The 144,179-nt window shown below is 43.0% G+C and overlaps 1 protein-coding gene across 13 annotated transcripts; it reads left to right on the top strand.

The window, feature by feature from the left end:
- The first annotated feature begins 40,356 nt into the window (after positions 1–40,356).
- adgrl2a (adhesion G protein-coupled receptor L2a) lies at positions 40,357–133,638 on the top strand. Of its 13 annotated transcripts, none has more exons than XM_069679774.1 (25): positions 40,357–40,971; positions 61,536–61,721; positions 81,765–81,978; positions 92,016–92,125; positions 98,423–99,223; positions 109,418–109,714; positions 110,413–110,516; positions 111,120–111,305; positions 111,868–111,906; positions 113,790–113,973; positions 114,700–114,822; positions 115,131–115,336; positions 115,991–116,164; positions 117,596–117,805; positions 118,531–118,751; positions 119,361–119,427; positions 123,247–123,338; positions 124,974–125,000; positions 125,619–125,787; positions 125,982–126,110; positions 126,752–126,848; positions 128,492–128,620; positions 129,293–129,310; positions 130,432–130,470; positions 131,088–131,176. In XM_069679774.1, exons 2-24 carry the CDS (start codon positions 61,646–61,648, stop codon positions 130,467–130,469), a joined length of 3,711 nt encoding a protein of 1,236 aa, XP_069535875.1. In that variant the 5' UTR covers positions 40,357–40,971; positions 61,536–61,645; the 3' UTR covers position 130,470; positions 131,088–131,176. The 13 variants fall into 13 exon arrangements, with proteins under 13 accessions (XP_069535875.1, XP_069535876.1, XP_069535869.1 ...); XM_069679775.1 differs by having other exon boundaries at positions 130,432–130,484; XM_069679768.1 differs by lacking the exon at positions 130,432–130,470 and having other exon boundaries at positions 131,088–133,638.
- Positions 133,639–144,179: the final 10,541 nt, after the last annotated feature.

Below are 144,179 nucleotides of genomic sequence, written 5' to 3'. Positions count from 1 at the left end.
GGTTAAAGCAGGGCAGGCGGATTGGTGAATACTATGTGAGGTAATACGTCTCTGACCTGTTTAATTATGAAGAGAGGAAGTCGTGTAATTCAGTTGCATAGATACAAACTTTTCTCTCTTGGCTTGAACAGATTCGTACACCTGCAGTTCAAAAACTTCCACAGAAGAAAAGGAGTCGTACTTTGTACTCCCACACACGAGAACCACACTGACTTCTCTCCACTTCCTCTTTGTGTCACCTCCTCTGCTCCAGCAGCCGTCAACCTCTCGCATTGTCATTCATGTTACCCCGACTCTTGGGGCTCTAAAACACGTCTGCTTTTATCTCATACGCGTCGGTCATTTCCTTGAACACAGTAAAGACCTGCGGTGCCAAGAAAATCGCTTATGACTTCTTATGTCCTTTTCAGTCCTCCAGGGGTCCTGCAGTGTCGGGGGAATGTAGATGAGACCACCTCAGACTGGTTTGTCCTGCTTCCTGACAGTCCTGCAGATGGTTGCATGCACACAGAAGACCGGACAGGACCTCCTATCCTTCTGAAAATGACCATCTGAGCCAGGAGCACCTGCTTCATGAGAGGGTGAGGCCTAACTTCATCCCGTCTTTTTTCTGTAATTCCAGTTTCCTATAAGCTTCATTTTACATTTAGATATATTAGAGTAAATTGAAATACATTAGTCACCACGTTTTTAATCCTTTAACGTCACTGAATCTGTAGTTAGTTGAAAGTTTGTGCAAGAATTCACAAACACCAAAGATTTATGCTGTAATTACTTGAGCATAATTACGGGGGAAACAGTAAATCAAAATAACTTGAGGGATAAATATACAATCAGTTATATTGAAAAATAAGAATTCAGGGTGCTCAAAAATTGCTAAAAGAATCTTAACTCCACATTTTTCTTGAGAGGAAAATTTAAAAACGATCAGTAAGTTTTTTTTGGTATTACTTAAATGCCTTCTTGGATTGCTGTTTTACACACACAAGCACAGTTTAGCATTCACAGCTACATGGAGCTCCTACATCTGATAATGAGTGGTATTTTTAATGTAGATGTTTTTTTGACTGTGATGAAGTAGAAAATTTGCTGACACTTAATGCACAAAAAATACTCTTTATTTAACTGTTAATCACTAATAACTGTGGAATGAATTGGATCTATACTGTATATGCTTTTGGTCAAACAAGGTAAATACTCTCATGTGACATGAACACAGTTTTTGTTCTGTTTAATGGGGCCGTATCTTTGAATGGACATTCTCATATTGTACATGTGTTTTACATGTTTGGGTGTTTATTGTTTTAACTGTGAAAAAGTGAAAACTGCATAATTCCGTGTTTTTCCAGAATGACATGTTTAAAAAGGTCGTCTCAGAAATGGGCCGTTCAGAACAGCTGCAGGTTTCTACGTAGAACCTTCCTTTCGCAGAAATCGTTCGTCATTTACCGTCATTCACCTCAGGCTGCCTTCTTGCGATAGCTTGTAGTCGTCGTCAAGATTTCATCTTACCATTCCGATACCTCCTGGAGATTCTGACTCGTACATATAAGGCTGAATAACCGATCCTAGAGCAGCCATGTTTTCTACAACTTTGGAGTGACAGTGCAGTGCGCGTCGGGTTAAGCGGGTCGCACACGTGGGGGAGGGGCTACGCGGTCACTCCAAATACTGTCAGCAAATCGTGGCTAAGGTCTAACCTTTGAATGGCAGAACGACTTGTTCATTTCAGGAGGAAGGAGAGGCTCCCAAAAATAATTAAATTAAAATATATATACAATTTTTAAAACAAAACAAACTTAACCAACGTGACTCATAAACACATTAAATTAATAGAAAATGTATTGCACAACTAAAATATGTCCCCTTTAATTCTTTAAATTTGAGGACTCCATATTTTGACCCAACTATTTCAACCCTACAAGGATTCCAGCATTTTAAAAGTGGAGGTACCGACCTGCCAGTCTGTCACAGAGCAGCCTTTCAGATTCACATTCACACCTACAGGCGATCCTTCAGTCACCCTGAGCTGCATGTCTCTGGACTCTGGGAGGAAACTGGGGCACCCGGAGAAAATACACAAAAACACAGGGACAAACACGCAAACCCTTTTTGCTACAGAGTGACAGTGTCATCGAGCCACCGTGCCTCCCCCCACTGAAACCCAGAATAAAGCTAGTCTTTTACAGCAGCAGCAACTCCATAAGGCAAAGTGACACTCCATGCCTGTTCAGTGGAAATGCAAATCATGGGACACAATAATTTTCTCCTGAGAAAAAGCTGTAACTCAACCACTGCTGAACAATCAGTCTTCTCTGTTAGGTTGAGACGAGACATAAAACGTCTGCTGTGATGAAATGATCTCAAAAGTCCCGTTCGAAGTTGATTTTGAAACTTTAAGAAGTTTTCATTAGCATTGTAAAAAATCTCTCAAGGAAGCCTTAAATGTAAAAAGGAGTGAATTTGACCTTTATTGAGCCTAACTTGTATTGTTGGCATTGTAAAATAACCCTTAATTAAGTCTTGGTTGTTTAAGGCTTGGGTTGTTTTGTCTAAATTCAACAAACATGCTGCTTTTATTTTGATAGGGTGTATCCATGTGAGTCATACGAAAGAAATACCTACATTATCTTCACCTAGAAAGAAATATATCCAGTGTTTTCAAAGGCCTGATGCTATAATCCAATACATCACAATATGGAAGGATTACCACTTCATATATCTTTAAAGCAGGTCTTTTTATCCCTCCTTTGCCGATTACAGAACGATCTTGTGAAGGGGATTATGGATAATATTTGTAGATTACACTTAAATCCTGAGGTGTAAATACACAGAAGATGCACTAAAAATGCTGGTGTTTGTAGTGAGTACTAACTTTAGTGTTTTGTATTGAGAGCTTAGGTGTTAAATCCAACCATGAAACATGTTTCAAATATCATGAGTTGTTTTTTTGTTGACTCTTGGAGATGGTATAAAAGTCATGAATCCTCCAAAACTCGCTATCAAAACCAGTTGATTGAAACTAAAATCGAGCTAAAAGGGTTTAAAATTAGTTCAAGCTGATCAAACATGACAACCAAGCACAGAATATCAATACTAATCTCTGTACATACTCAGTAATACTCCACTTTAGAATATTAAAGGTGCAGAAGCGTTTACTTTCCAAACGACAAAATCGTGGCTGAGCATGAGATTGGATTTCATTCGGCATAGATTTCCTCTCTGAGTCAGGTACTGCAGCCCGGATCAGCCCTCCTTAAGAGTACAGTTAACAAACTTTGCGTGTGGCAGGGTGTGAGTGCTTATGCGCTCAGACAAGGTGCTGTGTGGCGGGCCTCCTTAAGGGAGGCTGAGCGCTGTGGATTACAACCGAGGCTAACGTTTAGCCCCCACCCCAGACGACATGACTCATAAGCCCTAAAGAGCTGCTGCATATGTCTGACTCGTAAGTCCATTTGTGATATGACAACATGACCTTTGGATTCAGAGCCATCTGTTCGGCTCTGAATGTTTACATGACAGCAGAGAAGTGCTTTGTATTTGCACGGAGAGGAGTTTTACAAAATATGCTGCACACACAAACAATTTTTAATAACTCTTGTCTTCAGTGTTCCTTCAAGAAGACGATCATCATGGTGACAGAATCCTTTTATACTTTTTGTGTTCGTTTCAAAGGAACGGAATTCTTAACATTTTACTTTTGTGGCCTCTGTTAAACACAACCCTGACTTGTCATTATTTTTCAAAGTTAAAATTGCAAAAATGTTGGAATTATTTTTTTTTAGCATCCAGCATGAGCACACACAAAATGTGTAATTCCATCATTTACATTTGAATGGCAATCTTAGGGCACTACTCCGTCTCTTTTACCTCTGTTTTGGTGTCCTCCTACTCTTTAAGGGGAACATCTAACTCTTAGTGTCCACTAACAGCGTGTTTTTGCACTGGCAGCGCCTATTTTCTTTACAAAACCAATGCGGTTCAGCATTTTCAGCGCTTGCGTCCTACCATAAAATTTGATGTATAAGACACACTTTTAATACTTTTTTTTCCCATCTAAAAAAGCGGGCTGCGTCCCATATACCTTTGCGACCAATATACCAGGATAAAATGCAGAGAGAGGTATGCTGTTCTGTTAAGGTATTTTACCCAGATGATGGCACTATCTGGTTTTTAAGTGGTGACTTCACATCTCCGCATTAAACTGTGGTCTAAGCCGCTACAACGTCTCCTATTTACAATATGCCGCAGTGCTGTTTTCCTCACTGTTTTAAGCGAGGAAAACTAACTTGATTGTAGCTAACGCTTCGTCATGATCGCCTTTGCAGCCGCCATCCTCACTACGATAAACGTTAGATTGACTGCCAGCTACCGATAGCAGGATTGCAAACTTGACATGGTGAAAACAGATGGTAGGCAGTAATTTGTGTCTTTTGAATGTGTTTTAAATGAAAATAAATTGAAATAGTGTTGAGTTGTGTTGTAAGTGGTAAAATGCTCATTTGAAAATAGTTCAAATAAGCTCATCCTTTCATTTTTTTCGAGTGTACAATTTTCAGGTGCAGAGCTGCTGCTAATTCATTCCCATTGTTTTTGTTTTCTTTGTAAAGTTTCCTTAAGTAAAAGCAAATAATAAGCATACAGAGCGATTTAAAACAGACTTAACGGTCACTACCAATGGAAGCGGAACTGCTGCCAGAAAACTTTGGTAACCTAGCAACAGTAAGCGCCTGTGAGAAGCGCTCTGAAAATTGAGGTTGTGGGTGCAGAATACAGCGTTAGTGGGCACAGGCCCCAAAGCTGCTCAGTAGTACACAGAGTTATCCAGCTAGTTGCTGGTTGTAGTTTGTTTGCCAACTTTGCCAGGTGTATTTTTCTCTCACAAATCGAACCAAATTCATGAGAACATTCAGTCTGTAAAAAAATGAACTTAAAGCCCTGTACTGCTGCATAGAAAGCAGAGAGGACGAGTTGTTGTTGTTGAAAATACTGACTAATGCTGCTTTAATGCGTCTAGTTCATATCATACTGTACATTCTGTACCATACCACACCATATTACATACGATATGCTGTTTTTGCTACTTGAAATATACACGGTTACGTTACGTTATTATACATATATTGTTATTATTATTGATACCACATACTGTTATATTATATTATATTATACTATAAGATTATACTATATAATTGCACTTTTTCCTCTATATTACATTTTTACTATTGACTTAATATTCCATATCATAATACAGTATATTCTATACTGTAACTACTATTTCATACTTTATACTGTACTATGTCATACTGCTAAATGTGGCTGATATTACATAACTGTCACTTTAGATTGTCACTTTGTATACCAATTGTGTATACCTCTTATTTTATTTAATCTAGTCTTATTTCTATTTGTATTTGCCTTCTTGCTACCTGTCTTTGTGCTGTTGCAACAACCAAATTTCCCCTCTGGGGATTAATAAAGAATTATCTGACCTTATCTTAAGGGGAGCTAGACAGTGTGTAGTATTTAAGTTATTTAGGAGAGAGTTCACTTATCATATAAACGCTTCAATAAAAGGCGAGATGTTCACACAAATGTATCTGTAGGTATCCAATCAAGTTTGATTAAGGGCAGCTACCTTAAATACCCACTCAAATGAAGCCTCACTTGTCTGCCAGCTCGTGGCTTTTAGTAGTTAGCTGTGCAGTATCACAGGTCTATTTTTGGATGCAAAAGTTTGGTCTCCAAAAGTGAGTGATTGTTCTCGAACTTATTCTTTCTCTGTCGTCTTTCTCTTGATTCAGCAACGTGGGTGAGGGATAAAAGTCGTCTGCAGCTCTGTAGAGCTCCGTGTTTGCTAAGTCACCTATTTTTGAGCGTTTCAGTCAAATCTATTTAAATGGTTTTGTAACTAGACATTACTGAAGTTAAAGACCCTCAAACTGAACCTGTTTTGGCACCATTATGCCGGCCTGCCAATGAAAGAACACTTATAACATCAGTAATCTGCTTTCTCCACTCATCACATGACCCTCAATTTATGAATAAAGAACAATATATTAGTAAGTTACACTCTTCTCGTCCACTTGCAGCCCAGACAATAAAAACAGGAGACATACGACGACTCACATTACAACTGTGACTCCTGTGGGCAGAGTGTTAAATTGCTTTCACCTCCTTTATGTTGACCTGCAGGCCCGGTCATTACTGTAATTCCACTGTGAAAGTATTATTACTGCAAATCCATTTATTAACAAATAAGTGTAGGATGGCTGAATTAGCTTGAAACGCACAAAGACTTAAAGGGAAGCCGAAATATACATCAATCTTACTGCTTATTTCTGTCTTCACCGTTTGCTGATATTTACCTACAACATGCGGATCACATATCACACAGAACAGTAAATACATGGCCTGTATATCTTCCGTGTTTTGACATTTGACGTAAAGACTACACAAATTAAAGCCTAGTATATCACTCATTAGCACCATCAATCAAACATGTAAAAAAAAATGTCTTTAAATATACAACGGCGCTGACATGTGGAACTAGCTGTTGACACAGCTCAGATACGTTAGGCCCCTAAACAAACCATTCCTGGGGAAATCATCTGTTAACGTCATGCTTGTGGCAAGAATGTGTTTGCATTTTTTAGTGTCGGAGGGAGCTCTGCTGTTAAAACAATCGCCGGCCGTCATTACTCTTAACTGCGCTAAAAGGGAAAGCTATTTGTTCTTGCCACGTATGTATATATCGCTCATAAACCACAACACATTCTTTAAAATCTAATGTTTCAAAGTGAGCGCACTTTTGTAATAAACGATCTCACATTCGCCCGCTCGTTTTCTGATTTGTTAGGATCCATTTGAGCATAAAACCCATAAAAGAGTAGTTAACTTTCTCCGAGTTATTTTAGTGTCTGCTCTGATATTCACACAAAACGGAGACAATAACAGTTAATCAGGCTCTGACAAACATCTCAACAGCAGGAAGACAAGCAAACAAATCTGCACGAGGCCCGTCCTGCTGCATCACCGGCTTGTCAGTCGGAGCCATCACAGTTTATGTGTAACGTTTATCTTAGTGAGGAAACTGATAAGGAAATAAGTCTCAGGGGGGAACGAGTCCACTGATAATGTAAAGGAGTCCTTAATGGTTTTGCTTCCTCATTGGGTAGTTTGTTTGTGGACAGGAAGTGGCCCCCGTCCTGGAGAAATTTGACCTGAGCACGGGGGTCAGCAGCTTGTCACAATTATTCTCCAGGTCCTTTTACTTCCACGTTGGAGAAAAAAAAAATACCCTGACTCTGCCTCCGGCCAATCACGAGTGTCACAGGAAGGGAAGAATCCAGTTGGCAAATCCTTTATCAGGCCATCAGCATCACTGCATGACATGGGAAGACAGCCAGACATTCTTCTCACAGGAGATCGGCCTCTTGGCTCGGCCTGTGTTTAAGTGGGTCCTCTGCCACTTCACTGCTGCTGATAGTAACCCATTTGGCAGACAGACATGACTCTGCTGCCTGCAGGAGCGCTGAGGTGGAGGAAATAAGCAAATCCAGGCACTGGGAACTTCTCCCCAGTCATTCTAGGAATGTTTTAGAAGAGCTTCATTCACCGCATTTCCTCTCTTGACTTCTCTCTGAGATAACTTCTATCTGTCTGACCTGGAGCTATGCATGTCAGAGGGATCAGAAAGAACGGTCAGTCAGAGGCCTGCACACCTGAAGTATGAAGGGCTTCAGCGTGTTGGCTGAAGGACAGTGTGACAGGGATATTTTGCTTCTGCAGGGAGCTGTCACTGCCAAGTCAGAAAGTGTTTTAAAGTCACAATGGAGCCTGTTTTTGCCTTCTGTATTTTCAGCATGGTCACCTGAAATTTAGGAGCCAAATTTCTACAAATTAAAATAAGCTTCTAATATCGCGTGTGTGTAAAAAGCAGAAAAGTGGGTTTGTTTTGTCATAAAATAACCATTTATTTTGCAGGTTATTGAGGATTTTTGTTGTATATATTTTTGTAGATACATACTGAACTTGTAATATACACCTCTGGAAAGAGACCACTCCAAATGTTCCTTAAATCAGCGTCTCTCTCTTCATGTCATGGCCAGCCCAATCCAGATCTGACCCCCACTGAAAACCTCCTGAATGTGATCAAGACGACGATGGATGGTCACAAGCCATCGTACAAAGCTGAGCTGCTTGAATTTATGGCATAACATCACCCAAGAGCAATGTGAAAAACTTTGCGTCTTTTTGTTATCTTAATCAGTTGTCCGTCCATCCATCCTTTATTAGTGTCCATATCCATTAGTTCAGGGTCGTGTGGGTGGCTGGAGCCAATCCCAGCTGTCATTGGGCGAGAGGCAGGGTAAACCCTGGACTGATCACCTGTCAATCCCAAGCCTGACACAGAGAGAGACAGCGAGATAGGCAACCTTTCACACTCACAATCAAACCTACGGGCAATTTAGAGTCACCAGTGAGGCTAACGAGCATGTCTTTGGACTGTGGGAGGAAGCCGATGAGCCTGAGGGAACCCACACATGCAAACTCCTCACAGAAAGGCACACTTTGTTCAAACCAGGACTCGAACTATAGGAACGTTCTAGCTGTGAGGCAACAGCGCTAACCACTGCACCACCGCGCAGCCACTGACCAGTTGTCATTTTCTGCACATAAAAGACCTAAATGAGATTTCATATGTTATTTGGAAGTAGAGAGAAATGTTTCATACAATAAAACAAAAGTTAATTTTATTCAAACACTGCATTTGATACTTCTTATAAAATATAGATTTAAGTATGTTCTTATCTGTTTCTTGCATATTTAGTATGCGGTAATATTTAAAGTATATAACTGTAACAATCTTAATTAATCTACTGATTTGTTTTTACAGTTATCAAATAATCATTTGGAATGTAAAATATCAGATTTACAGCTTCACAGTTACGTGAAACCCCTAGTTTAAAAGCCCTTGTCTAATTTACTATAATACAAGTCAATGAAATACAGCGCACAGCACATCTTCAGATAAGCTAATCCTTTCGTTTTTTCGAGTGCACAATTTCCAGGTGCAGAGCTGCAGCTAATTCATTTCCATTGTTTTTTTTTCTTTATAAAGTTTCCTTGAATAAAAGCAAATAATAAGCATACTGAGCGATTTAAAACAGACTTAACGGTCACTACAGTTTGTTGAAAAAATGGAAACCGAGAACTCTGAGAAGTAATTTGACTTGAAGATATTTGAAATTTTGTTCTGTGTGGAGTTTGCATGTTCTCCCCATGTGTGCGTGGTTTCCCTCCAGGTACTCCGGCTTCCTCCCAGAGTCCAAAGACATGCTGTTACATTATTTGGTGACTCTAAATTGCCCATAGGTGAGAGTGTGAAAGGTTGTCTTTCTCTCTGCTTTCCCACTGGTCAAAAAACCCAACACCCGCTAACACACAGCTTTTTTGCTTAATGGGAAAAGCTACAAGCGGTATTCAGACCTGAGTCAAATGACTCTGCGGTAGACCCGGGTAATTATCGCCTCGGCTCCGATCTGCATTGATGGGAACACAAAACCCGTGTCGACACGATAATCTCCGCCCCCTTTCCGGTGCCATGCTATGCTCCGTCTGTAACTTCTGCGACTCCTTGTCATCTCAGCTACAAATTCCACCCGTCTCCGTTCGAGCAGCGTTCCAACATCCTTCCAAATTTGTCGGCACCGAGTTTGATACACAGACTGAATGAGTAATAGATACAACAATGACCTAACCACTGTAACATCTTCACTGTTTACTAACACTGTTTCGGGCGCGTTTGTGACGCAGCAGAAAAGAGACCGAAAGCAGGATACTCCACTGGCAATGGGAAAAGAAACGATCTGCATCTGTATGCGGGTCTTCCCAGGTCGGAAAAACCTGCGTCAACGCACTTTCTTCAGTGGGAAAAGGGTATATGTGTCAGACCTGTGATTGACTGTGATTGACCCTGCCTCTCGCCCAATGACAGCTGGGATAGGCTCCAGCCTCACGGCGACCCTAAACAGGATAAGCGGGATAGATAAGGGATGGATGGATGTTTGAAATGCCCATCCAACAGATCCGAAAATATTAATTTTATCAATTAACTAATCAGATAAGTGATTTATTGTTTTAGCCCCATAATTGTTGTTTGTAACAAAGTGAACAAAGTTTGTAAAAAGATCTAATGTTCAGGAGACGTTTCAATGTTTAGGAGATGTTTCAAACCCACACAGTTTTGAGAAATAAGAGTGTGTGTTAGATCAGCTGTGCCAACATACTGACACAATCCACACAAGATATCTGCTGATTCATAGCTAATAAGCCAACGGGATCAATAGTCATTCACTAAGAGTTCGAGGATTTCTGCAGCTTTCTGACGGATAAAGTGGCTCACATATAAAGCAAATCATTGCCACTCTGACGAGGCCATGAGTATGCATCGCACAGCACTCGCTCTCTGTTAATCAATTTAAATGTCTCAGCTATCCACGTCGCAAATATGAAAGCAACTTTGATGGTGTCATCATGGATGATATGTAACCTCTATGATTTCTTTGACACAGGCCATGCCGGTTTGTATCACCGACCATGTGCGCAGTGCATGCTGGGAGACGTTCACACCAGATCCAGTCGGGTAAAGCTATATTAAAATCTGTGTCCACGTGTTTTGGATTCGTGTAAACTCTTACTAATGCAGGATGTGTTGTTTCCAGAACCTGTTTGCTGTTTGCTCAAAGCCTCATCCAGCACGGTCCATCTCATTTTAATTTCCTCTTAATTTAAACCATGGACCACTAATCAATAGAGTTTTGCTGTTTTCATGGGAGAGGCAGCAGTTTCCTTTGAGGCATTCAGAAAATCAGCACTCTGTTTGTTTTACAATTTGCGGCCAGCCTCTGTTTATATGCATTTCTGTGAGTAAGGCAGCTGTTTGGTCTGGATCAGTTTAGACTGAGGTTTGGGAGAATTACTGGTGCAGGCAACAATGAAGTTTAGAAAGCTGTCATAAAGACAAATACACCCGTCCACTGAATCACAGTGTACAAATGGCTGAAAATGAGTGAATAACAATAACTTAGGAGGGGAAAAGAAAGGAGATTCAGGCTGCCACCTCCTCCCCCAGCATCTCTCCTGGCTCCACTTATCCTCCGTCCTGTTGTTCCTCTGCCACTCTGCCGCAGCTCCAGTGCCACCCTGCACCCCGTGCTTCCACTTCTCTGTCTGTGAGGTAATTATAACCCGAGCGGTGGGACAGAGTCAGTGCTGGAGGGTTCGCCTTGGACCTGCCCTCTGAATGCTGAGCCACGCCACCTTCTCCGCGGCCTTCTTCTGCTTTGGCGAGCAGAGATTTATAAATGACCCTGTCACTGCTCTTTAGGAAACAATGGAAGCAGCCAAACGTGAGCCCGAGTGCCACTTTATGAGCTGACATTTGCCAGCAGCAGTACAATGAATATTTCTCTAAACCTAAATGTTGTAATTGTCTCGAGTAGTAACCAATTTGTGAGATTAATTACAGCAATTGTAAAGCTCTTATTTCTGAGGTGCTTTTTGATTTGACAGTCATTGAATTTAAGAGTGAGTCTATTACAGATATATTCCTCTGAGAAATCCTTTGTATTGTTGGTGAAAGAAACACTTTGAATGCATTTTTGTGTTCTTGAGTTTAAAACAGCAAGTGAAAGTGAATGAAGGCTCTTACTATCAGGATGTATGTAGGTGGAATTGATAATAAGTTTTGCCATTTCCTCATGGACTGAAGCAAAACTCATTGATATGAGGATGTTGCAAATTAGGACTGTTGTTTGCCTTAACACTCAGGTGGTTGTGGGTGTTGATAATTTGGCAGAAAGGGTTTAGTGCTATGAATAATGCTAATCATTCAACAATGGCTGATTTTTCTCTTTTGTGAAAAATATGTTTTTGGTGGTCGTGCAGATACTTAAAAGTTCCACAAAATCAATCCTACCACTATTTGCCATCATTGGTTGCATTTTAATTTAGTTTATTTATTCATTTAGTTTAAAGACTCCCTCCAGTGAAAATGTGTACATCATTATGTGCAACCTATGGCAACCACTTTGGCGATACAAGTAACCGTCATCGTCATTTTTGCAAACTCACTGACTACTAACGGTGACGTTACTACTACTAGTTACTACAATTCAAGTTTCAACAAGTTGCCACTAAACGATGGCAGAGACGTGTTTTGTTTTCATGACAGAGGGGAGCGGTTGGAAATGTGCAAAGTGGGCGGGGACTATGCTGATAGGGGAATTTTTAATGAGGGAGAACGAGGAGATTCCTTGGGAGGATTTTTACAAGGTAATTCAACACAATAAATTATTATTTTTTGCCTTTTATGCCTTTTTTTGAGAGAGAGCACCGTGGATAGTGTCAGAGCGTGGGAAAGAGAGTGGGGGAAGGCATGCGGCAAAGGGTCAAGGGTGTCAAACCTGGGGCCGCCGCATCGAAGGCTGTGGCCTCTGCACATAGTACGCTGATTTAACCGCTCAGCTAAACCGGCACCTGTTATTGTTTTTTTAAATAAGGTAAATTCTCAAATAATAGCCGGTAGTCACATAAAAGCCAGCTCTCTGTAAATAACCAGGGGCTTGGTCGGCACGAGCAAATAAGTAAAGGCCGGCCCCAAACACAATCAAATCAAATCATTTATACATTTATTTTAAAATTATTTATGAGTGATGAATTCTTTTTATTTAAAAAATATGAGCCAATAATCATACAAACATGTTACTTACTAACTTATCAACACTTTGTTGTTTTGGAGTACTCATGTAAATGTTAGTGTACTGTTTTAGTGCAATCTAACCGGAGCGGCACTGAACGACATCAAGACTTTCTGTTCTGCGTGCTGCATTGTTAACAGAAAAATAAACTGTTTTTCTTGTGATTTACTTTAATTAACGTGACTTACCTTTGCCAGAATTTCAACATCATGATGCGTATTAATAAAAAGTAAAAATGAATGTCAGGTCCGTCCTTTAAGAGGAGAAGAAAACAACCTTTAAAATACTTGTTTGATGAGGTCGGATCGATCTGATGCATTCAAAAAAGTCGGGAAATCTGTAGGCGTCAGGGAATTTATCTCCAGTTGAATTTTAGATCTAGCTTCGAGCTTTAACATGGATCCAAAAAGAATCAGGTACTAGAAAAACAGCGGGTCATAGAAAAATGAGGCTTCATACTAAAATATGACCACATGTACAGAGGGAATTAGAAAGAACGGCCTGTCTCCAACATATGCTACCCTCTGCAGCTGAGGTAAATAAAGGCCCCGCCCACTATTTGAGAATTAACGGTAAATCATATTTTCTGAACGTAAACTACAAAAGTAATATAAAAAGAATAATAAGAATGAACCATAACAGCAGGTAAATTATCGCCGCAACCGGCTGTTAAGTGGCAGATATATTCAATATTGTGTGAAAATTATGCTTTGTTATGGTCGAGCAGCCTCAGGATTTAGTTACATAGCGAACTGGACCAACCCAAGCTAATCAATTTCAGGGAAGAAATTATATTAAAGTATTTTGTCATACTTTTAATATATTTGCATGGTAAAATGAAACAGTAAGGAGGCGAATGTTTACCCATTTCAACTTTAATTGAGGACAAAATCCATTAATTCTCGTCCCCACAGAACCAAGGTGCTATAATGTTCCCCTACTCTCATGACAAGTTTAGATCCGGGGCCTCTAGATCTTAAACCAATATATAGCTTATTAATAGAATTTATGTGCCATATAGCGTCTTCTCGGGGACGGGCTGCCTAATTATCCCACAAGCTGAATGATATTGGTGTGCTTTATTAATGTTCCAGCGTATTGCCAGGGACAACCAATAAATACGGCACAGGGGATTCCACCGAATGAAATGGGAATATTCCCGTCTTTTAATGAAGCACTGTCAATCCGCGCCACATATACCCTTATTTAAATATGCACATGATCCTTCAAAGACATATTATACAAAGGATGGGTAAGTGATGGTGGCTGACTTGCCTTTTACAGCCGGAGAGCTGCTTGGAGCCGCCCAGGGTCCTTCCTCATAAGAAAAACAACAGCATTGCATACAGATAAGATTCACCGCATCCTTTTTATTATGATGATATTGTTCGCTAGGTGGACTTAATGAGCACCTCGGGGCCCTGGCGTGACTCAACCATCTTTTTCAGGGTGTCTAATCTTGTTGGAATTAATGGGAAAAGTTTACATCACAGACACGGGCATTTACAACAATGGGTCAGTGCATCAAAGCAGCAGCCTGCTTTCTCTCACCTTTCATTGGAACATAATGGAAAATCAAACATCATTATCAGTACATCGAGCCATAAAAGACAAATGTGTGTGTTACTGCTCACACTCTGTTTTCCTCAGTGTTTTATGTGCTCCCTCAGGAGATGTTAAGGCCTGTTGCAGATCAACCATAAATCCCAAACTTAGTCTCTCTTTTTTTTTTATCACACAGGGAGGCTGCTGTCTGGCTGAAGATTGACCACGGCTCAGGGCTGGACAGAGACCTATCTGACAGGCCCCACTGAGGACTGAATGGACAGCGAGGGCTGATGGATGGCTTTCCTCCTTCTTCATCACAAAGCACTCACACCAAGTGAGACACCAACAAAGGCGAGTGTTGTAAGAGCTACGCAAGGTCCAAGGTTCCCAACATAGCTTTGGTGACACACTCTGACTTCCTGTGGTATATCTACACAGAGCTTGTTTCACAGTGTCCTTCGCAGTCAGCTCAAATACTAGCAAAGTTTTTAATTCATTCTTACGGTCATTGCCTTATGCAGTGCATGCATAGAGCAACTTAATTAACTGGATACATCTGGTAATACATTTATACTGTTATTAAATCCCATGTGAAACCAAAGCCAGAACTACATTGATTTTACCTCTACTAACAAGTATTGTCTGTCTAGCCAAAGTCTGACATTGCTTAGTCCTTCATGCAAGAAGCCTCTATTGTTGTCTGAAACTTCCAAACTGAAAAAGAAGAAAAAGAGACAAACTAATGAGAGACACTGCAGCATTGTTTTCTTGTATTAATCCACACCTGAAAATAGCCCCAAACTGTAGGTCACAGTGACTAGCTGTTTTGGGAAATTACTCTTTTTATTTTAAATGTTTTGTTAAGCAGTGTTGTGTAATGTTACTTTTAACAAGAATAGGGCAAAACCTAGTATGTGGCTGACCGCATCAGGTCAACGTGCCCTTTTGTGGGCAATGTGTTACAAGGACTGTCCTTATGAGGCCGATGACAACGTGTTTGAAAGCAGGTGCACGCTGAGGACGTAGGTGAGGACAGCAGACGAGCAGTGGAGGTGCAGGCCCGCGTACTCCCCGAACAAAGTATCCAGAGCCATATAGACAGAGAGTCGCGTCAGTGGAGGTCCAATATGCTCCTTGATCTGTGATTGCGATATCTGTCAGTCACATACAAACATACAGACTGTGTGTAGGGCTGACCCCGGCGGTCAGCCAAAAATAACTCTATAAGTTACTGCGTTATACACATAGAAAAGTATTTTTGCATCACCAAAAATGTACCCCCCTTTTGCGACTCATTACACATGTTCAGGACAGCGTGTAGCCTACTGTATGTCTACCTTTGACTGTATTGAATCTACCTTCATTGTATAGCCATGTTTATGGCCCATAATCTGTAACTCTGTAACACAGCCTAATAACAGGATTGACAGACGCAATATAACCTTTTCAGCTCTTTATTATGCTAACAATGTGACAGGGAACTGGGCAGAGGCATACTGTATTAGGCATAGCTGTTTCAAAGACAACCATACAACACAGGCTCTTAGTCCCGCCAGTGTTGTGGAGCTGTGTTTAGCTGCAGATGCTTCTTCAGATTCAAAGTAGAGCTCTTCACAGCTGACAAGAACTTATCCTACAGGCACAACTTACATTTCACTGTGATGTTGTTCTTGTCCCTTTCACCCAAAAATTCATTATAATGGGAATGAATTGAAACAGACTGAAATTAATTGTGATTACTCTTTATGACCTACAAAAGCAAACCAGACCATCAGCGACAAGAGCATTAAGCATGTACAGGACAAAATCAGCAAAGAGATAAGAGGTACGGCTTTGTCCACAGGGGGCGCCAAAATCGACACAGGCAGAAAGTTCCTCACAGCAGCTTTAAGTAAAGCTGCAGTTGTTGTCTTCAGTAGAAAGGGGTTGAATCACAGATCAGTGTCGAAAATATGTGCCGACGCATTGCTGGTTTTGGGTCTTTTCTCAAGATTTGTTGACATAAAGAAAAACATAGACTACAACAGCCTTACCCTTGAAAACACAACAGTTATGCTTTATCTATAAATGTAAAAAGTACATTTAAATCAAATGTACCTAAAGCTATGTGTAAAATGTTTATTTCCTCCCTAACCAAAAGCTTTTCTGTAATGGTGAAAAAATCATGTTATTCTGAGTGCCATTTAACATAGAATTGCTAAATGTAAATCCTAATAGTCAGAAAAAAGCTTGTGTCAGTGGAAAAAGGTGACCCTAAATACATCCTTCGCTGTCTGCACATTGATGAGTGGAGGAAAGCAAAATTGTCCTTCAGAGCCCGTTATTATTTGAGCAAGCTATTGCGATGCACGGTGCACAGTGAGCCCGGAGCAGGGGTTGCATTTGCTGTACACTCCACTGCAAAATGAGACTAGTCAAGCCCTAATGTAACCAGCAAAAGCTGGATAAAAATCTATACAAACTTAATTATGAATCAATTTGAGTTTGTGTCAGACAGTCTGGTGCCAACAGAGTGGATTTTTTATTAACTTATGGTCTGGGAAGAATGAAACACTTTTCATTTGTGTACTTCAGTATGTTGCTTCATGATTCAGAGGAAGGGTGTTCACACTTTGTCTTGGAGGGACTTATCTCTCGAGGCGGACGAGGTTCTGTGTCTGAATTGTGAACTTATTTTTCAGTTTCTTACTTCCCTGCTCGAGATCTTCAGATGATAAAGATGTGATAGAGATAGAGAGCTCCGTTTGCTAAACAGAAGGTTGATTGAGTCATTAAAATGAAATCCCTCCTACATTGATTCACACGCCGTCGTACATTTGACTTCGGATGGATTTTTTTTACCCTGCACCCCACTGTCCTGCTCCTGCGTATCAAACTAGGTCGCATGCTTGAATATTCATGATCCTCTATGACAACTTCCCGCTATTCCATGTCAAGACCTATGTTAATTCTCAGATTTGCACATTTGAGCCTACTTGAAACTCTTTAACCGCACTACCTCAGATTTTGAGCACCCTGTGAGCTGGTTTGACAACTGTAGCTCTGCTGAAAGGAAAATATTGTGAATATTACGAGACTCTTAATACACCACAGTTTGGCAACTTTGCTTTACGGGGCATATGGCTGCCATTTTTTGAGGGTCACTCAGGCTACAGCTGTGATAGCTTTGAGATGTTATTGATTCGAACAAGAGCCAGGTGGCCAATGGGATTTCCAGATAATGCCGTTGTTTTGCACGTAGATGGATCGTGCTCCAATTATCATGTGTCAGTGCAGAAATGACAGTTGAGACTTCTGAGATGTTATGGTCAGCGAGACCTCATCAACATGACAATCCATCTGCCAATCATTGTCCAGCCAGTCTTCAGCATCGGCCAGTTGCTGCTCTTGTATTGTAGAGTAAGTGTGTGTGTGCGGGGGCAGAGCATTGCTACACGCACACACACGAACTAGTCCCATTGGTTCCATTAAAAGTTGCCCTACAGTAGTTTGTCCTTTTTGGTCCCTAACTCATACACCTGCCACTTGCCAAGAGTACCTGCTTTTTCCCTTAAGGTCAATAAAGCGCTAAAGAAATGACAGCATTCCCCCCCTGACATTTGCACCCAGTGTGTGATGACCTCTCATTAGTACGAAAGTGGGTCGTATAGGATCTTGTAGCGCTTGAGTGAGAAACGGAAGCTGGGTCTACTTCATCTTGGGAAATAAAACAACCCTCTTGGTAGTCATTTACTACTTTGCTGCCAACAGCGGCATCATTAATTGGAAATGGTGTGGAATGCTTGGCATGGTCCTTTCCTAACAAGTTGACTGAGAGACGAGGCTTTCGCAGCCAAACTGTGGGTGCGCTCAGCACGCAAACAGTAGGGAGGAAAGCAAATGTGATGGGTACGTGCAATCTTAGATGTTAAAATGAGACTTCTTAAGAGGAAAGGTAGTTAGACGACTATCATTCCACATTCTCGCTCGGAATACGGTGTCCTTTCAGTTTTTATCCTCGTGTTTTTCCTCCATCTTTGCTGTTTTTTCACGCCTCTCCTTTTTTCTCTCCAGTCGTTCAAAATTACAACCGCCCTGTTGATGTATCTTGAAGATGATTATCCACTGAGATTGGGCTTCTGTAGCTGAACATGCCCAGGGGAGCCTCATCACCCCCGCTGTAATAGACAAGAACAAAAGGAGTGGAGAGGGAAGGAGAGGAAGGAGAGAGGCAAGAATTCCACCGAGCTACAACAAAGAACACAGTCAAATCTTCGACACCCCCCACCACCACCGCCACCACCCCCTCCTTACTCGGCTGTACGGCTGCCGTTCAACCTGAAGATAGCTCGATCCTCATCTCACCCTGAGAGAGATACACTGAGGCATATTGATCATAGTCTGCTTACAGCTGTCATTAATTCAGACAAGTCAGAGCTTAATGAGAAGTTTTATTTCTGCCTCTCAGTTCTTTTGTTACTCGCTTGCATTAGATGTCCCCCCTGCCCCCCTCTTCCTACTTACTGTGACATAGATGCTGCCCCCTCTCCAACCCCCCCCCCTTCTCCCAAATCCAACATTTAAAGATTTATCTCTTAAATGAGTACCTGTGGTAAACAGGCTAATCTGTTTGGCAGCACTCACGGTCATGGCTGAATAAAACATTTGACAACGCTAAGCTCCTGAATCTTCCTATCTCTCGCTGGCAAAAGGCCTCTCTCTGCCTCCCTCCAGGGCTCCTTCATTGTTAATCCCACCGATCGCATTCTTCTAGCTTCTTCGCCGTGCTGCAGGGGTGTGGCCGGACTTTTGTCTCGTCTGACAGAGAGTTCATTATGTGATTGGCGAGGAGCTAATGCAATAACGCTCGCGATCACGTGCCGCTATACCGGGGCCAAGTCCAAGCAGCACTCTTGCGCTCCACTTCTCTCTCTCCTCTCTCTCTTTCGCCCTGTCTGATGGAGGAAGTCTGCCACCTCTCCCGTGGTGACAGGTTCCCTCTGAGGTATTTAACCACTTGTCTTGCAAAACTCCTTTTAATTGAAATTACCCATTGGCTGATAAGCTTCTGTAGCCTTATCAGGAAAGGAGATATAGTGGTTAGGGTCTTTTATGCTGGAAGGTTTTGCTGTGGCTTGCTCTTGTTGCTCTCTTTCTAATTGTCTTTGTCTGTCTCTTTTCTTTACAAATATTAGATCTTTCATTCCTGTTTAATACACCCTGCTGTGCTGAATGCTCGACTCTGATTGGTCAATTAAGGCACTCTTAGATCTGCTATTTCCCTATAGCAGATCGCTGCTAGGGATACAGATCTAACACAGACTCTGGAGGACTAACTCTTATCATATCAATCTGCAGAAAGAAGTCTGGTAAGTCTGTTTAAAAGGAGACAAATACAGCTGAGAAAAAGCAATACAGACTATAAGACACAAAAAGCTGTAGACTACAACAGAGACATTTACAAAACTGAAGATGGTACTTAAAGTAAAACACTAAACGGAAAACCATGTGGGATATTAAAATGTTTAAAGACGTCAACAGAGTTCGACAGTGACGAAGCACAAAATCTCAATCAGGTGCCAGCTCCCATTTACCTTGCCTCACTTCATCATAAATAGAAATGTTCAGTTTAAAGTGATTTTAACTGCTAACTAGTGTTAGGCCCCGTGTCCACACAGCACCTTTTTCTGGCAGAAAAACGCTGGCAGAGAGCTGGGATGAAGCGCTTGTGTGGTGAGAGAAAAAACGCTGCATGCAGGTTTTGTTCCTATGACAACAATAACAATTACTACACAGCTAACAACAAGCTTACAACGCGTAGGGCAATAAAAGCAACAGTGCGTACCAGCAACATTCACCGTCCGGCTCATCTGCTCTCCAAAATGGGCTTTTCAGTCGCTATTGTGATGCTGTTTGTTTGTCATATGGACAGCTCCAGGTGGACAGAAACGGCCAGAACAAGTTGATCCTCTATGTTTGGTGGTAACCTGGGTGATGAGTGGCGCCCAATCTGATTGGTCGCCTGAAAAGCTCAGAGAAGTTCAGAGATTTTCAACTCGAAGCGCTCAGAGCGCTCTCTAGGATGCATGCGGCCTAGAGATGCATGCGCTCAGTAAATGTAAGCGTTATGTGGACACGGGGCCTGTTAAAACTGTAGAATCTGAGGGACTATTTTTTCTAGCAGAAGAAATAAAACTCTTTTAAAATAAAAAAACTCAAAATTTTGCAGCAAAATATTGATTTCTTTACTAAGTATTCCTGTAATAAGCGGGATAATGTACAGTGAGCGGGTTGTTATTAAGGAATTACGTGGAATGTACAATATCCCTTATTTATTTCTATCTGTTGCTTCTCCTCCACTTTTTACAGGCTTGAAAGTTTCCCACTCAGGCATCCCTTAGTGTCTCTTTGTCGATGGTGAAGCCTCCTCTTAGAGCAGCAATATAAACTACATGAATCCAGTAAGCACTTTCACTTTTATCTGACACACACAGACCCGTGAAGCACTCTGACACGCCTCCCCTGTTGTGAGCTGTCAGGATCCACTGGTTAACAAAGCTAACGCTACTGCTCCAGCTAGTGTCACTTTAGCCTCGTCTGTGTTACATAGTTTATTAGACTTCTCATCAGCTGGTTCAGGCATGCTAACGCAGAAGTACCATAATTAGGTCAGAAAGTATCTGTTATTCAAATTCTGTCACAGTCATAACCTGACATCCTCCCTCCCTCCCCTACACACGCACACACACACACACACACACACACACACATACACACACTCTTAGTGACGTCAGCAGAAGAAGTTGTCTTGATTTAAAGTGACACTGGAAACTCACTGATGACATCATTCTCTATTAAACAACTCATGCTGTTTTTGAAAGCGTCTCTATAAAATAATCTTGGGTTGTGTATCCTGGAGCACGCAGACTTCTTTTGTACAACACTGAAAAAAAGAATGATATTATCAATTCAAAGACTTCTGCCGTGCATCGGTTTGCCCATAGAAATAGCTTGCTACAGGATCCCCTCTTCCTACTTGCAGCACAGCACAGTGCGCTTCTGAATGGGCTCCAGCTCAGCAGGCTAAATTCAATATGAAAATGCAATCAGCATAAAGCAAGGTAAACAACCTCGGCCGTATCCTTACTTTTCCAAAGACGCATGAGTACACACCGCTCACAGGGCTGCTTGTATGTTTAACAAAACACATCACAGCTACCTGGAAAGATGGAGTCAGGGATTTTTTTTGTGTTTGATATTCAAATTCTTCTTCTCTCGTGAGTCTGTAAATAAACTTCAGCCTCTGCCCTGTTGAATATAATTCGAAGGCTATGCCCCGCCGAATACAATTTGATGAGTACTTACTATGCTGAAACCCACATCACTCTTCAGGCATGACACAAATGAGCAATTCAGTGGTCATTTATAATGAAGAGGCTGTTTTTATCACAACTCTTGGTATGAACAAATCAATGTGACACCAGTGTTACATCTGAATAATTCATCAGCCGTTATTAGGCCCCTTTCATTTACATGTACTAATTGGAACGACTGCAGCACACGCGCCTGTATAATAATCGTTATGCTTAAGCTGTCAAGTGCGTACAATGGCCAATAGATCTCTCGTGCTCTGTGCTTTACATTATATGCATGTACTTATCTGTTTGATTGCTGGAATGATGTGTTAAAGTAGGGTATGTTTGATTAACAAGCAGCGCATGGCGGATATTAGTTATAAATGAGGGTTTGTTTCTTTCAGAACACTAAAAACAGACTTGATTCAGCTCTGGGTGAGTCAACAGTACTACTAATGCACTGAATTAGTACGTATTCAAACTAAAGGTTTGAAATGTAGCTGGCTAAGCCAACCAAAGGCAAGGATTGCACAATGTAGATGTGAAGATGTTTTAACAGCTTCTAGTTTTTCATTTGCTTTGACAAAAACAAAATGCTGCCCGGATGACATCGGCTTAATTTACCAAGTAGCAAACTGTCAAAACTCAATATATCATCAAAATCTTCCATTGAACATATTTCAGTTTTCTTCCCAGCAGTATCGGTTCTTATCAGCTAAAGCATGAGTAAATGTTTATTGATCGCAAACATAATCCAGGCAGCATTTTCAACATTATTTCTAAGATACATTAGGCACAAAAATAGAAGACTGAACATTGGTGGACAATAACTAAGTGGATTTACTCAAGTTCTGTTAAGGTACTAGATAATGGCTATCACGATTAGTTCAAAATTCCATCCATCCATGTATCCATCCGTTATCTATACAGCTCATCCTGTTGAGTGTCACGGGGGGGGTCTGGAGGTGCGTTAACACCCTGGACTGGTCACCAGTCAATCACAGGGCTGACACACGGAGACAGACAATCATTCACACTCGCATTCACACCTACGGGCAATTTTAGAGTGAACCCAACAATCATGTCTTTGGACTGTGGGAGGAAGCTGGAGTACCTGAAGGAAACCCACGCATGAACAGGGTGAACAAGCAAACTCCACACAGAAAGGAACTTGCTCACCACTGCACCACAATGCAGCCCTAGTCCAAAAGTTTACATCTAATGAGCTTATGATATAAAATGCAGTTACAGACAAAACCTGTGGTTCCCAACCTTTTTTGGCCTTTGGGGATCCTGTTTCAGATGTAGAAGATGTTAGAAGTTTCAGGATAGAAGACTGAAACTTGTGACAAAGTGGCCATTTTAGCCTGTATATTAACATCTTAATTTATTCAAAACTTTTACTTAAACTGTTGGAGGCAACTTTGAAGAAAACAGCAAGGGAAAGCTAGAATTGGAAAGTATCCAACCTGAGAAATGTTGAAGTCACCCCCTCCTAAGACATTTACCCAGCAGGACGACTCCATGTGAGAGTGTTGGGCAAAGAAACCCAGAGCATGCTTATTATTGCTAACCGTATCTAACTTCCTTCCTCTGTCATTAGTTTGCTACTAGCTTGTTAGCTTTAGCTTGCGGAGGACTCCAAGATATGACAGCAGGGGCAAAGTGCTTGCGACGGCCTCAGTCATGATTGCGGTCGGTATTTGAAAGAATTTTAATCGAGAAGTAAACAGCAATAAAAAGTGCATCCAAAATAAACTGCCTACCCTACCTTTAAATACGATTTTGAATGCAAGTGTTTCAGTTGTAATCGAGCACTCATTCCTTTGTTGTATTCCTTCTTTTACCTAAGAAAATAATCTGCATACTTCCTGTAGCACTGAACATACCACAGTACATATAAAAGTGTTTCAGTGTTTTGTATCTGTGTGCATTCCCACAGACTAGCAGGCAGCAGAGTTGAAAATGTAGTGATGTAGTGGAAGTTATTTTTGAGTGTGACCAACAAGCTAAATGAAAGCCTCGGGCGTTCATATTTGAGATTTATGCAAGCACGTTGCGGGGAAACGAACACAACTCAGGAGTTTAGGTGGTAAATTGAGCAGATTAAAAAGGCTAAAGCAAAGACAGAGGAGGAGGAGGAGGAGGAGGAGGAGAGCGTGGAAAAGTGCCAGAGCTCCGGATGGGTGTGACCTGAGAAACACCATGTGGAGGTAGAAGTTCCTGCTGGAGCCACCTGAGCCTTGAGTCTGTCTGAAACAGGAGTGCCTCGTTGACAAGCCATCACTCACAGACTCCGACAGGGCTTTCAGCAGACCCTCCCCCTGCCCTTCTCCCCCCTCCCCTACCGTGACACACACCCTCAAACCCAACACCACAATGTATGTCAGCACTGTCATTAGCGTAATTGCTGATTACATACACAGTTGTCTCACTCAGGCCTGCCAGACGTGCATCAATCCTCGAGGAGGTTTTCTTACATTCGATGGTTCAGGATGTTGACTTCTCATTTCTGGAACAAATTCTGCCCTTTTTCTTTTTTTCATACACAGAATTTGTTTTTCTTTGACCACTTTTAGTGTAATATTTACACCTGCCTGTCTCCTGCAGACTGAGGAGTCGTTTCAGAGACATGACTGGCCAGACGTCACAGGCACAAGATGAAAACTCACAGCAAATGCTTTCGTTTTGAGGCCCGCTGATGGATAAGTGGACAATGTGTCACAGACAGGTAGCTGTGAAAAATTGCCCTTGTTATGCCTGCAGACAGTCGAGGTATCTGTGGAATTCAAAGCGCTGAAAGTCCTTGCAGGCTTTTTTTGACAGTCTGTCTTCCTTAGTGGAGGTAACAATAGTATAGATTAAGTTTGTTGTTTCTCGTACATCGTCAGTCATATCAAGTCGCTGCGTTTGAACCGTCCGAGATTAGTCAACTGTGTTTTACTTTACGTTTCTAATGTGCAACAATAGAACTTATTCAGCCAATAAAATACTCAAGTTTCTTTATCATAACAAAGTTTTCACTGAGACAGCTCAACCATTATACCTGGACATTAGTATTGTCCTATTCTGGAGCTAGTTTAAAGCAATCAATATGGTTTTTACACCCGTAATATGTAGTCAAATAATATTATGATTTTAAATCTACCTGAATCTATCTTAAAAATTTTAAGGGGGGGGTATAATGCTAATTTGAAGCTTCATATATTTTACTCTGTAGTACCTGTGGAGTAGCTTAACATAAGTTACAGTTAAAAACTTTTTTCTCACACTGGTGCTCTGTGCAGGCCCTCGTATAGCCTCTGCCTGAAAAGACTCAGTCAGCTCCGTCCCTTTAAGAAACCCCGCCCCTACAAGCCCGCTTTCTTCTGATTGGCTCTCCGAAGCCTCAGCGTGTGTCAAAAAAAAACGGTGTGAAACCTGGCGTTCACAGCAGCCTGCAGACTGAGCTGAGAAAGCCTGGGGATTACTCCTACATACTTTTACCTACAAATTTGAAACTTCACCCACGTTTAGTCCGGACATCCAACATTGTAACATTATATATATGTCTTAAAATGTGAAACAGCATAACACCCCCTCTTTAAACTTGAGCTGTAGTGAGTCTAAACGCTGAATAATTGGGATTAAAAGCATAAACAGTCAAATTCAGTTTGTTCCGTCAAATGAAATGCATATTTTAGGCTGAAACTACCGAGTGACTCATCGTGAAGAAGCAGGAAGATTTCCATGTCATGCTGAGGAAAATTTGAAATAACAAGGCTTTGTTTTCAGGAATGCACATGTGAATTTCCTATTACAAGACAGCCTCTCTTGATGGAAATCAGGTTAACCTGTGGAATTAAAGTGATGGCCCCTTTCTCTCTTCGTCCTAAACATGGGTTTGATCAGCTATTTTTAAATCTGCCGCAGTCACGCCGATGAATATTTCAATTTGTATGTGGGGACTAAAATCCGCTCCTTGTTAAAAATGCATGATTTCATAACAGCTCTGTGAGAACAATATTAACCCATTCAAACAAAGGCTCATCTTTGCAATTACACCAATCAGGAGCGATATCAAAGGGAGGGCACGCTTATCGGGCCTTCAGTATTCAGGAAGCGTCTCTTATTGCCTTATCATGTTGATTTGACTGAATTGCCTTCAAATGTGTTCTTTAGGTCTGTTTGTGGACATCACTTGAGTAGAAAATTGCTCCTGCCTTGTACCTTTTGTGCTCCGTCTGCGCGGTGAGGGCAAAAACTGTTGGGGGAGGTGAGGGCGGAGAGACAGACATGGCGGCCGAGGTGAGCTCCTCCATCAGAACCAGGTGATGAGTTTATGCGTCGTCACTCCCCTGAGGCCCCGAGGCCATGACCTCCCATCCATCCCCGTGCGCTCTCATTCATTTCACTTTCATAAGCACCAGTAACGACTTCCCTCCAATGAAAGGGAGCGAGAGCAGGATGAGACACTTGTTGGGGAGAAGTGGAATCTGCTTCCTGCAAAGGCAATCGCTCGTGCTCCTAGAAACTGCTGCGAGGGGGATATATAGCTATTACTGAGGTCACAACAATCATTTTCACCTTCTCAAGTAAACCTACTGCTTTATGCAGCTGGCACTCAAACAGATTGACACATGCCTAAACATACACATAGGCCTGATAGCACACACGCGCACGCGCTCACACTCTCGCACAGTGGCTGATGGACCGATGGCTCTGTGCATTGTAATATGCTTGGGAGCCTGTACACGGATTAGCAGCTCATTTCAGTGGCTGCACAGTTGGCCTTCACAGTCTCCCAGAGGAGGGAGACAGCTGTGTGGGGGTGCTGTTTAGAGAGCGTGTGTGTGTGTGTGTGTGTGTGGAGAGGGAGGGCACACACGCCGTATGCTTATCTGACACCAAGGGGGCAAATTTGAGATGGTCCAATACCAGCTTAACCAATACACACCACTGCACTTAACCGAAACGGGAGCGAGCAGCTGACTCCCGCCTCTCAGGAGAAGTCTTATCATATTGCTCCTCACTTTAAACAAACTACAAGTTAGCGAGGATTTAGGCAGGCTTCATGCGACCGAGCATGAGCGCATACGTTGGAGAGGATTTGCGATGATTAAAAAAACGACCCTCAGAGATCCGACTTAATTTTAAAAGTAGGTTCTGGCTAATTCGAAAAGATAAACACAAACATTGGTTTCTTTTTTCAACAAAGTACTCGGGGAGCACGAGGGCCGGACTTTGTTGTGATAATTACTTGTGAAACCACTAACTTTAATTACATTTCGCCCCGGACAAGCCAGTCGGCTGACTTCTGGTGATGGGATCCAGGTGGACCTTATTATGAAAATGCGAGAGGGGTCTTGAGTGACGAGGGGTCATGTGAAGATGTTACCCGTGATCTCACACGGGAAGTATCTGCAGACACCTCAACGCAAATAAATATTTAAGTGGAAGTTAGATACTCTGTCAGCTGGAGACCAGGGTACTTGACTTATGGCTTCTGAAGTGACGAGGTGTGAAGTCTCGGGTATGATGACCTGCACTTGAGCCTCTTTAACTCTCTCTGCACCAAACCTCCCTGTTTATTTTGCCTTATTTTTTTGCAACACTTTCATTCCACTTCGCCGTTTAAAAGCCATGCATTTTAGAAATACGGCTCAGGACATTTTCCTGATGAGGATTAAAGACTTTACACTTTCCGTTAACTTTTTAGCACTTGTGGGCGAGGCTGTCATTGTTTCCAGCAGAATAAATCTTGGATCATAGCTGAACTTTGTTGTTACAGGTTAAGATTTCATGCCTGCTGGTGGGCCGGCTTCCGGAGTCCCGAAACGTCAACTGTCAGCTCCAAAGCAAACACCGCCGAGTCCAGGACGGAGAGGAAACAGAGAACAAATCCAGAGTTCAGCGCTCCAGGAAAACTTCTCACGGAGTAATACTCTCTGACATGAGACAGGGACTAACTCCTCATGATATTTCCCAGAGTGTTACCGGAGTGAACAAAAAAGCTCCTCACCGGCTGATGTCACCGTTTGTAATTAAGCAGACAAAAGAAACCTTTCACTGTTTTGTATCCATCTATTATGTTGGACACCGTGACCTGTTGTGGCATTAACATGAGAAATGGGACTGGTGGTGAGCCTGGGCTCCATCTCACAGTTAGTTGTCTCTCTAATCCAATCTGGTGCAATGGGGTTGGCATTGCAGTACCCTGGCTGTAGCAGCAGGGGACTTCTTTGTGAGCAGAGGAAGGGGGTTAGAATTCTGAGACCCCAAAACCAAAGAGAGGTCAGTGGCTTTGCTTCATGGCTTCCTCTTACTGTGTCCGGCAAGGTTACCTTTGAATTGAAACGATTATTTTTGATACCCATTAATCTGTGGATTTCCTCTTTCTGTTCTGAAATATGCTCAATAAAAAAGTGATGCATCTGAATTGCTTCTCATGTCAACAGTTCAAAACTCAAGACTTAAAGGGCCAGCTCTGTAATTTTCCACCTCAGACTCATCTCACACTCATTATGCCAGCTAATGAGCTAATGCCATTATGGTAGGAAAAAATTTATTTGGCTCTGTGCCTTTGGAGGACGCTATCTCCAATGGGCCCTGGTAAACCTCCGCTAGACTACATAAAACGCGTCATCTGGCGGAGGCCAGGGAGCTTGCTAAACTACACTTCCTTAATCTAGGACGCCCGCCTCCGATGTCATGTCTCGTTCAAAATCGTCAGGTTTGAAATGTAGACTGCAGACCCGAAGATTTTTTAGACGATCAACCGGTATATTCTCATCGTATTTCAGATCCTGTACCGCTCTGAGACATTGCCTGCAGCGAAAACGGTAGTATTTCACTCCATCGTCTCTCAGTGGGCCGTTCCTTTCAGAGGGAGGGGCGCAATGCATGCTGGGTGTTGTAGGAATGTAGAATGGACGAAACCACGAACTTTCTCCACAGCTATGGCGGCAATTTAAAATATTCTTCTATCGATTACAGAGAAAACTAGCTCTGACTGACAGTGGCTTTTTCCAGGGGCGAGTTGCTCCTTTAAGATATCATAATAGGAAAAAAGATTTGTTAATTGTTCATGCAGCAACAAATAACAGTTTCATCTATGGAACAAAAGGAAGGATACACACATAAGACCTTCCTGTCTCTAACGTCTCTCAAATTTGCACACAAAAACCTCTAAATATTTACCAAGTCCTCCGAGACAGACTTAAGATACAATTACTCGCCACCAGACCTCCGCCCCCCTCCTTCTACTCTACATCTCCTGCTCAGGTTATAATGTCGGGATGCTGCAGGAGTTGCAGAAGAGCCTCGCCTCATTGTTCCAAACACAACAGCTGTGACTTAATGAGTCCGTTCCAAAGTGCTCACCCTTTGCCCGGAGTCTGAGCCGCTTCCACCGCTGCCTCCTCATTGACCACATGACCATTGTCACCCACTTATTCACTGGGTCTTAATGGTAAGACACACAAGAATGCAGCAGCGGCTGAGCCTTTGCCACCTCGGAGCGATGGTGGGAAAGCTCCTGAACTCAATTCCAGCAGCTTATGTTTACCATGACAAACCAGTGACCTACGGGTTCACTCTTGTAATTTGGGGAGAACCACCCACACACACACACTCACACTCGCCCATCTTTTTCTCTCTACAGCTCCATTTAATCTTCCTCGCTGTGCCTCTGTTTCATAAAAAAATACGACATGAAACTTGTTTAAAGAGTTTGTTATCTTATTTTGAAAAGCATCAGTGTCTGAAATGGAAATTTCAACATTCTCCTTGAACATGGACAAAATAACAAGAATGAAATTGTCTGTTTTTGCCGTCAACAACATAATATCATTACCCGAAAAGTGCACTAGTTTCTAACTCAAACTTGAGTCGCCTGTGATCTGTGCGGCTGCAGTTTTTCTGCAAAGCTGAAAGCAGCGAGACATGTGATGTAGCACAAACCTGCAGCCTGGCAAGGGGAAGTTAGGATGTTGCCATAGCAATCGAGATGAAATGCACAAGTAGTGTTTTAATTAAATCCAGCCTCTTTTGTAGATTTGACAGTGAGTAGGGTGGTGACAATAGGCAGCCATAATATTAAAAGTCCATCATTAGACGGTTCTTGTGGAAGAAAGAAAATCCATTTTGCTTCCACACTGAGGCGATTTGACTGGGACTGCTGGAAACAAGCTCTTTTTTTTTTCTATACGAATAAATTATTCACACAGATGTGGTGATCTGAGCTCATAACAGAGTTGCAGAACAAAGCCGTACAACCATAAACCCGCCTTTCTTCTTTCACTTCAGCTGCACCTCTGTTGCGGCTAATCGCGCCGAGTGTTTGCATCGCGTTTATCCTTGAGGAGGGAGGGAAAAAAAGAAGCTCCTGTCAGTCCTCCGCGTATGCATACAAAGTGGTGTGCTTCTTTATTAAGGACTATACAAACAAGGCTGTATTAAGAGCGTCGGAGCGATGATGATGCTGAAGAGGCAGGAGTTACACACCCTTAACCCCAGGTATAACACAGCATGGAGCTGTCATTTGAGTCAGGTGTCATTATCGCGGCGGGTCTGCACTCTTAGTGAAGGCTGACAGCTTTATGATTTGATTCACTTGCGCTGCGAAGCAATTAAAAACCAGGGTAGAAACTCTTGAATATGAAAGGCGACAACTGAAATAGAATTCTATAGCAGGTGTTACTGTGTTTGAGCGTTTCAAAATGCTGCATGTAAATCCACAAAACCTGTTAATCCATGTGAAAAGATGCGTATATGTGGATAAATGGAAATCAATTATCCCTGAATCTATTCTGTTACCTCACATCATGCTTAAACGCCTCATAATTACCCCCTTCAAGATATTTTAATTAACCTAACCGCTTTTCCATCACGCCGCCATCATTGGAGATCATATTGTCAATTGAATTCCAGTCATGTGTCCTCCATACATCCTCTGAATTAGCGGGGGCATAAGTCAGTGTGTTTGACCCTGGACATGAACCTCAGGGACAAGAAGCTTGTTGAAACCTGCTGTCTGGCCTCCTTCCTAATAACCTCCCCCCCCCCCCCTCCCCATCCTGAGGGTGTACTGGAGTGGTGGTACTTCGCCCCCCCCCCACCCCCTGCTCCGTCTCTTCTCCTGGACCTGCCATGCAAAGTGAATGACATGATATTAAAGCACTTCCTCATCAAGATTGAAAGGCGTACATTCTTTTTTTGCCTTCAAGCAGTCAATTATTTGACAAGTACACATAATGAACAATGCAAGACTAGTCTGAATTTAATCAAAAGGCAGAGACAGCGGCCTGGTGCAGATGGGAAATGATTAACACAGTTAATCAAACATCCCAGCGTTAGGTTAAACATGTGCAAGCCTATCCCATCATCTGAAAAAAGGATGGGATCCACCGCACATTTCCATTTCTCCATTTCCTCTTGCCTGTGGAACATTTATTGCATTTATTATGTTGACCTCTATTTACTCTGCTTCTCTCATGAAGGTATTTACGTTCGCTCTGACATCTCCGACTAATATTTCTCCCTGTGGTGAACCCTAATGCAGACAAATTTCATGTTGCTAACTTTGAGAAATAGTCAAATGCAGCCTAATCCATGTGGTATTTATGTAAAGGGTTTTGCTATTGAGAAGATATGAGGAAAAAAAAACCCAACAACACCCACACAGTTTATAACACCGGCTCTCCAGAGAAGCTCCGATGCATCAGGCAGGTCAAAGCGTAATGGGTGAGAAAATGTGCAGACAGTGAGATGTTTATCTTAGATGCATTATAGCTTTTCTTTGCATTAGATTGACAGGAACTCAGAAAAAAGGGTCAAGTGTTTACATCTGATTCTACTGGATACTTCTACCCCACCATTAGCTGCAGGGAAACACTGAACTTTATACGCCACGACATTGTAGAGCTTCTGGTTAGGCTGCTTTTCAGATTCGACACACTCTTAAAATATATGACACACTCTTAAATAGCTAAAAGTACTTTTTTATATGACAAAATATGAAATGAGCCTTGTGGATAACGCCCAATCTCTGAACCATCTGGCGATGATATAGTCTCTAGGAGTGACAGCCAACTTTTCAAGGCGTTAGGTGTAGCTAGCGATTAGCACTAAAGCCGTGGTTCTCAACATGGAGCGCTGTTTTCAGCGGCAGATGTGTGCTTGAAAAAGACAAACAAACAGTTGTGGCAAAAAGTCAATGCTGTGCTTTTATTTTGAAGGAAAAAGGTTTCCTTTAACGTGCGTGTAGTAGTAGTGTAGTTTAGTTACACTCCACACTGATTGGGTAATCCCAGCTACAGTTACTTTCTTGGAACGTGATGAGCCATGCAGTAGTTGCATTTATGTTGAATAATTTCCCTTATGCACTACCACCATTTTGTTTTACTTTTATACTGTTGAAGTTTGTGATGCTGACATACTGTAATGTGTCATTCTGTCTCAGGTCCAAACTGCACCATTTTTCATGAAATAAATTTGAGTGGTTGAAAAAAATCTGAAATTTGGGTCGCGATATGTCATTAAGGAGGTGGTGGTGGGTCCTGAGCATAGACTGTATGAAAAGATGGACGACATGGCAGCTCCCCAAAAGTGAAGCCAAAACATCTCTATCGCCCCCTGCTGACTGGCTGCAGTATTGGTCATAAAGCCCGCCTACTCCATGTTAACAGATGGGATATTTGTCAAACTATAAAATCAAAATACACGCCAAATACATTTTTCTCAAACATGGTTTCTGTCATTATAGTTAGTTCTTAACATGCTGATTTACGTCCAAGTGTTCATTTTTCTGACAATTTTAGTTTTAGTTAGTTATTTGATGCTGTAAAAAGGATGATTGACAGCTCTGTTGACAAATACGGCTCCTGCAGCCGATCTGTTCCGGATTAGCAGAGTAGAGGAAACGTAACAAAAACAATCACTACATTCACTGAAGTTTACATATCTGTGAACGTCTGCTTCAGACCAACACAAAGAAGCGGTTCTGCTGTTAAACATGCCAGCGTGCGGGATCCTTGCTGTTTTTTCTGTAAGTTAAGTGTGTGTTTTGGTTAGCGGAAGTGGCTACATCCGCTACACCTGCCAATCTCTACTGCACAGTCTCTGGCTCCAAATGACGTCACCGTTGCAAGATGGCAGCGCCTGTCACAGGGGCTATTTTGGCTTCACTTTCGTACAATGAGAGCAGATAGAGACGTGTCATCCACCTATATATACAGTCATTGGTCCTGAGGCGAGACCATTTAAGAACCACTGTACTAAAAGACTTCCTGCTCCGTGCGCTGAATGATTTATAGTCAGACTAGCAAGTTGAGAAGCGAGAACGGAGTTGTAGTTGACATACTAAGTCTTAGAACATATTGTTAGCTGAACCTGCACTGAGACATGTTTATAGAGATTAATAAGCTAAATCATGGGGTGCCGGATTAGCACAGCGGCTAAATTGCGCATCCCACATACAGAAGCTGACAGTCCTCCATGCGGCGGCCCAGGCTCGACACCCACACTCGACCCTTTGCTGCATGTCATCCCCGCTCCCTCTTCCACTGCCCCCTCTCTAAATAAAGGCACAAAAGGACAAAAAGCTAATATAAAACAAAAAGCTAAATCATGGTCAGATGACCGCAGATGGGATAGCATTCTCTATTTCCGGCATACAACCAAAGCCTGCTGATATATGTGATCGGTTGATACTACTTGGACTACAAGCGCACTACCATTGGAATCCTGTACCAAACTCTGGTCCCGTGCCTACAGATTCTTCATTGTTTATGCAGAATCTGTATAGAGATTAGGTAACACCCAACACCTTTGACGCACATCAATGACATCAGCTTCATAGCTGCTATTTTATTCAGTGCACATACAAGGGACTGTAGACTGCAGATAGACTTAGCTTTAAGTTAACTCTGGTACAACACATCAAATGGTAACAATTACATTCGCATGACTCCTTTTACAAATATATAGGTCTATAGATGCATAGAAATAATAATCAAAGGTTATGACATGAAACATGATTCATCTGAGCTCTGATATTGAGTGTATTTTACTCCTTATATTAGCTGTCTTTCACCCAGAGATGTTTTCATAGCAGGGCTTTTGTGTATGCTTTCATATAAGTGAAGAATATTAATACTTCCTCCTCGTCTCCTGCAGTGTTGAACTCCTCGACGGCCTCAGGTGTTATAAAGTTACGGAACTTTACTGAATCTTCAGAATATCTCTTTATTTCACAGACTTGTGGAAAGTCTGAAACGACGACTAATGTTCCCTCCCCACTTTAACACGCAACAATAATTAGCCGTGATTACAAAGTATCTCTTGAGAAATTGGGACAGAACAATTTAGTTCATTGTCCTCAGAAATTGGAGTTGCCCTTCCTTTTTCTCCTCCCCCTCCCCCTCCTCTATTGGATTCATGTGTTCGTCAGCGTGCCAGGGAGAACACACCACTCATCAAGCAAACTATTTGATTGGCTTGGAAAGATTTCATTCGGACTAATTTGGCTTAATAAACAGTTGTGTCAAATGATTTGGATGAGTGCAATTGCGGACCTATTAACGGATGAGTATTAAAGAATGTGCTTTCACTGTTGGACGTATTTACATATGACCTTGCACATTTGCAAAAAGCCTGTGCTTCCTGAGGCGTGTGGCTGCAAACACACCTCTTAAAAAGTAATCAGCCCTCAAGAACAAGTTGTTTATGTGGAAGTTTTGACAAATTGAAAAACCTTCAAAGATTGTTGTTGACTTGCTAATAAGTTTTAAGCATCTACAGCCACAGCCGGCATAATTTGGGCCGTTTTAATGCCTTGGTGAGCAGCGTCTGTATTTAAAACAGTAATGTTTTATGGAAATAAGCTATATGTATTTAAAACTTATAATTGTGTTCCTTTATACTGGCACAAAGCAGCTACTTTTAAATTAGGAGAATTAATCGGAATGCAAAATTGAAGAGAGGAATGTCCGTCCACAATGATGAATGCTTAAGTAAGATTTTGCTTCAATTAAAAATTCAGGCAATTATTCTGAAAGATTATTGACCTCTAAAGGGACTGCCGAGGTCACGTACTTCCTCTGTCTTTGCAGTATAGTATTCATCTTCATTAGAGGGAACAATTGAAGGCGTTTTCCTCTCATGCTGGAGGGTATTAACGCAGACAGATTATCCCCTGCACACTTCACTAATAAAGTTGATTTCTATTATTGTCGAGCCAGGTGAAGACAGATTCTCAAGCATTGTCTTCTTCACACTGACCTCCTCCTCCTCCTCTTCATCCGTGCTTTTTAGACTTTCTTGACCTTTCAGGAAACATAGGAAGGTCATTTTTTATAGTGTCAAAATGAAGAACTGTGTTTAGTTGTTGTTTAAGTCTGTCAGAAAGTTATATGTCGGTTTTGGACTGGGTACTTTGTTTGTCAAAGTGCGTTGATTTGGAAAAACATACCAAACGCTAAAGGAAGGTTGGGAGGCGTTTCATATATCAGTAAGACCAAGGACTGGGTTGACATGCATTTGTTTTTCCAAATGTCTGCATTATGTGATTTCTTTATCATGACGTGTATTTTCAGCTCTGGTTTAATTATTTTATTATATTAACTGGCAGTGTTGGGCAACGTTACATGTAAAAGTAATTTGTAGGGCGCTGGTTTAGATCAGTTAGTAGAGCAGGCGCCCCATGTACAGAGGCCACAGCCCTCGACGTACTGATCGCAGGTTCGACTCCTGGTCTGTGACCATTTGGTGCGTGTCATCCCCCGCTCTCTACTCCCCACATTTCCTGCTTCTCTTCAGCTGTCCTATCGAACACAAGCCAAAAAGTAATCTGCGTTACCTACTGAGAAAAGTAACGCGTTAAAGTATTTTTGTGTTACCAAAAACTGAAACCCTTTGGTTGTGTTGTTAGGATGGCATGTAGCCGACTGTACATCTACCTTATTTCCAGAAGTAAATGCTGTCCTCTCTGCCATCTCTGCTAGCTGAGTTAGCTTGCTACACTTGAGCATTGACACAACTGTGTTTATCTTTCGTTGCTACATGCTTAGAAGTAGAAACAGAAACTTTCTTTTTTTGTGGCAACAAAACGATACGTTTTTTTTTATTTTTACCAAGTAATAAACAAGGGATGTAGTAACTTTTGATAAAAAAAGTAACTACATAACAGATTACTGGAATTGCAGAACTAATCCGAGTACTCTAATGGATTACTTTGTAACACCTCCACCACTGTTTACGTGCATATTCATTAGAGGGAATACAGTATTGACAGCCAGACTGACCATTTTAGAAACATGGTAGTGTTTGCTTTAATAGAAAAACTCCCAATAAAAAAGTATTGTTAAGAAAAGATATGTTCAAATACTGTCTAGGTTCAAAGGCAGTTCATGCCGAGCTGTGACGATGATATGGAGAAGCTAATCATGCTATAAGCCTTCTGTAAGAAGCAGAGTACAACATATTGATACATTATTACAACCTGCATAAGACATTTTGATTCCTACACTTAAAGGCTTTTGTTTCAGTTTCTTGAAAATCTTTAGGTGAAAAAAACCCCAGATGTTCTCTGTTTTCCAATTATAATACATCAACTTGATGAATTATAATCGCGATCAAACCTGGGGTTTTAAAAAGTGTTGCAATCACATATAAATGGATCTTTCTTTCAACCCAGTCATTTCTGAAGCGCGCTGAGCGTCCGCTGGGTTTACAGTGAGAACGCCACATCTTTTGTTTGAAAAATATGTCCACATTTACACAACGCAGAGCTCGGCATGGCAAAGTGAAGCAAATTGGAACGGTTGGCCTCTGCTGAACCATATTACTGGTGACCATATATCATTTTTTTATAGGTCACGAGTGAGGCACATCTGTTTCCACTCGGCTAAGTTTCCATACAAAACATTTGAATAGAGATTCTTCACCTATATCTGATGCTGCTCTCTGCTTGTGTAAACCGATGTGTGTCTCATACATCAAACCTGGGAGAGTGAGAGACTGCTTTGCTGCAGAAAGAAGAAGTTTGATTGTAGTTTAAAGGGGGCAAAGATGTTCTTGTGTTTACTCCATGACTCAGTTTGGTTTAAATGATTTGTTTATGTAGCGCGGTCTTTTAACACTCAACTTATTTGACAGTTGTGCAAACCAGAGCCCAACATGCCCACACTGGACCTTTGCTTTTTTTCTAATTTGATCTCAAAGCCCCTCATGTGTTTGACTTCTTTTTAATTGCTTCCTGTCTGCTAGGTCAATTATAAGTCCTGGGCCCTTTAAGGGAGGGGGGTTTGAGGGGAGCGGGGGCGGCTGGTGTAGACTATAGCAGCATTTTTGAACAGACAGAGTGATTAAATAAGTGAAATCTGAGCAGAATGATGAGATCACTCATTGGGACGTGATTTGATAATATTTTACTTGGTGTGCCCGCTCGCTGAATACGCATGTTGGTTCACGTTTAGATGGACGGTGATTGCCTGGGCCGCCTTTCTTGGGTCTGTTTAATGAAAAAAAGGAGAGAGACAAACACGCTTACTCTTTTATCCAGTATTGATTTTTGGGTCAGGTGCGTAACAGTGTAAATACTCCTGGGGCTTTGTATTTAACACAAAGTATGAGCGGCCGAAAGATTAACCAGCAGAAAGCGAGATAATTGGAAACACGTAAAAACAGGTTTTTATTAACATATGGTCATTAATTCACTTTAAATTAACCGTAACAACAAATTAAAAGCATAAAATGTCTGTTCAACCTGAATACTGTCGAGTAGAGGAAAATGCATTGTTTCAAACTGTCTGGAGCAGTTAAAAAACATCTGTAATACAACTTCTAACTCGTTAAATTCAAAATAAAAGTCTCCACAAATGAAGCCTAAATCCAGCAAACAATGCCAAGAATCAAATGTCACTGGAAAAGTAGACAAATTCAACATGCTCACATACATTTTAAGGAAGTACGCACACATACACACATTATTTGCAATGAACCCTGGGTATTAACATAAGCCCACACAAGAGCTGTCGCTTCCCTAAATAGCCCTGCCTCGTTTACCCAGTGCAGAAACAGGGCCGCTCCTCGAGGTGCTGCACAAGTGAGGTCAAACCTCCACGCTGCATGGTCGCCCATGGCTACATAAATATTAACCGAGTCTCCGCTGTGTAGAGAGGCCTTCTTTGATTATGAGTCCACTCCCAGAGTTTGATATCCAAGGAGACCACTAAAGCGAGCTTGACAAAATTGATGCGAGAAATACGGAGAGAGTCGTTGTGATGTGGAGGAGTTTCACTCGGTTTGGGAACAGATCAGGCTGCTGGATTTCATGCAGACGAAGCGGGGACATCCCCCGGTTTTTCGCAAGTCACATACTTGAAGTGTCACTTTGAACTTTTGCTGTAGTGGTCGGGAGAGATATGAGGAGAAGAAGATACCAAAATAAACCCCTTTTATCCGCAGTTAAAACAAGCAATTAAGACAATTTGATTTCTTTCAGTCACGTCAGTAACACCAGTATTTGACACAAGTAAAGTCTGTTGATGTATGTCCATGTCAAGTGTCTCCTTTAATAAAAGGAGAAAACAAAGAAGGTCAAAAACACTTCATGAACAAATGATTGAGTGATCGAGTTTGGACGTGGCTTTGTTAATTGTGCTCTGAAGCATATAACCTGCCCAAATCTTTGTCCATCGCCACCGAAAGCTCCCTGATTTGTCGGGGTCGGCAGCAGCGGTCCTGTGACTGGTCATGTGTGCCTGAAATGTCAATCATGTGCAAATATTTTGGGAAGGAACCAATAAGCATTGTTGGGCTAACAATTGAAGGTTAAGAGGCAGGCTGGGAGCCACATGGGAAATAGGGGAGACATGTTTGCTCTCACCATGGATGACTGAGGTCTGTCCAAAGCATCTGCCATCGTTTTCAACTGAAATGAAAACAGGGAAACACTGCAGCTACAGCTTTACCGGGCGGGAAACACACTGAGCTTTCAGTTGTGTTGGAGTGTAAATATGTTTTTTTAAGAGGTTTATTTTGCTCTTTATTTTGCATTTATTCAGCAGCATTTAATGAGTGATTTCGTGCTTTATTGTGCATTTTCAACATGATTATATCACAGTTTATCATAAACACATGCATATTAACAGTTTATGTGCAACTGCTGCGACTTGTCTCACACACACACACACACACACACACACATGAAAGGTGGTCTATAATTAGCTAAATAAAATTAATTACAGCATGATTCAAACTGATATCTCTGCCGCTTGGTTGTGAATTTTTACAGTCCAATAAATTATGTTCATTCACAAGTGTTGCAATACAAGTCTAATGCCCTCTGTTGACAATCCGAGGAAGCAGATTCAACTGAATTCATGCAAAATGGCAGTTGAGGCTGCTACACACTGCAGCCATAGAGACACCACACGTGTTCTTAGTCTCGCCTTATAAATAAACATTCTCCAGATATGGACGCCTGCCACTGGGTGACCTTTTATTACATCTGTTTTCTCTTCTTTGTCCCTCGCAGAAAAAAAAAAAAAGAAAGGGCTGTATTATTATGTAAAATTATGCTTATGAAAACATAAGTCTGCCCCTCTGCTGCGTTCACCTTCACCTGGCAAGCATGACTCAACTTCACATTTCCCCTCAGTGGGTGAAAGACAGTTTTTATTGAAGCCAGGTGTGTACCCACGTCCTGCCTGATAATGTTTCTGGACAGAATTCCTCGACCGGATCATAACATGCTCCGAGTCTTCATCGAAAGCAGGAATAAACACGAAACAGTTGTGACTGACCGGCATGTCTTGTTTATCATCAGATCTTCTGATTTTAAAGATAATGAAGATATGAGAAACAGCAGCTGCACGGAAAATTAGATTTTGAAATTCAAAGACATACTTCACTTTTCTTTGTATGAGGTCTTAATAATAAAAGCTTGAATAAAGTCCTACAATCCAGCCTCTTTTCAACAGGAACACCCCTTAGAAATGTTGCACTGAACTACCCTTAATCACTTGTTTAATACAGTGAATACAAACAATGGATCACCAACATAACATGCAGCTCTCGTTAGGAGGGCAGAGGTCAAAGTCATGGCAGCCTGACCAAATCCCTCAACTGCCGAATGGTGTCATGAATCATGTAAAAGAAAAGGGCAAGAGGAAAGAAAGAAAAAAAAAAACACAATTGAGGAAAAAATATCTTTTTTTTTGGCTTCACACACACACTTTTGGCTCAGCTGCAGCAGCTTGACCACTGCTGCCTGGGCCACTGTGTTATCCTTTGAGGCCGGTTGGACTGAAAGAAGGGGCAGAAAAAGTGTCTGTGCTTCCATGTTCCTTTTGATGCTTGCTAGTATTACAGTAGAATAAGTCTTCTTTCATTGGTTGAATAGGCTGGACTGCCTACTGTGACAGAGCATGGGCCTCTCATTGCCCAAAAGGAAGACAGTGTGAGCTGAAAAAGAGGCAAAAAATGAGGAGGGTTGTGTTGATAACCTCCTTCTTTTCTGTATGACGTAGATGATTTTTTTTTTCCAAGAGTAAAAAAAACGAGCTGTTACTTCCGGGAATGATAATAAGTTTGATTAGTCTCTCAACTCCGAGTCAGCGCAGATCCGGAATCCATGCCGGGTTTTACCGGAGCCCCCCCTCTCTTCGCTCAGACAGCTCGTGCAGACGGCAGCCTGCTCTCCTCTCCTCTGCACTGGCGCTGTTTACTGGAAGCCCCGCTCGCGCCGCTTCCTCCAACTGTCTCAACAACACTGTGAGCGGGATCTTTTCCACGCGCGAGCCGCTGAAACTTACCCCTCCTAAAGTCTTCACTGTCTCATTCACAGGAGCCACGAGAGAAGTCGTCAGCGGAGAGAGCTTTGAATTCTCCCACACTTTTTAGCAGACATTGAAAGCCCCCCACTCTCTTTCTGTGTGTCCCTCTCTGTGTGTCACTCAGCGGTTTCTGGGTCCCCGAGCTCCGCTTCTCTCCTCCTCTGCTTTTTTTCGTGTGTTTTGTTGCCGCCGCCGCTGCTGCTGCTTCTTCGGGAGTGTGAAGCCGAGAACAGATGAGTCGGGACTGAGCATAGCAACACCTTGCCGGCCATGGAAGTGTGTGGTGTCCGGTGCAGGAGCGGGATGTACGGGCTGAGAGGGGGACCTGCCGCCTGGTAGCCAGCCTCAGTCAGTCTGTCCCAGAGAAGGGGAGCATGCCTCAAACCTGCAGACTCTTCGCTGCAGAGGACTGTCTTTCCACAATCTGACATTTATTTTTTAAATTTTCTTTAACACTTCACATCCCTATTGACTTCACTTGAGCCTGTTTGGCTTCTCTGCTTTGAGGTAAGAGTATTTCTTTTATTTTGCAGCGTGGTCTCACTCAATAAACCTGAGCTTTAGCAGGATTTTGACAAGTTAAAGAGGCGTGAAGTAACTTTTCTGTCTTTGCTATCTTACGTTAACAAAAATATATTTAGTAACGAGGTTCTTTTAAATAACACCAAAACATGACTGAAGTCTTGCAATATACTTTTAAAGTAAAAAGGGTCCAAATTTAGTTGGATAAACAACCATAATGCGTCTTTAAATCAAGACCAGTCATATTGTTTTGTGGTGAATTGTCCGAGCGGGTCCCGTTGCTAATTGAAAAATGGTCAATCAAAACATAACCAGGTGTGATTGATTTGTTCGGCTGCAGTTTGGCTGAATGGAAACTATTAAAAAGTGGGGGTGAGGCGGTGTATTTACGTGAACCAGAACATGTAAAGCACCATTTAATTGGAATGTATGCCCTCACAGTTGTAGTTAAGTTGGTGGTGCTGGTCACCAGGGTTTTTTTTTGTTTAAATCCACTGACGGTCTTGTTGAATAGGGATTTATGCTGGGAGCTGTGACCTGAGAAGCGATGTCGGTGTGATTCTTGAGAGCATTCACAGGCTAATCCATTATAATTGGGGGCTAGACTATTTCTCCAAAGAAAGAAAAGAAAGGACGAAAACTAGTCCAGGCTCGCCTACCAATGTAATAATTACTTTTGGTCAAAGAGAGAGGGAGTTTATGATGATGCAATGTGCTACAAACGCAGGGAAAGTCGCGGAAATCAATCAAAGCGAGGAATAAATATAAAAACACATATAAAAGAGGACGGATTTGGCTGCTTAGACTTAACCCAAAGCCAGTCGGCGTAGAGTGGCTGTAAAATTAGATCCTCTTACTGCACATTTATTATTTAGGCCTACCGATTCAAAAAGCGTCTTGTCAACCATGTGTTAAAGTAGGCAGCAGAGGCACACACGCGGTGCGGTGTGTGCTTATCTCCCGGCCCGAGAAACACACACAGCGGCCAGCCAGCCGGTGATGCACGGCAGCCTGGAGCACAGCAGTAATCTTTCTCACTGATCGATCAGTGGATTGGGATAAATTTAGCTCCAGCCTCTACATGCCCTTAGCTTTTTTTGTGTGTGTGTTTTTTGCTAGTGCGTCTGATTTTTTTTTTTTTAAGAGAGGGAGCTACAAATTCCTGCCTGGATTAGACTCCATGAATGTGTCTCATTTCTGTGTTTGGTCTTGAACACATTCATCATAGCTGGCTGTTAGAGAAATACACACTTCAATGTCACATGTGTTGTGTTTTTCAAATCCAATATGAACCCAGTGATCTTACACTGCAGTACTGATTGAATAGGCACAGTCGTCTCTCTCCAAGGCTACATATTCAAGATATGACTGAAAACAAAAGAATAAACCCAGTGTTTGCAGGATGAAGTGGCTTTATCTTGCCTCCCGTACCATAACAAAGTGACATTCAGTTAAATACAAAGGCTGTCTATTTGTGAACAAGTGTGGAGTTTTAAGGAATGTGTAAGAAATAAGCTCACTGCATGCTTTATCTCGCTCCAGGAGCTGTACACGTCTCAATCCAGCTCTTTCTATTGGTGTACTCCGTTTCTTCACGTGTTTGTGCATAAAAAAAATGTTTGAATTAATGCAAGTGCAAATTCCAGCTGTTTGGGAGGAACATATTAGCATATCAAAGTGTCCAGAGCCCTTCCACAATGGAAGGAGTCGTATTTTCTGCCACTGGGTTTGGCTGAGCCTTAAAAGCTCGAGAGTGAGAGTGTGTGAGCTGGTAAAAACAGAGACTTGTGTATCTCCGCTCTTTCTTGTAAGTAGGTCCGTCTGACATCTTGTGTATAGCATAATCGCAGTTGTATTTGTTTGTGCGCTTGGGCGAGAGATTATGTCAAAGCTTTCGCACAATACAGTAATTACACAGGGACTCTCAAAGAAGTGTAGTGTTGGAAAAAACATTCGGATGTTCGCAGCAAAATAAGATGCAATGAAAAATCTTCAACATTGCAAAGCGCTACTTTTTTGAATTTTTAATAAATACTTGACAACATTTTCACAATTTTTATTCCTTGATTAGTTCCTTGTGTGTCTACGCTCACTGAATATAATAAAAACTACTTGTAAAAGCGGGTAAAACATTGAAACTCAATGCTAATCGCTCCAGCTTTAGCATGCCCTTATGAGCATTTTGCTATTGAATCCAACACTCCAGAGTACATATTTCAGTCTATATTCATATTTCAGTGGAAGTGCGTCCGTTTCCAAAGAACTGCAGCTGCTCTTGATTTGCCAGAGCACCAGATTGCCCCCCTTTGCTCGTTCGTTCAGATCAATACAGCCCAGCACACTTGTGTATGGGTTTGGGGGCAGACAGCGTGCTACATATCACTCTATTCTCAACTCTTTCATATCGCACTCTTCACGCACACGATACTCTTACGTCTCAGTGAGTGTGATCGCCGTGAGTGGGTGTGAACGCATCAAATTTTGTGACATTACGGACTGTTGCTTCATTTTCTGCTGGAGTGTATTCCCCCCCCCCCCCCCCCTACAGCAGCTGAGGTTTTTGTCTGACTGGTGCATTAAACAGATCATAACGCAGCTTTCATAGGCTCTCCACATTTTTAAATCGCACCAACAACCCAGGCACTTCCACTCCGGCTTTATTAAGGTAATTTGTTATTGATTCAATTCGATGCAGGCGCTTGCACACTGACCAGTGGCAACATTTTCCTCACTTTGTTTCCGTGTCGCACTCGTGGAGATCAGCCTGTTGTCTTTGTCTGAGCAGCGATTGGCGAGTCCATATGATTGATTTAAAGGTTGCATTGTGGCTGAATGGATTGTGTTTGCTGGCGTCACAATACGGGGATGTAGTGCTTTTATTCTGGGTGAACATTTAAGCTCATCTTTTTCTTTTTTTCCTGTCCTGAGCATCACAGTCTTTGTTGCTAAACAGCGTGTTAGGAACAAGCACCCATTTCAAGTTGCACTTCATACAAAGGATGTGTTAGCCATGCCATAGCAGAATCGAGCAAATGATGGAGGCTGTGAGCGCGTCAGAGGAGAGTTAAAGCGGTGAGATTTACATGCAGTTGGTTATTTGGCGTGTAAATTGTGGGGTTGTGTTTTCAGATGCAATCTCTTCTGTTGCTAAACCACCTACATGGAGCCATACTGTGCGGATAACTGCTGCCCATTAAAGGGAAGAAACAAGGCTGTAAAAGAAAGCTATGGCAAATTTGATGTAACGTGCAGGCCTTTGGAGGGCCAAAAAACCTCCCCTTTCATGACTGATTTTATTTTACGATTGGCAATCAGTAAAATGCTTTGCGCCAGCGTGCTCCCCTCCCTGCCATTTTGTGAAACATTTGTTTCCACTTGCCAAAGGCCTCTGGTGCAGCGGGGGATTCGGTGCCCCTGAAAATGGCAGGTGAAACTTTCTGCTTGCCTAAATAATTTCCTAGCAGAGCATTACGCAGCAAGGACACAAGCGGAGGAACGTGAGGGTCAATTGAAACTCTGGTGACAAGAAACAACACGGATATTAGCCGGTGGCTCCTCCACAAGCTCAAGTGGCAGCCTCCCTGAGCTTATCTGGCATCTCTTTGTCGTTGCCCCACTCGGTTTGCGTTTCTTTGGAAGGTGTTTAGGAGAATAAGGAAGTACAAAGTGCAAAAGTGGGTCATAAACACCGTCCTCTGGTCATAAAACGATCGCTTGTTGCATATTGGCCTGGTTTCTATTGTACATGATGGTGCTACGTGTGCTTCAGATAAGATGTGCAGTGTGCTATTAGCGGTGTGTGTTCAGGGCACTCCCAAAGCAAATATAAAACGTCTGTCAATAAAGCGTTGTGTTAAAAAAAAGAAAAAACTTTTTTAAAGGCAGATTAAAATTGGAGCCATCCCATCGGTTATAATTAGTTTTCAACACTTGGATAATTTTAAAGATAACATGAAAATAACAGACGAATGTGTAATTATTAGAAGATGTTATAATTATTTTTGATAATTACATTTTATACATGACAGTTATTTATCTCGCTCTCACTAAATATTTTACATTTATTCAATTTATAATTTAAAGAAGACTAACGATATGGAAAACACACACACACACACACACACACACACACACACACTCTCTCTCTCGTTCTTCTCTCTCTCCCTCACACACACACACACACACACACTCCGACCCCGTCCCATTCTTCGTGCTCTAGTCTGCGAACAGGACCCCGTCCTTATCTGTGCACAGCTGCAACACTATTTGGGAAAATATTCAATTTGTGTGTGACAGAGGAGAACCTGGGAGGCGAGGCTCTGAGCAAACAGCAGTTATTGCGGCTCTGCCATAGCAGCCGAGAGCAGGGCCTGGCTGGGAGAGAAGGGGGGATCTGCGGACGTCTGCCAGGGGAAGGAGTAATGTCTCGGCTGGATTATAGGAGAGCGGAGCACATCCACACTTAAAAGCCCCTTTTCCAACAAGACAGGGCTGTTATTTAGGGATGGTGAGGGTAAACACAGCAGAGCAATATATTGCCTCCATACAGCGACTGCTGTCCTTGACTATTCTGACTCACTGCAAGTGTAAGTTTTACTCCATGTGCGTTTTTCTTGGCAAGAATAAATTCATGTTGGGTTGTGGCATTCTTCAGTGTGATTGCAACACTGCTTAAGAAGTGAAGATGATTTTACTTTTGTGTAAATGGCTGTTTTATCTATGTTTTTATTCATCGTTGTACTTCCGATGTAGCTGTGTCTCATGATCTATACCTGCTTTGATGATAAGATTTAGCATTTAAGCATCATACTCCGCCTGAATACTGAATGCAACAACTACCAATGGACGCTATAAACAGAAAACACCAATAGTTTGTCTTTAAATGGGTTAAAATGAAACTAAAAGTGACTTATTACCCAGTAAAACAACAAGTCTTTAAGTGTATGTGCATACGATATACTGAGAGCGCTTTCATTCGAATACTACCGTAGAGGCGGACCTACATCGAAGTCTGCTTGTTTGGATGCAGTTTTCAAAGCAACGTTGATTTTCAAATGATCAAATACACCAAACAGTAAAGTCAGACTGTGAAAAATATACGAGCCATGCAAGTTAATGCACTCCAAAACAGCTGAAAGCCTGCCAGAAACGTATCCATCGGATGTTTCTGCTCATTTCTTTAAGTGTATGCGTCGCCTGCATATTTCACTCTGCATCCCGTCGGTTTGCAGAGTCTGAGGCGCCGATAAAAGACATTTTATTTTACAGTATTTAGTTGTGGAAGTGTGAAGCTTTGTTCTTGCAAATACAGTTGCCAAGTCAGATGGAGTTGAGCGTCTGGTCTGGGAGTTTCAGAGGAATATCACAGGCATGGGAAGTTGCTAAAAACTAAGCTAATCAAGAAAATAATTGTCTGCTCAATTGCTACCATGCCAGAGACATCAAACACGGGCGAGGTTGAAAAAACAATCAAATTATCTCTTAATGATTGCTCACGCTGACAGATGAGCGCCTGCGACTTGCTTTTGTTTGGCGGAGACGTATGTGCGAGGGAGAATGGAGTTTGTGGTGGCGCGCGCTCATGAATTTACTACATTTTCATAATCTGCATAGATCTCCATCATCACCTGTAATGAAAACAGTTTTATCTTATTGTGTGGTTTTTGGCGTCGAGACTGAGAGAACTGTATTAGTCTATTAATTTCCTGCAGTGAATCATGGATCCTGCTGCTTTTATCCTCGCACTACCCTCCATGTGTGGTCTACAAAAAATGTTTCTGTTTCCTCTACAGACTGAAGTTTGGCCCCTATGTCTGCTCACCCCCCCCTCCCTCCCTCCATCCCTCCCTCCCTCCCCTCTCTCTTTCTCTGTCTTTCTCTCTCCGCGTAGATAATGTCTCTGCAAATGATTTAACCGCCCTCGTTGAGGCTCCTTCCAGTAATTGAACAAGCAGAGACTGGGTGCTTTACAGGAAAACAATAGTCATATTATCTCAGATCTCCACTACTCTGAGATTCAACAAAACACTACCTGGGATTGGACTTTGCCGACTACTTCGAGGGTCTGAATTGAAGAAAGGAACCAGGTTTGCTTTCTTCTTCTAAAAGTCACGGCAAAATGGACGCCATTCGTTTACTGTAGGCGCGATGTATCGAGAGTGTTGCACGATTGGAATGCATGTCTTGCAAGGTGCACCTGTGGGTGAAGTGCAGCCTTGGGTGGTACTTGAGAAGCATGCGCATGACGGAGGCTTGGTAATAATTAATCAGTAATGTGTTCTGACAAACGGTGACAAAGCTTGTTGAAGTAGTTTGCACGACAATGTGCTTTTACAGTTTAACTTTAAGATAAAAAAAATCAACATTTATTTTAAATCTTTGTCTTTTTATTGCTTTAGACGGACAAACCGCTTGACAGCGAAATACGGCTCAAACTGCCATATTTCCGTGTGATTGCTTCAGGTTGGAATGTGTTCTGTTTTTTGGCAGAGCAGGGGGAGCTTTGATTGTGTTGCTGTGGAGCAGGATTGACCTTGTGTGTCAGAACGAGCTTTTTCTCCGCCTTGTTTCATACAGAGCACTCTTAGACTGAAATGGCCTTAGGAGGAGTTGTTCTTGACAGAGATGCATTGTTTCAGGCAGCCAATAAACCAGCGCACTGAGTGGCTACATCTGTGAACCTCATCTCGGCTACAGTGCGGGGCTAGCAACAACACGGCAACTGTCACAGCTGCACCTGCTGCTGTCTCAGTACAGAGCCTCCCTCTCTGCTGCCCACAGAACCGCATCACTCTTCTCTCCATGACAAGCCAGAGGCGACGGGCTCTGCTTGGGTCAACCGGAGAGAAGCTTCTCGGGAAAACATTTGAAAACAGAGGACAAAATGTCAGCCCCGAAAAGAGATGTTAAAATAAAAATCCTGCCCTGAGGGCCGGGATTTGTTTGCGTAGGAGCTTGGGTAAAAAAGTTCTGCCTGTGAAAACATGGTGGGGTTTCAGTAAAACCTGACCGGAGCGCTTTTGTCCAGCTACAGTAACAGTGTGGGGTTTGCTCTGACAGCATGCAGTCTCTCCCTAATACTGTAAATGATGAATAGAGATGAATGGAGCTGACTCTTGTGTACACACGCGGCCCTGCTTGTGTATTGAGGCCATTTAGAAGATGATCTGATCAGCTAAGAAGAGATTCAGTAGCATTAAAGGCTTTTAAATCTCATATGTACTCATATTTGCTACGCTGCTGTTAAAAGTCACACCGCTCGGATTTAGCATTAAATTCTAAACCTCAGTTTTTTGCATACTCGCTGTGGTGAATACCTGAAAGAGAAAACAAGAGGCACGAAATATCTTGCAGAAAATGACTTGGATTGGATCATCATGCTGTCTCAGAAAAAGATTATTGAAGAGGGAACAATGCCGAGAGGGTTTCCAGCCAGCAGAAGTGATGCAACATGTCCACTCTCCTGCCAAATTGAACTTAGGAGTGTGAAAGCAATCGACGGACATGAGGAGCGGGGCTGACGTGCATGCAGATAGTGTGGGATTAACACAGGGGAAGATTGAGCGACAGAGGCCGGTGACGTCTCTTTACAGCTTTGCTTGTACAGCTGTGCCAGGCCTGGCATCCACTGCTGCCTCCTCCATCCAACTCCTCCTCCTCCGCTGCCGGGGGGGGGGTTAGGTAATGAACATCTTAAATACTGCACATAACTTCAGCTCCTCTACGAGTGTGTGTGTGTGTGTGTGGAAGCAGAAACTATTGATGTATTTATAAAGAAAATAAGAATGCTTTACACTGACATCTCTGATTTGATCTTTTTGGCATTAGCACAGGAAAACCACATATACAGGCTGCCCCTAATTATTAATCATGCCTGCTTTTAAATGAGGTGTGAGGCGGCTCTGCTGGTGTGAATCCTGCTATAAATCACACATACCCTGACTGCTTTATCCATTAGACCGACCTGTTCGTCTAATTCAGCTACCCAGGCCCACCACACTGGTTTTCGTAATTAAGACGAGTGTGAGAACCGCACCGTCCACTTCACACCTGGAATGTGATCGATGGGAGGGAGATGCATAGATATGGAGAAGCAAGAAAAGAAGCCACAAAATCACATGACGGTTAAAAAGGCTTAAGTCTAGATGCCTCCAAATCAGGACAGCACGTACATGGAGGGCACATGAATAAAAAAAAGGACGACTTAGATACTTTTTTACGCAGAATATCAATTGGTGGTTATAATTTGTCGTGAAGCGCTCACCGAATCAACTTTATTTAATGGAACAAATTAAAAGACATCATTATTGCGCCGCTAATTATGAAGACGACGCATCTCTAAAAGGTCAAAACTTTTATTAAAGGTTAAACAGTTTTGCTTTCAGCTTTTTTTTGACAATTCATTAAATTAATTAACATTAAAAAAGTGGAGGAACAATTAATACATATATTAAATAAACAAACAGAGATTCAAAAACAACGCCTCTATGTGCGTCAAACTTTTTAGGTGTGTAATCACGCCTGCGACTCTGCGACCCATCCATTGAGCATTAGACGAAGTTTCCTCATAGACTGTGAAGCTCTAATTGTAATTTGTTTCAGGTTTTACAGACTCTTTTACACAGCCGACTGTAACTTCATAAAAACAGTCTATAAAAGCTGACATTTCTTTAGAGCAACCCGGTGTTCTCTGTGTGATTAAATTGACGCACAAAAGCCAAAATCGTTGCGAAAATTAAAACAGCTTAAATCTGAACTTGCAACATACCTCTGTTTGTGCTTAAATAGGAGGAAACAAGCAGGAGCATAAAACCAATCTTGTCGTGTTGTGTCCTTCTGAATCATCCAGTGATAAAAATCAAAGTGAAGGGGGGGGAAGGGGGGCGGGGGAGTGATGACCAGACAAAAAGCTCTGAGCTGCACAAACTCTCAAGCACTGCATCTGTGCCCGGCAACACATGTTTCATTTTTAGCTTCAGCATCAGCAGCTGAACCAATGTGACGAGTGCTATTCTTTAGTAGTTGATGGAAAAGGGGAAAAAAAAAAAAAGGAAGTGGAAAGAGGACAGTGAAATGGGGGGGGGGCAGAGGGGGGGGCATTTTTGTCATTGCAGTGGAGCCGGTGGCACTTCCGTCATTCATCAAGCCGAGCTGATTACTAGTGAGTGTGGAGTGAGCCGGCAGGATGCGGCTCCTGCAGCCATTACCATCAGAAAAAAAAAAAGGTCCAGCAGGCCCGCGGGTAGGCGAGGAGCTGCAGCACGGAGAGGCCGAGACCTGCCTATAGGATGCAAAAGTTTGCATGCTTTGCCTGATAACGTAGCAGAGAGGTGAGGTCGTATGTTTAGTTGATGAAGATGAACTTTTGCTCCATAAACGCTCGTGTTGAAATGTAGCAACCAGAAACCAAAGCTGAGTCTCACAATCAGCGAGAGAGAGAGAGGGCGAATGTTGCAGACACCGCAACGCCTACTCACTTTCCTGCAAGGGCCAAAAAAAAAAAAAAGGGATCTTTTATTCTCTCACCTGAAACGGCTCATGAGCTCCGGTGCATAATGGAAGCAGTGTAGCGGGAGGGGAGGGAGGGCTGTGCAGACATTACTCGGAGACGGTGTAAAAATATTCCTAAGTCACTGCCACAAGACTCCTACAGCTGCATACTTAGTATTTAAACTTTAACAGAAGTTAAACATTTTGCGCCGAGGCAGAAAAGTGTAATGAAGCTTCCCGAACACGATTCATTCAACTGGAGCATGCAGCGATCGCCCTCAAACAAAAGTGCTAATTGACGCTGTGGATATTTTGGTGTATAAAGCATAGGAGAATGCTAGAGATGGAAATATTCACAGGAAAAGGGCTGAATATTTAACAGCAAGAGATTGTCCTTTGAAGTTACACTATCACTGCTTTTAACATTTTCGTCATCTGTGTGGAGCACACATCAAGACTTATGAAGTTTTCACTTTCAGTTTTAAGTCATTAATAAATCCAGTTGGGTGTTCTAAAACACAACAGTCGTTCAGTGTTTGTCTGCTTTTCAGGAAACTTGAGGTCAAAGCTGCCCCGGCTGACAATAAAGTATGAAATGTGTTTGTAATTAATCAAAAATTCTGTCTTATCTCGCTTAAAAAGCTGCTGCTATTTTGTGTTTTGCAATGATTGATTTTAAAAACATGCTCACGCTGCAGCAGTGGGCGGCCAGAAGTGAAAAGTTTAACTCTAAGTGTATTTATGAATTCAGGGAAGTTTGCGAAACCCAAGGCAGCAGATTCTACTTTAATTTAAGAAGTCCATTTTAAGGGGTGCTGGTTTAGCTCAGTTGGTAGAGCAGGCGCTCCACATGCAGAGGATACAGTCCTTGACGCACTGATCGCAGATCTGACTCCTGCGCTGCCAGTCACTTGGTGCATGTCATCCCTCTCGCTGTACTCCCCACATTTCCTGTCTCTCCTCAGCTGTCCTATCTAATACTGGCTAAAAAAAGAGTCTCAGAAAACTCTCAGATTAATTATTCGAAAAGCAAAGATTCATCTGTAAGTGCATCTTATGTGTGTCTTTCATGTTGTTTCACCACAAGTTACACACACATTTTTCTAACAGAGAGCAGACGGAAAAAAGATTCAACTTATTACAAAATAGTGTTGTGACTTTTGCGAACGATCCGATTCTTTTGGTGCAAAAAATTGGAACCGAGTCGTAGGTGAGAGCCGTTCTTTTCATAAGCGTGCCCAAATTTCACTGCCTGCCCGAGATCCAATCCCATTTATGCCGAATTACCACAGGCAGCTTTCTTCAACTGCAGCTCCGCTATACGAGGTCACGTGTAGCGGAATCATGTCACCACAACATAGTGCCGACGGAGAGGATCATTGTAGCCCTCCGCCAAGTTAGTTTTTTTATTTGCATCATAAATAATTGGCAAATCAGTGACGTTGATTAATTGTTCCTACATTATCCTTTTAATATTTTTAGAGTGCGGAATTTTAAATATGCGTGTGTTTGTTTACACGGGAGAACAGAGTTGCACTCTCTCACCTCGGATCTTATGGCTCTGCTAACCGCCGATTAGCTTTGCGCTAGCATGCTTACCGCCGGTTAGCTTGTCCTACCGGGTTTGAGGCACCTACATGTCCAACAGAAAGAAGGCCAACTCTGCTGCATGTTTGCCGCTCTGAATGGGGCCCAGTTGCTAATATGAACCACTCCCACACTCACCTATAGGCTGTAATTGGCTCAGGGATCCACAACATATTTGTAAAAGTCTATATTTTATTTTTCTAGGAAAATCCTACTTTAACCGACTCGCTGTTTTGGTCAAGTAAAACATCATACTCCACACACACAGTGCATTATGTTGCTGTAAACACTTCCTCATGTTAAGAAGCGACCTCACAAAGCTGCTTGTTGTCACTCAGAGCAGACTTCCCCGCCCCAGCCAGAGCCCTCCTCCGTGTGTAACCTCCTCCTCTAACATGGGACTCTGTTATCACGCTCACTTCATACTCACCCTAAGTCTCCTGTCATTATTTTGTATAACTTGGAGCTGTGGCAATTACACTTCAGTGGATTACCTATGCAGAGATACAGAGATTAAAATCTCCGCTTCACACTCCCTCCTGCGCGGCGGTTCAAAGGTGCGACCTGCGCTTGCAATCCACTGTCGTTTGGCGGAGCACGAAATTGGTCAACCTTTTCAGAGTTTGTTTGGGAATTTGAATCCCTTTGGTATTCAAAACAGGAGGGCCTTATGACAGGGAGATAATTTCCCGGTGAATGTTTTATCGCAGCCTGCTTGACAGTCTCCTGTCTCTCTCTCTTTCTGTCTCTCTCTCCTTGTGTCTTTAGATTCCCTGACTTTGGTCCAGTTACTCAGAGGGAGGAAAAAGGAACAAAAAAAAAAAACCTCTGTTTGTTTCCCTTCCTCCTTTTTGTTATCACAAAAGAGCAAACACATATTAAACATACACAAGGTGCAGAAGCAGTGATTGCTGTATCTGCTGTCCTGCTGTGGGTGGCAGGGGACGATAACATAAGCCACAGGCCCATTTACATAATTTTTTTAATCATTTCAAGACTGAATCGTGGTCAGTTGGAAGCCTGAAAAGAGACGTTTTCCACCATAACAAACATTATATTTCTTCACTATTATCTTCCTCCTTTTGTGTGCAACACCTTTAGATTCGAGCAAATGTTTGCTTGATGACATCTTGCATCCAAATTGGAGCTGAAACTTTAAAAATCCCTCTCTCACTCCCTCCATTTCTCAAAGATCCTTTGTACAGTAAGCATACAGCACCTTCCTTCTTTAAAGAGGCGGTTTGAAATGAGCCAATCTGAGCTTGTTTGCATCACAATCCCCCACACGGTGCTGATGTTATGCTAATGAACGCCGCGGAGAGGGCCCGGCCCCAAAACCGTCCCCTCTCTTTCACCGCCGAAAGTGGGCAGAGGGCAAGGAGGAGTGACACCGAAACCGCAACGAGGGAAATCTAACGATGCAGCCCCGAAAATTCAAAGCAACTTCAATTACTCCGGCTTGTCATGTCGCTGTGTGTGAATGCGGCGTCAGATGCTCGCCTTCTTATTTATTTTTCAAGCTATTTTTTTTTGTTTGTGCATCCAGGCGTGTAAAAGAATCATCTCTGAGCAGCAGTTAAACGCCTTTTTAGACATTTGAAACAAAAAGAAGAAAAGGCCAATATACCTTCATCAGGTTTAACAAGCACTATTACCTGTCAGGGCAGTACAGAGTGAAGATTCAGGGCTGACAAGTGATTGCATTCAGGAAAAGGCTACACCCACCCACGTCTTTTGTCTGAGCTTCCTGACGAGACGCGGAGCTATACCTTGTTTAAGGTTGACACACGCCACTTCCCCTCCCTGACAAAGGCATTCATGCCATCCTTCAGATCGAAAGCAGAAGTGGCAGCTCTGGGATGGAAATATGCGAGGTTAAAGTAGGCTACAGAGGATCCACTCTGCTGCTGAAGTAATTTGTTTAGTATTGCTTCTGCTGTGAGGTGAAAGTCCTTGTGCTGTTTTCTATTTTTGAGTTTGTGCAGAGTCCCGTGTTTTGCGCGCGTCCTTCCTCTGAGCCACAGTAAGGTTAAAAGCCTCAATTAGACACTGAGCCCAGGCTGGCCACGTTACGCTCTCTAATCTGAGAGAATTAGCACCCTCGGAAAAATCAAAACATCCACAAACGTGTAGAAACACAATCGCAGCTCTCCGAGCTCGTGCTTTTTCAGGATTTTGTGGGTAATTTTAGGAAGGACGGAGCTTCTGTCTTGATGCTGTCTTGCACGAATGTGTGCGGAGAGAGAGAAATGCAATAAAGAGGTGAATCCAGGTAAAAGCTATCTTTAAGCTATTGTTAAATATACCGGTCACAGAGGAGGAGATGGAGCTCAATAAAGCAAACAAAGAAGACAATTGAGATGTGGATGGAGCAAAATGGGCGATGATTTAAAATCAGGATTGTACATTGAGCGTAAGCCGAGGATTTACTTAATGACACATAGAAGGTGGAGTTAAAACACCCCCCGTCGTGGTCCCGACGATAAACCCTCACTTTCTCTTTTGTTTCTCCTTCTTAAGCGAGTAAAACATGAATAAATCACGTCATATTTTCCATTTTAAACCTCTCTCTGACAAGTCATCTTCTCCATTACCTTCCTCATGTTTTGTGTTGCTGCCCACTGCCTTAAAAATTCATCATCCTGTTTAATAACGCCTCACGATCACAGTGCATTATTGATGGCGAGGTCCTTAATAGAAGGATGAAGCGGGGTTTTTAACCATTCGCCGGCTCATTTTTAAAGGGCGGGGGGGGGGAGGGAGGAGGGTCACCAAAGCTGCTTACTGGTGCATATCCGAGTAAATACAGCACGTTATTATCATAGACTAAAAACCAGGCCCCTGTGCATCCAAAAAATGACCCTGTCTCTCTTTTTTTCTCTGTAAACAAACATGTTGTGTCAGATGAACGGCAGCATGGAAAATAAATAAGTTACACAAGCTGCTGAACTCAATAACCGTTTTTTTTTTTTTTTTTTCAGCGAGCGTGACCTCAAACAGCAAATCTCTGACCTCCGCTCTGTGTCTGTACGCCGTAATTCAGCTGCGAGCATACGATCAACATGAATGACTCGGACACAATAGCTGTAAATGTGCAGTTGACCTCGCTCTGGCACATTGCACTGCATGGTTTTATGCTCGGACACGGCGGCGGCAGCGATCCGGCTGAAAACAAGACGATGGGTTTGTGAGAGTCTGCCGAGCTCCGCTTCGACAATCCCTTATTTGTTTTGACTAATTTAGCTCTGACAAACTGGATCACACAACAAATGTTTCTTTTCCAGTGTCCTAATGGGCTCTCTTAGCACCATCCCTGCAAAGTATTTATGCGCACGTACTAATTGGATTGGGCTCCTCGACAGGAGAATATATATACACACACTACATATTGCATTTGCTCCGTGTATTCCAAGGTGAATCACACCGTGTCAAGGACTTATCATACTTGATTGGCAGGCACTATCACCACGAGATGCCCATATAATGGCAGGTCTCCCATTCCTGACCTTCCTATTTATCCTGCTGTATTAATGTCAGCCTATTAATTCCTAAGCGGAGGAACATTTGGCAAAGACACCGTTTAACGGCCCTGGCTGAATCATTCTTATCTCGACGGACCTGAAAGGAATAGTTTTGCGCTATCAGCGAGTGGAAATGACATTTTCGAAAATTTCATTTGAGATAATCCACTTCACTTTCCAGTAAAACATCAAAATTACAACAACAAAAAAAATGTATGGAACCTGTATTAAAACTTTGTTACCGCGGCAAATCAGCGGGCTATAATCCGCGCGGACAGACAGGTGTAGGTATCTTTCAGCGCTAATAGGATTCCGGTTGCATTGCTAAAGTGATTATGAGGCTATGGATTTCATATATATTCAGGCAGAGGGCAGGGTAGCACTCTGCGCCTGGGGATACAGGTGACAAATAACACTGATAAATAAAGTTATTATATATTGACATTTATAATAAGGGACTTTACACTGATAAACATGCATGTAAAAGCACACCTGAACTCTCTTATCCCAGGATGTGTTGCATTTTTGCCTCCATGAATGTATTTATGAGGCGGAGTGTGCCACGCTTTGGCTCATGATTGCTTTATTTAGTAGCCATATGTCCTGACCAGTGGGGAGTACTCTAATCGATTAATTGAGTGGCTCATAAAAATGATCAATGGTGCAAACACTAAGAGCAATGAGCATGTCAAGCACCACGCTGATGTCACACGCTCCGGCTCTCTCTCTCTCTCTCTGTTGCATGCTACTGTATTTTTTACTGTGGCAGTAAGTGTGCCCTGCATAAAAGCTAGGTTATGATTTATTTAATCCAAACATTATGATCCGCGGATTCAAAAACAATTTATTTATGTCCTCTCAGATGATGAAATGGGTTAGGTAATACGTGAAAATGATAAGTGACTGTGCAATAGATGTTCTAATCGGACATCTCCGGCCGTAATAGGTCGGGACCATGTGAGATATTATATTCAGCAAGTAAAATGTTATATAACAGCTTTAACAGAAAACCCCCTCAACCAGAAAAACCTTTGCTTTGTCTCCCCCCTTTCTCTCCCTCACGGCCCCTCCCTCCGCTGCTGTCCTGTTCCAACGTGCGTGCCTGACCTGGTATTTCCCTGGCCGAGCTCCTGACGGGGTCAGGGCCCGCGTTTGGGCCGCTAGCAGTCACACAGTGTTTGCTTGGGCGCCATTCAGGTCCTCTGGCCCCCGGTGCATGCTCTCAATCATTCCCTCATCGGCAGGGTCAGCCGGTGATTCCTCCCTGCCCCATATCCGACTCAGTGGGGGCTCCAGACTCATCTGATCGCCAGCCCAATCCCCCCTCCCGCCCCTCTGGAGTGCGAATTTTCTGATTTACGCTTGCAAATTGTACATCTTCAGCAGTGTCAAAGCAGGAACACAATCTCTTTCGGGAATAGATTTCCTCCACAGCTGATGCTGAGTGTTCTGTGACTGAGCCATGTGTCCCCAGGTATTTCACTTTTTCCCCTCAAAGCGGGGCAGAGAAACAGAGATAAGAGGAGTCTTATAGTATGTATGAATTCATGTATGAGGATGCTGTCGGGAAAACCCGATAGAAACCAAATGTGTCCCCCCCCTTCATTCAACATGTGGTGGTCTTTTGGCTCTGATTTACATTTCAGTGGATCTCCGGCCCCATATTTCCCTTCCTTTGCATCCCTGTGATGTTCCATGACAATTAACATCCCCACTCTTTCTTGGGGTTTGTTGAAAGCAAAGGGGCTAATTCAAGGGTCAAGCAAGACTTGCAAGCTGTCAATCTTTTATTGTAACTCGAGCCCCCCTCCCCCACACGGTTCCTTTATTCTTAGCCCCCCCCTTCATTCTCCCAGACCTCGTTTAGAGAATGCCCCAACTCTTCTTCTATTCTCCTGTGGCCCTCTAACAGCCAGAGAGGGACAACCAGGAGCTTTGTCTTCTCCTTTCACATCTGCCTCTTGTTTTCAGACCCCCGCTGCATTCAAATTTCAAACTGTCCTTTTCAATCAACCCTCCTCCCCTCCTTTCTAATAACCCCCTTCCTCCCAGTTACTAAGCCCTTTATTTTTTCTCTCTTAAGGCAAACTGAGCTCCTGCAATTCACAATTTCGTCACCCAGTCGTCGATTATAAAGCATTCTGTTGTATTGCGGATAAATCAAGCCCACATATGTTTAAAGCCTCCGGGCCCACGCCCCTGTGGCTTCTCCATTTCTCAGAGTACTTAAACATCTGTCTGCAATGACTTCATATTTAGCCAGAACAGTGTGACGCCTGTTGACATGTTCGCAATCTGTGCTTAACAATCACAGAAAATTGCCTTGATCATGTGTCGCGCCTATTAGAAGCAGCCATGTTGATCACGACGCTCTCCATCATCTGTCCGTCCCCGGTGTAAACTCCAAAACCCCGGCACAACAACGCACCGTTGCAGATGCTTCCACCTTCGCCGAGATCACACCCGAGTCGAGGGCTATTAAAGAAAAAAGCCAAGGTATGATCTCAGACGGTTTGAAGGCGGGGGAGAGAAAAGAAGCCCCCAGCTGAGAGGGGAGACCTCGGCACGTTTAATGAGGAGAGCGGCAGTCTTCCTCCTGTCTGCGCCTTTGGTGCCTCAGCATGTTAAACACTCTCAGCATGATACAAAATATATTAAAGTATAGGACTGCTATCATCGATTTACACAACACCCATCCCTGCGTACTGGGGATCTACATCCTGCTTTTTTTTTCATGGCAGGGGGTCCCGACTGCCTCGGAGGCAGGAGTGTTTAAAGGCGTTTTGTCTTTGTCTCCACATTCTGACACAGGAGGTCTGTTGAGCACGCTGCCTCTGTTTTTACACTAAGCAATGATGACAGGAGAGCAAGAATAATCATATTGATTCAACACTGTTATCTCAGGCTGAGACTTATAATAGTGTGTTTACATATGTAAACACAAGCAGCGCAGCCACCTAAGACACACAAATACACTGAAATGCACGTTTAAACCTGCTTTAGAGGTAATTAATGTTGCTCAGGTATATTTAATTAGCAAAATTAAAGGAATAAAATCATACTGGGAGCTAATAGTTTTGGGGTTAAGTATGCTATATGATGTGACAGAAGTTTTTTGCTCAGCACTTAATCCATTGCATTAACCTCAACTGTGATAAGCAAATCTGTGCGTTAACGTCCACTCCACTCATCGGATTACGACCAGAGAACGGCAATACGGCAATTATTGCAACTATCTTGTAAAGACCTTAACCAGGTTATCTCGCTCGTGTCAAGGTCGCGAGCCCGGCCGGCATTGCATCAGTCTTTGAAATTGCACTCGGCACGTACGCGTCCCCGTAGTGCGACTGTGTATTTTTTTTCTTTATTCCGTGCACGCCCCGCAGAGGTCACAGAGTGAACCAGATGCAAAGTGGGACTATATTTGATAAAAGAGTGACAAGGCTGGGGACGGCGGGAAAATAAAACTCATTTTTTTGAGTGACAGTGAAATGAATTTAGCGCTACAGCCAACACCTCGAGCGCTGGTGCCTGTGTGGACCTGTAGAGTCTGATGCTCCAAACAATTATTTCCAAAGATCTCTCTCCAGTTTCCTTTTGTTTTACTATTTCCTATTGTAGTGCTGTGTATATATACAACTGCCCAACTCATGTGAACTCACTTAACTGTGTTAAAATGAAGCATCTCACCTAATCTGACTTCAGTCCATTATTATGTGCATGACAATCTAATGATTGAACGGGATTATCATCATTCACGTGTAAATGTGTGTGTGATCTAAATATTGTCTGTCTCAGTGAGTGGACAAAACAGTAAGAGCTAAGCCTATGTGCGCACAGATGAGGCTCCTTAAGCCTATATGCTCTCTATAAAGCTTTGTTGCGCAGACAATCTTCTTAAGGCCTCTTGATGCTGTGTAGACCTGCAGTGTAGGCTGATTATTTGTAGCCACTTGCCTGATAAATTTAATTGGTGCCACATGCACTGATCTGCTAAAAGACGAGGGTTAAGGTTTTGTTGGAATCCAATTTGTTTGGTCTCAGTGATCAACTTTCATTTGTCGAGTCTCCTGACTGCATATTATTCCATTGAAACTGAATACACTGTGGCTGCGTGTGCTCTGCTCCTGTTAACCTCTTTTAAATGGCTCTGAAATTAGAGGTCTCAGGTGAGGCGTAATGTCATACCAGATGAGCTGATTATGGCAGGCTTAATTATAACTTTGTTGGCTAATGTGTGCGCTCTGCATGTTTTCTCCGTGATGAATTATTACACCGTCTGAGAACTCAGACAAAATAGATCAAAGACTCCTCCGGCCACGGATATTCTCCAGTGTGGAGGAGCCAGCCGAAGCTGATTTGTGCAGCTCTGACTGCACATGACAAACAGAATTCCTCGCCGAGCCCTCTTGTTAGCTGCGAGTATGATGGATAACATTCAGTCCCTCGAATCTTAACAAACAATCGCAGGGCTGTAGACACAGAAAAACTGCAATGTTGTTTTTCAATGCAAAAAAAACAGTTTCTAATGGGGTCCTGTGTGCCCTGTTGCCCGAGTGATGCCATATCCCATGGTGAATGTGCTAATGGTTCATGGGAGCGAGAGGACTGAGCTTACCACAGCAGTGTAAACACACAGACAAAAGGGAGCCGTTAGGAGTGTGAAACGCATGCCTGGGCGCGCAGGTATAGAGGCATTAGGTTTCACCCTACACAGCTCCACCACTGTATCCATGACTGGGAGGAGGCCATTTGCTTTTGTAGCGAAAGAGAGCGAAAACAAACATTCAAACAGACATGCACTAGAGAGACAGGTATGGATGAGGTGGAGAGAGAGGAATCTGGTTTGGAGAGATGTAAGAAAGAGAGAGAAGGAGGGAGGGAGGGGGGAGGAGGAGAGATAAGCTGGTTTGTGGTCAGTCACAACAGAGAGCAGTGACCATTTGCTCAGTAGTGTTTCTTTATTTGTTTGTTTGGCCCGGGCGCGGGGGTGGAAAGAGACACGAAATATCAGTCAACAGAAGTGCTGGTGCTTTTAAAGCTCTGCCTGGAAGTAGAAGTGAAATGCCACTAGTAGGTAGAGCTGCTTAAGAACGGCATGATGATTTAAAATGGACTCGAGTAAATGTGACAGAGCTGCTTATGAGGTTACACACAGACGTTTCTAGAAGTTGTATCATAAGTGATGCAGGGTATTTGGTGGAGTAGACTTTACAATATATTACAAAAAATAAAAACAAATACCAACATAACATAATTTTATAACCAAACATGACAGATTTTATATCCAATACAATTATAAAATAAAGGTTGTCCATTGATTACTTGGATAGCAACCAGGCTAGTAGAAACCAATAGCAAAATTATTTTTGGCTAATATTCACCACGCTATTGCTATAGATAGTTTTAGCATTTAATGCTAACGTCAGTTAATTTAGCATTTCTGCCTATTATCAATCAACAGAAAGCTTTTGATTGATAATAGGGCTGTTTTCAATTAAAATCCCTCCTCATATAGCAGAACAAAAAGTCTTTTATTTTGAAAACCCACAAAGGTTCACTGTAAGAAAATGTAATTTGACACAGCAGTGATCAGGTTAGCATCACTTACTATATAGGTCACATGGAGATGGACAGGGTGGGCCTTATCTGTAGGGTGACAGCACCGGTCCCACCCCACCGCCCCTCTCTGCCAGTTAGCATTCAGCTACCATTAAGGGATTTTCCTCCTCAGGATTGTTGACCTTCCGGGCTTATTTCAGCGGCTTGCGTGGGTTTGTAGCATTTCACAGCTTAAGGTTCGTCACATTTCTGCAGCGGCATGTAAATGCAGCATCAAGTGGCGGTGTGATAAGAGTGTGACAGGGTAAATCACACAGGCAGGGTCAGAGCTCGCACATGGAATAACTTTCATCCCCGAGCTGAACGTCTCTCTCTCGGTCTGCTCCACAGGTGAGAGGATCAATGATGAGCATCTCTGAGACCGGTCGGCTTGGACTTTTTTAACCACAAACTCTTAAGTCACCACACAAACCTGCCACTATTCATCAACTCCAAGCGCCATGGCATGCTCCCTGTGGAAACTACAAACCTTCTGCTGGTTTCTCATCACGCTAGCCCAAGTGCACTCCACAGAGGGTAAGTACTTTTAACACACTCGTCTTTGCTTTCCCTAAAAACAGACAGCTTGTTCTCATGCCAGTATTTTTCATAGCATCTTTTGAAGGAGTGTTGTTTCGGGGCTCAATGACAGCCAGTGCCAGACAATATTTTCTTTGCTATTGTCTTATTTAGGAATATAGCACGAGCAATGAAATTGTGACTGAAGCCAAAGCTGCTCCCCTGAGTGCAGGCGGTGCTTGTGTAAGTAGTGCTCGTGCAGCTCTGAGGACAGTGGGCACAGGCGGATAGGGGATAATCTTGAGTGGTTTCATTAGTTGGTAAATTGTGATTTGTCTGAGATTTTCTGCTTGAAAGCGTCAGTTGTTCCCAGTGGCATCAGAGCTGGATCCATTTGTAAATTCCTCGCTGAAATGTTCTGTCTCATGGCAGGCGCACACAGATTTCACACCTCGAAAAATATAAAGCCTGAATGTGTTTTAATCATAGTGCATTTAGCTTTGATTGAATCACTCTCTGCTGTGTCGTAATCTCAAGATTTATGCATCCAAACCATGTCTCATAAACTGTTTCCTTATCTACATGTCGCTGTTTAATCACAAGAATAGAGGCGCATTACTTTGGATGTTTGAAGATTAGATGCAGAGTAAACCAAAGTTGGCGTCTTTTCAGTGTAATATATCAGAAAAGCCATTACAGATTTGCTTCAGCTTGCCAACTGTTGAATCTCTGGCCAACTGTTTGTCATACCTGCTTTATGTTTTTTTTTAAAAACCCACTAATATAAGATTATTGATGCGAATGGCTTCTCAAGATGCTTAATTTACACTGTAGCAAGTTGCACTGGCACGATATAGAAGTTACCATATGTGTCTCCGATGAATCATCTGGCTTGGATTTGATCTTTCATATGAGAAGTGTGAAATTTGAGCAGTGTGTGGTCTCTGTAGGTGTCGGTGGAATAAGGAAACTCAAGAGAGTCACAGAAGTCACATAAAAGTGGCTCTACTTTATCAAATGTGTTCCATATATGTTGGCAGTCTGACATATCGCTTTAGAAAAACCTCATGAAAAGATAAAAAGCAACTCCAAGGCTAAGGTATGTATAAGAAACACCTTATTTAGTTGGCAGGAGAGATAGTGGCGGCCCTATAGAGTTTCTGTCCCTGGTTGTTTGAGAGTGTTTTAAAGGGTGGGAAGGATCCTGACGCTACACTGCTAACTGCTAATGTTTGGTCAGGGTCCGTATGTCAAAGGGGATGCTACACGGTGAAACTTAGTGCATTTTATTGCCAGATTAATGTGATGCATGGCAATCTAAGAGGGCATAAATGCAACAAAGGAAAAAATCCATTATTGACGACATTTGTCAATCACCTGTTCCTCTTGTTGCTTCCCCTCCGCCCTCGCTTCCTCCCCGTTTCCCATCTCAGCCGCACAGATCAGCCCAGCGACAGTTCATTACAAACAATATCCCCCAGTAAACATGCTTCATTAAACTGCGTCTACCCCTAATATCTTTTTAATGCATTTTTATAATTGAATTAAATGGGTTTGTGAAAAGCTGTAAATAGTTTAAAGTTTGTCCACCCCGCCGCCCCCTCTCCTTGTTCTGTGCATTTGAAGGAAGACGTAAACACTGGCAGGACTGAGACTGCATCTGTGGAGGGTTGTCCGACTCTGACCTCCTTCTACATCTCTCATCCTCCACATTTGACACCATCGGTCAGACTCGAGTCCACATATCTGTGATCTATACGAGCTTGGCTGACTCACTGCCACTGCGCGCCTTTCATCTCATATTTTCATATTCTGGAAAAAAATGCTTGTGTACAGCCACAACCCCAGCAACCCACACAGTTACATTACTTTCTGAAATTGATTAAGCCTATTATTTTAATTATGCTACATATACAGTGTATATATGGCATTGTGTAATGCATATCAAAGGAGCCCTGGGGCTTAGAGCCTTTGCTCCTAATGATATGGATGTAGAATTAGCCATGTTATACTCTCTTGTGTTTTATTATCGTCGATACAAAAATACCCCTTTAGGTCCCTTTTGTGTAATGCAGTATTATTTACAGTCATGGAGCAACTGCTAATACTATAATACATATTAGCTTATAAAGCAGGTAGTTTTATAAACTATCTTGGAACATAAATATGAGCATTAACCATGCAGAATGTCTGTGAGGAGTATGACAGTGACTCAGTATGTAATCCTACAAAAGCCCAGGAGGGACATGTTGTGACACAGATACTTTAATCAATATCAATATCAGTATCAGTATGGACTAAATTATATTTTTTAACAGGGTCTGCAATACAAACAGGGGGAGTGGAGTTGTAAAGATATGAGTACCAGGCAGGTCTAGCGAAAGGTCAGGAAGCACATTTTCTGTCTTGTCAGCCCTTTAAAATAATGTAAAGGAATAATCAAATAGCTGGACTGTCCCTTTAAGTCTCACCTTACTCACTAACCTGTAGTGTTGAATGAGTCGTGTATGGAAGCACCAATAAATGTTCCATTTAATTAATTTAAGGCTTTGTACAGGGCTTGCTGTACATCAAAGCGATGAGCAGATTTTACTTATTCATTGAGTAATTTCCCAACACAAATGACCGTGTTAAAATAGGTGAGACAGGTCAGGAAGTAGCAGACACATCTGTATCTACCGCTGTAATCAGTACGCTTCACTCTGACCTGCTTTGATATTGTTTTGCATCAACACAAGTTTGCCCTCTGGCATTCACAGTGATCTTCTTTGAAGCAGCAGCTTTATTTCCTTTTGTCCTACCGGTGTCCTCTGTGGATGTCACCATAGCAACCCTCCAGAACTGAGGCAAAGGTGTAATTCATAAGTAATAATGGGTTTTTTTTGGTGTTTTTTTTTTTTTTACAAAATGTAAAAAACTGTGGTGATTTTCACCTGCAACTCGTGGTTAAATTGGCTTGCATGTCTTCCAAAATAATTTAGTCAATTCTGGTGGGGTGGAAGGATTTGTGTGTATTAGAGGCAGAATAAAATTCACATGTAGCGCCGCCACCGCTATGTTCAAAGGCTTTGCTGAAGATTGGTGAAATTACGGTGAGACTGAAGAAGAGAGCAGGGCGAGGATCCAGGGACAAGATGTAGGGAGGGCAAAGTTTGCCTAACGCTCGACCAAAAACATGTCAGGATTAAATATCTGTGTTGCATTACATGACTTATATTAATGAAGATTATTTTGGTATTATTCTGAGTTTTAATTTGTAAGTCAAATTATTGTAATTTCACTGCTTTTTGATGATTTAGTAACTGAAAAGAAAATACACACTGGAAATGCAGTGGGAAATCTGGCCTTATTCGAAGTTAAAATAACAAATTAGCAATTAGCTACAGTCAGACAACAGCTAACTGTGACATTTAGCCACTTACTAGATAATATTGACGTTAGCTAGGAAGTGGCTGAAAGCTGCTTTTATTGCTGGTAGCGATACACCATCCAAACGGCAAGTGTAAAATCCTTGATTCTGCAATCTTAGCTTGGATTTTATTTCCTAGCATTCCTACTTTTATACGACTTACAACCCGGAACACAGCATGACATTATAAGTGCGTTTAAACCTCCGACCCTGTGTGTGATGTCAAAGGAAAGTTTACCATACCATGTGAATATGGTCAATTCATTTCAAACCTTTATTTATCCTCGTAAGGACATTGAGGTTCCCCTCATTTCCAATGCCGTCGAGATTACAGACACATTAAAACAGCAAAAAGAACAAATACTACATTATGATAATATCTATTTAAAAAAAAGCTGAATGAATGTTAAGTAGGTTATGGGTATTTTATGTGCGAATGATTCGACAACATTTGTTTTCACAGATCGCATGTTGTCATTCCATGACTCGAGGGCCTGTGCTGGTTGCTTCAGTGAGGTTAAGGGTACATAAAGAGCTTGTCAGGATATAAAAGCTGCTTTTCAGTGGCAAGAACTTGTATGAACAGGTCTGACACCGGCCATTTCTGTTCCCTGCCTACACCCTGAAACCACACTATTGTTTCTCCTCAAATCTTGAAATGTTTGAAGTACCTGCGATTTCTCAAGGGCAACAGCGAAGGGCACCTTTAAAAGTCCTCTTTCTGTGCCATGTGAAAGGAAAAGAGAAGAGCCTCAAAGCCTTCATTTCAAAGTGAATGGAGTGAAATAGACAATCAAGGTGTTCTGGAATGTAATTACTGGAAGTAAAAGCCCAGCGCTTAATGCGAACCTGCGAGAACAGGGTCCAGCATGTTCCAGCGCTGTGCCACCACCTATTTGCTCTGGTTAGCCTTTTATTGTAACCATGAAAGCAAAGTTACAGAAATACCTCTATGAAGATGGTCATTCCTTTTTTTAAACACACACTGAGGCATGTCCTCATTCCACACCAAGCTGTATCAGTGAGGCTGATAGAAGTCATGAAAAGCAGATTAGCATTAACAGGTAAATCTAATCAGGTATACATTCAGAGGCTGTGATGCTGTGCCTGTGCTTCTCTCCACTAGGGGCCTCTTCCTCTGCAGCCGTGCTTGTGTGTGTTACTTTAAAAGAAAAATCAAAATACTGGCTGTCAAGTAAGCATTTGGAGAACCACGGGCAGAGGGCCTATTCTTTTGAAGCGCTAATTTGAGGCAGAGTTGCGTCGCCACACTCCACACACTGCTCCCTGACCACTTAATTTGGTATTTAAGGTACTTTGAAAAGCCTGGCCCATGGCTAATTTGTTAATAGAAACAAATAATTTCTTAGGTAATTATTTTATGAAACCCCTATTAAAGTTGTCCAATCTAGTCCATATTGGAAGCAGTACTAAAACAGTTAAGGCCAAAGGGGTGACTTTTTTCTTTGTCTTGTGTGTCTTTAGTAAACAACTTCTGTTGGTTTTGTCTTTCCACCTCCTGCTTGATGTCATCCTGGTTGTTTGCGGCAGACTGTGGAATCTGGCTTCCCGTGGAGCCAGGCAGGCGTGGGGCCTGTGTACGAAGGCCCACCATGCTGTCACGTCTCTTTCATCGCCAGCCAGGCTTGGCCAATAAGGAGATAAGGAGACAATGACTGGGAGAGCAAGCAGTGGCAAGGTGTAACCACAGCCCCTGGGTCTCCTCCCTGCCGAGCTCTTCAAATCCTCATTAGGATTTTCAGCAAAGGAAGGGTGGGGTGGGGGGGATTTTCTGGATTAGGGCTTTGTCACTGCCGGCTCCAGGTTGCTGTTTGTCATGCAAGAGCATGGCGGAGCTCTTGACATCTTGTCACCCTCCCTCTGCCCTTATACCCTAAACACAGACCCTCCGTCCACCTGGCTGCTGCAGCAGTAAAGAGATGTTCCTCTCACCCAAAATGTATAAAACTAGCTTCTGATACCATTTTTCCTTCCAGATACAGAGACCTGAGCATTAGCAAATGTTGGGTATCCCTCTGATATCGGTGCAATAGAAAAATACACATATTATTGATGGTAAAATAGTGATTGCTGACATTTTGCAAGCTTAGACCAACCTTACTCTCTCTGCTAGCACTGTGCGAATGTTGATTGCAATCGTCACATGATCATTTGCCTAAAACACGTTTTTTGTGGCGCTTATAAATCCTAGAACCGGATCAATGTCTCGACTGGGCAGGTATCAGAGGCCGATAGCAATACCAATACAAGTATCGATATTGGAACAACTCTGATAATTAGCTTGCAACCTTTGCCAAAGGCTTTAAACTCCCTTCTAGTGGCCACTCTCATGTGTCTGTGTTGGGCTGCTGCATCAGCATTCCTCTTAATGGTTATTTATGCACAGATAACCTTGGGAAGCATCATTAGTTCGTTGTCTGCTGTCACTGTCCATAACTCACGCTGAGTTCTCGGCCGTGACACCAAAATAGCAGTTCAGACAGGAGACATGATGCCTTGTTTCAACTCCAATTACTCTCCTCTGTGTGTTAGTTATAGGAGGGGCATTGTAACTGGTCCTTCATGAGGCGGTGTATCCCCAAACTCGCTTATTTCAAGGTTCCTGAGCTGTACGTTTCTTCCTTTATACACCAAAGCAAAGAGCATTTCTTCTGCAAGGATGTGGCTATTTGTGTAATCAAGTCATGAGACTGGCGGACCTTTCACACAAAACAACAGGACTGTGTTTCCCTGCATGGTGCTCAACCTCTAACATGCTCCTTAATTGGGTTTCAGACTTGTCTGGGAGAGTGGTTCAGCGTGACAGAGCCTCAGACTTAGTGTGAAACCCACCTTCTCCCATCATTCTCGGCGCTGATCTTTGTGGATAATGGGCATTCACATGGGTCCCACGTGGGCCCTCGCTGGGTGGGATCTCACGCACCCTAGATTAGTCATCTACCCACATGTCCCCGTCTGCCTGGGATTTTACCGTCATGCTTTGTCTGACTTTGTTCTTGCCCAGGTAGAAACATGTGGGTCCCTAACAAATATATGCCAAACAATCTACAAAACATCTGATAACCCATCGAGCCTCCCTCTCTGCGAATCTCAAGCAGGGACAAAAACAAACATGACTTATCAATCTGCAGAGCAGTGGTCTATAACCAAAGACCTATTATTCATGGAGCATGTATTGTTTTGTGCTTGTGTTGGTTGTCTCTGATCTGGCCGTGGCAGATGTGAAGAGCAGTATGTGGGCATCTTTGTATAAGCAGGCTTCAATTTGTCAGAGATATGCCTCCATTTTTAAAGTTGTCTTTTTGTTTGCTCTTCTGTTCTATATTTGTAACTTGTACGTGTAGAATAGAAAAAAGAGGCTTTAACTCGTGTTGGCTGCAGGAATTGATTTCAAAGGTTCCAGTATATGTAGCTCAAAAGGCATTAAGAAAATACTTTAAGCTAGCAGAAATAGCGCCGGCTCTTCAGTTCTTTCATATTTCTGTGCTGTGTAGTGGACATCAAGGACTGCAGACAGACCTCACGCGAGGACTGCTGATGAAGTGCGTCTAGAAGGGGCAGATGAGGAGAATGTTTTTGATTATCCAGCCTAGATGGTATTTCAAACGGGAACCAGCATGTGCGCCAGACAAATGAACCAGCTCGGCCGGGCAAAGGGCAAATGTAGCTCGCTTTCCTGTTTGCCACTGTAATACGGTGGGTTTTTAAGGTGATTAGACTGCAGCGTTCAGGTCACACGGAGTGCACCGCTGCAATATTCACTCCATATATGCCTGTGAGTCTGTTAGGACTGAACTGTTACTCTGCATGCCGTGCAGTTTTCCCCCCCACACACTGAATTACATGTATCAATGTGAGCAATTTACTCCACCTTCTGATTTGAGCAACAAGAGCAACGGAGAGACGAACGCACTTGAAGTGGTCGTACCAGAACTGGTATTTATGAAAGCACCGAGTCATGCCTGCGACTTTTCCATTCCATATACGCTGAAATGCCGAACGTAAACAACAACAATCTGCAGGTGTTCAAGGGGTATGTAATCACGTTTTCATTTGTGAGCGCGCTGTTTGAAAGGCTTGTTCACTGAAGCACGGGGAAAGTGCGGTTACGGGTTGAATGTCATGCAATGAAAACTGATTGCCGAACATGTAATGACAGATGCTGTAAGGATAACATAATATATCCAAAGGCTTATGATTTCACACAGTTTGCAGATCACTCTCAAGAGTCAGATGCGAGATATTCCTGCTTGCCCTTAGTGGAATCCTCTTTGTCCTCTTGCTTTCAGGCCTGATTTAGAGCAGCCATAAATCGTGAAGAGGCTCCTGTAAACGAGGGGTGGTGAAACTACGCCCATAAATATAAAGGATTTAGAAGCAGGGCCTTTTCAAAGAACTCTGAGAGCCTATTTATGAAGCTTGTTAACTTCCAGAGTTTCGCCGCTACAGTCAGTATTTACCCCTTTTGTTCAAACTTCTTCAAACCGTTTCTTCATAATGAAGCCTGCTGAAAACCTGCTTGACCAAAGGCAGGCTTTTAAACCATCTCCGACTCAATAAGCTGCCCGGGGCCCTTTTTGTTTTCTGCTCATCTTTTAGAGGGGAGACGTAATGAAGTGCTGGTTTAGTTTCTGTCAAACATAGCACATGTCAGGCCCGGCCATTTGTGCTCTTGCAGATCGTGACCGGGCGTGACTCAGCTTTTGACCTTTTGAGTCATAATGACCCCTGAGTGCCTCCATGTGTCAAGGGCTTGGGCTATTCCTCTTAAGCCCCCCTCTCAAGTGAATGATGGGCTGAAGAAAATAGTCCTCTGCTGTTGAAAATGTCACAAATCAATAACAAAGGCAATAAGTTATTTTGAATTTGGAAATAAAGGGGTCTTTTGTACTACTTAATCAGCTCAGCTGGATCATTGCCTGTTGCTTTATAGTTTCTCTTGTCCCCTAATTTCTACACACAAACCCCCCTACAAGTTCCCAAATTATTTAAAGATAGCCAACGAGCAGTAATTAAGGCCCATAAGCACGAGAGACATCTGATAAATCCTTAAATGAGGACTTCAAAGTGCCCCTGCTGTGACGTTTGAGGGCTGGAAGCAGATGGAGGACTCACAATGTTTTGGACAAATGAGGTTAATCCGAACCTAAAATTTTAACATAGTTTTTTTTTATTTTTATGTTATAATAATCAGCTCTCTGAGGGGGAAAAAAACATATGAGATGGAAGGTCATCAAGATAATATCCACTCTCTGGATTGTGATGAATAGCAGCCAATAAAACTTTGATGAATTGAGACTAAAAATTAAATTTGAGCTTGGCCAGCGTTCCTCTTTAAGTGCTTGGAGAAGGAATCCTTGAACTGTGGGAAATCTAAAGGTAACAGTCCCTTGATTAAATAAAAAAAAATCATCCTTTATAATAGATAATAACAAACACTTTTGTGTCCTTTATGATGCATTTGTTAGACAAGTACTCTGTAGGTGTATAGAATATAACCTTGAGTGAGCCCAGTCAGGAGACAAAAGCCTGGGCGGCATGTGTATGTATGTTGTAAAACAGCATTGTGTCACATAACAATCTGCCTAACCCAGAAGGCGGCAGGTCTGCAGTCGAGTCTGAATAAGAGCTGCATAAAGAATTCAGCAGGAGCAGCAGTCGTGTCATCAGGGCATGACTACCCGGTTGGTCAGGGAATTTAAATGCCAGGTGGGGGTCAGTAGAAGCACCAGCTGAATAATGTGGCACAAATGCATACACATGAGAGCGGAGTCTCGGGGAGAGGAACCTCTGCTTGAGGAAGTGCACTCTGGGAATGCAAAACCAAGCAGATGGACCCTTTCTCATTTGTGTGTACTGCCACTGGTGACCCATTGGGAAATGCTTCCTTATTGAATCGAGGAGCATCAAACGCTTCATTGGAGCAGAGAAGGAAGTCTGGGCTACCCAATGTATCTGAGTCCATTTTTTTTTTCATCACTTGTAATGGAAACTGAGGGAATGATGTTGACCAGAGGAAGAGCTGACAAACACATCCAGTCTCTGAGGTCTCTTGCCAAAAATATGTGTCACATCTTTATCACTTTTAAACTCTGGGTTATCTGAAATGGTCTAAAGGATAGTCTCTGATAAGGCTGAGTTATGGGGTTCAAAGCTCTTGCTGGTGCTAAAAGGCATTTTTTAGAGATGTTCTGACACCATATTTTTCCCTGTCTGACACTGATTACCATACTTCGACCGAATGAGAGTACCTCTTCAAAACACTTGAGATGAAAAAATACAGTCGCCAGAAAAACACTAATTGACCCTTCGTTAAGTCCCGCCCCCCTTGGTAACTGTTGCTACGCCTGTCGAGATTTTGCACCGGCATGTAAATATTATGGCACGAGATTAATGTAAGTCTTATAAAGTTATGGGGAAAGGCATCTTGTATAACAACATGCCGGAAATACATGCAAGCTAACAGAGAGTAACATGAACATCAGTGCAAAACTTGCATATTCATGGACACACACACGATAAAAAGAGTCCATCGGCGATCACCGATATCTCCGTAGTAGGTGCAGTAAACAAGTCCGGGCATGTCTCTCTGACTGTCATGTTTAAGGGGGATGCGCTGTGTCATGCTGCGTTCAGGAGCGCTCAGAAACGTGAGTGATCAGACACGAAGCCGTTTTTACACATATTTTTAAAGATCGATCTCTGTATTTATTAATCGATATTGCCTCATTCAAAAGAGAATCGATTAGAATCAGAAAATTGGAGTGTTGAGAATGACAAGGACATAAAAATCGAGGCAAAAGCTCACTGGTCCCAATGCAAGCGTCAGGCACCCCCTAAAGCCACAACAGGAAAGCCCAACAAAAGTCCTGTACAAGTTTGCCACAACTGTGGCACAAACCAAGTTGGTAGCGAAGGCCAGACAGGATTCCAAGAGGAGACCAGTTAACTGTCTTCCACAATTTTTAATCCATGTCCGACATCTCTCCTCTTGAGTATTTGGCTTTGGAAAGCAAAAACTATGACACCCCCCTCTAAACTCCCCTGCAAACCATTTCTGCATTTCTCCTTCGTCTGAAAGCTTGACTGGCCTCCCGTGCCTAGTTACTGTTGCTAACGTAGGATTGGACAGTGGCCGTTCAAGGGAGGGGCTTACAAAGGGTCAATTGTTGACATTTTGCTCGCATTGACACTCTTGGCAAGAACTGCACTGAAACTGGTTGATTTTTGGGGGGCTAAAAAATGATAGTTGATTGCATTGATTGGCGTACCTGTAGATACTCGATAATGCATTTTAGGAATTATCGGGGGCCGGCACAGACACTGGTATCTTATTCTTGCCAGCCACTGCCTAATATCAACTCTCTTTTGGGTTGACTCATACTACTATTAACACAAAGTGCAGTCATCTCACGTTAAATATGAAAAACCTGAAAAGTAAGGTTGAATCACATCTAACATAATAGTTACCAATCATTCAGTCAGTATCATCTCTTAATTCAGTCCAGGTTTGAAGCTTGTTACCATCCTGGGTTTTTGAAATTGCACCTCTTTCAACTTAACACTATCATAATAAAATGGGCAAAGAGCCTCGACCCATCCTTGATCATGTGAAAATGTGCTGTAATTTAAGTCTCAAATCTGCCGGTGACCATTTGTTAAGGACCATGAGAGAAAAAATTTACTGTTTGATGGTCATAGCAGCCATTTCATTACCACAAGATGTCCTTGCTTTTTTGTGTGACCTAAAAAGCACTCACCCCTTCTCTCTCTTTCTCTCTCTCTTTCTCCCCCTCTCTCTCTCACACACACACACCGCCCGGCCCCAGGGCTATCCGATATTAGACAGTGAGATGACATTGTGTGCTTGTGCGAGTGCAGTCAGCCGACATGTGCAGATGATGTGAAGTCAATAATGCATTATGAAAAAAAGGGGATTTATGACCTTGATGAGCCCCATAGAGCTTAATTAGGCCTTAAGGTTGATTTACATACAAGTGTACATGGAATTTGATGAGGCTGTGTTTTCCTGCTGGTGCCGTGCATTTTCATGTTGGTCTGGCTGCAACACTATATCCCTTTTTTCTTCTGGTTATGAAGAAAAAAACTTTTTTTTTCATAACAGACTTTTCTTTTGCCCTTTTTTTTGTCCTAAATCAGGCTGTGACAGCAACAGCATGACCGCAATACCACGGTTATGTGATGCCAACTGCGGGATGAACCAAGTGAACGTCATCACGCTTTTTTATTTTTAAAATATAGACCCAGTGATGTTGCTAGGTAGCGAATCTGGCACATTAAAATCTAAAAGGGACGCAGTAAACTCACTATCCATGCGTCCAAGGGAAGCACCTCATCTTTCCATACAGAACGAAACATTATGAACAACCAAGTCGTCACAGTAATCAGCAAAAGAAACCTTGCTGTCAGAGCACGCCGCATCTAACAACGCAGACGAGCCCGTGCGCAGTCACACGGCGTGCTAGTTTAGCCGCCACAACAACAACTAGCCCGTCACCACGGATTTAATTTCACCAAATACGGATATGAACTTAGTAGCGGTTAATAAACTCCTCATGCTGTGTTCACTCATATCGATGATGTTATACCGTCTGGGGGGACGCGCTGTAGTGAAAAAAACAAAACATACTCCGGCAGCGGGCTGTAGTGGCAGTTAACCGCCAAACCACAAGGGGCGCTAGTGTTTCACTGTGGTTAGAATAATTCACTACTGCGGCAGCCCTAGTCTTAAATCATCAGGTACAGAGTGATGAGAACTCAGTGTGCGATTACATTGTTAAATATTTCGATAACGATGTGAAGTGCGATAAATAAACACGTTTAACACAAGTTTCTATGTCTATCTGCTGTTCTGCATGTTTTACACAATACCTGTGTTTGCAACATGTTTCCCCTCCTAAATCCAAAATAAATCCAAAAAGCTGTTTTTTTTTTTCACACCAATAAATTGACACCAATTAATCTGAGGGTAGCTGATAGCTTAGACTTCATCTAATCGCATCAAAATGGTGTGAAAGCATGACCATTATACCCAGGGCATAGACACAATTCTGCAAGCTAACTGAAAAAAGATGGCTTGTTAACATAAAGTAATTTTTCTATAAAAGTCAGACGTTTGCGATGTCTTTATTGCGTTACCGACGAAATGACGATGTATTGTGCTGCCCCTAACACAAAGCTACAGGATCGTAGGTCTTTCCTGTGTAATGACTACATTTCCTGTTCAGCCTTATGTGGCTACAAATGCTGCTGGAGAATAAGAGAGTCTCTGACAGGGTAAATTTCTGCTAAAGAAGCCCACCTTAACACCAAAAAGAGGGAAGAAAATCGCAGCCTTTTTATTCACGGCTTCTATTCAGAGAGAAATGACAAGATCTTTTTCAGAGTCATGTACCTATATCAAAGATGCTCCTGATAGCCCCCCTGCTGTTGCTATGGAAGTAGCGGAGATGTAAATGAACTGGAGTGAATTGGATGGTGGAGAATACAAATGAGGTTGGAATGCTCGTTCCCCTGCTGCTCTTTGACTCTTCTTCTTCTTCTTCTCCCAATATCTCTCTCTCTCTCTCTCTCTCTCTCTCTGTTGCTGTCTCTATTTCTCTGTGCAAGTCAGTTTCAAAGACCTTACACAGACCGGTCTTACACACATTTTGACACCACATAATGAGATATTGGATCTTTTTTTTATACAGGTTTTTCTTTTAAATCGCTTAAGGTGTGTTTTACTTTCAAAATATTTTTTAAGGCATGACTTCTAAGGCTTCCTTTTTTTCTAATCTGGCACTGTGCACGGAGCTAAAGGATGGATGAAATAAGAACAGAAAAATCAATGTTTGTTCCCCCTGCAGAATAACTTTGCGTTGTCACTGATCATCTCTGATAGAAATACGAGCTAAGAAGTCTCGTCAGTGCGTTTCTGTGCCACACAAGTCATCGTTTCAACGTCACTTGTCAAAGGAGTTAATAATGTACAGATGTTCTGGGCTGAATTACAGAGCAGAATAAACCTCTACATAAGAGACTGTCGTTTGCTGTTAGCCAAGCCCAAAATATGACATCAGCTTTCAACGCACACAAGGAGGAAAAAATAGAAACACAGCCTCGACTAAGAGTTAAGAAATTCAAAAGAATGTTAATGTCTGTCAAACCAGTAGTGAATTTCTTTTTCACAATGGCCACACAAAGTCAGCGGTCTACCTCGCACCCCGCTGTTTGCAGGATATTTGCAATATTTTCTTTCTTCTCCTCCCCTGCGTGGACCTGACTTCTTAAGAATACACGCTGTTGTAAAGGATATCTCTGGATTATAGAATCAGCACTGTGGGAAGAGTCTTGACTTAAAGGTTTCTATTCCTCTGCAGACTTCCTTTGCTTGTATCACAGGGAGCGAGGGAGAAAGGGGTGGGGTGGCAGAACCTCGAGGACTCAAGCTGTGTTTCCTGTGGCTCCGAGCTAATGCTATAGGCCGGACTTTTCTTTCACCCCAAATCCCCCCAGCAAGCGACCTTGTCGGCTCAGGAGTGCAGAATAATGGAAAGGCCGCGGCGAGATGCTAGCTCATTTACAAGCAGCTGTTTAGCTCTCATCAGAAGAGCGAGAAAAATCAAAGGGATGTGTTAACGGTAGACGACAAGCATCGGGAGCGTTCCCCCGTCACACTTCTCGTCGGCTCTCGACAGAAAAAATTATCTGGTTTCACATCAAAATAATCTGGAGACCTCTTTTGTGCGCTGGCCACAATGATGGCAGCATGAGTGGCTGAATGGGCCTTTTGATCCGGCTCGGCTGCGCCCCTGGACTAACTCTGGATGCATGTGCAACTCAAGTTACAAAGGGTCATTTTAATATGAGAAGCATTTAGTGGAAGGCCTGATGAAAAGCAGAGTTACCTCTGTCGTTTATGCCGCATAATACACCAGGAATAATTTCATTTAACTGAAGTTTGTTGCCCTCATTAAAAGTACTGACGCTGCGTTAAAGCTGTGTGCTCTCCTCACGTTCTTCATGTATATAGTATGTACACTACGCCCCTTTGGGTTTGTAATGTCTAGTTTCATGGGACAACATGGTAAAAGGTCCCCGCATGGCTGATAAAGATCCTAATGACTCCTCGTTTGTGTGAAATAGGAAGACATTTTGTTCATTACCACTGCTTCACTGCCACTCACATCCGACCAGATGGTCACTTTCCAATTGATTTGGCTCATCTGCGGAAAAAAAATGAATTAAAACATAACAGCACCAAAGAGACAGCGCATAATGGGTTCCCACTTTTACATACGGGAGTTTCTCATAGCTCTTCAGCTGCGGATCGTGTTCGGGGCCTAATGTAATGGCAAAGGTTACACGTGGTAGTAAACGCCAGCACGGGAAGCTTTAAATACGGCTTCCTCATTGGTGCAATAAAGTGCTGCAACCCATGGAAACGCAGGTCCTGTGCACCAATCAAAATCAATTAGGAGCATGTGATAACAACATGTTCGATAAGCACACGCCAAAGGGTTGAGTGATGTGCTCAGAGATAAAGACAAACAGCTGTTCAGTTTAATATGTTGGGTGTAAAATATGCAGCAGCTCTGATTTATCTTCAGTGTGTGGAAACTGTAGAGTGTGGAGTAAAATGGCACTGATCGCGGCCCAGTTCGATGCACGCTTCACAGCTGATGGAGAGGATCTGAAATGCGTTTCTAGTGGTGATGGTGGCGGGGTGGCTGACCAGAATGCCTGATTAGGAGGAGTGTTAGCAAGGCCACGATAAGGATCTGACCAGCGATGTCTCTGCTGCAACATGTTGCCATGGTCACAGGATTGGGCTTTCCACATCATATTTTACCGACTGCACCTTCATCCTCTGCTCACTTGTGTTTAATTATCACAGGGGATGTAAAACTCCTCCGTTTATGCGCTTGATTGATTGGCGTATCTCTCTCCAACCCTTGCATATGTGAGATCACAGTGTTGGTAACATCAAAGCTAGGGGAAAAAAAACATCTCATATTTTCAGGAGGTGTCTGAAGTGTGTGCTACCTGTGAAGAGGAGGGTGCTGAGTTTCCCTTTGAGAGTGAAGAGTGTGTGTGTGTGTCTGTGTGACAAGCTGAAAGGAACACAACTTAAAACACTAAAAAGCTCATAAGTAAAAAGTCCCCTGCACCACAATATAGCAAGAAGTGTTCGCAGCTGCTCCGATACACTGCGAACTTTCTAGGTGTGATTTAAGAAGACGAAACGAAAAACGAAAAATGTTAAAGGGCCAGTTTGCCGATTTTCAACCTCAGTCCTATCATGCTTTTATGGGGAGCTGATGCCATCATAGTAGGGAAAAAAGCTATTTGGCTCTGTGCCTTTGGAGGACGCTATCCGCTTCTCCAATGGGCCCTGGAAAATCTCCGCCAGGCTACCTAAAATGCGTCACCTGGCGGAGGCCGGGGAGCTCGCTAAACTACAGTTCCTCAATCTAGACCGCCCGTCTCCGATGTCATGACTCGATTAAAATCGTCAGGTTTGAAATGTAGACTGCAGACCTGAAGATTTTTTAGGTATATTCTCGTCGTATTTTGGATTCTGTGCTGCTCTGAGCCGTTGCCAACAGCGAAAAAGGTAGTATTTAACTCCAGCGTCTCTCGCAGGGCCGTTCCTTTCGGAGGGAAAGGCGCAATAAGATTAGATAAGATAGACTTTATTGATCTCCCATTGGGGGAGATTCACTTGTTACAACAGCTCAAAGTAAAGGACAGGGTAAAACAAGTGATGGATAAAAAAGGCAATAAAATACAATAATAATGTTATTAATAATCAATATATACACTGTGTACACCTTTCATTTATTGTGGATGGTTAAGTTTTTGTATAAAAAAAATCGCACCAAGTCAAATGCATGCTGGGTGTTGTAGGACTGTAGAACGGGCGAAACCACGAGCTGTTTGTACAACTTTCTCCGCAGCTATGGCGCCAATTTAAAATATTATTGCTTCTATCGATTACAGCGAACACCAGCTTTGACTGACAGTGGCTTTTTCCAACCACGAATTGCTCCTTGAACATCAAGCAGGTATTGATCATGCTTGGCGTAGATTACTGTCACCATATGGAATAATAATACTTTCCCATATTATGCAGCCACTGAAATGTTATGCTAATGTCCTCATGAGCTAAATAATGATTACTTCTATGGCTCATTTGAATAAAGAAATTGTTGAGTTAAGTGAGACAGTAAGCATTAGATTGTGTTTATGTCAGATTTATGGTGATCATATTATTCTGTTGTAATTGCGATGCATCGCCGTGCCAGCGCGCGATCAATGGTGTGTTGGTGTCGTCTTATTATGTGTATGAAAAAAGAGAAAGGGGATTTATATGCAGTAATCACATAAGCCCTCTATTATTCAAAATGAAAGAACAGGGAGCAGATTCTGATGTGTCAGTATAGCAGAGTAAATAAGTTTTTCTTTAGCTTGTTTTGACTGATGGATATTTCTGTGTGCGAATGTTTTGGCCTGAAAATTGCATCACACAGCCGCGGTTTGGGATTTGTTTTTCAAGAGGGAGAGGAATCTGATTCCAAACAGAATAAAAACAGGCGGTGAAGTCGACCTAAATGAATTAAAATGCTGGTAAACAGCATCAGAGAATGCAGCAGAACAACCCCTGAGTTAATTGCACGACGGACTTTAATCTATTGCATTGAAGTTTGATTGCCGGACTATTGGGTGTCCCCCTGCATCGATTTGTCCGTGTCACTCATCTCCCCATGTACCAAAAATACCATCCGACACCAGGGCGAGTAAGTAGTTCAGCCTCGGGCCTAATCAATGGGAGAGAGGCTTTTGGAGGTTGTTTACAGCCATGCTTTCGGTCCATGATGCACAAACCCAGCTGGCAGCTTAAAGGACGGCAATTTTGCTTGATTCCCCCGGATTTGAACACGAAAATGTACCGTTATTACAGGGCCTGTCATCATCAGCACGGTTGAAAGGTTGCTCGTGCATTTCAGTAGGAGTCTTAAGAGTATTCTCGAGCACGCATTTATCTCCTCATTGCTCCGGTCTCTGTTTTCCTACTTAAGACGACATCGGTTTCTAAATGATAAAAGCAGAAGCTGGGATTTAAAAGGCTCTGCAGGGCGGTTTAAGTGTTGTAACAGTGTTCCTTGGACACAGAGGTCCTTCTCGTGGACAAAGAAGCAGTTTAATTTTAGCCACAAAGTAGGCGATTGCAGGGTAAATGTATCCCACTCTGCTGTACGTAACTGCTGCACGATTGATCCATTTTATATCTTTGTGACCTCTATAGAAAGACGAACCAGGGCTCGGTTTAAGAGAAAGAAATGTGTTGTTTGCTTCAGGGAATAAATATATATACGCAGATGCCCTTTTAGTTTCTTTGTTATATTTTTAAAAAGCTTTTAAATGTGAAACTTTTTCTTTGATATTGTTGAGAGAAAAGCTCAGACGTGTCTCCATTATACATCTGCCATTTCCAAGGCATGCTTGGAGTTTAAAGTCAAACTGTAATGTGGCATTGAGTGATGTTTTACATAGGCTCTTATAGTAACTACACATTGTATTGCTGACTTGTGATTGAGCTATGCTGGAGTGCACTGACATCCACTCGAGATTGGCTGTCAGGTTCTGTTCCTAACACGCCGTGTTTTCATTTTTTTCCACTTGGGCTTTTTCTCTCAAGCCAACATCTCTGATAAATTGTTTATCACCCTAAGCGTTTCTTTTTGACTCCAGAGAGAAAAGAGAAGGGGGGGCTGCAAAAAATATGAAATATGGCGAAACGTATCATATTTGAAAGGCTTTCTTTTTCATGCCTATTGGTCACATGAGAAAGTTTGCTGTCAGAGAGAGAAAGTAGGGAGAAAAAAGATCCCTCCCCGATGACCGTATGCTTCCAAACAAATAAAGTTTTATAGAGGTTAGATAGGCCGGCTGCCCTCCTCCATACACATACATCCTTTGTTTACCCTCAGCTCTTCACCGAGCACCTTGTAGAAGTCGTGCTCTCGCCTGATTGGTGCACAAACGGAGGATCAGGCAATCCAAACTGACATTTATCTTCCTTTGTAAAATACCACACAGTAGTATTTCCCAGTAAGAGGCACAGTACAGAATGCTAATCCCCTGCCAGTGTTGCGTAGCATTTAATCAGACAAAGATAATTGTATTGGTAGTTAATTGATGAAACATCCAATAGGGTAAAATGGACTCAGCCTTTCCAGGTCAATTCAGTTGAGCTGCAGTCATTGGCTTTAAGTAAACTGTTGCCACACAAAGAACATTTTCCAGCATGACTCATGAAAAGAAGAAGTGCTTTGTAATTACAAACAACTGCACATCGATCCGACTCGTCCAGGTACCAAACAAATTAGTGCATGAGAGGTAATAATGAAGTTCTTTTTTTTTCTCTCTCACTCCTGCGACTGTGAACCAAACCTCATTAGGGAAATAGAGGCTTTGGAAACACTAACAACACAGCCATCCAACAAGTTGCAGGTAACAATACGGTTATTCAGAGAGGTGACAAAGTCACGGCTGCTCGATAGGAAGCTGCAGTTATTATTCAGCGCTGCCTTTGGTCAAGTTCACGGAGGGGCAGCTGGCAATCTCTTTAAGCTCTGTGCAGCTCTCCTCTGGTACTTGACGTGTCATAGCTGTTAAAAGCTGCTCCCACCAAAAATATCCACTGTTTGGATTGCTATAGTTTACGTATGTAGTTCGCTTTTAGTTTAAGTGTAGCTGTTGGCATCGTTCACATTTGCAGAGCACAAAGCCACAATATTGATTTCTTTTCTGTTTTTCCTACCCCCTCACCCTCCCTGACAGACACACACACACACACACACACACAAAGTTGTTTTTTTTCCCCCCAGCCTTACAATAGCCCGCTCTTCGATTGTCAGAACTGCAAAGTGGATTAAATTACACTCATGCTGTACAGATGCTTGTTGTACTTTTTCATTTTGGATAGAAAAATGAGCTTTGCGAGTAAACCACAAGTCTCTGCTGATAGGCTCGGCGGTGACAGCGTGTTCCCGTATTGAAATGAAAAACACAGCAGTAGGACAAAGACAAAATAACACAGCGAAAAAAAAAAGTGTTACAAAATAAATTATTAATGTAGTTAAATTTTGTTACCATCACATCAGCTGCCAGACTCGGATATTAATCCTGTATGAGTGCTTACACTTACATGGGTCACATGCAGACACTTTAGACGACAAACTAGACTTTAATGACAATTATTGATTTTCTTTTCAGGACCAGTTAGGCATGTGGATGACATACTAGCACCATTAGTTCACTGGTGCAATTGAGATCTGAAATGTTCACTCAATATACCAGTGTATGTCAGACTAGTGCTCCAGTCCACGGTGCACTGTCCACATTGTAGCCCACGTACTTGCATATAAGCATGATTCATGCAGGTAAACATTTAGAGCCTTTGGATTAAAAAAATGCTTTCTGTGTACATTCGACACATCCAGCTCTGATATCATGTGTCCCCTGCCTTTCATACTGTCCTCCTCTGTGTCAGCCCGACTACACATCTCCCTTCGATTTGCACTGAAAGAGCTCTTTCTCTCTCTCTCCCTCTTCTCCCTCAGGGTTTAGTCGAGCTGCCCTGCCATTTGGCTTAGTACGGAGAGAGCTGTCTTGCGAGGGCTACCCCATCGATCTGCGGTGTCCAGGAAGTGATGTCATAATGATCGAAAGTGCCAACTATGGCCGAACGGATGACAAGATCTGCGACGCCGACCCTTTCCAGATGGAGAACATCAACTGCTATCTTCCAGATGCCTACAAGATCATGTCACAAAGGTAAAACTGCAGTACTGAAACATTGATTCCAAAAATGAGGGCTCTGCCAAAGTTACAGGGCCTTGAAAATAAATGACAGGGCTCCTTTGTTGCCCCGAGCAACCAGATATGGACTGCTGTCAGTGTCAACCATTCCATTTGTCTGGTTGCCCCTGTTGGCATCCATGTCTCCTGCGTTTAAAAAAATTCCTCTGTACCCGTTTCCTTTGGAGTAACATCTACCGCCATGGAGAAAAACAGCGCTGCCGTCGGATTGATTTACTCCATCCAAAATAGCAAAACTCAAGTGCAAGTGTGGAGTTAAAAAACACAAGAAGAAAAATGCAACAGTAGGCTGTCAGCATCAATAACCTTTGAGACGTTAATGTTAGCACCGACGCTTAGACAGCTGAACCGCATCGAGAGAGAATTACAAACTTCAATCAGAAGTTGGGAGGTGAAGCGGGGTGATAAACAAGAAAAAAAAGAAAAGGATTTTGTTGAATAAGAAATCAGCAAGAAACACTCACAAAGGAAACTAAAATTACATTTCAAAATGTAAACAACTTTTTCAACAAAATTCCTACAAACAAAGAGCTTTTTTCAGTCTTTGTTTTTTTCCATTTGACTCGTGTGACAGACTGCTGATCCGATCCGGCTTACAGGAGCTAATTATTCTGTCTGTTGTAATTTACTCTGATAAACACATTACCTTGTAAAGGTGCACTTAAGATTAATTATGCTAACATTAGTCAATCACTGTTAGCTTTTTGCAGCATTAGTGAGGCTAAGCTACTTGTTTTTAGCAACATCCCTGTAATGTGCACCTCCGTGTGGGAGCTTTGCAGAGTATGGTGTGTATTTGTAACATAAAGACATGGAGGGGAAAAAAGGAAATTAGCTAATCAATAATTGATCATATACAGAAAACACAATTATTACAAATAAATTAGGACACAAAAAAAAGATTAAAAAAATTCTTTAATTTAGATTCTTTAAGTACATTTACTTTGCAAGTAAAATTGTAATCTCTAAAAAAGAGCTTTTATAACTTATATAAATTAATTAATAGTTTAATATATGGCTCTTCTGTATTGGCCCTTCTCTTCAGATTTAGGCCTGCCTCCCAGCAGGACTACCTTACTGATTGATCACTGACCCCACAGAGACGTACCACAATTCAAAGCCACTGTCTGTGCAGCTATCACTCACGTACGAGAGGGATGATTTAGTGTGGAAAACAAACCCGCCGAGGTGCATGGGCCTGCACACACACGCGCGACTCGGTGGGGTTCCACTGGTAGGCGCGTATGCATGAGACCTTATCCAGGAGACCAGTTGTCACATAGGGATGCCATATGAGCCAAAGTGCACAGGATGGAATGACATACGAGCGCCTCAGAGAGAGATATTGGATGGTATGAGCGCGTCAGCAACTCTGGCAAGCTGCCTCGGGAAATAAAAAAAATAATGAAATAAAACAGTGACGCTCTTGTATTCAGGGGCTTTATTGTCAAGCCCTGTTTGATGAAGTCAGATAGCTGACTCACATCGTCTGTGTTGGAAAGCCGCTGGATGCATGCTCCCTGCTTGTGGCCCTGTGTATTACGCTGCCCTCAGCCTCGCTCGAACAAAAACAGCCCACTGAAGCACAAACACTGACCCAGCAGGAGCCACCTGACAATAGACCCCGAACAGACTCGTCCAAACGCCGGTTCATTTGTCATATGCATATCGTGAGAGTGCCAGAGGCTGCGGTTCAGATGTTATTCTAAAAAGAGTTTTTAGCATTTCACTGTCACTGCTGAGCAAAGAGAGAAATATGTGCCTTCTAAGAAATCGTCCTGTGGTACAAAAGGTCTCTCTCAGGTGTGTGGGTTCAAAAATCACACAAAGGGAACTTTATAAGAGTTTATATCTGATACCGCAGGAAGAAATCAACTGGGACCGGCACATATTTCCATAAAGTGGCATACATTGATCAGCTTTCCGCGACTGTGTAGGTTCTTGTGAAATCTATCACCGTAGGAAGTGTGAGAGCAGGTTTATGTTATTATCTATGTGAAAATGAGACATAGATTTTTATAATGCACAGTTCAATCCCTATACAAGTCATGAAAGCAGCGTTTCTAGTGCAGAAACTTAAAACAGTCCTCTGTCGTGAAAATAGATTCAAGGACAGCTTGACAAACGCCCAGGAGTGCATATGGGACTAATTAGCGATTTGTTTCCTTTTGTCCGTTTATTTACAGGGGTAGACTAAAATAAGAAGCAAACATAATGAAATAAAGCCTCAGCTGCCAAAAATAATTATCCTCCATTGAGAAATGTGGTGATTCTGTTTGTCTATTTGGAACGCGGTGTTTGTTTCAGCGCTATGAGGTCCGAATCCTTCACTTCCCCACAAAGTTGAGACTCTGGTCTGCGCTCTGGCTCCTGCTGAAGCGTTCCATATGTGGCACAAAAAAACCCCACTGCACACACTGTGTGAGGAAGGAAAACTGTGTTTTCTACTCCAAAGGGTTAAAGAGCCAAAAATATTTGTTGCCATAACTACCCTGGCCCGCTAATTTAAGCGTGTGGGGAAAAATGACATTAGAGGAAATCTGCGTTCACGTTTAAACATGAGAAATTGATGTGGTCCTGAAGTGTGGAGAATTGGATTGAGGCTTCGCTGAGTTTGATAGATCCCGTTGGCACTCGGAGATGTTTTTATATCTGGCTGGCATATTATATTCATGAGCACAATGATTTTATGAAAATAGCCTCAGGACTATGTGGCTCAATTAGAACATTCAGCTGCAAGCAATTAGTCGACTCAAGTGGGTGATAATCTGCGCAGGAATTTTTCACGTGGACACCTCCCCGGCAGATGTGAAACTGCACGGCGGTACAGTTTGAAATAATTAATTCATTGATAATAATATTCAGCGCGGTGATTTTTCATGTTTTCACGATTTGAGTATTTAATAATCACATTTCCTCATCTGCGCTGATGATAATGATAACGACTGCAGCCACACGGATAATATCCACTAGATCCAGTCGCACACGCACCCACCATCTGCCGCTCAGTTCTTATTGATTTAAATCTGACCACCAGTCCTTATCACGGTCGCTTGAGGAGCTGTAAAGATGACAATGACATTCTTAACTAATCATTGTCAAAAAAAGGCCATATGAAGAAATACAGTATGAATAAGTGGCTTACATCTATTGATTTATCTCTGACTAATGAGCTTCATTGTAAGTATTCGATATCACGGCCATTGATCGCTGTAACATGACATGGTTGGGCCCTGCTGTGCCTGTGGATCATGGCTTTTCCATGGAGTGTATCATTGAGCAGAATGATCAAAGCAGATCGCTCTCTAACCGAGGACGTGAGATTCATTAATGAGATTACAGGAGAGTTAGACTTGGTTAATTATAATTAATCGTTATCATGAAAATTCTCCATTGTGTATTTTCATTTTTTACATAATATTAATTAATAGACAGCGGCCTTGTAATATTAAAATGACCCCGTGTTATTAGCATGTTATCAGCTGTAGTTTCAAACTTCTTGTCAATAACGGTGAGGCACATCTGGAGACTAAATGGTGCTGCTTACACTATTTATATCAGTGACAGGACTGCTTGCAAGGCTCTCCGAGGGGCTCCATTGTTGCCGCCTGACAGCACGCTGCCTTGTTCTTCCTCTCTCTACATACAGGGCGAGTGTTTATTTAAAGAACAGCAGATTAAGATTTCATAAAGATCTAGATTCGGCTCGGGCGTTTCAGAGGGGTGTACACAAGTTCATGAGCCATGAAACTGCTCCATACTCAAAGTCTGCTGATGATGAGGTGTTAAATTAAAAAGTGGAAAACAGTCATCAGTGATCCTCATTAGCCAAACAACAAATATCAACAAGCAACAAATAATACGTAATGAATGAAAAATGATCATTTTAAGGGTTTTTGTTTTGCATATTTAAATGTGAACAAATGGATTTTGATGGGCTAACGAACAAACCTGTTAAATCAAGTACTGCTATAAAAATAGCTACGATGGAATGACAGTGTGCACTGTCTGCTGTATTCTTATACATCCTTAAAGGTAAAGTACGACAGTTCTTATAATTAGACCAAGCAAAGCTGCTTTATGGTTATATCAGACTATAACAGGATTTTAGCATCGAGGTGATAATGTACTTAGACTTTGCAGGTATTTGATAAGCTTTGATTTGCCTAAAACAGACATTATAATACATATCAATATCACACAATACAATATGATATACAATAAAATATTTTGTTATCCACCTATTTGACAAAATAATTAATATTAAAGTGATAATCTCGAAGATCTCAGTTTCATTCTCATTGGCAGCACCTGTGGCGATAAACGGTAATAGCGGGAGCAGACTTCCCAGATATCCAGACAGTGTTGCATGTGTGACGTCCACGGTCGGCTCCCTTTGTGACGATTGCAACTCTTGATTTTCCTCGCTGACGGTTGCTTTCCTTTTTAGACTGTTTGCCTTCATCTGAGCACTTATTTTTGAAGTTGTATCTGTAGTCATCGATCTTTTCTTTAGTAGATTACTGTTTACTCGCAACACTTGCCGAGACCGGAAAAAGCAGCCGCTTAGGCAGACCAACCACTGCTGGGTGATGGAAAACACGTCACTAACTGGCCGCCGCTTGTGATTTTTTTCCAAGAAAGTTGCACCAGACACCCATTCCATAATAATACTATATACTGCAAATGTAAAGGCTTTCATCAGTGGGCCACAGGCTCAATCACCATTGTGTTACCTCATTTGGTCGACTTAACAGACATTTATTTAAATGAATATCTTCAAGATTATCACTTTAATGATGTTTGTGAACAAATTTGCTATGAAATAATAATCCTTTAAAACTAACAATTGAAAACGTTTAATCTGTCAGTATATAAAATGCTCATCAGACTTCTAACACCACATGAAAAATGCTCATGAAAATGTAAAGTTTAAACTCATATTTATATAAAAGTGACAACTGATTTCTTCAAAGCGATCTGAATTAATCAAAACTATGAAATGAAAATGATGTGTTTGAGTAAGTTTCTATGTCAGCTTTTCATAGATGCAATTACTGCAATTATATTAGACAAGTCTCGGTCAGCTTCACTCATCTGTCCTCTGCAGTTATTTCCCATTTCTCCCTACAAAGCTGCTGAAGCTCAGGTTCTACAGGGACCACGAGTCAACAGGGTTTTTTTAAGTTCAGCCACAAATTCTTGATCTGGACTCATTCGAGACTCGAGACATTAGCGTAGTTATTTTGAACCCATTCAAGTGCCGCTTTGGATTCAAGCGTCTCATAAAGGTCACATGTAGACCTGCAGAATGTCACGATACTGTTACCATTGACTTGATGGTATACGGTACCTTTGCTGGTTTAAAAATCAATAGGTGAGCTGGACGGATGTGAGCCAGACAGCCTTCGCTCTGACTCTTCAGGAACTAGCCTCCCCCCGCTGAGCACCAGTGGCAGCTCCAGTAAATATAGCATAAACACAAGCATGTGACAGTAATTACAAGTTTTACCGGATATTTGCCTCGAGTTGAAAGCAGGATGCTAATGGTTAATTTCTAACAACCTATTTCCTCAAACATTATTGGGCCACCCCCTTTGAAAATGTTCTAAATATACTGATATTGGGGGTGATTACGCGTCTGGCATGTGTGTGTGCTTTGTGTCCTGCTTGCAACAGATTGTTTCTTTCGCTGCCATTTCGGGGCCCTGGAAATGATTTAATTTTTCAATGGCCTGTCTGCTATCAACAGGCTCGCCTCTTGAGAGAGATGTCTGCCTTGATAATTGTGCCATGAACCTCATCAGCATTTCAGATGAAATGGAGCTAGACGGGTCACTTTGAGTTTAAGAGACGCTAATTTGATTGAAATTCAAACTGGGAGCACCAGGAAGTAGATTGTGCCTTTTTCAGTAATGTGCTCCCCTCACTCATGTCGTCTTTTCTCCTCCAGTTACACGCCGATTGTTCTGGCTGCTGATGTTATTTTTTATATTGTGAATTCCAAGTGGCTGCCGTGGCTTCCTGAACAATATGGAGGTTTTAAGGGGTGGAAAACGCAGCAGCGGGGGCAAAACAATCAAGAAGTCTGCAATTAGGGGGCATTTAGCCTTCAGTCTACACTGGTGGTGTCACATTAACAGTGCATGACGTGAAACATGAGAAACTTTAAATGGGTATCATAGACCTCCATGTCTGGCTTCACTAAATACAGTACATTGGTTCATTATAGTTAAAGTAGGAGCTACATTATAATTTGTAAGTAAAAATATACTTAAAACATACATTTATAGAGAAAAACACATCTGTCTTTTATGATTTGATCTGAGTAACACATGTAACGTCATGTGTTTCAGTCTAAGCTCAATTCATTATTGAAGACATTATTGAAGACATTATCTCCGCGTCCCATTATTCCTCCGACATGCTTTACGACGGCGGTGGAAAAAGGTTAAATTGCATGGGGATACATGGTATCAGGAGTGCTATCAGTTACACCTTGTTGGCATCTTATCGCACCCCCTTCGCCGCCGTCAGCGGGGAGTGCTCATTTTTAAAGGAGATTTGCATCAAATCCAAGCAGCGTTTTCTATGACACTCTAATTGTACTGATGTGTGCCTCTCCCAAAAGGTCAGAGATGTGATGGGATTACATTTGGAATACTGCCGCGTGATTAACGGCCTGGTCGGGGGAAATGGAGGCAATCAGAGCAGAAAGTTTCTCCGTCCTGCTCTTATTTTAGTTTTACTTCACGACACTTTGAGAACATCCTGACCTTTGTTTTCGAATGAATGAAAATATCAGGAATTAAATGATGGTTCGTACAGCTTTGGGATTTTAGCCAATGTGGATTTAAGGATATATTCTAGGGATATTTGATTGAACCTTTTATATTTTACTTGAATTAGGCAGAAATATTTCCAAACAAATGTCCCTACAAAATAAAAGCAAATTAAACCAACGAATGTTTCTTGAGCTCATTTTCCAGCAGGCTAATTATTCTCTATCTGGCATTACGGGATAAATTGAATAAGTACCCTTTCCTCTCTTTCCTTCAGTAAAATCCTGTCGAGCAGTCAAGGTATTTATAGAAATGGAATCATTCACTCTGGAGAAAAGTGGAGAAACTCTTCCTTTGACTTAATATTCATTATGTACATGATTAATTACTATATAGCCTCAGACTATCAAAAGATAGTCAGAGATATCATATTTTACATGTATTTAATTAGCGTGCACTTTGAGACCAGTGCCCTGGCAGGCCCAAATGCTGAACTTTTTTACGGGAGGAATTTCAATTACATGCTCGCTCTCAAATTGACGGCTAGGACCGCGCGTTGAAGAAGTCATTAGGGCTTTTTGAATTGGTCTCAGGAGATGCCGAAGGTTTCGCAGATGAGAAAGAATCAGAGTCGCACTCTCCCCCCCGTACATCGGGGCGCCGTTTCTCCACAGCTCTGAAATTAGGGCAATATATCAGCGAGAGCTATCAACACTTATGTCAACATTGTTTCAAAAGAAATACGAGCTTTTTTTTTTACTTTTGCGGTGCTTTCGTCCTGTTGTTTAATACGTGTGCCGGAGAAACGATGGCAGGTCTGTGTCTCATTAGTGTCATGAATTTTATTTTTGATATCATTCTGTTTCATATGCCTAATATAAAGCAGACATTCACTCCCCCGGTCTCATCGGAATCTGTTAGATAAAGCACCGTAATTTATATTGCTCCTGCATGATATGCTTATGCATGAGCAAACGGGGCAGAATCATCAAAGTGACCATATAATATATGGAAAGCGCTGCACAGTCATGAAATATTACCCACCAAAACAGGCGGCGTATTACGGGCCCAGCATGAGGTGCGTGTTTTAATTCCACAACAGTAATTCATTTCCATAAAAACAAATACAATATGCTGATATTCTCATGTGTTATCGCACATGAAGGTCAATAATGAAGTGAAATTCCCCCTGAGAGCCAAACACACATGCACACAGAGATGGAGATGCAAATATGTGTCATTAGGGCTCTGTGATATAATTTACTGCTTTAACGTTGCCAAAAGCACAAAGAAAAAATCCCTTTATTTCTTTTGGTGAAATAATAAAAGTGCTCCCCATCACGTGCATTTGGAAAAAAAAGAAATGTGTGAACTATTTTAATTGCATGCATGCTGGTTGGGAGAAATAGAACAGGAGGAAGAGAGAGATGAATTGCCTTGTGTACTAAAAAGAAAAGCAAAAAAGTGGTTCCTTGTTCTTTTCCCCTGCCGTTCTTCTAAATCAGCGTGTTTACCGTTTGATCATAGGAGCTGTTTGTTTAAGTTGCTGAATAATTTCCATGCTGTAATGTATTCATGATATGCTGCTAAAATGTGGTCGTCCTCAATCTTTAACCTAAACATTCCCGATTTCCAGCCCCCCTGTGTCCGCACTATGCTACACACCCTTACAATAAGCAACTCCACTGCTCCGCGGCGCTGCCTAATATTATATTAATAACATTTGGACACAGAGCAGTGATTACCTCAGCAGCCCAAAAACAAAAGCAAAACCCAAAGCACAATACAATGCTACCAGTAATACATTTTCCAATGATCTGCTGCAAATGGGCGCGCTGGCCTGGGATGAGAAGAAACAAATATTATCTCTGCTCCCTGCTAAATCAGCAGAACACACGTATTGATCCGGCTCCTCACATTGCCAATAGAAATTTAAGTCCCCTCGGTAGCGGAGACGGCTTGCTCGGGGTATTGATGTCATTATCATGATTTCAGTACAGCGAAAGGGTGGTCACCTGCAATTCCCCCGGCTTCAGAGCTCGCCACGGGCTCAATTAGAAGGTCTGCTCTCCAGATGTTAAAGGCAGAGGCTGAAATTAACTTTAAACACTGCCTCCAATCGCTGCTGAAATGAGAAACACAGTGTACTGTATGATAGCTGATATTTACTGCATGCATTTTTAACTTTTAATAACACATTTTGCAATAAACAGAACTAGCTTTGGTAATTATACATCTTGTTTTTAAAGGTAAGACGCCTTGATTAGTATTTTGGTATTTGCCGCTCTTCCAGGTCGAGATTTATAGAGGCTGCCACTAGAAATCATTAATGAGACCTTTGATGGCATTTGGGGTGCAAATTCAAGAGCCTCATCTAGCTACTCAGCATGGAAACCCATTCAGGGAAGGAGCCGGCTCAAATCAATAAGTCGGGACATTCGAGTGAACACAGACTTTATATTTATCTCGTGCAAATGCGCCCCAGCAGACACGGACGCGGGGGGTAAATTCCACAGTCACATGAGGTCCCCCAGTGCAATTGTAGTCCAGAGCGAACACGGCTTTATCTGTCTCCATCGATATCGTTGTTGCATTGATTTGTGCTGTTAATGCACATTTAAATGAATTCTAAATTTCACTTCAGTCGTGATTAGGACTTTGATTGTAATTGCAAGAGAGCTGTACATGTGTAACACCAACACACACACACTTTGTTTGATTTAACCGTGACCATCGGGGATAAAGCACCGAGATTCATTCTGAAAATCTGACACTGTTGGCCAGATATTGACACGACATGTCGCATTATAGTGAAAAAAAATGCTGCCGAGCCATTCTGGATTCTTTGATTATACGCACTGATACATATTCTGACACATCCTCCAAGTTCTTGGAAGTATACCGCACTGTACAGCGCACAAAGGACCTCTTTGACACTGTACACAAAGCGGCGACTCAATACGCCAGCTGAGATTGAACAGGCATGGAATTGACCCTGACTTTATTGCTAACAAGATAATTAGCGTTACCATGTGGTAATGACCATTCTTCTCCATGAGTGTTACACGTTTAGCTTCTTTGTCAGGGAATTATTTCCACCCTGCATTCCAGCTCCTCTTGCAAACACTGTTTTTAACATGTTAGTATTTAATTCCTTTGACTTCTGTTAGCGCACAAGCCTTAATGTGTTTGCTTTTTTTCCCCCCTCAGATGCAACAATCGGACCCAGTGTATTGTGATCACGGGTTCAGATGTCTTCCCTGACCCCTGCCCGGGGACCTACAAGTACCTGGAGGTCCAGTATGAGTGTGTGCCCTATAGTAAGTATGACCCTTGTGTCATGAATTGAAACCCTCCCCTCCTCCCTTCCGCTCTCCCATCCTCCGTTTTTCTTTCTTCCTCTCTGCCCTCGTTCTCTCTTTCTTCGGTGTCACACCGCATCCAGTCCCATTTCTACCTCGTCCTGCCTTGTCCAGACAGTCTGCTCTCTTCTTGTTTAACACCTTCCAGCACCTTTTTTTCCTCTGTCTCTTCCTCCATCCGTGTCACACCATGAACTTTTTATGAAATATGACCTGTAAAAACCCTTCGGTCCTCTCCTGTACTGCCTTTATTATTGATGCGCTCGCCGTGTTTCCAGCAGATCCACGAGCCTGGTTACGATGTAGCAGAACAGAGGGAGGGGTTGTAGAGGAAGTCGTGCTGACTCTCCGCGCTGGCAAGCGAGCGTTTCATTACTCAAGTCTCGTATGGAGAAGTCTATCAGGCGCAGAGCACAGCTCACCTTGATGGCTTAATATAGATCCATAGAACAGGTGTTGAAATTTGTAAACAGATGTTTAATTATGTAACGGAGCAGAATGGCTCCAATCGTAAGTCAACAAGGTAATATTTCATCTAAAGAGATAGTGTTAACATTTTGTCGGCTCCTTGGATGCTAAAATATTCATCGCCATTGGGCTCCCAAACAATCCGTAGATTGCCCTCTGTCCTTTAAGCTGCCATCTTCATTTGCAATTTGTGAGGGAAATTCCCCCATGTAACCTTTACAAACTGATTAATGACAGAGATGTAGATGACTTGCCGGAATCACTAATCAGGTGGAACTGAAATAATGAGGAAGGGAGCGAAAGGTAGATTCGAATGTGTATTTTGTGCGCTCATGTCTTTGGGTGTCTTTCAGGTTGCATCAACTTGAAAAGGCAAATTCAGCCCCGCATATAAGCGCGGCACTTTTTCTTAAGAGTAAAGAGTCTTAAGAGTACACGTCACGCATTTCCTCTGCATTGCTCATTATCAGTATACCTGTCAGAGCTGTGCCCCTTAGTGTCAAATCAGAATGCATTAGTGGGCATCATTAGGTGGTGAAACTCATTACAACTTAAAGGTTAACCTCTCTGAGGCTTTTGAGGACCTGTAATTAAAAATGGAATAAGCAATAATGAGTATTTGAGTCCCTCTTATTGAGCAGAGCCAAATCCTGCAGCTTTTACCTCAAACACCAACCTGCTTGTGTCTTTGCTTTCTGTTTTTTTACTTGCCTCGTTGTTAAGTGAAGTATTGATCTCATGTCTTGCTGTGTTACCTCAAACCTTAATAGTAGGATTAGCCTCAAGGTGCACTCATGTCCACCCACTGTAATGATTGTCTTTTGCCTCCTTCTTGCACCACGGAAACAGTCAGGACCGCTGTAGTGTGGCGAAAAAATAAACTTCTGCCCAAGGACTCTCAGTCCTGGAAAAGTCTGTCTAACCAATAATCCAAACAGGTTCACTCTGAGCAGTTTCAAACATGCATGTCTGTAGCCCCGTCTTTTTGCTTCTCAAGGTCCATGCCCAACCAGAATAGGAGCAAGAACACAGAATGTTTCCTATCGCAACTGCCCCGGTAAGTGCTTAGTGTTGTCCCAGTCTGATCCAGTCCGCACACGCCCAGTCCAGCCTTTCCCACTCGAGCCTTGTTGTAAACTGTGCTAGATTGTGATTTACAGGCCGGTTCTGTGTTATGTTTCTTCCCTCGCACCAGCCCTTTGTCTCCTCTTACCCTAAAATACAATCTATAAACCCGAGATCATTTTGTAGAGAGAGGCAATCATAGGGGAAGATTCACAGAGAAAACCCTCCCTACATGTTAAAGATGAGATAGCAAAGACTTCACTGCAGTTCTCTGGTTCTCAGATGGAATAGATCATATGCCAAATTCAGAGATTTGAGATTAAAAACACTGCAGTGGTTCAGGAGCTTAGGATCCCCAGGATTTGTGGGGATACAAGACTTGAGAAGTTGTTTTGCAAGAAAACGTATTAAATCCCCATTAAGCTGATCAGCGACGGGACTGCAGACAGTGTCCTCATTTTGACTGGAAACTGCCGCCCCTCAAAATCCATCTGTGCCATGAAACATAACAGGAAATTCAATAACATTATAAGATAAACAGCTGCTTTTTTTTGTCTCTTTTACTGACTGAATGTAACGTGCGGTTAAATTAACTCAATCTATTGTCGAAGCTTTTGCATAATTACACGAGCAATTCTTGATTTTTCACTTCCCCGCGAGTGGCTTTTCGCAACAAGTTGACTACATTTCCACCATGTTCCATCCTTTTGGCTCCATAATTTGGTTCTTGTCATGAACTGCCCTCATTAGCAGCATTATCTTCATGTTCCAGCCAAGGATGTAAATTCTGCCTTCACCTGGCACCGAGATGCCCTCTGAATTGGCTCTAGTAATTGCTCGAATCAGGCAACAGAAAAGCCCAGACTGCTTTTTTATTAAGGCTCGTCTGCTCAGGGTATTTAGGAACAGTGGGTTTTAAAAAAGAAATAAGAAGCCATTCTCATTCCTCCCCTTACAAAACTGTAGAGTTTATGCCAGTGGGCATAAACAGCGCTCGAATAGTTTCATTTTTCATCACTCTGTAATGCCTGTAAACCCTCTGCTCCATGCGACAGTGATGGCCAGATTATGAAAATTTGACGTTAAGCTGTGACAGCATGATTTTTGGGTCCCCTTTGGTGTTTTTGTTTTTGTGTCCCCCTCCTTTTTATTAAATGTACTTTACGTGCTGATTTAATGTAGATTAAATACTGAAGCCTCTCACTTAGCTTGCAGTTGGCAGCAGACATCCATCCATGGTGAGATGAAACAGTTATTATGAGCTATGATTAATCTTAATTATAATTGATTAGCAGTACTTCAGAGAAAGCAGGAATTCCCTAGAAAGTCTGTAAGAGTGAGAAAGTTTAGGCTCTGCTGGGTTAGTGTGGGTTGGGATGTGTCTCATGTTTGTGTTAATGTTGATATATTCAAAGTGACTGACTCTCTTCCCTTCCCCCTGTGCAATCTGCAGGAAATCTCCTCGGCTATCTGACTCACTCTCTCCATCCAATGACCAATTTCTGATCACACTGATTGCTATTTCTATTTTTACATTTCTACTAACGTCATCAGGTCTTCAGTCATGTGTTCTCCTTTTCTTTCCAGGCTTCCTTCACCCCATTTCTGTCTGTCCTCTCTGTTATCGCCTCCTTTTGTTTTGTGCTGCCGAGGCGGCCTCTGAGAACTCAACTGTTATTCATTTGTTTGCTTCTTATCTGTGTTTGATCTCTTAGTTAGCTGCAACACACTCGAATTTCTCCTGCAGACTGCCGTCATTTACGGACCCCTTTGAATCCCTAGTTTCCACTGTTTTGTTACTACTAAAGCCTAGGTCAGACTCAGCAATTATAACAGAGTCCAACTGGAATACGGACCTGCACTAATTGGAGCTGGAGGGTTACAGGATACAAGGGGAACCTAATTTGTTATTGTGCACATTATCCTGCTGTGCAAACTGGCCCTAAGTGTGTACAATTAGTATTTCAGCGTCTTTGCAGGCCTTCTGTTTTTTAGCTAGTCGGTTGTTTCGCCATACCAGACTGAACACTGAGAAAGACGCATAAAGGTATAGCTGGAAAGCTAAATAACTGATGCATACAGTCTGTACATGGCAGATTGACATCTTTCATATTATATTATAACAAAGCAATCAGTCCTCTTAGTAGAGTAGAAAAATAAATAGTTAAAGAAGTTGCGAAGTAATGATTTTAATTGAGCCTATTTTCTCTGCTGAATACAAACTGTAGTCCGACACCTTAATCAGAAGAGGCTGCACATTTTCATGATATCTTTCCTGCACACAAAGTAATAAGACATTTCATTCACCTTCAAAATCTATTTTCTATTTCCTGTGATCCCTTTATTTTTTGTCATCGGCCTGCTAACTGAACGACAGACTAGTGGTTTTGCTGAAGTTTAGAAAGACATAGCTTCATCTTCTCGTCTGGCCTGGGCTTTAGACTACCAAGAGAAACTAATTTAATGCAACAATTCTGTGGTTAAGTCATAAATAATTTTCTATATATTTTCAGTATTGCTGTAACAGTTAGAAATAAACTGGTTGTTTTTACATTTAAAAGTCGTTTGCAATGTTCTATTGATCTGTCATTGACACCTTAGATTAATGGGCAGGGTAGTGCTTCCTATCACAGCTGCCTTCAGAGTGCCTTGTTTGAATCATAACCGTGTTGGCTTACTTATAAAGAACTGGAAAGCCAACAATAATAAATGAAGTGCAGCGTTACACGGTGGAATTTAATGCATGTTTGAAAAGTGAATGCACATGAGCTACATTTAGCTCCAGTGATTTACACTGAATACTTGATCCCCTGGTTATAGCTGGCTTCTTCCTGTGAACATATGGCTACATCATTGTTGTAGTGCAGACATTGTATAGTGTTGCTTTGTCCAGAATGGTAAAACTGCATACTTTCTGAATTCATATTTATTTCAAGTATATAGCAAGGACTATAAAGTACTCTTTTTAATAAAACTGTAAAAATGCACTATTTTTTCATGGAGTTTGGTTTGGTTTACGGTGGTGGGTGGATTAAAACAGAACACAGTTTAAAAGCCACTTGTGTGGCTGTTTCACAAAACCCAAATCATGTTGAGTGAAATTATATTGAACACAAGAAAATAAATTTCTGCAATAAATGTCACCTTGCTGTTTTATGCACAGGATGGCTCTGAATCTCAGATAAGCTTTCCTTAGTCATTTTTCAGTTTCTAACTAAAAGGAGATAACTCTCTTGACCTGTCTGTGATTTGTATTATGATTAATCAGATTATAATCGAGCCAATCAGTGATAACTGGCGTACTGGCAGTCTGTCAAACATAAAGTCCATCCACCGCCGTGCCGTACCAGTTGTTATGATCTGTCTCGATCATAAATGTTCTAATTAACCCTTTTCTAAGACAGGACCTTGACGTCTGTGTGTCACCTCTCTCACAACTCTCCTGCTTTTTCTGAATAGGTCTGCCTGTCTTTGTCCATGTCTCGTAACGTGTTTCTGCATATGTAATCGTAGCGATGACATTTAATTCATATTAATCTCTTTTTTTCCCTTGCACCCCTTTCATTCTCTCTTCCAACGCTTAAAATAGAAGTGGAGCAAAAAGGTAAATAACAGACACGATCCAAACCCTAGCTCCTTGTTTTGTGGCATCTGGTTGTAAACTACCTTTTTTCCCATGGTGGCCCAGACAAACCCATCACAGGCGTTATCCTCAGAATCCCTCCCCTACCCCCGACTGTAATGTTAACGTCCAGTGTAGTGCAACAAGGGAAGAGAGGCTGGCCTTAAAAAACGACAGCACTGAAGCAGCCAGAAAATGTAAATGGGGGCGTATTGGCTGCAGTCCATTTGGGCTTCCTCTCCTCATTCTCCCTGGTAGAATCTCATATTGCCTGGCTTCCAAACCCTTTTCCATAGCATGCCATGGTAACAGTGTTTCTCGGCCCTTTTTGTCAAGCTATTGCTTTCTCCTGTCCCCCCCTTTTTTTCTCTCTGAGCCTCCCTCTCTCTCTCTCACTCTTCTCCCCATTATTCTCACCTGACCACTTGCTGCTCTTTTCTCTGTTGATTCTTATGCCTCCTATGCCCCCGAGCAACAACCAAAACACCTCAAGAGACCCTTACTGAATTTTTTAAATCTTAATGGTCGTGACATTTGCACCACTTGGTAATGACAAGCCTCTCAGGTATATACCGTAGACATGGTGGTGTAACTGAGAAACATCCAAGTACACATAAACATTTTGCAGACTCTGCTGATTCCTGCTCTCTCATGACCTCTCCCGTCTGTTGCCGAGTGACTTTAGTTGGCTGCATTTTTTTTGTTTACAGGACCAATTGTTTTTTTTAAGTTTTGTTTCTGTTCTACTTCCCCTCATTTGTGTTCTACTCCCAACAGTAAATGTCTATGAGGCCAAGCTTCTTTTTGTTTCAGACTCCTTTATATACTTAAATATTATGCTTAATGACTTTCCTATTCCTTTTTTTCTTTCTATGCACCAAACCAAAATCCTTATACTGCTTGTGAATATTGGCTGTAGATGTTAGATGTGTTTTGGCCACTTGGTAATGCGTGTCTGTCCCCACTCCTCGTGGACAACCTGTTAAACAAAATGAAGACTTTATAGAGAATATTTGGATGTTACATTTACTTTTGTATGGTTTTATTTTTCACATGTTAACCACTGCCTGTTTCTCATTCTACTTTTCTCCCATTACTAGTTTTTCTTTGTCCTGGGACTCTGAAAGCCATCGGTGATCCTTCCTTTCTATTTGAAGCGGAGCAACAAGCCGGTGCCTGGTGCAAAGACCCACTGCAAGCCGGCGACAAAATCTACTTTATGCCTTGGACTCCGTATAGGACAGACACTCTCATTGAGTATTCCTCTCTGGACGACTTCCAAAACGCCCGGCAAACCATCACCTACAAGCTTCCCCACCGGGTGGATGGGACTGGATTTGTGGTGTACGATGGCGCCGTGTTTTTCAACAAGGAGCGGACCCGAAACATTGTGAAGTTCGACCTGCGGACTCGAATCAAAAGCGGCGAGGCCATCATCAATAACGCCAACTACCACGACACGTCGCCCTACAAGTGGGGCGGGAAAACGGACATAGACCTGGCCGTAGATGAGAACGGGCTGTGGGTGATCTACGCCACCGAGCAGAACAACGGCATGATGGTGATCAGCCAGTTGAACCCCTACACGCTACGCTTCGAGGCTACCTGGGACACGGCCTACGACAAGCGCTCAGCCTCCAATGCCTTCATGGTTTGTGGAGTACTCTATGTGGTCCGCTCCACCTATGAAGACAATGAAAGCGAGGTCAGCAAAAGCCTGATTGATTACATTTACAACACCAAACAGAACCGTGGGGAATACGTTGATATCCACTTTCCCAACCAGTACCAGTACATCGCAGCTGTGGATTACAATCCGCGAGATAACCAGCTCTATGTGTGGAATAATTTTTACATCCTGAGATACAATCTGGAGTTTGGCCCACCTGATCCAGCACATGGTAAGACCCGACCCTCTGCAATCATTCATTTTGCAGACAATAATGTGAAATTGCATTGGTGAAATAGTTGCTGTCAAGTGCGCCTTGATATCCCTTTGGTATTCCCCATCTATGTATCAAGTGTCACAGCTGACTGATTTTTAATTTAGAATCTAATATGTGCTAGATATGTTACGGAAGCTTTGGAGTGTAGGAAAGCATCTCGGAGGGTGAAGTGAGTGGGGCTCTGTGGTAAACAATACCTCGAAGCCAGTTACCATATCATAAGGGATCAGTATCTAGGGGATTTGGGGAGGTTTACCATCCGGGCGTTCCCTGAGTCCTTGGTGCTAAAGCCCAAGGGACCCCTGCTAGCATAACCCTTTTTTTAGAGAGTGTAAGACAGGGAGGGGGAGATATATTTTCACTCCTGGAAACATACATGCCTGGACAGGTGCAAAGTCTGGCCTGGGGCAAGGTTAGATCATTCCCCAGGTGATGCTGGAACTCCAAATCTCCATCGGCCATTAAAAACATAGTTAAGTCTCCGAAGGCGGAGTGTGAGGATTCAAGGTTCTGCCTGAGACAGAAAGAGATGGTAGACACAAGGAAGAGGGATCAATCATCCAGGGTCACATCATCAGCGTATGTTTTTAATTTAGCTGTCAAGAGCTGAGGGGAGGCTCGCCTAGGCGTGCGATAGTCCTTACACTGAGAATATAATAACAGTAATTATCCTAATCCCCTCCACACCCTGAGTCCTAAGACCACGTAATGCTCAACGAAGCCAGCGATGAGCCGCGGAGGTCAAGCAACTTTTTCCACAGATTATCCCCGAGCTCGATATTTATTAATGTGTTTGCTTATCCACTTTTGTATTGATAGGACGTGGCCCCAGGGCTGCTAAATTGGGTTCAACTGGTGGAACAGCATCAATCTGGCCAGTCAAAGGCAAGCTTAACTGTAACAAGTAGTGATGGTTGGAAAGCAGGAAAAAACGTCACCAATCATCGAGAACAAGATGAAAAAACGTTTGCTTTTTCTGTTTTTCCAAATCTGAATAATTCATTCAAAGTTTCTCCACCGCCGATCTATTTTTAAATTCAACATTTGCATATAACAAGTAAATTTAGAGCAACTGAGGAGGACGCTGCTGATAATTTTATTTGCAGTAAAAGTGGCCTTTCTTGCCTTCCCTTTAGAATGCATCTATTTACATGCAATTATGCGTTATATACCGTCAACTGATTAGCAGGCAACATCCTCCACAACAGTCTTTATTTCCAAGTTGGCTGTTGTTGCTTCTTGGAATAAGCGTTGTATAGACGGGCTGCACATTGATTTATTCATTTTATGAATTTCTCATTACTCAGAAATCGGAGGCTTTAGCATCACGCACCCACAGACTACATTGTGCTTATTTGTGTGTGTTGCGAGCATATGTGTGTGAGAAATACCCTCTTAGCATTTATTAACACAGTCAGACGTCCAAAGCAGCACCCAAAGGACCCCCATTCCCTTCCTGTGGATTATGTTTAGAAACACACACTACCTGCCCGTACTGTATTTGCTCCTCGGGGCTTCTGTATTCACACGTCTTTATTTTGATGTCAGCGAGGCCTCTGTTCTTTCTTCCTGACAAATGAGACGTGAGCCTGGCCCTGCTGCTGACTAATGTATGTTGAGCTGCAGTCGATGAGTGCCAGGGAGAATGGTCCAGGATGATCATCAAGATGTCAATAAACTTGTCCTCCCACATGGCTGATGTTGACACATAAATGATGGCACTTTTTCTGCCTGTCACTGAATGCCCTCTCCGTGATATCTCGATGCTCGTTTCAGTGCCTGCTTCACTAGGCACTGAAAAGAGTGATCGGGATGCTTTTGTGGTGTTAAAAGTTGAAGGAACGTTTCAAAACATTTTTCTTTGTTCCGAACATCACGAGCACGTGTGAAAGCTCAGCTCCCAAAAAGCATCGTTTGTGCAAAAGAGCATGGGTAACTGTTAATGTAGACGCGAGAGTGGTGTTAATTGTTTGACTCCTCTCCCTGAAGTAAAACAAACTGTGTGCAGGTTTTGCATTTAACCACAGATTTTGCTTCTGCGAGAGCATTTCAAAGCATGCACAAAGGATGAGTCAACGGTGTAATTGCGGGGGTTGCGATTGAAACTGTATGCATTTTCCTCGCACATCCTACTTCCTTTTTTTCCCCCCCCTTGTATCTCAAGTGCACAAACAGCTCCGTCACATGATTCGCTCCGTCATGGCTTGAATCGTATCAGAGAGATGCTGAGACCCTCTGCGACAGACAGTTGGGTTCTTGTCAAGTCCAATAACGCTGCTCGTGTCGAGGCAAGATCATCTCTTGTAGGATTATGGCGGAGTGGATGGGGTCACATCCAGCACACGGCTCCTCTGAAAGTGGACATTAAATGGGTCAGTAAGCCCCTCTCTTGGCTTTGACCAGCAGCCCCATAATCCACTCATTTAACCATGGCTGGGTGCCTGTTTTCCTTCTTGCATATAGCAGCTCGTAAAAAGACATATTCCTTTGTCGCATCTTGTAAGTGAGATGATTAAATTGATTTAAATGAGGTATTCCCAGAGAAAACTCATTATGCACACATTTCTATGGACCGTTTATTCATGCCAAGCTCCGATATGTGGCCTCAAACCACCGAGTAAGCATACCAAAAGCTATTTTTTACCACAAGTATGCACAAACAGACTCTGCTCACTGCCTCAATGGGACACAGGTGAGCCTCGGAAACCTTTTATTCATCCCCCGTCGCTGAATTATCTTCTGAATAACTTCCGTATTAAAGCCCCCGGAGCAGCAGTTAACGCCCACACAAATCAAGACCTCCCCTTTAATTGTTCGAATGTCAATACATTTGCATACAGTCTCAATCTTTCGCGGCATCCTCAAATTATACATCTGCGAGCGGGGATCGTAAGGGAAGGGAACGACCCAATTTGTTGGAAATTACAAGGCATGGCTCACTGACGCGACTCGCCAATTAGCTAACAAAGCTCCGCATGTGGTCACAACAATGCCCCGTAGTTTGTGTGTTGTGAAAGTGCTTCACAATGCAAAAAACACAAACGCTCAGCTGTTCCACATGCATGTGAGTCATATGCATTAGCAGTCACCCCAGAGAGCCTGCCTCTTATAGTCTGATGAATATACAGCTCTCTAATAAGCGCCGCTATGATTCATTCCCGTCTTCTGCAGTGCTTACACAGAGGTCAGCTCGTGCATGGCAACATTTAGAGAGGAAAGCAGAGAAAACGAAGGGAGGGTGGGGAGGAGAGAGATATGGATACTTTAAACGTCAAAGTCAAGCTCTCGTGATCGTCTGAGGCGCTCAGGTAAAGTGGCAGAGACTTGTGTCACGCAGGAGCAGGGATCAGGATGTGTTAAAAACGACCAATTTGTTTGTTTGCCTTGACAACAGCTCCTCCCCCCCTCCCTCTTTTCACCCCCCTGTCAGCTGCCCAAGTGGACACGGCGGTGTGAAAGCAGAGGATATTGATGTGGAAAATCACCCTTTCTGTTTTTGTTTTTCTGTCTTCCTGTCATATTCAAGTCCTCGTTGTTTCTTCCTCTGTCAGCTTCCATCTTATTGTCTCCCTTTCATCTCTATTTGGATCAGTCTCGTTGTTTCTGCCTCCTTCTCCTCCAGTTTGCCCTCTTTCTGTCTCCTTTTTGTTGCTCTTGTACCCCTCTCCTGCCTGTCGTCTCCCCTTGTTCCTCCTCCTCCTCCTTCCTTCATGAACTGTGCCCTACATGTGGATTGGATGCGGGATTTGCATTCCCGTGCGTGCGTGTCTACACATATATGCGTCTGTTTGGCTTCCCTCCTCAAATCAGGCTCAAGCCGTGGTCGGACTGTTCAAATCATGCCCAGTGAAAGCAGTGCACAGTAAATGACGGGATTTAAGTAAATCCTGAGCCGTGCCCTCTGGGAAACTGTACGCACACAACAACGGGACAAAGAGAGCATTCAGATCAGGGATCACACGCTACCCAAGTTTGTCATTCAGAAATATTTAACCACTGTGGGGAACGGTTTAAAACAGTGAGCAGATTGACGTGACATTATTCCTCTCAAAGATTTCACATGAAACACATTTCTGATTGATTCGGGCTTGAGCTCCTTTTGTTGAGTGAAAGTTGTTAAAAGCAGCTTCTCACTGCCGCGTTCTCACACTCTTTCCTGTCGGCTTTACCTCCTGTTGGCTGCTGTGAGGATAACACCTTTTGTTGACTGTCTACACAACCCCGATCAGACCAAGGCAAACACTGCATTCACACAATAGTCTGCCCAAAAATCCCCTCACCTTTAACCCTCATGTTGGCGCAGTCACAGGTTAAATCAACACGTCCCTTTTTTCCTTATAGCTCACTGATGTTTGGAGCTTTATTCTGTGTGAGCTGGGAAGGATAAGAGCCCTACAGGGGAGTGTATCTGCAGCTAAAGTCCTCCTCCTTCACTGCTGGACTACAGGATCTCCCTATATGCCAGCTTCTCTTCTTTATTCCTCCCATGTAGCCTTTTTAACCACCTCTTTATGACACACTGTGACGTTACTCTGTCTGCGCGGTGACCCCACTGGTCTCGTTCGTGGTAACGATATAGGGTTTGAATTTAGCCGGGGCGATAAAAGGAAGGGGGGAAATCCCACGATAGGGATTTACAGTCTTGTTCACAATGTCTGTGATATTACATCGTGGGATAATACCTCGTCTACACAGTGTCTGGTGTCAGTCAAGGCTATTAAGCACATGAGGCCAGGAGGTCACCTGTTTCCTCTGAAACCCGATCGTGAGCTCCGCCGCTCCTCCTGCGCCGAAACCTCGTACGCCGCGAGGGCCAGTTGTTGCCAGACGAGGTACAACGTTTCACCCCGTGTTTTCTTATATTCCCAAGCTGTTAGTCGCCACTTTCCCCGGGAATGTCTGACCTGCCGACGCACGCAGTACAAGTATGTGGGCACCGGCAAACCCGAGGTTATGATTTAAAATGTCACAAAGAGTTGTTTTACATAAGAAAGAGAGGACGAGGCAGTGCGATTGTGGTTACACTGAGCCCTATAGCCGAGGGGATCCACAGTCTCTTGTTTGATTACAGTCTGACTGCGAAACAAGGCGTATTAAAAGAATTATTACTCAGACATCACAATGGTCCCCCATCACTCGCTGACACGCGCCTTTGAGGAGATTTATTTCACACAGGCCTGATTACTGCGTCCATGTGTGTCTCTCTCTAATCGGGCTGTGTGCTCCGAAGCCGTGTCTACGTATTTACATCTGTTTGGAAGTATCGGCGCTTAAATGAAGACACCCTCCCGTGCGCACGGCATTAAATATCAGTCTGCTCGGCACTCTCAGAGTTAACGCTTGAAATTTGAGGCACGTACAGTACAGAGAAAGCTGCAAGGGGGAGAAGAAAAAAAAAAGGAGCAGGCTGTAGTCTGGCAGCTGCTATGTCTGTTCTCTATACTTTGGTGTCATTCTACGTGTGAGGGTGTATGTGAGTGTGTACATGTGTTTCTAAGCGTGTCTGCGTGGGAGTGCACTCTGCCTGCGTCTGTATGAATCAATGAGTCTGCATTGTGGGCAAAGAGGAAATATCGGAGGCTGCAGTAAATAACATAATCCAGCTATTAGGTTGTGTTCCCTAAGACGTGGACGTACGTATACTGTACACAGCCTCACAAGGACATGACTCATGGGAAATTATAGGAATTTTCTCCCAGCTTTCTTCATATTTACTGCTGATACACAAGCAATCATATGCCGTGTTTTCCCCCTCCACAGCTACAGATGCAGCACCGAGTGAAAGACGTGTAATGCAATTTCCTTTGTGCATTATTGTTATTATTGGTAGATATCAGAATGCATCACAAACGCATTATAAATCAGCACCCCGTTTCATCCTCAAGAGCAGCTTCATTTCCATATGAACTTTGAAGCAAGGGTGCATCCAGGAAAGAAGCGGGGAGACTCCGGCGGCTGCGTTAGCAGAGGAATTAATTCACACTTTGTTTTTTCACAGTTAAACATCTTCTTTCAGTTAACCTACACGTTATGCAAAAAGAAAGCTGATGGGTTACGCATTTATTTTCCAACCACTCCCTTCTCTAGGTCCCCTCACGCAGCCTGAGCGTGGCCTCTTCCTGGAGGCACAAACAGACTCCTAAATGCTTGACTTTCCACTGCTTTCCTAACTTTCTCTGTTCCTCTTCCATCCAGGAGGTGATTACCACCCGGGAGCAACATTAACTGTGTACATAAGACATGATTCTGTTACCTTAGCGAGGAGTAAGTCTCCCACATAATGGGAACAAAGAGGTAAATCTCCTAAGCAGCCTCGCTTCACATCATCGCCAGATTATTCCGCGACCGAGCGGAGGATGGAGGAGGGGACGAGCGAGATCTATTAACTCCTTTAACTTTCTTTTTTTTTTTGTGGTGGCAAATTAGCTGAAACAAACGCTAAATGTGTGTTCCCTTACCATTCTGGCAAGATAAACAGCACCTGGTAATGTGTATGAAACATTACCCTGATGAACGAGCATGCGGTGCCTACTGAAAGTGAAGCCATTAAGCATAATATAAAAGACACACACGCTGTCGGTTTTCATTTGTCACCCCGGCATGACTACTGAGTCCTGCTAAAGTCTCATCTTAGCTCTGCGTGTGTGTGTGAGGGTGGATTTTGTGTGTATGTGTGTTCCTAAGTGCATACGTGACAAGCCTCTCTCCTCTCCTCTCCTGAATTCCCGTCTCATTGTCTGTCATCAATCCCAGACCTGTAACCCCAGTGGTAATAACAGAACCACTGAGATACATTCAAGTGCAACACCGCGTGGGCGTCGAATCACACAAAGAGGTTATGAATAAGTCTGTCCCGACTATCGGCGGTACTTTGCAGAATATCACTCTGCGCGCTCACACTCTATGACAGCTAATTGAAGGTTCCCCTTGGGCTGAGTGCAGCAGAGACATAATAATCAAGGATCCTGTCCTGCTTTCCGCTTTGTAGCCCAAACGTGGGATTTAGCTGCTTTTGTCATAATCAAAGGGGTATTACACGGGGAAGGTGCTCAGCCGCGTTCCCAAAGAGGGAGGCAGACATATTTGCTCCATGTTATGAATCACAAAAAAGTGCAGAAAGGGCTGCAGCAGCGCTACGCGCGGATCAATACTCATCGCTCACAGTGACTGCTTATAAACTTATCCACTCAGACATCTCTGTGAAGAAGAGACTGCCCGAGCCGGAGAGAGGAGTGTCTGTTTTAATACCTGCGGGTTAATTCCTCTCAGCTCTCATTGGATCAAATTAAACTAAGCTATGGCATAGAGGTAATACGATTATTGTGTTGCTGGCAGGATTACAGGCTGACACGCTAGGTACACAGGAACAGCCGCGGTCAGAGAGGTTGCATTGTTTATGCAGGAAGCTCTGTGGGAAGTATAGCCCACGTTCACATTAGCATCTTTTTCCACACAGGAAAAGAGGATTAGTTTGCATCATGCACATGCAACAGGATTATTTTAGCCCTTTTAATTTATGTCCTTTACGTGATATGTCGCGTTAATGAAGCTCTTTAATGTACAGCTGTAGCCTCGCAATAATGAGAGCGGCCGTTTTTAGCCCTGCCGTCACAGCTCGTCTGTGTCATGCAGCACAGACATTGGCTCAGCAAATCTCCCCAAGCTGCAGCCATCCAGTTTGCTGCGGGGAAATCCCTCTTCTCTGAAACGTCTAACAGCAGGAGAGCCGAACCCATTAGTTATAGCCTTGTATTAACTATTTAACCGTGATAGTCCTCATATTTTCAGCAGGTAGCGGTGACACATTCAAACTTAAAAGACTTTTATATGTACGTGTTGTAACGAGAGCACGGGCTGGAGCTCCACATCCTGACGGGCCGTGACAAGCAGCCCTCCTGAGCGAGGGGTGTAAACAAGATACAGTTGTTAGTTGACATGCTAAGGGAATGTGCTTGGATTACAGCGCATGTCTCTTTGATTTATCGGCCGAGGGTTGCCGGGCCCCTTTATCTTAAATCATTCCTGCCGAACGGCGCTTCATTTTCATTTTATTTCTGTCTGGATTCTGAACTCCCCACCCATGGAGAGCAGGATCTTATCGTTATCATCTTTCATACTTTGGAAATGAGAAACCTATAAAAGGGCCCCGCACTTTCTTAGGGAATCTTCTGGAGGTTTGCCAAGCGACCCTAAGCCAGATGTTTCAAAAAGACGCAGTGATAATAATTTACAAACCAATTTGCATGTTGGTTTTTTTTTTGCTTTCACCTCCGAGTGCGTCATGAAAAAAACAAGGGTTACAGCAATAAAGGGGTATTGGTGCAGAATCGAGATTTCTCCCAGCCAGCTAAATGCTAGTGCTGAAAGGACACTAAGCACAGGTTGTCTCTCAACCGCTGTGACAGGCCGTGCAGCGAGAATCTCACCGTGTTGAGTAAAAGGATACAGGTAGGGGAGGAGGGCAGAGAGAAGAGGAGGAGGAGGTGAAGCCAGCCAGCAAGCCACCTCTGCCTTCAGCTCAGTGTCAAAACAGCAAGTCAACTGTGTACACCTTCATGTCGCCTGCTTGTGTGTGTGTGTGTGTGTGTGTGTGTGTGTGTGTGTGTGTGTGTGTGTACATGAGTCATCTCCTCTGGTCAATAGAGCCTAATTCGCCACAGGTAGCAGCCAGCCTCAAAGGCGATTTCCCTTCAGCGCAACCTGCTGCAGCCACACCTGGAGGCCTATGGTGAAAGTAGAAGTTGTGAGTGTGTGTGAGTGTGTTCATTGGGGGGGTCAGTGGGGGGGTTGCTGCTATCAGCCAGACCCATTATCCAATGGAGGCAATAGATATGGAGGTGTTGCCGCCTGGGGTTCGGCTGCTTCCCTTCCTATCCTCCAGAAGACAGAAGCTGTCGTCTCCTTCTCCAACTCGGCCCCGTTGTTTCCAAATTTTCTTGTCATCATCGTCTGCGTGTGCCTCTTTTTCCCCCCACCATCCCCCCCCCCCCCTCTTCTAATTCCTCCTGTCCTTCCCCTGACTCCCTCCTCTCTTTGAATCTCCTGCTTCCTTTTCTGTCTGTTGGATGTTTTCTGTGCCGCTTGCACTACCGAGAGCGAACCGTGCTCAGCTCGTGCCGTGTAACAGCACCTCTTCACATTCCCTGCATGCTCTGCAGGCAGCCTAATGGAGGAAATCAAAGTACTCAAATGCGATTAGATTCAGCATGCGCATTGCATCCCAATCAGAGCTCCTTTCCATTGATATAGCCTCTCCTCTTAAATTCAAACAACAAATATTATTGTAAAAGGGGGTCATGCTTCTATTAGATGTTAAAGATTTATATCAAATAGTTAGTGTTTACCAACATTTCATCCATGAAACTCCCTCATGTTCCCCTTTTATGAAGTGTAATTACAGCAGCGCTCACACTTCTCTGCTAAATCACATGAAAAATGTCTTCATAGTTGTTCCTCAGTGGCTCATGTTAAATGTAAGGAGTGCACTAGTTTCTCCTTTCCCGGGACTGAAACATATTGTTTTTGCCCGAGGCGTTGCATGAGTTACCGCACACCTGCTTTATCAGAGTATGAGTTGTAGAAAGAAACAACTGTAAAATGAATGCTCAGGCACCACGGCTACACGTAAAGGTTCACTGTTGCTCCAGTGAAATTTAATCAGCCATGCCACCAAAATCTCCCAGGCAAGAATGATTGCCAGACAGGAGGATGTTACTGTAATTATTGTCTTGTTCGCTGCAGACGGAGTGCCTCGGATAAGCCGTAGTCAACGGGAAGGCAAATACGCTTGTTGCACAAAGCACTTAGCAGCAATTTACACAACAGGATACTTGGATGTATAAGCATTACAGCGTTTAACATGTTGAGGGAAAAAAATAGGTTGCTTACAGGGGGCGGCATTAAGGTTTAGTGGCACGAGGGCATCGGCCCGCCAGGAGGTAAAGGATTCTGTACCTTCCAGAATATTCTTCATGCACATTTTGCAGCCCAGGGGTGCTACGCTAATCAGCGGACCTCCCACTGCAGCCACAGGTCAAACCGAGTGATGTGTTTTATCTTTACATGTTTAAAGTCCCAGTGAGAATCAAACACAAATCATGCTCTGACTTAACATAATACCTCTGTGCCCCCCTTCCTCTTTCCTCTCAGCTCCCCCACTGTCAGGAGTCACCACGTCCACTCAGCCTCAGAGAACTACAACCACCACCACGACAACCACAGCGCACTGGGGCGTGGCCAACACCACCACCACAACAGGGCTCAAGGAGGGCAGCAGGGGAGCGCCCAAACCGCCTCCCGTGATCCCACAGACTACTTCCCCTCCGCCCCTCGAGTCCTTCCCTCTACCCGAGCGCTTCTGCGAGGCCACCGAGAACAGAGACATAATGTGGCCTCAGACCCAGAGGGGCATGCTGGTGGAGCGACCTTGCCCCAAGGGAACGCGAGGTAAACAGAGCTCCCTCTCACCTCGGGGGGCCGTGTGCGTGCTGTTTTCACTATGACCTGTGGCGCTCCACGAGAGTGTCCCCGATTTGTCTGATATTCTTGCATCTTTTTATGTGTAAAAACACAAGTTTAAGTCTGTGTTAGGGGTATGATAGCGTGAGATATTAGCTGTGTGATTCTGGATCAAACATGATTCAGCAATCTGTAAAGACTGTCGCAGAGCAGCGGGCTCAGCTGTTTCTCCTGCAGCGCGCATGAAGACGTGCATCCCTCATTTGATTGTGTGTGAAATCCTGTTAGAGTTCATCAGACACACGGATAATTAGAACAAATAAAGTGGTTGCCACTTTGTAGCAAAAGCGGGGCAAGCTGTTTGAATTCTTTTTTCAGACAGTAATTTCACAGAAAAACAAAAATTCTGACGTTTTCTGTAACCAACTATTAGAGGACTAGAAGACGAGCACTGTGAAAAACAAACTATCCTTGAGGGCGGATATTTCTGTGCTCACACAAGCCGACAATCCCTGTCTTCACATTTGACTAACATGGATGAATTTGCATGTTTGTAAATGTCTATTCCCTTCCTTATTTGTGTCCTTGTCCTTAGAAGTCTTGTAAAGGACTTCATGGTTAAAAACAAAAAAAATCTGATTTGACTTAATTGAACTTGACTTTTCTGCTCTTGTTTTCCCTGTCAGGCACAGCCTCTTATTTATGTGTCCTTTCCACTGGGGTCTGGCACCCAAAGGGCCCTGATCTCAGCAACTGCACCTCCCACTGGGTCAACCAAGTAGCCCAAAAGGTTTGTTGGAGCTCTGGCTCAGTGTTTTTCCTTCTGAGTGGAATGTGAAAAACATGGGGGGGGGTGTACTGAACGACAGAAATGCATTCTTATAAGAGGATTTTAACACATTCTGGTTGTTTAATCAATGTTGTAAAAGATGGTGGCAAAGCTAGGTGTGATCAGCTTGAAGAAATCTGTAAATTAGGACTGTAGGGGAAAAGAAACTGACACAGATTCGACAGGTAAAAACTGTTTACATTAGTTGTATAAATACAGTATTTCCAGTAGGCACGTGTTAATTGAAACCCTGTTGATGCAGGATTACATATACCCCCAAGGTAAAGGACTACTACATTAAAGTTAAATACTCTCTCTACCACCTGTTTAATGGTGTCATAGGTGTAACAGCTGATAAATAAAGCAGCTCTCAGCGTCTCCACAGTAAAAAAACTGCCGCCATGGCAACTCGTCATCGCAAGCTTAAACCCTTCTTTTTCAAAACTGCCATTTCAAGGACTCATTCAAGTGTGACTTGATGTCAGAAACAGGCCTGTAAAGAGCCCTCCAAGTCTGTCGTCCCGCATTCTTGTGATCATTATTCACTCTCTCTTCCCCCCGCAGATCCGCAGCGGTGAAAATGCAGCTAACTTGGCCAATGAGTTAGCCAAGCACACCAAAGGCCCCATCTTTGCTGGGGACGTCAGCTCCTCTGTGCGCCTGATGGAGCAGCTGGTGGACATCCTGGATGCTCAGCTGCAGGAGCTCAGGCCCAGCGAGAAGGATTCTGCGGGGCGGAGCTTCAACAAGGTAACCACATCCACCGGGGAAAAGAAAAAAAAACGCTCAAGGAAAAAAAGGCCGCCAGTGAATCACTGAAAGTTTTTTTCCCCAGCTCTCTCTTGCTGCATCATTTTGCACTGACAAGTTAATAAATGTGAGTGACAAAAGCAGAAGGGAATACAGCGCTCCTAAAATATTATGCACGGTAGTTTCTATTGTTTGTCACTTCTTTTTCTTTCCTTTCAAGTTCAGTAAAGCCGTGAGCAAAAAAAACTGAAAGCAGTTATTTCTGCCTGTAACACCTAGCTCTGTTCTATATTTGTACATTTGTGTTGTTGCCTTTAATTTGGCTCTTCCAAGCATAATACTTCTACAAGGTGTCAGGACGCTGCGAGAGGAAAATACAGCACATTATAAACATGAGCTAGAGCTCTTTTGCTCTTCGGCCTGCAGCTTGGATCAGCCGTTCAGCAGGTAGTTTGCATATCGACCACTCAGTCAGGGTCTTGTTTCTGCAAAGCTCGTGAACTTGTGCAAATCATGTGTCTCTATTTTCTATCTCCTCTGTTTCTTTTCTAATTTAAAAAAGCTCCAAAAGCGAGAAAGGACATGCAGGGCATACATGAAGGTACTGGAGCAATGCTTGTGCCCACTCTGCTTGCTGCCGTCCCCCTCCTCTATTCCTGTGCTACTCTATATGATGCAGCCCAAGTTCAGCCGCATGCACACTCTGCACTGTCATGTACTCCCCCCATGCTTCCTGCTTTTATTTTTGAGTAACTGCCTTTTACACACAGACACAGTCCTACCTAAAGAGCTTCATAAAGCCATCTCCAATTAATGAGGTGTCTTCTTTACATGGATGTGTGTGTGTCTGTTTTTATCCACTCCTTCTATGCGTTGGCAGCGCTGGTTTATTTTTCAGTTTTTCCCTATTTTTTTTCTCTCTAAGTGTTTGCTCAAGAATGCACGTCTGGCTGCGTTACACCGCAACTCAAACAAACATCCTGTTCTTACATCCCTCTCATTATTCATTTACTGAAGGATTTGCTGCTTTGTTGCAAATTGTTTCATTCATATCAGATCCTTTCAATATAAAACACTCCTGAATATTGCATCAAACGCAGATCACTAGTGATTTATTCAACCTTTTTTTTTTTCTCCCTTTCACCTGACCTTTCCGCAGCGTGTTAAGTACAAATTCTGGCTCATGTTTCACAAGGACAGAGGTTTTAGGTCGTGGAAGTCATTTGTTTCATAAATTAGAGGTGCAAATCTTCAGCTCTTTCTGGTTAATAGGGTTAGCCGGGTCGAACCATTTTTTATGCTTTTCTGAAATGCTATCAGGTTGGGTTCAGAATTTTGGCCGTATGTATCCCTCAACCTTCGGGGAGACCGGTGTCCTCCACCTGCCACCAAAGTCACCCCCCTCACGCCAGATCCCTCCTACGGGACGACATTAAAATGGATCGAGCTAATTAGCCAGTCAACGGGCGCGAGCTCATAAAAATAATGGGGGTGAAAAATACATGTATGTGCTTGCGCTACCTCTCCCCAAAATTGTTTTTTTGTGCCACAATATTCAGAAGTTGGCGACGTTGCATGTGTCGATGTAAATGGCAGCATTTATTCGGCTAATGAAAGCCAGATGAGAGGATCAGGGAGCGAGATCATCGAGTCAGCAGTATCTGACATCTGCCACAACTGACGCAACATCACTATAGCTTCCCCCCCACCGTCTCCACCGGCCGACGCCGCCATTGATTACCTGATTAGACGCATTGATTTGATTATTTCCTGAAGAAAGCTCAGCATCACCTGGATGCTACGCCCAATTTACCGCTGTTTGCCGCGAGTTGTTCAGATGGCAGAAAGTGTGACAACGGAAAGATGTTGGCGTGAAGGATGCAATTTAGTTAATCAATTAAACGCATCACACTTTGTTTAGTTTTGCACACATTCCCTCTGTCCTTTTTAGTGCTACTAGCAGGGTTCCTTTATGACTTATTGTGTTTTAAAGTATCTGCAGGGGAAAAACAGTTTTTATGCTAAACGCTGGATTTTGCAATTAGAGAATTTGAACAGGTTTTGGTACTTTGACTTTGATCAGGCTATCTCTTAATGTCCTGCTATCAGACAGACCTGGTAGGTTCAATAGACGAGTGTCCGCCCCGATGCAGCGCCCTTGAAAAGGAAACTGAATCCGCTCCATCCTCAGTGACGCTCCTGCTTCTTCCCCCTCTCTGCAGCTTCTCCTTTAAGATCAATACCACTGAAAAACAATGTATCTTTAATTCAGTAAATGTGGTGAATGATTTGATCTGATTAGTTACCTGATCAACAACTAAACACACTCTTACTTTCTTTTACTCATCATGTTTATTTTAACCCTTACAGATTTTAAGCTTCATCCATTTCATTTCAGTGTTTGCATGTCCCTGCCTCTGCTTCCAAACTTTCCGGAGTTACTCATGTATCTTTGTTGTGTGTTTGTGTGTCTGGTTCTTTAAGGCCATTGTGGACACGGTTGATAACCTTCTGCGTCCGGAGGCCTTGAAGTCCTGGCAGGACATGAACAGCACGGAGCAGACGCACGCAGCCACCATGTTACTGGATACTCTGGAGGAAGGGGCCTTCGTCCTTGCCGACAACCTCATGGAACCTGCTATCGTCAAAGTCCCTGCAGACAACATAAGTAAGTAAAACAGGAGTTTGTGGTAAGCAAAAGCCGAAAGTAAGCGAAAGTGTTCCCGATTGATGGCGGCTCAGTTAATTTGATTGCTTTCAATTCATTGAGAGAGGAACTCTTGTGATGGGGAAACAAGGCCGCCGTATAAAAAAGTGCTTTGTTTTCATAATAAGCGTTTAAACCTCGGGGGAAGAGAAAAACAACGCATATTAGGTTTAACGAGTCGCTTACTGACAAAGTGATGAATATCAGACAATTAAATAGACTGGATTCTCTGATTGCGCACGCTTAGTTTATAAATGTATGCGTCCAGACCTTGTAACTCTATACATTAATGTGAACATTAGCCTGCTGTGCAGTCAGGAAAAGTCCATTGTTTATCCTCGGCCTCCTCCTCCTCCTCTAATTCTCTCCTGCCGGTGGACCATATAAGGACAGCTTCTCCTTAGTGTTGTTTTATTCATATTAGTCTCACCGGGATGAAATGATCACTTAGTGATTGACATTTTTATCGTGCCGCTCACTGTCACAAAGATTTAGTGTGAGAGTCGTTTCTAGGTCCTTTGGTCGGTGCCAACATTCAGTCAGTGTCCAAATGTCAGGAACAAAGCTGCAGCATCAATATTCTCACTTATGTTTAATCCTTCGGGTCAAAGTCGACCATTCTGAAATGACCAATATCTCACTCTCTTGTCCTTCCATCCTTCTTCTCTTATCCGTCCTGTCCTGCAGTCTTAGACGTGTACGTTCTCAGCACGGACGGCCAGGTCCAGGACTTTAAATTCCCACAATCCAGCAAGGACGGCATCTCAATCCAGCTGTCGGCGAACACCGTCAAGCTCAACAGTCGGAATGGTAAGCTCTATTAAACACCCCGAAACGATAGAAACAAAAAGAGAAACTTTGCTCTGCTCACTCTGAGAGCTGTGAAGCGTGTTGGAAAGTTGGAAATGAAGGCATGTGTTTGATTTTTGCTCCCATTCTTGTATCTATAAAAGAGCTGTTCCCTTTTTTAATATTTCAAAATGAATGACATAAAAGAAATTTGACTGTTAAAATATTTAGTTCTCTTTTTGAGCAGTTTTTGTCACCTAAATTGTTCTGAAAGCGTGATGTTTTTCCTCCCTGCCCTCTGATATCCGTCTGCATCTCTCACCCTGCAGGAGTTGCTAAGCTGGTTTTCGTGCTCTACAAAAATCTGGGCCAGTTCCTCGGCACAGAGAACGCCACCATCAAGATGGCCAACGAGGCTTACGGCCGCAACGTGTCGGTGGCCGTCAACTCCGACATCATCGCCGCCTCGATCAACAAAGAGTCGAGCCGTGTATTCATTAACGACCCGGTGATTTTCACCCTGAAGCACATCGATGTGAGTGTCCCCTGCTGGAGTGAATGGAGAGGTCATATTAAAACACACCAGGAGGGAACATCCAGCGTAGACACAGATCTGCTATTTGAATTGTAAATGTCTGGCTAGGTCAGTCGGCAGTTTATTTAAGTCATTGAACATCAAATTAAAGGAGTCTTTAGAACTTAAGTGAATTCTTAATGAAAACTAATTCTTTAATCAACATTGGGATATAAATGATACCCATTTTCTTTTATAGTGGGGGAAATTAACTCCTAGATTAGCCGTACAATCTAGGATGAAATTACTGGAGCACCAATTATCTTCCGTCTTTTAAAGTTGTCACCAGAGTTCCCAGAGGGCCGTGCGTGACTCCATTCTTTATCAGAGGAATTGTGCAATTCCAAAGACATGCCGTCAAACAATTATGCCTCTCTCTGTTATTAAGGCCTCGTACACCACACTATGCTTCGGTTGATTTGGCAAGCATGTGCCAAATGAGATACAACATATGAATTGCTTCATGAGAGCTGTGAAGTGAAAAATCCTCATCCATATCAGCGCCGAGAAATACTTTGTATGAGTAGGGGGTAAATGGCCTCTGTGTTCTACATGTACTTCAATTTCAGGCAGTCAATTATTTGGACACTTAACCATATCTCTTGTTATCTGCAGATGGAGCGCTACTTCAACCCCAATTGCTCCTTCTGGAATTACTCGGAGAGGAGCATGATGGGATACTGGTCCACCCAAGGCTGCAAACTCCTGGACACCAACAAAACACACACCACCTGCTCCTGCAGCCACCTCACCAACTTTGCCATCCTGATGGCGCACAGGGAAATCTCAGTATGTGACTTCCATTTTATTCATCTCCTTCTGCCAAATCATTTTAATACTTAAAACTTTCTTCTGTTTTATTAGCAAACAGCAAACATTCCTGTTTCTAGGTTTAGGCTGAAATCTCAGCAGATAACTCAGCAGTCACTCTTCTGCTTTATTCATAAGCTGTTTATTTTAGTTAAACTGTTTGGCACAATTCACTTCCTCCTATAACAAAAGCCATTTCCTAAAATATACAAAAGCCTTAGGAAAATATCCTCCAGGAATAAAACAGAAAAGTCTTTCCATTTTTATTAACTGTAAATATTTAAAGTGATAATCTCCAAGATTTAAATTTAAATAAATGTCTGTTAAGTCACTATCTATCGCCGAATGAGGTAACACAATGGTGATTGAGCCTATGGCCCACTGATGAAAGTTTTCCATCACCCAGCAGTGGTTGGTCTGCCAGAGAGGGTAGGCGGAGCTAAGCGGCTGCTTTTCTGCAAGTGTTGCAAGTAAACAGTAATCTAGTACGGCTCCTGCAAGTGTGCTCCCGCAATTACCGTTAATCGCCATGGGTGCCGCCAAAGAGAACGAAACTGAGATCTTCAAGATTAGATCTTCAAAGTAGAATTCTTTAGCTCAGTGGTTCCCAACACCTTTGGCTAGTGATACTGTAAAATCAAGCAAGTCTAATTCCTTCAAAATAAATATAAATTATGACTATTTTTTTTTATTAGTTTTAAAATGCCTTAAGGAGGTGAAAGTTTTCAGTACTTCTAAAGAGAAAAGATAGAAAAAAAAATAAACATTTTTTATGGATGAGCAAGTTTTTTTTTAATCCCCTGATCCTGGTCCTTCTTTCTATAATAACTTTCAAATTGTAATTTTAAAGCTCCTGTGAGGAGTTTTTTGCAGGTTATGAAACAGACTTTAATTAATTCTGATGACTCTGTATGACCTACAAAAGCAAAGCAGACCATCAGCCACAAGATTGATTATTTCTAGACAGTTATTTTTAATGCCTGAAACCGCTGGCGGGGGGGTAGGTGTCAGACGAGGTGATTAACTGCACGCTTCCTTTGTTTACATTTTACAGAGCAAACATTTAAAGTGAGTGACACATATGACTGCTAAAGAAGGCAGGATGAGATATTTTGTTAAAAACCACCACTTAAGCATGTACAGGACAAAATCAGCAAAGAGATAAGAGGTACAGCTTTGTCCACAGGGGGCGCCAAAATCAATACAAACCAAAAGTTCCTCACAGGAGCTTTAAAGTAACCGTAACAGAGTTAAAGGGGTCAATGGACAGATGTTTTTCTAACTAGGTCACATGACTTGAGACATAAAATGTTACCTCAGCTCCTCACCAGTGTGAAACAAAAGCCTCTTCATCTAATTCTTTTCACCAACATATTTTGTACATCGCTATTTATCCTTTATGTCTTCCAGGTTAAGGACAGAGTGCACGTGCTGCTCCTGACCGTCATCACCCGAGTCGGCATCGTGGTGTCCCTCGTCTGCCTCACCATCAGCATCTTCACCTTCTGCTTCTTCCGGGGTCTGCAGAGCGACCGCAACACCATCCACAAGAACCTGTGCATCAATCTCTTCATCGCAGAGTTAATATTCCTAATTGGTATCGATATGACCAAACCCTGGGTAAGCCGGAACAATTTCACCCTATTGATCTGCTTTTGATTTATTCCCCCTCGCTTTATCTGCCCTCGCCCCCGGAACAAAACAAAAGACCCTCTCAGAGTGAAATGGATGAGTTTTTAAGCATTGTTTGTTTCTAACCTTCCCTGCTCATCCCTGACATGACATGAGTGGGACAGCACCATTAATATAGATTACTAAGGGGCCGTGTCTTCCGCTTGACAGCTCTTTTTTCCTCTTTCACTTAAAGCCACAGTTGCCATGGCAAAGTCGGCATTTGTACCTTTTTTTTTTCTTCACCTACTTTTCCCTCCAATCTCCTGAAGCACAAAAACAATTTTCTCCATACAGCTGGGAATCAAAGCTGAGCTGTATGATTAAATCTGCTCTAACCTTACAATATGAGCGGCATTTAAATTTCTACAGTGCTGATGGAAAGTTAAACCTGTGCATAGTCGGAGCCCATGTGGTGAATGAATATTCATTACCCTTTTTTCAGCAGTCTCACAAATGTCTGATCCCCTGAATGGGTGAGGCAGCAGCCGGGAAATCTGTCCTTTCTGGGATTCTAATCAAAGCTGAATGTGTGATATACAATTTTCAATAAAGAAAATGCAGTGGGGATACTTCTTTTCATGTTTAAATCATGTTTTTAATCTAAAATGTCCCCTTATTTATAGAAGCTGTGCTTGTTTATCCTTTCTAAATACGTTGTTTTTCTCTCTCAGATTGGATGCGCCATCATCGCGGGGATCCTCCACTTCTTCTTCCTGGCTTCCTTTTCCTGGATGTGTCTTGAAGGGGTCCAGCTGTACCTCATGCTCGTGGAGGTCTTTGAGAGCGAATACTCGCGGAAAAAGTACTACTACGTGTCGGGTTACCTCTTCCCCGCCATTGTGGTCGGCGTCTCCGCAGCCATCGACTACGGCAGCTACGGGACGGAGAAAGCGTAAGTGCAACTTTGCGAACAAATCCTTGGAAATGCAGAGCAGACACGCCGGATGCCTCTGTGCGCGGGGGCTCACCTGCTGTGTCTGTGTGTGGCAGCTTCTGAAAAGAAATCTACTCATCATTTCTGCCAGCGCCTTATGCGCCTCCCCGGAGACTACCACCAAAACATTTGAGCTCCTTTCACCGGGGTTGGACAGCTGCTCAATTTTTTATGTCATTTGAAAGTGGCTGACAGACTCAACACTGTGGTTTCAGGGGGGCCGCGGCTACATTAATGCCTTTCTGCTTAAAGACCCTCCTGTGACCTCTTGTTTGTAAATGCTCTCTTAAAGAGGAGAGCACTGTGCAGAAAAAGGCTTTTACATAGATTAATGGCCAGATCTCAGCTTAGAACAAGCTATCAAGAGGGGCTACTTAGGGTCGCCTTTCTGTGTTGTACGGCTGTATTAATGTTCGACCTGTGAAAGGAGCAATTAAACCACACAGAGGGAAATATTGAGGAGAAATTACACTAAAAAAATGTGTTTATTTCCTTACATATTAAGAAAACACTGCTGTTTTAAAAATGCTGCTTTCCTAAGCTAAAGTGTGTGTTTCTTTGTCACAGGTGCTGGCTAAGTGTGGACAATCACTTCATATGGAGCTTTATAGGACCTGTCACCTTTATCATCATGGTAAGCCGTTTTATTTTCCTTTGAATACTGAGAGCGACGGAGTGAGGCAGGGACTGAGAGGCAGAGATGAAAGAGATGAAGGAGACAGATAAAGGAAGCACGATAGTTGAACTGAAGGAAGAGTCAGCTGGATTTTTTTACCCTGCTCCTCAGTGATGACAGGTTAATTTTGCACCAAAGACAGATTTTGGAAGCATTCGACACTTCTCTCTGCCTCTCACCTGCTGACAAGGATCAGGATGCGATAGTGTTCTTTAACCTCTCTCTCACACAACTCCCATGAAGTCTCACATTACGGACATCGCTGAATGACCTTCAAGTTATGATAAAGGACTTAAAAAAGGTGTTCTTACCAAACACTGTAAGACTGTTACATTTTTAGATCCCTCTCCACCACTGCATCAGCCTCCGTGTGTGTTTTCTACCTTTAGTAAACAGCAGAAGAAGAAAAGCAAAGGCACCTCTCTGTTTGGTCAAGGACCGTCAGGGTGAAGGACATACAGGATATCATAATGACATATGTCCCATTGAGGCATGCAATTATTTACTGGTCATGACATTATTATCTCCTGCTCCATCAGAGAGGCTCAGAAGAATGAGACCTCAGGGAGTCTTGCCTCCCTGTGCACAAAAAAAAAACCTGAAATAGCAGGTGGTATTCCTCAGATATATCCTCCCAGCCCAACGCGCCGCATATTGCTTTGCCCCCATGCACACCGAGGGATGAGGAAGCTCGACAAACTTGTCTCACTGCTGTGCGAGCGAGGATGGGTGGTGTTTGTTCAGCGCTGTGTTCATTACCCAGCATAATGGTCGGTACTGTATCTACAGATGCGGTGACCTCTGTTGAACATCAAACTGACACAGAAAATATACCGGAGAGAAGGGGGCACCCATGTCAAATTCCAGCGAGCCATTTGCAGAGGACCAGGAGCTTTCAAAGTAAAGATATAGCACGGCTCTTTGTCTGTGCGGTAACAGAATAAATAAAAGACGAATCCGCTCGCCGGACTGCATTTCACAGCTTTCACAAAGAGAGACATCGCCCGCTCCGTGTAGCATTTAAAAATGGAGGAGAAGGCGCACAGAAGTCCTGTATCAGATTGGAATGCCTTTGAGTAAATGTCGCGACGCCTGTTTCTTTTTTGTTTTCGCTCCTTGTTTTTTTAGCTCAACACCCGCCTTGAACGTGTGAGCTTATAATTGAGGAAAAAGCTAACATGGTATTAAAACAAACATACATTTCTCCCTGTCTCAGCAAATGCTCCGTCAGCCACACAGGAATATGTTTCCTCTCCCTAAATTGGGGCCTCATTGTTTTCCAATCGCAGCGTTGCTTCTGTTATGATTTGCATGAAAAATGCGTCTGCGGTGGAAATGATGATCAGGATCCCGGCGGTGATGACCGCAGAGATAGAATCATGACCCCGTGAGGAGCTAATGTATTGTAGCAGAGCTAATGTGTGACAGGAATGAGGTTCTGCAGCAGTGGCTCAGGCATCGCGCACCGCTCCTCTGATTCGGTGCAACAATTGACTCAAAAAGACAAAGTACTGTGGAAAGGGGCATCTCAGGGGAGCGTGCAGGAGCAAGGTTTGTCTACACCATCCGTGACCCTGGTTTCTCTACAAATTGGCTGTGTCCTTGTCAATGAGGGAGAGAGGAAGAGAGGGGGAGAACAGGCACATGAGCAAGAGAAAAGGAGAGAAAATATTGCTGCCTCGGCTCCTGTTTGAGTCCCAACCCGCCACCCAAGCAATGTTTGTGCCAACTAACATTGGTTTAAACCGAGGGTGGTCATGCTTTTTTCTTATCCTTTTGTTTCTTCTGTCTTTTTTCTTGCTTTTCCTGTTGTTTTTTCTCGTCTCCTGGCTGAAACGGGCCCTAAATACAGACGAAAACAAAAGCTGGAGGAAGGCATTTAGATCCATGTTCTCAGGCTGAGGTTGCCCTGTCTCTGGGCACAGGGGGTATTAGCTCCATGAAAGAGGAACATGGAAGTAATGAGTGGTGGGGGGGAGCCATTAGTATGCTTGAGATAGCTTCAACACAAGGCCTCTTGGATCATGACACGTCGCAAGCAGTTCTTATCATCTGGACAGCTCCATCTGCACCTTTAATATTTTATCCCTGGCAGTTCATTTGGAGTTCAGTGTGTACACACACAGTCCACTTCAGAAAAAAAGCTTTCTCCTCAGTCCCAGTGTGGCGAGGTGCTTCTGCATGGCTTGCACCGATGATTCAGAGACAGAGTGAAGGATAGAGGCAAGACAGCTCCGCTCCTGCAAAGGGGGGATCCCCCCAGGAAGGGCTGCGAAAGCATGTAGGTGGGGGTGGGAACATGTGCCGTGCAGCTAGGTTGCTTTAAAGTACTGCGTCCCTCTCCTCTGTCTCATTGGATCCATGTCACCACTCCAGGCTGTGTGAAAGGCTTTTTGAAAAGTCCTCGCCCTCCCTGTCCCGCCCCCCTCCCCCACTGTCTGACTCATGCAGGCGACTGATAGAAATAATGGCTGATAGCTGCGAAACAAAACATAGTTTCAGTGCCGTCTGTGATATAAAAGAAGGTTCGTGATTTTTTTTTTCTTTCCCTCGCTCTCTTTTACTGCCTGGGTTATTGTGCACGGCTCCATGAGCTGATTGCATGTGGAGGGGTGATGTATTGATCACAGGCAGCCTTTTGATAGCAGCGTGCACCAGAACACAGAGAATTTCTGTTCGAGAGTGAATGTCCGTGGTCTGAGTCCAGCTCTCAAAGGTCATTCATTTATTTCATGCCCTCATGCTGGCTATGCGTCTCCTTTTTTCCCGCTCCACAATGTTTTTCTCGTTCTATAGACAACACAACGCCGAAACGCTCACCTGGAAGAAGCTTTTGTCCGTGCAAATGTGTGTTGCTTTTTATTGTTACGCACATGCCGCGGAAACAGGAGCTTGAATGTAGTTTTTTGTGCCGTATTTTTATTCCTCTGTTCCTTTGACATGCACTATTGGAGGCACACATTTAACATTTTCCTGTCTTAGATATTCCTCGACATTATTCATACATGCCTGGCCCGCAGTCTGAACACAGTCTGCCTCCTCCGCTGCGAGTGCATGTACATGCTGTGTCAGGGACTAGTTTGCCCCAGAATAAATGTTTTTTTGAAGTAAATTATTTGAAGCGGCTCCTTGCTGGCCCATCCAGCCTTTGTGTCTCTAAATCACGCTATTGATTTTTAAGGTACCGAATAAACGCGCTGAGAAACACAGCGCACAGTATCCTTGTCTCAACCTGATATGTGCCACCGGCTCCCTTAAGATTTAATACATTAAAACAAGCAACAAACACCACCCCCCTCTTTTCCACCCTCCTCTTTCTCTCTCTGCTTTCATCTGTCCACAATAAGAATCGACCAAATATACCATGTTCCCTCAAGCCTTTTATAGCTAGTTATGCCTTATAATATTTCACTATGTGCATAAAATGATATGCAGTTGTTTCCTACAACAAGACGTTCTCTTATTCCTCCTCCTGCGTTGCCAGGCGGCTGCTGCTGCCCGTTTCTTCCGTCTTTCTCTTTTTTTTTACTCTGATGGATTTCAATGCATTTCCATGCTCTTATTGATATAGAATGACACTAAATTTGGCGCCAGCCGGACCGTCTGAGGCGGGCTGTAATGATAGATGTTTATTGGATTAGTCTATGGACATGCGGAGATTTGAAGGCTCTCCACTTTTAATACTTATAGGCAAATTAACAGTTCTCTGTGTGTGTCTGCTGTATCCTCCCTCGTTCATCTTCATGTATTAACACTGCCATTACTCTGTTTTGACAGCTCAATCTCATCTTCCTGGTCATCACAATGTACAAAATGGTGAAGCACTCCACCACCCTGAAACCAGACTCCAGCCGACTGGAGAATATAAAGTAAGTAAAGGGTCGCATGCTGAACCCCCACATTCTCCTGCTTATCGGCAGTGTAACACTGCTGCTGTTCTCACACTACCCCCAGGAAAGCTAAGGCTCTTTTACTCTTAGGTAATGATTTTTTTTACCTTATAATGTTCATGGGAAAATGCATTACCTCCCCACCTCCGAGCCAAATTGAAGCACTGGAGTAGCCAGTGACATTATAATATAGTTTTGGGAATAATTCAGATCAGATGGAGCTTTTAATTATCGTGACTCCAAATGTTTTAGTTTCTCAGACAGACTTCTGGTATGACTTTGCCGTCACGATGACTTTGCAGACTTTATGAGTCGTCTTGTTCGTCCTTTTGTTGTTTCGCTCGCAGCCGCCGGCCGCAGAATTGCACTGGCATGACACACATCACTCTCAAGGCTGCGACCTAACTATGCGCTGTTCGCTCTGCAGAGGGTGGGGTAGCGGCGTAACAGCTTCCATGTGTGTTTGCCGCTGGAACATGTCAAACCTCTTTTTAAAAAATCCCAGCGTCAAATCCCAGAAAAGAAAAAAAATTCCTTCCCTGACCACCCGACCACCAGCCCTTGTGATTTAGGCTCTCTGTGTCGCCTCAGCATTTATGACGCGTCGTGCTTTGGGAAAGAGAAGCAATGTTTTCTGAAGCACTAATTGTTTTGTTTTTTTGCACAAAACCAGATTTATTGCTGCTTTCTGCAGCCTGAATCCAAGGCCTCTTTCAGTTAGGGTTATTTGGTTTTGTTGCTCACAGCCCCATGTCAGTTTGCACAAATACGTGACGTGCTTCAGCCTCCAGCAGTCTGTGCAGGAGCAGCAGTGCTGCTATTTCCATCCAGTGTTTGTTATTTCTCATTTTTCCTTAATGAATGTGTCCGACACTACAGCACTGTGGTAAAACTGCAATCAGGAAGAACAGTCAGCAAACGGCGTATTTAGACTGCTTGGTTTATTTGAGATCGACTACTCCCTTATCAAGGCGACCACAACAGAACACACTGACCCACCATGGTGGCGCTTTGATTGGTGTGCGTTTGTACTCGGGAGCTTTAAACTGCAGAACTACACTGTGTATTAATAGCTGTTTCCTTGTGGTGCGTCTCTTTGTGTTTCTTGTGCCAGAGTCTGGTCTGAATTTCAGTGTCACTGCATGTTGCATGTGAAAGCAAAGTTAACGCACAGCCTCTCCTCTCTCCTCTGCTGTCCTTCTCCTCCTCTCTCTGTCCTGGTGATCCACACCAGTAATTACCGCGTGTGTGACGGCTACTATAATACAGATTTGCCGGGGTAAGCTTTTTACCGCACAACTCAGACTGTTTTACCCACACTACAACACCACCGCCCACGCATACAGTAGCATAAATGCTAATTCCACCACAGCCAATGTGCTCCCACCAAATGCTTTTCACTGAATTTTCTAATTGAATCATCAACAGCAAGAAAAAAACACACACACACACACACAACTCTCAGTTCTTGTTAGATCCTTAATTTTATTGCCTCTCGTGATTCCCCCCTTTGGATCAAAGTTGAAGATATCTCCCTCAAATGTCGTGTAACCCACGCTGTGATGCGCTCTGATCTAATTGTGTTTCTCTCTTCCTGCTTATCATGCTCTCTAGCTATGAAGATAATAAACGGTTTATCAAGTAAGGACATGTTGCCCAGAAGTGTCAGCTTCTAGTTTATTCTCTCTCTCTCTCTTCCTTTTTCTGTCTATCACCGCTTCATCCTCTCTAAAACGGCAGCTTTAGAGCTACTCATCCACCGTCCTTGTGTTCACCACGTCCATCATCTTGAAATCCAGTGTTGTTGCTGTTGTTTTTCGTGGTGTGTTTGAGCGTTAAACTGTGACCGCTGCTGGTGTCTGAAGGCTCCACAGGACCTTCACACACGAGGCGGCACACCTGGTTTTTTTATCCTTGAACTCTTTCCACGTTCTCCGGATCTCACACTCGCACACGATATCGTTAGCTTATTAAACTCTCTGATTATGCTGCTATGTTTGTTTTAACATAGAGAGTTATCTACATAAAAGCAGATCAGGTTTTGCTTCCTTCTTGTCTTTACGAGTGTGTGTGGATGGAGGGGAGGGGACAGTGGGGAAAGGGCACAGTTGTTGTCGTTTTGTTTTCCTGCAGCTTTTTCCTAGTTTTTGCCATTGTGATGGTGCCTCCAACTCCCACTCATGCTCCTGCCCGGATCACTAAACGCCTCTCACGCTGCATTCGCCCTCTTCTCTGTGTTTGTCTTTGCCCGTCCTTCAGGTCCTGGGTCATGGGTGCCTTTGCTTTGCTGTGTCTGCTGGGTCTCACGTGGTCCTTCGGCCTCTTCTTCATCAACGAGGCCTCGATCGTCATGGCGTACCTCTTTACCATATTCAACACCTTCCAAGGAATGTTTATCTTCATCTTCCACTGCCTCCTCCAGAAAAAAGTAAGTTCCTTGTGAATTTTCTTTTCAAGGTGAAGCGCTGCTGAATGTGAAAAAGACCTTCACAGCGGCGTGAAGAATTCACAAAGCGCTCCGTGCTGATATAAAGAACAAACACGGCCCTGCCTTGAGGTCTTTCACTAACTCCTATGTAAAGTCAACAATGTATGTAAACACGCGGCTGTTTGCTCTCGCAGGTCCGCAAAGAGTACAGCAAGTGCTTCCGCCACACGTACTGCTGCGGAGGGCTGCCGACCGAGAGCTCACACGGCTCTGCAAAGACTTCAACCACACGGACCAGCGCACGCTATTCCTCGGGTACACAGGTAGACCAGCCGCTTCACACAGCCCCAGACTCTCAGAGTGTCAAAACACATACACACACACACACTCATCACACGGCTCATTGTTAATGTTTAAAGCTAAAAAAGAAACACGCACATTGTGTGTTTTAGCTTCAGAGGTAGATCAAGAGACACAAACATTATGCCACATTTTACAAGCAGCATCTGCTGTACTGCATGAGTACCTTTCTGCTGTTCTGCCCCCCTTTAGCGCTCGCTTTTATCCTTTTCTCACTAACGTCATGTGCATGGGAAGTAGTACTGCGCTGCTTAAAGAGCATTGCAAGCACATTTTACTATGGGGGGAAGCCCAAATTGAAAGAAAAACACATTTGCTGTATCCCTTTCTGAGTTAAACGCTAATAGGCCTTATTAGACGACATAAGAGAAACACCACTATCACGCTTCCACCTCCAGCCGCATCCAAGGTGCTTGTGATTGGAGATGAAGTCGTGTAATAGTTCCCTTTTGAAAGATACACACAGAGAAAAGGAGCGTTAGTTCTGTCCCTGCCTCCCTGCATACTAGTCGGTGGTTTGTACGTAGCGAAGAAATGGACGTTGATCTGAAAGGTGAGCGGGCTTGTTTAAAGTCCTAATGACTGTCCCTTGTTGACCTGACAGAGTCGTATCAGGAGAATGTGGAATGACACCGTAAGAAAGCAATCTGAGTCCTCCTTTATCTCAGGTGACATCAACAGCACCTCCACCCTTAACCAAGGTCAGTTCACGCCTCGTTCCTCTCACACCTATGCACACATTTCATCATCCAGCTAAAAATACACCTCCTTCAAGTTCCAATGATCTCGCACGGGCCAAAGAGAAAGCTCGCTCTGGTAATCAGAATGAATGCCTTCAGCTCGAAAAGACAGAGCAGGACGGCAAATAAGACGGAGGAGGTAAAAAAAGATTCAGGCCTTTAGTCTGGTCTCTCTGTTCTGCCAGCAGAGGATTACAAAAATCCGTCCTCAAATACCGTGCGCTGTCATCCTGGCCGGTAACGTCACTCTCAAATTGGGGCAAGGCTAGAGGAGCGTTTTTTTCTTTAAGTGCTGCCTGTCCAAAGTTTAAACCCGGGCTCAGGGGAAACGCAGACAAAAGTAAAAACAGGGGTCGGAAAAAAAGTTTATTTTAGGAAAATCTTAACACGCAGAGAGAGGCCATTTGTTGCCTGGCATATAAGGTGACCTCTGTTACTTTACAGGGGGATTTGTGAGGGAGGGAGCAGAGAAAAACTGTCATTTATTATTTAGCTTGAGCACAAATATGATGATGAGAAGATGATGTTCAACTCTGGGTGACCCGGAGTGCTTAGTGTGTTGTTAGGCTTTCTGCTGCCTCCGAAATGGCTTTCCAAGCATGCAAGGGGAAAGAGGGTTTACGCCGAGCTAGTTTAACTCCACTGACTCCTCTGCTCTTTTCCTCCTCTGCTCTTTGCTGTCACTTCCTGCGAATTAAAACATCACACCTGAGGCTTGGAAGCACATTTTGACACTCTGATGCATCCGTAGCAATATAGAAGTGGGGCTTTTTTAACCGTTTCCTCCACCATGTTAATGCGGAGGTTGGATATTGATCACTCCGGGGTGTAGCAGCCTAGTTACCCTGTGGAGTCGGTGCACTAAAGGAGGGCTCTATCTCCTGGAAGCACTTCCCTGTCATTAAAAACATCCCTGGAGACCTCCCAACATGACAGATGGCATTTAGCACAGGTGATAAATGGCAGTGGAAATGCCTCAGATCCTTAAAACACACCGCAAGCTGGAGGGGGGAAAAAACCGACAGGAAACGGACAAATCTAAATAAAGATTCTGATATGAGAACTTGGAGGGATTCGGCTCTTTGTATTAAGGGAGATTTAATATTTGGACCTGGTTCAAACAGTAAAACCTCCCTCCATTCAGAGACATGCAGGGTGCTATTATTGACAAATGATTTTGCTCAAAATGAAAATATGACTCAGGAAATTGAGATGACAGGATGCAATAATGAGCTCAGATGGTTGGGACGTTGTTTAAGAATAATTGGGTTACGAATGATCTGCAATCCACATCACAAATGAGTTTGGAAAATTAAATAAAAAAACAAGCTGCGACTTAAAAGCTGTTTAATGTGAGGAAGGGAGGAAAAAAAGTGTTTTTTGGCACATGCAGAAGTAGCTTGTCTCCTGCCTCACCCTGGGTGCATCTCAAACTTTGTTCTCCGTTCACGACTTGAAAATAAACAGCCTAGATTCAGATGTTTGGCAGACACACTGGATGACCCCACAGCCTCAATATACTTGCTAAGAATGTCCTTCATCTCTTCATGAAACTTTCATTCACTGTCGCCAAACTTATCTCCTCTTCTGTCTCGCCTATCCAGGAATGACCGGGAACTATCTACTAACAAATCCTCTCCTTCGACCACAAGGCACTAACAACCCTTATAACACCTTACTGGCTGAGACAGTCGTATGTAACACCCCCACGGCTCCAGTGTTTAACTCGCCAGGTGTGCTTACTTAATTCTTTCAGCCTTTTCTTCTCTGTCTTCCTCTCCCTCTTTGTCTCTTCAGCTGAGTTTAAACGCAGACCAAATGGAGAGCAGGAAGTTGTGCAGTATCGCCTTTCCTTCTGAATCATTGTCTCCCATATACTTGATACAGTGCACACTGTGCTCGTGTGTGTGGCACACACAGACAGTGTACATTATATGTGTGTGTGGGAAAAAAACGCACGTTTTCATGTAGGACAGGGAGGTTTGCGGTCGGTCTCGATCCACCCACTGGGCTCTCATGTTTCCCTTATCCAAACTGTGAGCGGGACATAATGATTAAGAAGGGAAGGAGATACTACATCTTCTGTTGAGATAATGTAAACAGTGGTGTAGAGCTAACGCTGTAGTGTAAACTGAAAGATTATTAAGATTTATGCTCTGGAATTTATCAGGTTAGTCCTTATTTTCTGTAGTTTGGAGGTTTTCTCTGTTACACCTCAAGAAAAAAAAAAGAGGGTTGCTTAATTCAGAAGTGCTTCATGCAGCGTCTGTATAGATTTTCCCATGAATAGCCTAATAATTAGATCTCAATAGCACATGGCATTTACGCATATTATGTCTTCTCTATATTGAAAGTGAAATGGCATCTGTGTGATGTTCTGTGCTTTTCCCTTGTGCTTCCTCTAGTGACCTACAGAGAGACAAGTATGGGAGTAAAACTTAACTTTGCCTATCAAATGTAAATTTTTTTCAGCATGCTTATTAAAAAAACAACCAAAACCTCCCCCCCGGCACAATCACTGGTTTAATTTAGGCCATTAACACACACTCAGTGAGCAAGTGGTTCACAAAATTATCAACCTGAATTCTCCTCAAATGTAAAGAGAAACAAAAAAAGACTTCAGCTGAAGTAAAGGATCTTTAGCCCGTTACTCTGCTTCTCTCTCTTCGGCTTAATTTGTTTTTAACCCCCTAAAATGTGTTGCTTTTTGGCAGAAAGGAACACCTATCAGAGAAGTTTATTTTCTTTTCTTTATATCCCAAAATGACTGTCCTACTTTGGCATCCGGCAGTCTCAGTTTCCAGTAGTATTCCCCTCACACCTCCGTGGACACTAAACTGCCTCCTAGCAGGCGTAAACACGTGGACGTCATGGCAGCAGCTGTTTAATTCTCCCTTATTCTCCTCCTCTTGTCTAATCTAATAATCTCTGTTAAACTGCCCTCATAACCTTCCTCCAACAATCACAAAGACTCCCCTCATTTCGGACAAAGACAAACGTTCCCATTCGTCTTAATCCTCATTTTTTACATGTGTTGTTCTACGAGGAGGCCATGTTAGCCATATAGATCGCATTTTTCCTTTATCTGCTCCCTCAATCATGGCATAACTAACATTTATCCCTTTTTGCTGCTGTTATCCGTGACCTCCATGCTTAGAGAAATTCCTAACATGACTGCATCTGACCTCTGCAGCGGCTGTGTTATTCTTCAGCTGTGCTGCTACAGACCGGGGTCTCGCTGGGAACTGTCACTGTGACGGATGCCAAGTGCTGGGCTGCGGGCAAGCTCTGACCTTTGCCAGCTCTGGGTACACAAGCTGCCCGCTAATGGACAGAAAAGTGTATCGACACAAACAAACAAAAACGTACACAAAAAGGAGCCTTTGGCGTTTATTTGTAAAAGTAAAAGCTATTTTAATGCTTGTTTGTTTCATTTGCTGAACCCTTGCTCTTGCTAAGTTGCAGACTTTAATTTGTGTTTTGTTCTTTTGAGTGATTCTTCTTCATGTTACAATAAATCATTTTACTTTCTTTTGTACATCAGCTGCTCTTAGACCAGATAGCCTGAGCAGACAGACATGATGTGAGTTGTCTAAAGTGAGTCTTTTCACCTGCTGTGTGTGGTGATGGTGGAGTGCTGCTTGTGGGCTCCCCTTGTAGTGAGAACAAAGATGGCTGTCCCATGTTGATACATGACTACTTTCCCTTTCTGTCTGTGTCATCTTTTCCCATCTCTGTCCTTTTTTCTTTCCCTTGGCACATCCAAACTATTAGTTGCTAGAAAAACCTGTAAGTGTTGTAGCTTGCCCGTTTGTGGCCTCATACCTGTGGACATCTACTCCTGCCTGGTGTGTTGTGATGGTGGTTACTGTTTCAGTGCGTTTTTTAATGTTGTTTGGGATCCTTCTCATTGCTTTGTCACTTTTGTGGCAGACTAAAAAGCACAATGCTCTGCTTATTCTGAAGAAAGGGAAAGTCCAAATGTATACGTGAGAAAGTAAAATGATTTCTCATTGCAATGATGCATGCTTATACTCTGTCTGTTGAGGATTGTGCCTTACTAACAGATTTACGGCATGGCCTAATTTGAGTCTTCCATGTGAAAGTGCATCCTGAACAGCATTAAACTTGTGTTTCTCTCCTAAATAGTTCTCGATGTTGACTAATATAAACTCCCCTCACGTGTTCCTCTCTTTGCAGGGCACTCACTGAACAATGCGGTGAGGGATACAAGTGCAATGGATACACTACCGCTAAATGGTAACTTTAACAATAGCTACTCTCTGCGCAATGGGGACTTTGGCGACAGTGTGCAGGTAGTAGACTGCGGCCTCAGTCTGGACGATGCTGCCTTTGAGAAAATGATCATCTCTGAGCTAGTACACAACAACCTGCGTGCCTGTAACAAAAGCCACCAACAGCAACAGCAGCAGCACCCCAGTTTACATCACCCGCCCCACCACCAGCAGCACCCGCAGTACCACCATCACCACCACGCGGAGCGGGCTCCGCCCAAGGTGACGGTGGTGGGCGGCAGCAGCAGCGAGGACGACGCTATCGTCGCAGACGCCTCGTCTTTGGTGCACGTGGGTGACACGGTGGGCCTCGAGCTGCACCATCAGCAGGAGCTGGAGGCGCCGCTCATCCCCCAGCGGACTCACTCGCTTCTGTACGCTCCCCAGAAGAAGGTGAGGACCGATGGGGGAGTTGAAACCTTTGTCACCCAGCTGACACCCACCGACCCCGACGAAAGTCTGCAGTCCCCAAACAGAGACTCCTTGTACACTAGTATGCCTAATCTGAGGGACTCTCCGTTACCTGAGAGCAGCCCTGACGTGGTCGAGGACCTGTCCCCCTCCAAGAGGAGCGAGAATGAGGACGTTTACTACAAGAGCATGCCTAACTTAGGAGCTGGCCACCAGCTCCAGGCCTATTACCAGATAGGCAGAGGGAGCAGCGATGGGTACATTATTCCTATCACTACAGAGGGCTGCATCCCCGAGGGCGATGTACGGGAAGGACAGATGCAGCTAGTGACAAGCCTTTAAATGTATTTAAATAATCCCCGAACATCTTCCTGCCCTCTTGCAGCCCTGACCTCTTGGAGGACACACTACTAGTGCAGGGAGGCAAAGTGTTTGTTTTATTTTTGAAGCGACCCTAAAAGCCCCGTCTTACACACTTGTCATTTACAAACCCTCCTCCTCCAGCTGCATCGCCATCACCTTTCCCCCCAACCAAACATGCCACTCTTCCTCCCTTCCCTGCAGACTCGGTGCACAGCGACGGCAGTGCAAAGATTCAGTGAGACTGTACATACAATGCAGAGATGAATTTCAATTTTAAGAGACAAGCCAACTATGTATTAAATGTGCTGCTGCTGTTGAATTAATGAGAATTTTAAGGTACGAAAATTTTAAAAAAAGATGAAAAAAAATGAAACATTACTGGCTACATCAGATCAGCAATTTCCCGGTGAAAAGGTTGTACATACACTCCCCGACATCCTCGTTGAAGCCTGTTTTTTTTTATTGTAAACAACCCGACCCCCTTCCTCCTGGGCCAGGACGTGGACTCTGTTTGTAACATGTTCCTGATCAGACTGTTAGAAAAGGAATATAAAGTCCTGCCCAGCGTCGCCCTCCATCACCATGAAGTTTGGATTGTATAACCACTAGCAATCAAGCCCCTGGCCTTATATTTTCTCAACTGTACATTGAACTGTTGTCAAGGAAAATGGCTCAAATATATATTTTGTTGTATTGCTAGTGTAAAATAAAAAATCATGGGAAGCCGTAAATATGAAGAAACCTTTTAATTGAAAACTTTAACGTTTGAGAGACTATTGTGTAGAAGTTGCACATATGTTATACAGTGTGTTTATGGTTCCAACACTTCATCATGGTAGTATGTTTGAGCTTAAGAAAAGAAAGGAGGATTCAACCAATTACAAAGATGCATCATCACTTTTTCCACTTGTGAACAGTGTTTTTCGCTTATTGAGTTTCATTGATATCGCCCATTGAAACATGTCTATTTGAGTTTGCCAAAGCATCATTACTTTAGTAGAACGGGGGATGCAAAAACCCAGTTGAAGTGATTTATGCATTGCACAGTTTTTTTGTGTAAGTCTGAATGAAATCGATCTTTTTAACAGACACAGCAGAGGGACGGGCGAGCGTCAATGAAACCCACTTTTGACAATAAAGTTTCTATCATAAATGTAGTTCTTCCGCCTGGGTTTGGACATTTTATTTATTGAAATCTTTCCAAAAAATAAACGGGAAATGTGTGAATATTTTCCAGCACTGGTATACATGCTGTACTGTAGCTCATGTTTTCTATGTAAACATGTTACCAAGGGGCTCATCACTTAAGACTGATGTAAAGTTCAACACTTGTTTAACAAATAAAATAAATGTGAGATTTTTTGTCAAATGCCAGTTGCTTTTCAATGGTTTGTGTTTTTGGTACTACGAATTATTTTGCTATGGACAAAAGACACTTTTGACTCAGGTTATAAGTAAGTCCCGAGCACCTTGAGGGGTACGTTTTGTTTTTCCAAGGGATTTATTTTGTTCTGTTTTTTTCTTCAATCGCTGCAGAGTAGAGAGAGCTCATCTCACCGTGTGTGTTAGAGAAGCCAAATCTTTCCATGTGATTCAAAGATGAGAAACTCAGGTAGGAAAATTGCATTGTAAATGTTCCTCTGTGTGGTTGTAACACTAATAAAGGTTCGAAAATGACACTGGTTCACGGCATTGTCCACTTAGTATATTATTGAGTGAGCGCTAGTCCTGGCACCATTAAAAAGAGAACTGCAGGAATCTTGTAAGATGTGGGATTTAATACCGTGTGGGAGTGGAAACATGTCCAAAGACCTAACAAGAGGTCAATGTTACACTTGGCTGCAGTTGTAGAAATATATTACACATAATACGTCCGAGTGTGACACATATTTGCTCTAATTAATGTCTTCTGCTGCTGAAGCCCACAGTCACTTCCTGTGCGGTTTATGCCTCAGGTAATGCTAATTTACGAAGCATTTTAATAAAACACCAGTTGAGGCGGAGTGACAGCTCTCAGCAGGGAAGCTGGAAATTGCACTGTTTACCATTTGGCATCGAAGGAAATGACTCAGAACTTAGCGAAAAATTTCACTTTATGTCAGAGCGGTGCACATAATGCTGTGTGGGCTGTGTGTTGTTTTGACTTTTTCCACAATTATGTGACACTTTGCGCAATTATCTGAGGCCACAAATTGTCACTGGAGAATTATGTTCTTTTTTGTGTGGTCTCTCGCACAGACCCCTTGAATGTCAGTTAGGAATCAAATGTTGGGGTGATTGTTGACTGTTGAAATGGCAGGTGTAATAATGCATGCATAGTAATGAGGGGAAGAAAAATCTGATTGGTTTTGGTCCTGCTTCATAAAACATTTGTGTGTAAAAGAGTCCAAACATTTGAAAAAACGGTTGTCCCAAAAATATCCTCCGTTTGATTATTACAAAAATAAACGAGTAATCTTCTGAAGAATTGTAACTAAGCGATTGTAAAGAGAGAAGTCATGTTAAGACATCACCTGAGAAGATTCATCCCACACTTGCAGAGGAAGAAGCTTCCTTTTTCCTGCACGGAATCATGTGTTAAACTCCAGGAATTTTCCTGCAGTAAACACCAGAAGTAATGTCTCAAAAGAGACTCATTCTCACCTGAGAGTTTGTCTTTGTTCGTGTTTTGGGAGCAAAAACCACAAGTCACTTTTTATGTGTTACCTGAAATAGAAAACTCAACTGCAAAATTCAGTCCACATTAAAATGAATAAAGTCAGGAGTCACTCTCTTTAAATTCAAAAAACTAATAATTGCCAACCCTCTCCTCACCTCTCTCTAGCTGCCGTTTGTTTATCCTAACAGCGACCTTAGCCGCCGATAAACCCGGCTGCTTAGCAGGTTTATTTTCATTATTAAGGGCAGTGAAATAGGATCTTGGTTAGGCTATTTGTCTGACAGGGAATGTGGACCGGGCACCCTCTAGCTTTGCGTGTGGCCTTCTCGCCAAGCAAAAAGCCTCTCTAATTCCCCGTCTTTTGCTCAGGGAGAGACTCGCCCTTTGTCAAACATTGATTCAGAAGTAGGCCAGGAGCCGAGGGGCTGAGAGCTCGGCTGCTCCCACAGAGGAGCGAGCCGGCCCCTGGAAACCGAGGTGCAGAATACTGTCAGCAGAATCGGGCTGAAGCAGCTAAAGACGGACGTGTTATTGACGGAACACGGGCCTGAGAATAATGTGCGTGCAAACATGTGATAGTTGTGGTTGTCGAGTCAGAGGTACTTCTCAGGATCCGAGGAATTTATGTAGGATGTGATGCAACTGCATGAAAGAGAATTTCCTGTTGATGAAAGACTTTATATACGCGTATGTGTGTGTGTGTGTGCATCGGTGTGTGTATTTTAAATCCCTAAATGCACCAGGTCTCCCACAAGTGCTTGTGTCCTCTCTGGGAGACAGAACACAATGAGACTTTGTATTTTGGTCGCACAGAGAAATAATAAACATTTAATTCATCGTCTGTTAAGATCAACTGTGACAAGCTTCATTTGCTCAAATTAAATAATAATTATGCGCATATTATACCCATATTTACACACAAAATGTGTCTCTTTTTATGAGCCTCCAGCCCAAATCAATATTTCATTAAATAAGTCGAGGACTGTTGCCATTAACAGTCATTTACACACATGCACACTCATGCATTTGTTGAAAGTTCAGTTTAAGAAGTTTCATTTCAAACCCCTGGGGGATTTCTGTGAGGTTATAGCTGCTGCAGTAACTCCTGTAAACAGGAAACACAGTGCCAATTATAGATGCCATCAACGTGGATGAAAGCGATTGTGTGTACACGCAAAGGAAAACCTCTCAAGCCACAAACAGTAACTGGCAGCGCAAAAGTAACTTCCCAAACTCTTGAAGTCAAAGGGGATCCTTTAACGGCTCACTCTTTTCTTCCCCCAGCCTCTTTTGTCCTGTCCCCAACTTCAAATGTGCAGATTTGCGGCCCATGGGCGACTTAGATCCGGTCCCGTCGAGGTGAAAAATCCAATTAACCTGCAGCTCCGGCTGCCTTCGTTATAATTCCCTCCCATAATTATGAAATTACCAGATGCAGGATTTCAAATGAAAAAGGATGAGAGCGACTGGCTTAGAAAAAAAGATGAAATAAACTATTCGCTGCCAGTATACAGAGTTCCAATTTACCTCGAGGGGGAACGGCTAATTCTTCTGCCTGGGTTTGAAGGTGAGACCTGGCAAAGCCCCTGTAATCAGAATAAGAAATATTCTAACAAAAACATGAGGATAGTAGGATCCTGAAATAGCCATTGTGATTAACGGATGGACCCTTGCTTATTATGCATTCAGAGTTTTGAAGTGGTGGTATAAATACACCATATAAGACCAGACTACTAGTCAGCATATCAAAATAAAACTCACTGTGCTGCTTTGGGATCTCTCGTGTTGGAGACAATTTCCTCTGGAGGGCTGAGTATTAAAACTGTTAATTTGAGATGTCAAGATGAAAAAAAATTAAAGAAAAACAGCCCAGTTTTAATTTCAGCTAGACAGAGGAAACGAGGGTTTTCTGCAAAACAAAACACAATGACGAGCAGTGAGTTATGAGGTGCGTTTTTAAACTTAGAAGTGTGGAGCATATTTGCTCATTCATTTAAAATGAGTTGTGAATGTTGCTTTCAGCCTTTCAGCTGACAAATGAGAACAAAATAACATTTGTAAAACACACATCACATGGGGATGTCACGTGTTCTTAGTGTCGGCCCTTTCATCTAAAAACTCAGTGAGACTTGAGCCATATGCTCGCTTAGCCTAATGCTAACACCAAAGGCGAGTATCACACAAAAGAAAAGCCAGTTATTGGTCCATCAATATTCAGGTTGTGGTTTCTTCCAAACATAAACATAAGCCATTTTAATCATCATGTAAGAGGAACACGTTTTTAACGTGTGGCTTATTAAGATGAATGATGATCTTATTGTCTGACAGGAACAAAACGTATGATATTAAGGAATTGTAGAGACCTACATAGCTAGCGAGCTCGATCAAGAATTTCCAATTGTTAGCAACATTCTTGTATTTAAAATTTGACGCTTGTTTCATCTGTATGTTTTAAATTTTGCTCTACTTTGTGACTGCAGTATTGTTATTAGAGATGGAAACATTGAGACGTCAGAGCAATCATATAACAATCATTGCTCCTTGGAATCAGGATGTTTGTTGAACTGTAGCGTTGTGTCGGCAAAAGCTTGCAGTATGGGGATAAAGCTTAGTGGCCTCCAACACGTAATACTCGGTGGCCACAGAGTCGCTTTTTATGGCCACCGGCCAGTGGGCCATGGTGTTTGTTGATCCCTGCTATACTGTAAAAAAAAAAAACAACTTCCAGCTCTCTTAAGGGGTTCTTATGTTGGACACTTGCTGGTGTCCCACAGGGATGTGTTTTTGGACCCTTATAATTCTACAGTCCCCTTTCAATATATTTTTCAAAAACATTTGGCAGACAGTCAACATTATCAGCTAATTAATCTGAAACATACTCTGGAATTGGGATTTAAAGAAAGTTACCGTCTGTTCAGACAAGAATACATGCATTATGTGACTTTTTTTTTTTTAAACTTTTGTCCTATGTCTGTTTGAGTTGTAGATTTTTCCTGGTTTTTTATCTTTGTATGTCTTTTAAATTATTATTTTAAAATTTTGGATTTCTTTTTTGACTTTTGTGAAGATGCTTGCTTGTTTGCTAATGCAGTATTTTATACATAAGAAACATCCAACAGTTTAACAAACACTATAATATATTTTTTATGAAACAGTCTGAGTTATCAGATTGTTTCTCAGTCAGCAGGGGAAACGCTTTATTCTCGTGTTGATTCCCTTCGCAGCAGAGAGACTCTGTCTCATCAGTAAATCTAACATTCCTCTGATAAACTCATTGGCACTTGCTGGAGGGAAGCCTCGAGCAATAACTACGGGATCGCCTGCCGTGTACAAGCATCTGCAGGCCGTCGTGGATAACTTCCACTCACACAACACGCACTGTGTGCCGAGACTCATGCAAACTAATCCATTATGCTGTTGTATCACGCAGCATCAACACCTCTATTCATCATTTAGGTGGAGGCACAGAAACATGCAACAACTTAATGGTCGCTCACCTTCACGATTTGCTTCTTTAGAGTAACGACTTCCATGTTTATACTCAGAGTGCTGCTGTTATTGTAATGAGCAGATTCAGGAGGTATGAGAAAACACATTTAACACTCAGATTGGAGTGGGCCGGTAATCTTTACACTTAAATAAAGTTTAGCAACACAACAGAAGTTTGTAACTTTTCCTTGGCAAGATGTGATTGTTCTGAAGAATGGAGGAAATGTAAGAGCGATCGTGCTGTAACTGAAAATCAGAGGCTCAGTGCTCAATTAAAGAACTTTGAGCAAGTGCAGTCACAGCCTTTGTAAGAGCAGATAATGCTCTGCCCTAAAAAACCCACAATCATCAACAATCATGTGGATATCACATGAACAAAGCAACCATACTACCAACCACTGCCCACCTTTAGTTTGTCCTCGGGAATGGTTGAAGAAGTCCTTGTTTGAAGGCCACTAACATCTAGCATCAGGGAGCCGCTTCAGTTTCTCTGCAGAGCATCTTGTCCATGTTTTAGCCAAATAAAAGAGAATTGCTAACATGTAAAAGCTGCTCATATGCTCCAGGAACCTATCATGAATTATTTGAAACTCAGAGGTATTTTTATTTCCATGAAACACGCACCAGTGCTTGCTGTGGTGTAATACAAGACCTGAGTGAAAACATTAAATTATACAGCGTATGTTAATTTATGAATTGTAAATGTTTGCGGGATCCGTGCGCAAAAGTATGAATACGATTTTTTATTTAAGATGATTAAGGCATCAAGATCTATTGATCTGACTCTTGCCGGATCTCATGGTAACACATTGCCTGGGAAACGCAATCATTCGCAGTGGGACATGAATGGGATCCATAACGCAGGCGAGGGCCCAGAACTGTGTTTATAATTGATAAGTAGAGGGAAAACAGTTGTAACCTTGAGTATAGGTGTGCATCGCAGCTGAATATTGATTCAGAGTTGCCTTGCTGGTGGCGAAGGTGCAAGGAGACTATGAAGACAAGACATAAAATATATTATGAATGTCTCTGTTGGACTGTGGTTTCTCATTAAGATGCAGAAGGGCCTTTTGCAGAGGAACCTTGTCATGCTAATCCTGGCCAAGTGGTCCCACAGGCGCCCGGCTACTGCGAGCGAGTTTACATCTCCAAGAACAGTTTTTCCCTGTGATCTTTGTCATATAACTTCCACTGCCTTTGTGTTGTCATTGTCCTATTTGTGTAGTAGTTTGTCTCAGTCAGATAATTGGTTAAGACACCCGTGCACGGCTTGCTCCACTTCTGAAAGGAACAGAAAGGATTGTCCACGTGAGAAAAATATTCGCTTTCAAATGACTCAAAAGGGGTTAAAAAAAATGAAAACTTGCTTATGAAATCACTTTGGGTTCAGGTCAGCCGCTTTTAATAATAAATTATCTTCTAGTTCACATGCTCAAATGCAATTATACCTCCACGTAAAGCAATGAAAACGGAGCACATAAATCCGTCTGATGAAAGTAAGAGAAGAATATACAATGTGCTGTGTAATTTAATGTCTACTGAACTGCAGGTCAGTTTCAATATAGCATGAGTGAAGTGTTGCGAGATCTAATCTTGTTTCATTTTATTAAAATGAGAACGCATTTCAAAGAATCAATTGCACATTTTTGATCCGTATCAACAGTTTATTTCATCCATGGCCGGCAGTACCCGCACGTCGCTCTCTGGCTTTGTTTGTGCTTCTGCATTAGATTGAAAGTCTGCAAATTTGATTTATATAAACAAAATGAAAAAGAAAGACGGAATAAGCAACTAGAATTCAAGATTAAACACTAGGACTGTAGAAAAAGGGTGTGCCCACGAAGCTCCTTTACTTTAAAAACCCAGTAAGCATAAAACATATGTGTATCTGTAAGAGGCTTTGTGGTGCTACAGACTCGGATGGAGCAGCACCATTGTGCCGTTCTTCAAGGAAAGCCCAGAAATCAATCCAATTCATATTTCCCAGCTGATGAAATTACTGGCTTGACCTTTAAAGCTTCCTCTTTAAACTTTTAATGTCTGCTGTCGCACAGATGACAATAAGACGTCTTGCCAATCATGTAAATTACATCTCAGATTCTATGGATCACGTTGCAGATGGGAAAGAGGAAAGGCATTATGTTGACTGAAAAAGGGAGGACAAGCAATTAATGCTATCTGAGCCGGTGGTTTCATATCTCCAACAATCAAAAATAGATTTGGATGATCAGATGGTCTAATGTCAGCCGTGCTTCCGCCCTCCCAGCCATGTCTCTGTTAATACAGAGGGCTAAATTGCTTTGAGCTTATTTGTGATAATCATAGTATTGACACTCAGCGCTATGAATGGTGCCTATTACATGTCCTAGCAGAAGCCCTGGAAATAGACTTTTAATTTGAATGTATTTCAATAACGTTCAGTGTAATGGATTATGGTGGCGCTGCCGCCTGATTGATTAGTTTCAGCCTTTATGTACAGCACAAGTCTAGCCGCCACTGCAGATGTCCTTCCTGGGATAGCATTTTAATGACAGACTGTGGCCTGGCTCTGCAATTCAATGCATGAGCCTACAGTGCAGTGCCATCATTATGGTAAATGCTCATTGTGCTGTCTGTCTAAAGAGGACCTGCAATGTTTCCTCCCTGCACGCGCACTGTTTAAATGCATTAAAGCAGAGCCAGGGGGACCCTCACAGATGTTCAGTGGCTGTTTTGTCTTGAGCACATCGGGGGCATTTCTGCTTGAAGGTGATATCAAGTGGAAGTCGCGTTACGACTCACTTTGATGTTACAGCTTACAGATGTGGCTGGCAGAACAGGGAGAACTTCAGTAAATATTTGGAAGGACCATAGGGTGGCCGTATTCTTTTAGGGCAGCCAGCCATTTCCAAACTTTAGAGTACTGCAGCACACGCAATATATTCTGGGGCCAACCAAACCTCTCGTCACACAACTCTTATCAACACTCGAACACAACACCAAGATGGATTATTTCACAATGTATTTCTGTTTCATAAACGGCAATGCAGTGCAACTAAATAATCCATCGACATATATGAAGCAATTTGTAAAGCAGCAAAACGAGGGCTAATAGTGCAGTGGTTAGTGCTGTTGCCTCACACCTAGAAGGTTCCTATAGGTGGGCTTTCTGTGTGGAGTTTGCATGCATGCATGGGTTCCCTCCGGGTACTCCGGCTTCCAAAGACACGCTCGTTAGGTTAATTGGTGACTCTAAATTGCCTGTAGGTGCGACTGTGAGCGTGAAAGGTTGTCTGTCTCTGTGTGTCAGCCCTGTGATTGACTGGCGATCGGTCCAGGGTGTACCCCGCCTCTCGTCCAATGACAGCTGGGATTGGCTCCAGGCCCCCTGCGACCCTGAACAGCATAAGCGGTATAGATAATGGACGGATGGATGGATGGACCGCTCACGATATAACTGCAGTACCTTCATGGCCCAGAAGGGGGCCCGGGATGACACTGTTGGAATCCCTGTTTTGGAGGTTTAAATTCAGATTTGCGTATGAAAGGTTAAGGTTTATCTAAATAGAGTAGTTAAGCGCCGAAACCAATAACAATACCTGTATCAGTATCGGCCTCAGATACTGCCTAAAATGCTGTATCGGGTATCTGCAAGTATGCCACTCAATGCACTAATCGAATACCAATTAGCCCCCAAAAATCTACCAATTTCATGTAAATTATTGCATGTTAGTCGAAGCTAGTAAAATGTTAGTGATCAGTATTTTTTCACCAATGTTTTTTTTTTTTTTTTTTTTAAATCATAAGGGGTGCTTGGTATCGGCCAATACTCAAATCTAGGTATCAGGACAACAAATGGTGTTGAAAAGTCTCTCATTTTAAGAGGGTCAATCATGTAGGGCAGTAATAAAGCATAAAGACTAACAAGCTAACTTAAGCTCAGTAGGCGTGCAATGCTAAGCGCCAAAACCCAGATGCTGTCGGTGCCCGCAGGGAAAGGTGTTTGGGGTGTAAAAGTAATGACTGATAGATATATAGACTGTTGACCTACAAGCTGGGCTCATTTCATAGCACAATTGCCGCTCCGCTTTTTGCATTAAGTTTGCAGAGTTGCAGATGCCATGTTGAGATTCGTTCTGGGACGGACCAACATTTGTATTCACAGGGCGGCTCCAGTATCTGCAGGCTCTGTCTTTATGTGGCCAGTGTGCCAGCAGCTTTGGAGGACAACCAGACGCAGAGAATCACAAGTTGAACCGAGGGCCCCGGCCAAGGTATCAACATGTGTCATCTGGATGGAAGTGTCAATTTAAGTGTTCCGCCTGCAATGTGTTGTGCCTTGAGCTGCGCTACTTGCATTAATTTCCTGTTGTCTGGGTTCAAAGTGTTTGTCACCCGGTGTCACTCACATTGCCGGTTTCTCTCTCTCCCTGCTCGGGGACCTCGGAGCGGGAGCAGGAAATGTTGTTTTCTCCCTAACAGTACACTGGGTCACTTGGTCGATAGCGGCAGAGGTCCGCTGGGGTCGGGGTAGCTGACAGGGGTGCCCACTGTGGCCACTGCATGATAAAATACTCAGAGGATTTACAGCTCGAGAATGCCAGAGGAAGTAAGGAACTGGAGACAGATGAGTGAGAGAGACGGTAAAAGGCAGCCAAGTCGAACAGAATTTCTCCTCAGCAGAATTTCTCCCTCTGATGTGATCGATACATAATGACCATGAGAAAGTGCGAGGCTGGCGGACAAACCAGACGGCCGCACAAAACAAAGGTCCACTTGATTAAAACAGCGGCGCACATTAAGCAAACCCTCTGTACATATTTGCTCCGAGGCGTTTATCAACAGTGGGTAGGCTCCTCTGAATAATAAGCAAGGTGATTATGAAGCATTGAAACGGCGCTCTTGTTCGTGATTCCTGGCATGAGCTGGATTACATGCCACTTGTTGGTTGAAAGCGATATAACAACACCAATTGCGAAACACAATAGTAAATCAGCGAGCAATTAGTGTGTTTTATTTACTTTAAATTTTGCACCTTCTACAGAAACGTGATTTGATTAATGGCTTCATTTAGCATCTGCGAGAGAAAGTGACGCTAAAGAGCTACATGTTAGTGTTTGATTTGGTGTGCGCTGGATTTTTACTCCGCCAACAAATGTGTCCAAATTGCTGCGCCCTTAATTTCCTTTCATTATTGATAACTCTGGAGTGTGCTGCTGAACTTGATATGGATGGTATCGCTTCCTGCTGTTAGAAGTCGCACTAATAAGACCTTTCTTGGAGGCCACTCTGAAAGATGCGAGTCAGATTTATGGATTGCTTTACCCAACAGCTGTCCCCACACCTCGTTTCATGTTTTAACACCGGATGCGAGCTGATTCACAGTGGAGGTAACAAACAGAGAATGAAAACACTCGCACGATTTAGTGTCTGCGCAACAGCCCAAACCTGCCAACCTCAGAGAAAGCATTGACTCGTAATATCTATATAATTGCCACTGATCTGTAATCTGACACCTTTCAGTACCAGTTGCTTATTGACAATGGGCCTGATAATGAAAAGGTATCATTTTAGCACATCCTGTAATTAACCTCATGAATATATATTGGTTTGTTATGTTTTCCAGCATCTTAGATTTTCACCTTTGCATCTAATCAACACCCTCAGCAGCAACTCAGAGTTATTAAGCCACATTGGCGTGCGGGAGAAAGTGCTGACGTATCCTTTCACAGTAACACCACATTTCTCTGCATACAAAACTGACTTTTTAGGACGAGTAAGCCAAATCTCTCCCGATAAAGTTGACGAACTCAGGCGGTGTCATTCTCAAAGTTCTGCGACGCCTCATACTGACTGACAATGATCGTTTCAAATCCACCTCATGGGACCGCGGCGCTGCGAGTAATGGAGATAAGTGCTAATTGGGGTCGTACACTGCGGGCGTAATTTCCCAGCCTTTACAATATCAACTACATGGTATCATGAGTCTGCTCCCAGTCAATCTGGAGAATCCATTACATCATTTAGACAAAGTTGACAGCAGTCGATTAATATTAGAAAGCCGCGGCGCGTGCTCGCCACTTGTCTGTCTTCAGA

Source organism: Semicossyphus pulcher, unplaced genomic scaffold (genome assembly GCF_022749685.1).
Source record: "Semicossyphus pulcher isolate SPU_LCO1_2020_fin unplaced genomic scaffold, fSemPul1.0.p SCAF_4, whole genome shotgun sequence".
Classification (NCBI taxonomy): Eukaryota; Metazoa; Chordata; class Actinopteri; order Labriformes; family Labridae; genus Semicossyphus; species Semicossyphus pulcher.
Note: the sequence above shows the minus strand (reverse complement) of the source record. Positions and strands in the feature narration are given on the sequence as shown.

Excerpts from the sequence above, each read along its gene's own strand:
- adgrl2a (XM_069679768.1), top strand. The coding sequence starts at position 61,646 with ATGGCATGCTCCCTGTGGAAACTACAAACCTTCTGCTGGTTTCTCATC. Across the intron at positions 110,517-111,119 it reads TCAACCAAGTAGCCCAAAAG|ATCCGCAGCGGTGAAAATGC; the intron begins GTTTGTTGGAGC and ends TTCCCCCCGCAG. Across the intron at positions 126,849-128,491 it reads CACCTCCACCCTTAACCAAG|GAATGACCGGGAACTATCTA; the intron begins GTCAGTTCACGC and ends TCGCCTATCCAG.